Genomic DNA, 121,896 nt, shown 5'->3' with positions numbered 1-121,896 from the left:
AACCTGCTTTATGATGACAGACTCAAGGATCTTAATCTATTCCGTTTAACAAAGAGAAGGCTAAGGTGACTTGCTTATAGTCAATACGAAGAACAAATATTTAATAATAAGCTTGTCAGTCCAGCAGAGAAAGGTTTTAAGTTAAAGTTAGACAAATCCAGACTGGAACTAAGGTGTACATTGTTAACAGTAAAAAGAAAAGGAGTACTTGTGGCACCTTAGAGACTAACCAATTTATTTGAGCATAAGCTTTCGTGAGCTACAGCTCACTTCATCGGATGCATCCGATGCATCTGTAGCTCACGAAAGCTTATGCTCAAATAAATTGGTTAGTCTCTAAGGTGCCACAAGTACTCCTTTTCTTTTTGCGAATACAGACTAATACGGCTCCTGAAACCCATTGTTAGCAGTAAGGGTGCAGGAGTGCCGCCTATCTGGCTATGGAGACCCCCACCTCGCCTCAGCGCTCCCTACACCCGGCCCCTGCAGCGTGGGCGCCAGCCACACACCCGGGTCCCTGGCCCGGCCTAAGGGCTCCCTCAGCGCCCGTGCTGCTCTCCGCGGGACCTGCAGGCCCGCCCACAAGGGCCGACCGAGGAGCGCACTGGCTCAGCTGCAGCCTCCGCCTCCCGCTTTAGCTCCGCCCGGCTCCTCCCCTCGGCTCCGGGCTGCCCGGCGGGCTGGGCCTGCGCTTGCGGAGGGAGGGAGCGCGGGGAGCAGCCATGATGGTGGGTGTCTGGGCGACTGCGGGCGCCGCTGGGAGTCGGGCGGGAGGGACGTGTGGCCGGGTCACTAACCTGTGCGCTTTGTCTCCCCCCGGAGCAGGAAGGCTCGGACGACGGCCCAGATTTCCTCTCCGAAGAGGACAGAGGAGTAAGTGCATCTGCCCCGGGGGCTCCCGGGCCGCTGGCAGCTGGGGACCGGGCCCTGCCGTGCCCTGCCGGCGCCTGGCACCCGGTAGGAGGGCGGCGGCTCTGTCCTGAGGGTCCCTGGCGGGGCGGGGGCGGTTCTGTTTTGCAGGATCCGGGGCCCCTGTGTCTGGGTTGTGGGGTCTGATCTGCGAGTTCCTGGGCCCCTCACACTGGGGTACGCGGTGGGGGTGTGGTGGTGGCGGCGGCGGCGTTTTTCTCTTGGGGTTGTGTGTGCATTTTACCTGAATCTTAGTTCCAGTTGTGTACCCTTGGTCATAACTTCTCGCCTCCATAACGGTCCGGGTATCTAAATGCCGTTACCGACACTGATTTGTTTTGATGGTTTTTAAATGCTATTATGGTTTGGGATACTTCTCCTGTCAGGATAGAAACAACGCGGCTTAACAAGTATACTTTATCTTGTTGTTTATATTCCCCTATTCCCTCCACTCAAGTGTTTTTTTTTAAATAGCTTTTTTAAAAAGTAGTTTAATCCAGGTTCATTTGTATTTTAGGAGATTCATATTTTGCATCTGTATAGTTCCCACTCAGATCTTTTTTTCTCTCCTACATGTGCTTCTTAAATCTTCTATTGCATTGAGCAGGGGTGACAGATTTGGTGGAGAGCACTGAATTCCATCTTTAATTACAGGCCAGGGCCTAGGTAATATATTAACACTATCTTCTCTTTTCAATTTATAGCAGACCTCCCACTGATAACAATGGGAGGCTTGTGCCACAGTATGTGTGCAGCTAGGACTTTTAGTAACAGAATTTTTGTTATTTAATCATTTACTTTTAGTTTGGTACCTCATTTTTGTGTTCAGTATCAGTTAGAAAATATTCTAACCATTGGGCTTGCACCTATTTCTGCCCTTCGTTTTTCTTCTTCTTCCCTGTCTGGACTTTCTCTGTGTTAGAAAAATGTGCCAGTTTAACTAGATTGATTGAAAAATGCAGATGCATTTAAACTGGTGTAACCATTGTTCATATTGTTTTGGCTTAAGTCAGTCTCTTAGGAAGAATTGACCTTGACCAGCTAGATTGAGGGGGGAAAAGTCATGCTTGGTTTGGGGTTAGCTAGCATGTGATAGCTAATATAGACAACCCCATAAAAATTAGGAACTTCTTAAAATGAAAGCTAAGATTCTGAAAATGCCATGTAGACCACAAAAATATATCATGCAAATCATATATTTGACACATCTGGCATAAAGTTAGGTACCGTAGCTGGATTTTTAAAGGGGGACAGGTAATTTTGACCAATAACGGTATGTAGGCATACATGTTAAGATTTAATTGGTTTTGGTCATGAAGCATAAAATGCAATTAACAAGAGGTCAGGAAAGACTGTTACTCTTGTGGACTTGCACTGTTTGGCAAGTGTATTGTAGAGTCTTTTTAGTATTCCTACTGAAAAATTCAGAGTAAATAAGAGAGGGAGGCTGGGGAGAATGAGCAGTGAGCACTTACAATGTCAGCCACTGCAGAAGCGAGAGAGTGAATGTGTGTGATATTTCTAGAAATAAATAGATAGGTTGCCCTTCTGTGAAGTATTAGATAATGGCCATAGTTGCAGGCCGTTGTATACCAGTAGTCTGATCTTGTTTAGAAAATTCTATATTTTCCCTCCCACTACTGCTACACGCTTCTGTAGTAACATGTTCATAGTACTCTCTCATTTAATGCCTTTAAAAATGTGTTAGTCAAGGGTCTTGACCAGGGATCTCAAACTCAAATCACCATGAGGGCCACATGAGGACTAGTATATTGGCCCCGAGGGCCACATCACTGAAACCTTTTTATACAACGATACAAAAGTATAGTAAAAAATGAAGACTAATATAGTATGCTATTAAAAGTCAATGTATTAACTTCTTTAAAACTGTAATACGAAGAGGGGTTTTAATAAAATATAAACACCTGAAGCTATTCCTTATGTGGTCAGTAACACTCATGATGATATACACCAGGGGTCAGCAACTTTTCAGAAGTGGTGTGCCGAGGCTTCATTTATTCACTTTAATTTAAGGTTTTGCTTGCCAGTAATCCATTTTAACGTTTTTTAGACGGTCTCTTTCTGTCTATATATTATATAACTAAACTATTGTCATACGTAAAGTAAACAAGGTTTTCAAAATGTTTAAGAAGCTTCATTTAAAATTAAATTAACTTGTTGATCTTACGCTGCTGGCCTGCTGCCAGCCTGGGGTTCCGTTCACCTAGGCCGGCAGCAGGCTGAGTGGGGCCTGCGGCCGGGACCCCGGCTGGCAAGGGCCCGGCAGCCAGAACCCCGGGCCGGCAGCGGGCTGAGCAGGGCCAGCGGCCGGGACCCCAGACTGGCAGTGGGCTTAGTGGCTCAGCCCTTTGCCACTCAGCCCGCTGCCAGTCTGGGGTTCCGTCCGCTGGCTCCTGCCAGCCAGGGTCCCAGCTGTCGGCCCCGCTCAGCCCGCTGCCGGTCTGGGATCTCGGCCCTGCCCACATAGAGTGGATACCTACCTTCATAGAATCATAGAATATCAGGGTTGGAAGGGACCCCAGAAGGTCATCTAGTCCAACCCCCTGCTCGAAGCAGGACCAATTCCCAGTTAAATCATCCCAGCCAGGGCTTTGTCAAGCCTGACCTTAAAAACCTCTAAGGAAGGAGATTCTACCACCTCCCTAGGTAACGCATTCCAGTGTTTCACCACCCTCTTAGTGAAAAAGTTTTTCCTAATATCCAATCTAAACCTCCCCCATTGCAACTTGAGACCATTACTCCTCGTTCTGTCATCTGCTACCATTGAGAACAGTCTAGAGCCATCCTCTTTGGAACCCCCTTTCAGGTAGTTGAAAGCAGCTATCAAATCCCCCCTCATTCTTCTCTTCTGCAGACTAAACAATCCCAGCTCCCTCAGCCTCTCTTCATAAGTCATGTGCTCTAGACCCCTAATCATTTTTGTTGCCCTTCGCTGGACTCTCTCCAATTTATCCACATCCTTCTTGTAGTGTGGGGCCCAAAACTGGACACAGTACTCCAGATGAGGCCTCACCAGTGTCGAATAGAGGGGAACGATCACATCCCTCGATCTGCTCGCTATGCCCCTACTTATACATCCCAAAATGCGCAACCTTCTCCCTGGTTCTAGCCCATTCTCTTCCTCTCTCTCTGCACTGAGGTGAGGGTGGGAGTGCACTGAGCACAGAGCTGGGGGTGAAGGATCAGGCTGGGGGTTGGGGTGTAGGGTCTGGCCAGGAGCTAGAATGAGGGAGGGGGCTCAGGGTTGAGGCAGGAGGTTTGGGTGTGGAGTGCTTACCAGGGCATCTCCCATTTGGTGCGAGGGGTGCAGGTGGGAATGTAGGGGGAGGGGGGCAGTATAGGAGCTCCTGTTTGGTGATCAGGGTGGGGGTGGGAATATGGGGGGTGCAAGAGACAGGGCATGGGGTGTGGGGGGGCTGGGTATGTGTGGGGGGTGCTGCAGTCAGGGCTGGGGTTGTAGGAGGGTGCAGGGTCAGGACAGGAGGCTGGGGTGTGTAGGAGTCAGGGCAGGAGGCTGGGGGTGTGAGAGGGGGATGCAGGGGTCAGGGCAGAGGGCCTGGGGTGTGTGTGTGGGGGGGTCAGGGCAGAGGGCTGGCGGTGTGGGTGTGGGCTAGTGTCCTGGGGGTGCTCCCTGCCCAGAGCAGCTCACGGCAGGGGGCTGGAGGGGATATGCCCTGATTCCACCCCCCCTTCCCCAAGGTCCGGAACCCCACCTCTTCTCCGCCTCCTCCCTGGAGCAGGAAGTATGCTCTGGCTCCGCTTCTCCCCCTCCCTGGCAAGGGCCATCAGCTGATCGGCGGGAGGGAGAGGAGGAGGGGCAGGAACCCAGCACGCTGGGGGAAGAGGCGGGGGAGGGGGGACCTTGCCTGCCCTGCAGCAGCAGCCAGCAGGACCAAGCTTCTTCACCCTGCCCCTGCGGGGCCGGGGAAGGGGGGCAGGCAGGATTTTTAATGGCACGCTCGCTGCCCTGGGTTTGGCAGCGGGATGAGCGGTGCCGGCGGCTGGGACCCGGCAGGCAGCAGCATGCCATTAAAAATCGGCACGCGTGCCGTCTTTGGCACACATGCCAGAGGTTGCCGACCCCGATCTACACTAATAGTCTATCAACATAGCTGTAATGGCGGGAACTTTTTAAAGTAACTATTCATACAAAATACGTTGCCACTTTTAACAAACATTCTTCCCAACTACTCATAGCGTGCCTTGCTCTGTCTCTAAGGCGGCAGCTCGGTGCAAGGTGGAGTAGAGCATGCTGGGAGTTGTAGGACTCTATTGAGTGAATTTACTCAGCAGTCAGCACCTGTGTTGAAGGGTCAGCGTCCCCTAGGAGGTTCGGGGATTTTTTTTCCCACCCAGGTGTTGTTGAGGGTGAGAGGCGTGGGGAACAGGCTTGGTTTTTGTAAACTGGAAAATCCAAGATCCCTGTTCCCTTCCCTTCCCCCCCCCCCCCCCCGGTGATATTTCTCTCTGATTCGCCTTCCCTTTCCCTCCCTCTCAGTGTTAACGGAAAAGGGCTTTTCCCAGTGACTGGCTGCTGCTGCTGCTTTCCTGGCTCCCTTCTCCTCCCCCAGCGTTTCATGCTGTGCATGGGCTCAATGGGGATGGATTTCAATGGTGGTGTGTTTGGCCCTCCCTTGAGGGAGGGGAGGTTTGAAGAGTGGTGAAGGGGCTGGCTGAGGGTTGGTGTGAGTCGGGGTATAGCTGGAGGAGAGGATTGGGGATGCAGGAAGAGCAGATTCAATGGCTTGGTCCGGAGTGAGGATCTGCAAGGCTGTTTGTCGAGCTTGGGCAGTTTGACTTGGGTAAACTTCAGCAAACTGTGGAAACGGCTCATTGAAATGCACGCAGCAGACATCCCCACCCCCAGAGTGAGAGTGACTGTAAACACTGCCTTAAACAGCAGCTCGGAGAGCCTGCCTGCCCTCGTCCCCAGAGCATCTGTGTGGGAGCTGGCAGCAGCAGGGCCAGAGGTGGGTTATGTTTTGCTGATCCAGCTAACGTCTTCCCTGCTCTGCCTCTTCCCACCCCTTCCCTGCCCCCATTCCAACCCCTTCCCCAAATCCCTGCCTCTTCTCTGCCTACTCCCCTGAGCGCGCCACATCCCCGCTCCTCCCCCCTCCCTCCTGGAAAGTCCTAAGTGCCGCCAAACAGCTGTTTGGTGACAGGAGGAGCAGGGACGCGGGCGGCAGGGGATGAGGGGATCTTGGCTGCTGGTGGAGTCGGCGCCTAAGGCGGACTGCAGGAAGTAACTCCTCAGGGCCGTGTGTTTGAAACCCCTGGTCTTGATTAAGCCGCTCTTCCAGGATACCTTTTGAAGCGGCCAGTAGGAGCCTCTCTTCTTTCTTTTCCTTTCGCATCCAGTGCCAAATAATTATTACAGAACAACATAATCACCATCCCTTCCCTTAACTTTTCTGCTGATGTTACTTTCAGACCCCATTTTTCATTGCCTATTTATTCTGAATCTAAATCCCCAGCATTAACTATCAGGCGTCTTTGCAGATTCTTGGTAGTTGATCATAATGTGATCATAAATGAAAGGAGCACAGGCAAGCTGTTCTGAAGGGCTTGTCATCACATAGAGCGCTACAGTGGTGCAACTGCAGTGCTGTAGCGTTTTAGTGAAGACGCTCCTATGCCAACGGGAGAGCTTCTCCCATTGGTGTAGTTAATCCGTCTCCCCGAGAGGCGGTAGCTATGTCGATGGGCGAAGCTCTCCTATTGACATAGCGCTGTCTACATGGAGGGTTAGGTTGGTATGACGACGTTGCTCAGGGATGTGGATTTTTCATACCCCTGAGTGACATAGTTATAGAGAGAGGTCTGTAGTGTAGTGTAGACCTGGCCTCAGATTCGGCTATTTGAATCTTAAAAACCATAGCAGCTCTTTTCTGTGGCAATAGTAAAAACAAGTGCTCTTTTGTAAGCTGGTATTTCCCTGAACTTTTTTTTTGTGTGGATCACCCTCCTGTGTTTGCACAGGTCATCCCACACTATGTAGTGAAGGACTATACACCAGCCTTTGATTAGGTTAATTGACTTCCTTACTGTGTATCTCAACCCCCTTCTCTCTCTAGAGTTCAGACATTGTCATGTCAACAGCACTCTTAATTTTTTAACAATGCATGGGTAGATGTTACTGTAAATGGTATGAAATAACGAGAACTGGCATTCCACAAGTAGTTTGACTAGGGTGTGCCAGCTTTCTCACGGTAGTGTTTGAAATCTACTTTGCCCTTGAGAGAGAGCCCAAGATGATACTTTGCTCTTGACCCAACCTCTTCTGAGGTCAGGTTCCTTCTCTCTGAGGTGCCTCAAAAGCAGTTACTCTTATTTTCAGCTTCCAGTTACTTTAAATAAAAGCTGGATTTTTTTGTGTTCAAAGTAGAGAAAATAGCTTTTATTTTTGTGATTCTCTAACTGATTTTAATTGCTTTACAAGAACTTCTACTAGGTGGCCATAAAGTATGAATTGAAGTATAGAAACATTATGTACAACTTGGCATAATTGCATGCCCACCCTAAAATCAGGCTGCCAGTGCTTTTCACAACCTGTTGGTTTAGACTTTCAGCATCTCTATGAAAGTCTGCAGTGTATCCCAGGTTTTTCTTTCTCCTTCTCCCCTTTATCAATAAGCCATCTGTTGATAGTCATTTTTTCTTTCAAGTAGTGATGTATAGAGTAGGGCAATTTCTTCACTATTGTGGCATGACAGCATTGTTTTTGAGTCAATACCCAAAAATACAAAGAATGTATTCTTGTTGCACAGTGGCTCACAAAGTTCCTTCAGCTTTCTGATTGTCTTTCCATACCATTTATAGAATGCTTCATTACCTTTGCAAATATAAATGGTCCTGTTGCCAGGCAAGCAATGTAGCATAACTTATATATATTGTTAAACTCTCCAAGGTTTATAGAGGAACTACATTTTTATCTGTTGGGCAAGCCATCCATCACAACAGTGTGTTCTTACTTATTGTTTGCAATTGTCCTATTTACTTTTGTCCTTAAAATAGTGGCTTGTGTTCAGAAAGTTACATTTGACATTAATATAGTGGAAAAAATATAAAAGTAAAATAGCTTTGATATTCCAAGCATTGTATAAAGCACTATTGTGCTGAACCTTAGAAGTCTACACTGCACCATTTTTGTTTTTTTTGTGGCTCTTTGGAAAGATGGTGAAAGAAAACAAAGCAAGTTAGTACAGATTGGCAGGGACATTGGCTTTTTTTCATGCCTTTGTCATAGGATGGGGTGTAGATCATCTGCTAGGATCGTCTGGGCATGTCTTGCCTAATCAATTCCCTGCCATTGCAGAGACCTGAGAGATTGGTGGCACCTCAGGGCGATTTAGCAGGTCTAGTGAGGACCCGCTAAATCGACGGCAGAGTGCTTTCCGGTTGACCCCTGGAGAGCATCTCCCATTGGCGCAGTGCAGTGAAGACACCAGGGTAAGATGACCTAAGCTACGTCGACTCCAGCTACGTTATTCACATAGCTGGAGTAGCGTAATTTAGGTCGATTTACCCCCGTAGTGAAGACAAGCCCTTGGTCTCTCTTGTTCTCTGCCTATAGCACACAGCAGTTTAGTCTCCTGAGAACTAAATTTAGTTCAGCTAAAGTCATTGGACTCAAAATATGAGTATCTGGGTGAAATTTAATGGCCTGTAATATGCAGGAGATCAGATTAAAATAGATAATCTGATGGTCCCTTCTGGCATTAAACTATAGAAAACAGATTTTTCTTCATTCTGTCATCATGAAAGTCAGTTTACAGAAGTCTTATTTGAATAACCCAAACTTGTCTTTTATCCACTGTACTGCAAATTAACTATTAATGGCATTAAGGAGACTTCCATAGAAAATTATACACTTGTTTTTACATGCTACAGAGTTGGTAGTTACACAACATGAGATAATATTTTCATAACCATTTTGAAATTTGGGCTTTGCCACTTGACTTGCAGTCTTTATAGTTTTCTATGAAAAAGCTGCTCTGTGGGTATGGTATGAAAGGATGTTTTGCTACAAAACCTTATACTTCAGTAGAAACTACAAAAACAAAATAGCCAATTGTCTTATAGCCAAAAATGAATATCACAAATATAAAACTGCAAATAACTAAAAATTATTGGTGGTATAATTAGATAATGATGCGTGAGAAGGTTTCAAAGTAACCTTCATACTTTTAAAATGTTTGGGTGCCTGTTTGTTCCTTGCAATAATTAAGGAACTGAAACTGTGAATGAGAACTCTGATTCAGACCTCAACATGAATTTACAGCAGTGATAAATACTATTTAATCAAGTCTCCTGTGCTTTGCAAAATTGTACAAGGTGAGACTTACTTCTAAATAGATATTAGCTTTGCTTAAGTATAAATCTTTTTTTAATTTTTAGACGTTTCATGAGACCTATATCTCTAAAGGAAAAGGATACTAATGCCCCAGTCCTCTAGATACTCCAGCATATTCAAGACATGTCCTGCACATGCAGGGACTAGAGGAGAGATTTTGTGTCAAATTACTTTATTGTATGAATGATCTACAGGGTGAATTAAGGATATAACTCTAGATTGTCCACTCCCGTTGAAAGGGCATACAGTGCTCATCTCAGAGTTCCCTTTGTTTTCTATTCAGTGGGATTGGGCTTCCAACCTCACACTGATGGAAGGGACTGTAACCTGGAAATCTGGGTTTTCCTGGAGAAACCAGAGTGCAACTTCAACTATCTTGGGTAGTAGCATTTAGATCAGGGGTGGACAAAATGTGGCCCGTCTAACATTTCTATCCGGCCTCCTCTGCCCCCTCACCATCTCTGAGTCCAGGCTGCTAAAAGTCCTGCGGGGGAGCAGGGTGTTCAGGCATGTTGCCTGCCTGCCATGGCCCCAGGCTGCTCCCGGAAGTGGCCGGGGGTGGAGGTGGCTCCGTGCACTGCCCCTGCTCCCAATGGGAGCTGCAGGGGTAGTGCTTGCGGGCACGGGGAACGCATGGAGACCTGCTGCCCGCCTCCCACCAAGAGGCACACAGAGACGTGCCAGCAGCAGTCGGCTGCAGCTGCTTCCGGGAGGAACGTGGGGCTGTGGCCGGCAGGGAGCCTTTCTGAGCCCTGCTGCACTGCTGGCTGGGAGCTGCCTGTGGTAAGCACCTCCTGGCCAGAGCCTGCACCCCAATCCCCTGTCCCAGGTCAGAACCTCCTCCTGCACCCAAACTCCCTCCCAGAGCCCATACCCCTCATCCCCTCCTGCACCCCAACACACTGCACCAGCCGGGAGCTCCCTCCTGCACCCAAACTCACCCCCAGACCCCACACTCCCTCCATTAATATAGTAGAAATGTGCGGCCTGTAGCAACTTACCAAAATTCGTGGAGTGGCCCCCCCTGCGAAAATTATTGCCCACCCCGATTTAGATCCTGCTTCTCCTTTGTCCTTCTTACCTCTTTATTCTTCCACTATCAGATAAGAAACAGCAGTAACTCCTGGAAGAATTTTTTTTGCCATTGTGGGTGGGGGAGTCTGCAATCCAGAGGCAAGGCAACAGCCATCGTTCACCCCCTTCTTGTCTTCAGAGCCCAGACTCTTCTTTTTTTGGCACCTACTGAGAGACTTAAGTTGGTGGAGGGAGTGCTGTTAGCCACAGCACTCAAGCTGAAGTCCACCATCTAGTTCTTCTGGCTTTAGTTTTTCCTTAGAACGAGTGAAGCACCTGATCCGCAGTTTCTGCCATGACTGTGAATATTGTCTTTGTTGGTTCAGACTTAACTGAAAAATTGAAATATTTGGCCTAAATTGAATCTTTAGATCCACTTCCTCTTAGTAGATTATGAGAATCTTCAGGCTGACTTATTGAAACCTCAAATGAGAGCCACTCTACACATATCCTAACACGTCTCTGGCCAGCCATATTCTCTAAAGTAGACAAGATGAGAGTTTTTAATTAAAAAAAAAAAAATTGAAAACACTTTTTAAAAATAAATCATTCCTTTGAATATCATAAAAAAAAAAAAAGGCATAAACTGTCCCCCTCTCCCTCTTGAGGGCACCTTTAAAATTATCCATTCATATTACATGCTCTTTAGAGTTGTGTGTTTGTAAATAATAAAATAATGTAAAAATTAGGGGAAAAAACCATCTGTCTGTTTAGAATTCAAAATCTTTAAAATTTACAGTGTATTTTGCTTTTTTGAATTGTGAGAAAGTTAACAAACAATATACAATGAGAAATGCAAATACTAATAATAGGGCACAAACAAGGAAGCATAGTAAATGAAATGGCCATGCATGGTTGTGCACTGCAAGAAATGTGGGTTGGATTTGTTTTCTCACTAGTTCTATTTTTTACATTTTGTAGTTTTGTTCTTTCCATCTGTTGTGTTGTAAGGGTGCCCATCAGTGCTGAATGAGAAATGAAGTGCTATTTTCGTTTAGTTTTTATTAAGTCTAAACTGATGTTCTTTGTTTAGCTTAGAGCAATAAATGTAGATCTCCAGACTGATGCTGCCCTGCAAGTGGATATTTCAGATGCTCTTAGCGAGAGGGACAAAGTGAAATTCACTGTTCATACCAAGGTAAACCCAGCCTTGTATCTGGATGACGTTTAAGAGTAATAAATTAACTAAAAAATGAGAGAGACACTGTCAGCCTCAAGTAATCAACAAAGAAAATTCAAGTTGTATATGCAAAAAATGTTGATTTAAAAGGTAAAACCATAACTTACGTAAGAGAACTTACTTGAGATTCTCTATAGATTACTCTGTTTTACCTTGTGATTCCCACACTTACTTTGTTAAATTATTGGCAGGCCTTTCTACACACACTTGTATTCTTCAGCGTGGTGTACATTGTTTTCTCCATTATTCACTACAGACTTGAACAGTATGCTTCAGGATAGTAGTATGTTCTGCCTCAGGTTTACATTTTAATTTTCTAAGTAACTTATTGCTTGATTTGATGGTTTATTGGTACTGTCTTTTCATGATGTTACTACTATAAAATAGATTACTTTTATCTTACAAAACTTTTAGAAGATAAACTGTTACTCAGGATGCAGCTTACTTTTAGTAGAGTTTAAGGTGGTTTTACTGTTCTTCTAGTTGTAGACTACTTTTCAGCATTGAGATTATAGAACGTGATATAGTAGTGTAAACTTCTGAATACTTAAATCTGAAAAAAGCCCCCTTCTTTGCAGAGTTCTTTACCAAATTTTAAACAAAATGAATTTTCTGTTGTTCGGCAACATGAGGAGTTTATCTGGCTTCATGATTCCTTCGTTGAAAATGAAGACTATGCCGGCTACATCGTAAGTATTCTAAACCTTTCATTTTATTTGTCTTTGTTCATTTATGAAATGCTGTAGACTGAGGACTTGATTATCACATGTACTGAGCACCTATACCATTTAAAGCCAATAGGTGCTATAGGTGCTCTTCCTCTCTCAGAATCAGGCCCTGAAGTTTTCCTACATTGCGTTAAGTAATTTCACAAACTCAGATGTTGAAACACATTCTTCGGTGAGCCAATGTAATCTTAGTTATAACATGTTTTATTGCATTGTGCCTGTCTCTTCTTTGCTCCAAGAATTTTGAGTGGCTTAATGTTACAACTGTATAGTTTAGTCTAAAACCTATTAAAACATAGAGGACACGTGTACTGTGAAACTTGGCATACCTGTTTTCAGGAATTAATGTTTAACTTAGTGTTTGTTGAGTTAAGTTTTTTTTTGTTTCCTTTGTTTGTAGTTGGAATGGCAATAAAGAATTCAGTATTAAGCTGTAAAGTCATCAGTGCTCTTGGAATTTTGTTCCATTACTAATTGTTCCTCTAGGAGGAGGAGAATCAATTTTCACTTTGGATTAATTCAAAGAAAATAGTAAATATGGTTTAAAGTAGGACAAAGAAAACATAATGCATAATTTAGAGGACTTCCCCCTTCGGACTTATTTCAGGCATTTGGGGAATGGATGTCTCCAAAGTAGTTAGTTACATGATGAAAGAAGTAATTGTAAACACAGCTAGCGTTAACATCAATAAATTGTTTTAAAAAGGAAATAATTGACATTTATCTTTTTGATGTTAAGTTTAGACATTTAATTGAAGGTTTTTTAAGAGTATTCAAAACTAAAATATTGGGTTTTTTTAGAAAAAATAGTTTTAGTACTTTGTCCATCCTAATGCACCATTTTAGTTGATCACAAATCTGATCATATTAATTTTTTCATCCTGAAAAGGAAGAGCTGAGAGGTACTTGAGAAGAACAAACCTGTTTGCCTAGGCTATGTCTATACTTAAAATGATAGAAGCACACCAGCAGTGCTTTAGTGTAGACACTCACCACAGCGATGAGGGGTTCTCCTGTCACTGTAGTTAATCCAGCTCTCTGGGAGGCGGTAGCTAGGTTAATGGAAGAATTAGTGCTGTCTACACTTGGAGTTAGGTTGGCCTTGCTACGTCTGTCAAGGGTGTGGATTTTTCATGCCCCTGAGAGACTTAGCTATGCAGATGTAAATTTTCAGTGTAGATCAGCCCTTAGTCAGTTTGTTAATGCTTTTGAGATTAATTTTTTTGTGTGTGTAGTAAGGGCTTAAAGTGAAATGAGAAGTTGTTCTTAAATAGTTTATATTAACATGTTCAAACTTCAGCATAATTTTGCTTCCTGGTGTACAGGCTAGTTGAAAAATTCACACCCCTGAGAAATGTAGTTAAAGTGACCTAAGCCTTGGTATGAACACCTTTGGGTGGATGGAAGAATTCTCAAGGGGGTGGATTTACTACAGCGATAGAAGAACTCCTTCTGTCTTTGCTACAGCAGCATAGCTGCAGCTGTGCTGCCACAGTGCTTGTGGTATAGACATAGCCTTAGTCATTCAGGAACAGTTAAGGTGAATTGTTTTAACCTATAGTGCACCATATTATAAAATAACTAAAAGGTTAAGTGGCCCAAAATTTTACCTACTGTGTCTTTATTTACTGTATGTGAAGATCGTATCTCTTTTCCAACAAATGTATTTTTTAATGCCAGCAGCCTAGCAATAACAACTTAGTATGGTAGAAAAATGACTCCAATTTCATGCTTTTCAGAAAATATGAATGGAGGGCATTAAAACAATTTTTGAAAATACCTTGACTATGTCCCCTTTGTTTAAAAGAAACATTAGAATAGTTAACTGAAGTTAATTAAGTGAATCAGAAATGGTGTTTAATTTTCATAAGGCTAGTTGTAAGTGATTATTGGAACCAGAAAATAACATTTTAGTAATATGAAAGGAGATTATCATGGGGCATTGGGATAGTATGCTCCATAAATTGTTCATCAGGTGACTTTTGGCCATAAGAGTGTTAACTATGAGCAGGGAGGAGAATAGCAGGAGTTCAGGTCTAAAAAGCTTTAAGCAACTTAGGCCATGTCTACACTACAGTATTAAGTCGATGATCATAAGTTACTTTAATAACATCGGTGGAGCACATCCACATAGTGTTCTTTGTGTTGGCTTGAGTGCGTCCACCGTTGTTGCTCTTGCATCAACACAGAGAGCATTGCATCATGGGTAGCTATCCCACTGTGCAACTTGTCATCCTTTGCCACTGGGAGTTCTGGGAACGGATTGTGGTGAATGATGGCGATGTGCTTGCCGTCCCGTGATGCAGTTATTTCCGTTCCATCATTCCGTGGGCTTCCTACTTCGTTTTGTGCCATTTTTCAACAGTCTTTGTAAACTGCGTACCCACTGTCTCTGCCTGACAGCATGGATCCTGAGCTGCTGACCATTCTGGTGATGAGCATTATGAACACAATGTTGCTGGTACTGCAGTATTTCATGGGGTGCGAAACAGAGTGAATCAGTGGTGTCTGTTCTGCTGTCTGCCATGGAAACAAATAACTCAAGATTGCTGCTGGCATTCACGGAACAGCTTGCCACAGTGGACTGTTGGTACTGAGCAATGGGATTACATCATGATGCATGCATGGGATGACGAGCAGTGGCCTTAGAACTTTTGGATGCTCAAAGCCACGTTCCTGGAACTGTGCGCAGAGCTCACCCTAACACTGTGGTGCAAGGACACCAGAATGAGAGCTGCCTTCCCTGTGGAAAAGTGAGTGGTGATTGCTGTGTGGAAGCTGGCAACTCTAGACTGCTACCAGTCAGTCACAAATCAGTTTGGAGTCGGAAAATCGACCGTGGGTTTTGGTAATGCAAGTGTGCAGGGCCATTAATTGCCTCCTGCTATGAAGGACTGTGACTCTTGGTAATGTGCAGGAAATAATACATGGCTTTGAGGCAATGGGATTCCTTAGCTGTGGCGGGGAGATAGATGGAACGCATGTCCCAAATTTGGCCTGAAACCATTTTGTGATGGAGTACATCAATCAAAAGGGCTATTACTCCATGGTCATGCAGGCGCTGGTGGATCACCATGGCTGTTTCACTGTCATAAATGTGGGGAGGTCAGGGAACATCCATAATGCATGCATCTTTTGGAACACTGGACTGTATAGAAAGCTGCATGCTGGGACTTTCTTTCCAAATCAGAAGATTCTAATGGGGGATAAGGAAATGCTCATAATGATCCTTGGAGACCCCGCCTGCCTCTTACTCCCATGGTTCATGAAGCCTTACACTGGGAGTCTAGACAACAGCAAGAAGCACTTTAACAACAGGCTCAGCAGGTGCTGAATGACCACTGAGTATGCCTTTTGCTGGTTAAAAGGTTTCTGGCGCTGTCTTTTCGGCCAGTTAGACCTCAGCGAGGAAAATATTCTGATGGTCATTGTGGCCTGCTGTACTCTGCATAATATTTGTGAAGTGAGGGGGGAAAAATTTCCCCAGGGGTGGACCACTGAGGCCAAGCGGCTGGCTGCTGATTTTGAGCAGCCAGATACAAAGGCAATTAGAGAGGTGTAGCGGCAGGCTCTTTGAATCAGGGAGGCTTTGAAGGAGCATTTTGACACAGATTCCCAGTAATGCATCTTTATGCAATGCATTCGGCCAGGCAATGTTTACTTGCTGCCTGTAGTACTTGCTTCTTGATCATTAATTGCAAGGAGCAAATATTGCTACCCATAGCCGCTGTGTCTGAGAGATGTATGTCACAAATAAAGACTCATTTTATTTAGAAGATTCAACTTTAATAATGGGATAAAACAAACTTCTGATCAAATAGGGAACGTGAAAATGAGGAACACTCTCACGGGAGGGCTCTCACAGCTGGGTGTAACTCCAGCTTTCGTTGGAAAATCAGTCTCTGTGTGTGGAATGCACGGAGTACTGTGAGGGACCAGGAACACGCGAGGAATGCGGTGGGGAAGTTTGGGGAGGGCACGGACTGGAGTTCTGTAGTGCCTGGAGGGAGAGTCGGGCACAGATGTGCTCAGATTGCAGGTTAATGAGGGACTTCAACATCTGTCTGGCTCTTCAGGAACTTTATCATCTGCTTCTGCCCCTGTGGCCTTTCATGGCTATCCAGCCTGAGTCTTTCTTTGATTGTCTCCCTCCATGCTCTGGTTTGGCTATGTGCTGCATCTGTTGACTCCAGCACTTTGTGAAACATATCCTTCTTACTCCTCCTGGGTTGCCGCCTTATCTGATGGAGGTGCTTTGCTCGTTCGGAGGAGTGGGTCTTCAAGGGCACATCTGCAGAAGCCAAAGAAACAATGAACAGAGACAGTACCTGGAATGCGTTCCCAGCCATGAATCACAAAATTTACACTCACCTCTTACTCACTGTCCCTTGGTTAACACAGAGGTCAGCACGAGTCCCAATTATGGTGAGTTCATGGAGGTGGGGGTGGGCAAGGGATAATGGGCAAGAAGGGATAAAGGGTGGTTTGCAAAGTGGGTTACTTTGGGTATGTCTACGCTACGAAATTAGGTTGAATTTATAGAAGTCAGTTTTTTAGAAACCGTTTTTATATAGTCGATTGTGTGTCCCCACACAAAATGCTCTAAGTGCATTAACTCGGCGGAGTGCTTCCACAGTATCGAGGCTAGCGTCGACTTCCAGAGTGTTGCACTGTGGGTAGCTATCCCACAGTTCCCGCAGTCTCCGCCGCCCATTGGAATTCTGGGTTGAGATCCCAATGCCTAATGGGGCAAAAAACATTGTCGCGGGTGGTTCTGGGTACATGTCGTCAGGCCCTCCCTCCGTGAAAGCAACGGCAGACAATTGTTTCGCGCTTTTTTTCCTGAGTTACCTTTGCAGACACCATACCACGGCAAGCATGGAGCCCGCTCAGCTCACTGTCACTGTATGTCTCCTGGGTGCTGGCAGATGTGGTACTGCATTGCTACACAGCAGCAACAACCCATTGCCTTGTGGCGGCAGACAGTGCAATAGGCCTGAAAACCATAGTCATCGTGTCCAAGGTGCTCCTGGCCGCCTCGGTGAGGTCGGTCAGGAGCGTCTGGGCAGACATGGGCGCAGGGACTAAATTAGGTCATTCCCTTTAGTCCTGCAGGCAGTCCTATTGTACCATCTTACAGTGAGCAGGCAGGAGATGAGGATGGCTAGCAGTCCTATTGCACCGTCTGCTGCCAGCCAAAGATGTAAAAGATAGATGGAGTGGATCAAAACAAGAAATAGACCAGATTTGTTTTGTATTCATTTGCTCTCCCCTCCCTCCGTGAAATCAACGGCCGACAGTCATTTTGGTGAGGTCTGTCAGGGGCATCTTGAAAACTTTAATGGAGATTCAGTCCTGCCTGAAATACCAGAGGGAGGGATAGCTTAGTGGGTTGAGCGTTGGCCTGGTAAAACCAAGGTTTTGAGTTCAATCCTTGAGGGGGCCATTCTGTGTGACAGTTGTTTTTGTTTCTCCTTGATGTAAAGCCATTCCCTTTGTTGATTTTAATTCCCTGTAAGCCATGTCATCAGTCGCCCCTCCCTCCGTCAGAGCAATGGCAGACAATCGTTCCGCCCCTTTTTTCTGTGCAGACGCCATACCATGGCAAGCATGGAGCCCGCTCAGATCACTTGTGCAATTAGGAGCACATTAAACACCACGTGCTTTATCCAGCAGTATATGCAGCACCAGAACTGGCAAAGCGAAACCAGGCGAGTAGGCGACGTCAGTGCGTTGACGAGAGTGATGAGGACATGGACACAGACTTCTCTCAAAGGACGGCCCCTGACAATGTGGGCATCATGGTGCTAATGGGGCAGGTTCATGCGGTGGAACGCCAATTCTGGGCCCGGGAAACAAGCACAGACTGGTGGGACCGCATAGTGTTGCAGGTCTGGGATGATTCCAAGTGGCTGCAAAACTTCCGCATGCATAAGGGCACTTTCATGGAACTTTGTGACTTGCTTTCCCCTGCCCTGAAGTGCATGAATACCAAGATGAGAGCAGCCCTCACAGTTGAGAAGCGAGTGGCAATAGCCCTGTGGAAGCTTGCAATGCCAGACAGCTACCGGTCAGTTGGGAATCAATTTGGAGTGGGCAAATCTACTGTGGGGGCTGCTGTGATGCAAGTAGCCAACGCAGTCAAAGATCTGCTGCTATCAAGGGTAGTGACCCTGGGAAATGTGCAGGTCATAGTGGATGGCTTTGCTGCAATGGGATTCCCTAACTGTGGTGGGGCCATAGACGGAACCCATATCCCTATCTTGGCACCGGAGCACCAAGCCGGCGAGTACATAAACCACAAAGGGGTACTTTTCAATAGTGCTGCAAGCACTGGTGGATCACAAGGGACGTTTCACCAACATCAACGTGGCATGGCCGGGAAAGATACATGACGCTCGCATCTTCAGGAACTCTGGTCTGTTTCAAAAGCTGCAGGAAGGGACTTTATTCCCAGACCAGAAAATAACCGTTGGGGATGTTGAAATGTCTATAGTTATCCTTGGGGACCCAGCCTATCCCTTAATGCCATGGCTTATGAAGCCATACACGGGCAAGCCTGGACGTAGTCGGGAGCTGTTCAACTACAGGCTGAGCAATTGCAGAATGGTGGTAGAATGTGCATTTGGACGTTTAAAAGCATGCTGGCGCAGTTTACTGACTCGCTTAGACCTCAGCAAAACCAATATTCCCACTGTTATTGCTGCTTGCTGTGCACTCCACAATCTCTGTGAGAGTAAGGGGGAGACGTTTATGGCGGGGTGGGAGGTTGAGGCAAATCGCCTGGCCGCTGGTTACGTGCAGCCAGACCCCAGGGCAGTTAGAAGAGCACAGGAGGGCGTGGTGCGCATCGGAGAAGATTTGAAAACCAGTTTCATGACTGGCCAGGCTACGGTGTGAAAGTTCTGTTTGTTTCTCCTTGATGAAACCCCCTTCCCCTTGGTTCACTCTACTTCCCTGTAAGCTAACCACCCTCCCCTCCTCCCTTCGATCACTGCTTGCACAGGCAGTGAAGTCATTGTTGCTTCACATTCATGCATTCTTTATTAATTCATCACACAAATAGGGGGATAACTGCCAAGGTAGCCCGGGAGGGGTGGTGGAGGAGAGATGCACCGGGAGGGGTGGTGGAGGAGGGAAGGACAAGGCCACACCGCACTTTAAAAGTTTAAAACTTTAAAACTTATTGAATGCCAGCCTTCTGTTGCTTGTGCAATCCTCTGGGGTGGAGTGGCTGGGTGGCTAGAGGTCCCCCCCACTGCGTTCTTGGGCGTCTGGGTGAGGAGACTATGGAACTTGGGGAAGAGGGTGGTTGGTTACACAGGGGCTGTAGCGGTGGTCTGTGCTCCAGCTGCCTTTCCTGCAGCTCAACCATATGCTGGAGCATATTAGTTTGATCCTCCAGCAGCCTCAGCATTGAATCCTGTCTCCTCTCATCATGCTGCCACCACCTTTCAGCTTCAGCCCTCTCTTCAGCCCGCCACCTCTCTTCCCAGTCATTTTGTGCTTTCTTGCACTCTGACGTTGTCTGCCTCCACGCATTCCTCTGTGCTCTCAGTGTGGGAGGACAGCATGAGCTCGGAGAACATTTCATCGTGAGTGCGTTTTTTTTTGCCTTCTGATCTTCACTGGCCTCTGGGAAGGAGAAGATCCTGTGATCCTTGAAACACATGCAGCTGGTGGAGAAAAAAAAAGGGGGACAGTGGTATTTAAAAAGACACATTTTATAGAACAATGGGTACACTCCTTCACTGTAAACCTTGCTGTTAAAATTACATCATAGCATGTGTGCTTTCGTTCCAAGGTCGCATTTTGCCTCCCCGCACCGCCTGGCTAGCCCCTCCCCCCTCTCCATGGCTAACAGCAGGGAACGTTTCTGTTCAGCCACAGGCAAACAGCCCAGCAGGAACGGGCACCTCTGAATGTCCCCTTAAGCAAAGCACCCTATTTCAACCAGGTGACCATGAATGATATCACTCTCCTGAGGATAACACAGAGAGATAAAGAACGGATGTTGTTTGAACGCCAGCAAACATACACTGCAATGCTTTGTTCTACAATGATTCCAGAGTACATGCTACTGGCCTGGAATGGTAAAGTGTCCTACCATGGTGGACGGAATAAGGCTGCCCTCCCCAGAAACCTTTTGCAAAGGCTTTGGGAGTACATCCAGGAGAGCCGTGAATGCCAGGGCAAATTAATCATTAAACATGCTTGCTTTTAAACCATGTATAGTATTTTAAAAGGTACACTCACCAGAGGTCCCTTCTCCACCTGGTGGGTGTGGGAGGCAGCCTTGGGTGGGTTCGGGGGGTACTGGCTCCAGGTCCATGGTGAGAAACAGTTCCTGGCTGTCGGGAAAACGGTTTCTCCGCTTGCTTGCTGTGAGCTATCTACAGCCGCCTCATCATCATCTTCCTCGTCCCCAAAATCTGCTTCCGTGTTGCCTCCATCTCCATTGAAGGAGTCAAACAACACAGCTGGGGTAGTGGTGGCTGAACCCCCTAAAATGGCATGCAGCTCATCATAGAAGCGGCATGTTTTGGGCTCTGACCCGGAGCGGCCATTTGCCTCTCTGGTTTTCTGGTAGGCTTGCCTCAGCTCCTTAAGTTTCACGCGGCACTGCTTCGGGTCTCTGTTATGACCTCTGTCCTTCATGCCCTGGGAGATTTTGACCAATGTTTTGGCATTTCAAAAACTGGAACATAGTTCTGATGGCACAGATTCCTCTCCCCATACAGCGATCAGATCCCGTACCTCCCGTTCAGTCCATGCTGGAGCTCTTTTGCGATTCTGGGACTCCATCATGGTCACCTCTGCTGATGAGCTCTGCATGGTCACCTCTGCTGATGAGCTCTGCGCTCACCTGCAGCTTGCCACGCTGGCCAAACAGGAAATTGAAATTCAAAAGTTCGCGGGCCTTTTCCTGTCTATCTGGCCAGTGCATCTGAGTTGAGAGCGCTGTCCAGAGCGGTCACAATGGAGCACTCTGGGATAGCTCCCGGAGGCCCATACCGTCTAATTGCGTCCACAGTACCCCAAATTCGACCTGGCAAGGCTGATTTCAGCGCTAAGCTCCTTGTGGTGTGGAGTAAGGAAATCAATTTTAAGAGCCCTTTAAGTGTAAAAAAAAAAAAAAAAGGGCTTTGTCGTGTGGACGGGTGCAGGGTTAAATCGATTTAAAGCTGCTAAATTCAACCTCTACTCCTAGAGTAGACCAGGGCTTTCAGTGTCTAGGGAGCCTATTCTGAATATTGGTACCCTTTTCCACAGGCTAGAGTAATCAAACCTTATCTCTCTCCTAAGGGTGCAGCTCCTGCATGCATAGGGATTCAAACCAGCTCTGTATGCTACTCGCCTGTGTGCCACTCTGTTCCCTGCAGAAATAATTGCTGGGTTGCACGGCAAAGTTTCGTATAGTAGGGAGAGAAACAAGGCAGGTCTCCCAAGGAATCTTTGGCAGAGAAATGCAGAATACCTACAGGAAAGCTTCCTAGAGATTTCTATGAAGGATTCCCAGGACATCCCTCTGTACACTAACAAACTTTTCTGCTGTGACCCAACTGCGTAGATGGAGAGGCTCTGTTGTTAATTTCTCTTATCCATCCTCTCCCATATAACAAAATACATGAGAGCTCAATCTCCTCTCACTGTGCAGTATCAAAGCAAAATGAGCACTTACTGGAGCTCCCCTCTCCTGGCACACGGGATGCAGAACTGGAGTGCTAGAACTGGCTAGACCTCTCTGGAGTGGTGAAGAGGTCCTGACTTGCTGTGCCACTGGACAACCCTGCCGTGTGCTGCACGTTTGTCCTCCGGCACCACTTCCTCATGGGGCTCGAGTCCGCTGGCTGCTGCCTCCAGTCTCCCCAAAGTATCCATGGGGCCTTGGTGGTGTAGCTGGGGTTGCCACCAAGGATGCATGCAGCTCCTTATAGAGTGACGGGTGGCCTCCCTTGCCTTTTGGTATGCCTGCATGACACTGATTTTTAGCATGACACTGCTCTGTGTCCCTTTCGTGCCCCTTCTCCTGCATGCCACTAGCAATCAGCCTGTAGGTTTTGAAATTTCTATGGCTGGTGCAAAACTGCGACTGCACAGCCGCCTCTCTCCCCATGTACTCAGCAGATCCAACAGCTCTAGTGTGCTCCATGTGGGAGAGCATCTGCTGGGTAAAGCCAGCATGGTCAGCTGGGAAGATGCTGTGTGACTTATGCACACTGAGCAAACAGGAAGAGGAATTTCAAAAATTCCTGGGTCTTTAAACAAGGGAGGGGCGCATACCTATGTACCTTCAGGGCAGCAGAGTTCAAATTGCTGGCCAGAGCGGTCATGATGGACTTTGTGGGACACCTGGAGGCCAATTAAGGTGACATAACCAACTGAGGTATGTCCACTGATCCTGCATCGCTCTAACTGTGTCGCAAAAAGCTCTATGCTGCTCGTGGAGGTGGTTTTATTATGTTGGCATAGCAGAAGACTTACATCGGCGGGAGGAGCATTTCAGTGTGTACACCTCAACTGTTTTATTGACAAAAGTCAGCTTTTGTCAATAAAACTGTGTAGTTTAGACAGGGCATTACTGTGCCCTTATTTGAAGGGCTTTAGCTTTGACTAAGAAGGTGAGGAATTCAAAAGTACTCTGACTCATTTCACAGATTCCACCAGCACCACCCAGGCCTGACTTTGATGCTTCAAGGGAAAAACTACAGAAACTTGGAGAAGGAGAAGGATCGATGACTAAGGAAGAGTTCACCAAGATGAAACAAGAACTGGAAGCGTATGTATATTTTATTCAGTGCTCTGTGTGTGTGTGTGTTTGTATGTTTCAATTGCCTTTTAGTGCTCTCTGCTATTCCATACTTCTAATCATTTCACAACAGTGATCCCTTCCGGAAGATGCAGGTTTGAGCATCCGCAGTTACCACATAACCAGTGTTATCTCAATTATCATGATCAGAGCCATCAGGAAAATTGTGTAAATTATTGCCCAGAATTGTGCAAATTTTATAAAGGGGTCATATAAATACACACTGAAAATGGAAAACGAAGTTAGCTTTTTTTGTTTTTACAAAGAATCCCTTCAAGAACAAACTGTAAAGGTGAGGTATTAGGTCTTAACTAACCTTTTCCTCTACAGATCACTTATGAAGGCAGCTTCAATCAGACCTTGATAACCTGCTCTTCTGTTTTTACTATGTACTTGTATAAATCTTTTGTTTCACCATGAATATGGACTGAGCTGCTTTCTTTGCATGTGCCCTAGTAATAACTAAAAATGCAAATTTTACTTTCTGTCTTTAGTTACTGTTAGTGAGAGACATAGGCAAGGCAGAAGAGCTCTCAAATCTGTGTGAAGTAATAGGAGCTTGTATAACCATGGTAGTTAGTTGTTGTTGTGCAATTATCAAACTTCTGTTCTGTAGAACTGGAAATTTGGTAACTGCCTGACGTGTTTTTTTTTTTTTTTTTTTTTTTTTTGGGAATACATAATTTTACAGTAGGACAGTTTCTTGGAAATAGTGACTTCCCTGGTTATGCAGTCGATAGTGATTGGAGGATTTGTTGTAAGGTTTAGTACTCTGTGTTGAGTCATATAGGAAAGTCTTTTTCCTTGCTCCATCCCCTTTCTTTTATCTCATCCATGGACCTCTTTGCTCTTTCTCCTCCCTCCCTGATTTCAGTTTTCAGGTGTATATTTACACTGCTACTAGATTACTTCTCACCAAAGCACTGAACTGGCAAGAAAATAATTAGCACTTCTCAGCATCCAGCTGCTGTGAGCTAGTGTATTAAAAGTATTGTATTAGACTGGTGTGCAAGAGATGGTTTGACAGCAGAGGAAATATACACGTATACTTCATACACCAGAAAACTGGAAATTAGCAGAGCACAATAAATATTGAAGAATCTGTGATTTTCCAGCGGCCCTGATCATGATTCTTTTGTGGTCTGGTTAGGGGTTGGATAACACAGAAACCTTGGGGTTTCTTCTACTGCCACCTCCATCCTCTGCATCCTTCTTTTTTGTCTTCACTGAATGACTACTGCTCTCACAGAGATCAAACACCTCCCAACACTGATCCTGCTGGTTTGCTGGTATGTAAATCTTATGATCCCTCCTTGCACGTAGTGGAAGCAAGTGTGTCAATTATCTAAGCCATTTCATTGTTAACTTGAGGGGGAATAAAAGAAGCCCCTTTCCTCTTATCTCTGTACAATCAATGCAGTTTACTAAACATGTCAGTTTATTTTATTTTGTAAATTCAATTAACTATAGTAAACTAGTATTGACAGGAGTAGATGCTCCTCTTCCTAATTAATCTTTTGTTTGAACCATAAACTAAGCTTCAATTATTGCCTCAAAATCTAGTTTGGTTGAACTGGGCAACTGACTTATCATGATACTTACTTTTGATATACAGTAAAACCTCAGAGTTACAAACTGACTGGTCAGCCACACACCTCAGTGCATATTTCTGGTTTCTAATCAGGCAGCAGCAGAGACAAAACAAAGAGCAAATACAATACAGTACTGTGTTAAATATAAATTACTTTAAAAAAAAAAAAAAAAGGAAATTTTAAAAAAACGATCTGGCAAGATAAGGAAACCTGTTTCGGTGCTTGTTTCATTTAAATTAAGATGGTTAAAAGCAGCATTTTTCTTCTTCATAGTCAAGTTTCAAAGCTGTATTAAGTCAATGTTCAGTTGTAAACTTTTGAAAGAACAACCATAACGTTTTGTTCAGTATTACAAACATTTCAGAGTTACAGCCTCCATTCCCGAGGTGTTCGTAATTCTGAGGTTCTACTGTACTAAATCTTACAACCGTTCCAAAAGGGAAATTAAGCAAAAGATCCGTGTATAGAGCACCCAATATGTGTTAGGCACTTTAGACATGGAATAAGATTCCTGATCCAAAGAGCTTGCAAGCTAAATGGACAAAATACAGACAAATGAGTTGAGGGGAGCAAATAGGCAAGATGGAGATAGAGGAAGGAATATTCACAATAGGCTACGCGATTGCTTGTGTAGTACAGTTTTGCATCTTGTTAGTTCTTGATAGTTTATGGGAAGGATAAATGGGGTTATACTTCCAGTGGAACTAACACACAGATGGAATTTGTATCCTCATTTAAAGGGCCTGTAATATTTGTTGTATTTATCTCTATATGTCTGCTTATGTAATATGATAAAGGATTAAATTTTTCGCCATGTATTAACATTACCTTCTTAGTGCACACATTAAATACCACATAATATACTAACATCAAGTACATCAAAGGTTAGGGTAAAATATTTTAGCACTCCTTAGTTTTGTCTGTGTACGAGGATGTTTCTATTTTCTGCAGTCGGCTTAATAAAAAATTTGGGTGGAATTTTAATTCTTTATTGTGTAGTCACTGTACTTGTTTTTTGTTTCTAGTGAGTATCTGGCAATATTCAAGAAGACAGTTGCAATGCATGAAGTGTTCTTGTGTCGTGTGGCAGCACATCCTATCTTGAGAAAAGATTTAAATTTCCATGTCTTCTTGGAATATAATCAGGATGTGAGTATTGAAAACTGATTCAGTAGCAAAAGTAATCAAGATGTACTTTCATGATATGATTGAAAATGGGTAGAACACTTCATCTCCGGAAGCAATTTACAGTGATTCCTTAACCAAACCTCTTTGGATTTAGAATTTAAGAAATTTAAATTAGCTGGCCCTGTCAAAGTTCATTTTTCTGCCATCTGGGTAATTGGCATTCAGGACTTAATTTATAGTTTTTGAACTGTAGCCCAGTCAGAAAAAATACTTATGGGAGACTAGCAATGCTTTTTAATCAGTCACCATTTGCTGTGGCTCAAGAAGATATTTACTCACCTATTCTTTAATTGATTTCAGGTGTTTTGAAAGAGAGAGCATGATGAAACAAACTATCATTATCACTGTTTTGTAAAACACAAGTGTGATTAGTTCTCATCAAGACAGCATTCCAAGAGTAACTCTTTGATTAAAAATTATGATGGGTAAAAGGTTCTGTTAAGTTTACAGATTCTTCTTCAGTATAACATGGTTGTTAAATATTATGCCAAGATGACAAAAATCTCTGAGAAGCAGAATAGTTTTGTGATAGCTAAACTAGTTTAAATATATGGAGAAGTAACCAATACAAGCTGTCTTCATACTGCGTTGGAGTTGGAATCCTAATACTGGGCTAGTGAAGTGGTGGCCGTTATGTATTGTAACTTGCCTAAAAACCTATTTCTGAGATGATGGTGTATATTGTCTAAATAGTGGTGGCTCAATTACTTTTTTAAGTAACTAAATGTAACTATATCTCTTGCACTACCTTCAATGTTGAAAATTGAAAATAAAACTAAAACCAAACCTCAGGTAATCGATCTTTTTCTTAACTTGAAACATGACTTTTGGTTCTCTGATATATAGAAGGTCAACTCAGTACTTGCTGCAGAAGAAGCAAAGCTGGTCCAGGAATTCTGGCCCCACAGATCTGGAAAGTTAGGTGGACAGAAAGGATGTGGGGAGATGGTGTGAGAGGGGTGATTTCAGTGGAAGCAAGGAGGGGGATGGATTAGAAGTTCCTGAAGATGAAGTAATTTGCAATTGTAAGCAGCAAAGGAAGAGCAGAACCTAGTGGCATTAGCTAACTTGTCAGTAGCTTCCTTTTACTGTGTATAAAAAAATGAGAACATCTGAGAATGAATGTAGCTGAAATGATACAGATACATTCAGTATTCTTCTTAAATACTATGGAGTTGCATGTTTTCCCAAAACTCACATTAGATGTTAAAGGAAGTCTGGTCAATAACCAGTAGAATGCAAAATGTTGTATTAGTAATACTTGGTGGATCGTCCACATTATTTATACAATGTACTGTTAGGCAAACAGACATCAACCTGATACAAGACTTGCAGTTTCTAGTATAATTTCTAGCTCCTCTCAGTCCAGAAATGAATTCACTGTTTTATTGTCTTCAGAGACTGTGCTAACTTGAGATGTGAACTTGTCTTTCAGTTGAGTGTTCGTGGGAAAAACAAGAAAGAGAAACTTGAAGACTTCTTTAAAAACATGGTTAAATCAGCAGATGGTGTCATTGTTTCAGGAGTAAAGGTGATTCATCTCTAGCATGTTAATCAAATGTTTAGTAATTTTTTTGAAACTGTATCTCTTTGAATTGAAATCAAATATGATTACAAAAGGAGACAAATACCAAATGCATGCCAAGTACATTGCAGGGCTTCACAAATTTATTATACACTTGCCAGAGGTAGATACAAAAGAGGCGAAGGTGGAGGGACTTGGGGCCGCACCAGCAAAGCCCAGGTGTAGCAACTTGAGATGTCTAGCCCCTTGCAGCACCAGCTACTGAGAAGGGTGCTGTCCTGGGACCCTTTCTGGAGGTTTCATCATTCATATTATTCTCTTCTGGATAGCAGGAATTGTAATCTTAGGGCTTGTCTTCGCTATGGGGAGATTGATGCTGCTGCAGTTGATGCAGCAGGTGTTGATTTAGTGGGTCTAGTGAAGACCCGCTAAATCGATGGCAGAGCGCTCTCTAGTCGACCCCGAGTACTCCAGCTCTCCGAGAAGAATAAGGTAAGTCAACTGGAGAGCATCTTCTGTTGATGCAGAGCAGTGAAGACACTGGGATAAGTCGACCTAAGCTATGTTGACTCCAGCTATGTTATTCACGTAGCTGGAGTAGCGTATCTTATGACGACTTACCCCAGCATTGAAGACCAGCCCTTAAAGTTGCATATCTACCTGCTGGAAAGAGGCTTTGGGTCTCCTTCCGCCCCTACCCCAGTCACCTTCCAGAACTATCTGGCTGCTTCCACAGGGAAGGCGTTCCCGGTTTTATCCCTTCTCCAGCCCTTTTTTGGAGGAGGAAGGTGGAGGGGTGGAGTGGGTAGGGGCCATTTCCCTCCCCCAATGAATAACTCTGATACCTGCTTTGGTTAAGAACATAAGAATGACCATTTGGGGTCAGACCAATGGTTCATCTAGCCCAACAGTGGCATCCTGTGTTCCAACAGTGGCTAAAGCCATATGTTCCAAGGGAGTGAATGGGACAGGGCAATCATCAAGTGATCCATCCCCTGTTGTCCATTCCCAGCATCTGGCAGTCAGAGGCTTAAGGACATCCAGAGCATGATGGTCCCTGACCATCTTGGCTAATAACCATTGATGGACCTATCCTTCATATGTTGCTCTTTATAGCTTTCCCAAATAGCATTGTAAAACAGATGATTCTGACTATTTTACCAGTGCCCAGTGAAATTAACAAGTCTGGACAATTTCACTGCGATATTCAAAATTCTTAGGCATTGCAGCTGCCTGTAGACTCAGGAAGACAATATTGAATCTTTCATTCAGTTAATGATTGGAAAGTTATCTTTGGAATTGTATTGACTAGAAACGTGGTTGTATAATGAAACCTTAAATTCTGGAGAAACTGTTGACTTCATCCCCTCTGTGCTCCAGTGAAAGCTTCCCACTAGCAAGTGGATTTTTCAAGCCCTATGTAACTTTCCTAATTGTATTCTTGAGACATCAGATGCGGGTACTACAGCCATGAGTTAGTTCTGGTGCAAAAGAGAGTCTAAAGGGATATGAATATATATAAAACTCTTATTCAAGGAGAAAAGATAGTGTTAATGTAATGTTTCAGACTCTTGCCTAGTGTAAATCTGCATCCACTGTAATGCTATTTAGACATCTTGGCTTCTCCCAATCATCATAGTGATTGTTTTCAAAACAATATAGAGAGAACTCCCATATTCATTCATATTGTGTATCACATGAATGCTGTTGCATGATGTATTTCCTATGTATTAGTTAATAATGAAGGTGTGTTAAGGCTTTTTGTTCACCTTTTTTTCCTCTTTTGAGTAGTGCTTATGAAAGGGGCTAGATTAGCAATACTGTAACCCACTCTTCTGTCCACAGAGCAGATATTAAATAGTCAGTAACTGTTCATATTGTCTGCGTCTACCCACCTATATGCTTCAGCATGATCTGAATGGTCTGGATGACAGAGTAGTTCAATGTCCTTGCCCACTCAGTTCATAGCATCTCTGCAGAGACTACTAACAGAAGTGTCTAATTGCGACAGTTGTGGTGTTAATCTTTTTAGGTAGATGCCTGTGTACTAGGCATTGGACAGAAACAGCGAATCATAGAAATTTAGGATTGGATGGAACTTCGATAGGTCATTTAGCCCAGTACTCTGTACTGAGGCAGGACTAGTGGCTCTCAACCTTTCCAGACTACCCTTTCAGGAGTCTGATTTGTCTTGCATACCCCAGATTTCACCTCACTTAAAAACTACTTGCTTACAAAATCAAACCTAAAAATATTGAAGTGTCACAGCAAACTATTACTGAAAAATAGCTTCCTTTCTCATTTTTACCATATAATTTATAAAATAAATCCATTGGAATATAAATATTATACTTACATTTCAGTGTATAAAGCATATAGAACAGTATAAACAAGTCGTATGAAATTTTAGTTTGTACTGACTTTGCTAGTGCTTTTTATGTAGCCTGTTGTAAAACTAGGCAAATATCTGGATCAGTTCATGTATCCCCTGGAAGACCTCTGTATACCCCTAAGGATACATGTTCCCCCGGCTGAGAAACACTGATCTGGACCATTCCTGATGGATGTTTTTCTAGCCTGTTCTTAAAAACCTCCAATCATAGAGATTCCACAGCCTGCCTAGGCAACTTGTTTCAGTGCTTAACTACCCTTATGGTTAGGAAGTTTTTTCTACTGTCTAATCTAAATCTCCCTAGCTGCAATTTAAGCCCATTACTTCTTGTCCTGTCTTCAGTGGTTAAGGAGAACAATTTATTACCCTCCTCTTTATAAGAGCCTTTTCATATTTGAAGACTGTTATCATGTGTCCCCCCTCAGTCTTCTCTTCTCCAGACAAAACAAACTCAGTTTTTTTATCTTTCCTCATAGGTACTGTTTTCTAGATCTTTAATTTTTGTTGCTCTCTCTGGACTTTGTCTAATTTGTCCACGTCTTTCCCAGTGTGGTGCCCAGAATTGGATGCAATACTACAACTGAGACCAGATATCTACCATCCATCAGCTGGTTAGCAAAATAGTTAATGAACCTTCTCCTTCATTGCTGGTTTGAGTCTTAATAGAACTGGTGACATAGAGGTGGAAGGTACTTATTACAACCGCCCTAGTAAATTACAAATGCATTATGCAACACCATATCTAAAAATCAGTTTTTCTTTCACCTACCTGCTAACCATGTGTTAAGGATTCTAGGTGTGCAACACCTATTATCATAAAGGCTAAAACATTGCAGGCAAACATCAAATCTTGTGGGACTTGGCAGGTCCCGTGAAGTAGAAACTGACTTTCATATAGGGTGTTTTACAAAATACGTACAGATTTCACTTACACGTATTATAAAGTATTTAATTGTACAGTCATGATTGTATACTAAATTTCATGTGTATTATTATAGATAGTTGAATCTGTTTTCTAAATACCGTTTTGTCTTTTAGGATGTAGATGACTTTTTTGAACATGAAAGAACATTCCTTGTAGAATACCATAACCGAGTCAAAGATGCATCTGGCAAATCTGATAAAATGACAAGATCACACAAAAGTGAGTTTCTGTTCTTTGAGCGGGGGAAACCTCATTAGTTATAGCATACACTAGAAAATTTTCAAAGTCATAGAATCATAGAATATCAGGGTTGGAAGGGACCTCAGGAGGTCATCTGGTCCAACCCCCTGCTCAAAGCAGGACCAAACCCCAATTAAATCATCCCAGCCAGGGCTTTGTCAAGCCTGACCTTAAAAATATCTAATGAAGGAGATTCCACCACCTCCCTAGATAACGCATTCCAGTGTTTCACCACCCTCCTAGTGAAAAAGTTTTCCTAATATCCAACCTAAACCTCCCCCACTGCAACTTGAGACCATTACTCCTTGTTCTGTCATCAGCTACCACTGAGAACAGCCTAGATCCATCCTCTTTGGAACCCCCTTTCAGGTAGTTGAAAGCAGCTATCAAATCCCCCCTCATTCTTCTCTTCTGCAGACTAAACTATCCCAGTTCCCTCAGCCTCTCCTCATAACTCATGTGTTCCAGTCCCCTAATCATTTTTGTTGCCCTCCGCTGGACTCTTTTTCCAGTTTTTCCACATCCTTCTTGTAGTGTGGGGCCCAAAACTGGACACAGTACTCCAGATGAGGCCTCACCAGTGTCGAATAGAGGGGAACAATCACATCCCTCGATCTGCTGGCAATGCCCCTACTTATACATCCCAAAATGCCATTGGCCTTCTCAGCAACAAGGGCACACTGTTGACTCATATCCAGCTTTTCGTCCACTGTAACCCCTAGGTCCTTTTCTGCAGAACTGCTGCCTAGCCATTCGGTCCCTAGTCTGTAGCGGTGCATGGGATTCTTCTGTCCTGAGTGCAGGACTCTGCACTTTGTGATTGGCAATGACCTGCCGTTGATAACTTGCCTCACATGCAAGGAAGAGTAAAATTCTCAGGGAGTATAAACGTCTTTATGCAAGCAGAAGTAAACATAAGAATGGCCTTACTGGGTCAGACCAAAGGTCCATCTAGGGCAGTATCCTATCTTCTGATAATGGCCAATGCCATGTGTCCCAGAGGGAATAAACAGAACAGATAATCATCAAGTGATCCATCCCCTGTCACCCATTCCCAGCTTCTGGCAAAAAGAGGCTAGGGATACCATCCTGGCCAATAGCCATTGATGGGCAAAGACTAATCAGATCTTGGAATAACATATCTCTGGGTGTAACTAATGCTCAGGGCTGGCTTTATGGGTGGGTGCCATGGTCAAGAGGCAAGGAGCAGAGCTGGCCTGGAGTGCAAGGTCATGGAAGGGAACTTGGAGCAATGGTTGGGGGAGGCAGTGGGGTCCGGGGAGGCAGCGGGGGCCAAGGGTGATGGGGAGGAGGGTGGGGGAAGCCGTGGGGGCCAGTGGCAATGAATGGGGGATCGGGGGAGGCAGTGGGGGTCTGGGGCACCAAAATACAAGTTGGCTGAGAGTGCCATTTTCTTCATGGCTAATGCTGTACTAGACCAGTTGGAATTAGAATAAACTGCTTTTACACTGGAGACGATATGATTCTTCATACCATTTCTTTTGGGGATAACTGAAACATGTATTTAACCTTTAGTTAAGTTTTATGAATTTTAGAGGGCAGAGGTGGGTGTTACAGCAACATTCATGATTAAATTCTGTCACAAACCTTTTCTAGTGGGGAGAACTTTAGATCTGCCTGCAGTTACCTGGGTTCAACTTATGCCACACAAGAAATTACATTTCTTTACTCAACCTCAAACTCAACTATTCCAATCCAACCAAAAGTGGCAGTCATAATATGTCAGGGGAGTGGAGAGGTTTGGGAAAGTTTAGCATGCCAAAATTTGGGAACTGTTGGCGACCTTAAGTTCAAGAAGGAAATAAATTTCTCCTTCCGCAGTTGCCCATCTTCAGTCTTGGAAGGTGCCATTTGGTATTAATCAGCTTGGAAACTTCGAGTAAGCAGTGTCTGTTGGGGCCATGTGTGCACCCACCCTCTTCCACCCTGCGAATTCCAAGGGCATAAAAGCAGGCATAGACCCACCTGTTTCCTTTAGACTGCTAAAAGAGAAGTGGGCTGGCATAGCTCAGTGTTCTTGGTGCGTCCCTCATTGGGTTGGTTTGTCCTTATCCTCTCTAGGGATTTTTGTTTGTGAACAATTAAATAGGATTTTTTTAGAGTAGCTTTTCCCCCCCACCCCCAGTGTTCACATATTTTTTTCAAGTGTCATCTGGGCTCAGCTCTTGCACTGCCGTACCATCCTTTTTCAGTACTGTTCTGTTTTATCTTTGTTTTTCTTTCCCTTTTGTTATTGTCTGCTGACACAATGGCACCATGGTGAGGTGACTAGGAAGGCAGGCCTTTCAAGCCTTGTGCTTCATAAAACACTTTGACGCTGGTCACTGATGATTATGTGCAATGTCTGGTACCTGGGAGACGGTCACAATTTGAATAGGTGTTTGATCTATCTTGCTTTCTACTATGAAACCTGAAAAGATTAGGAGGGTCATCTTTAAATTGCTGTTGTAGAGACTCTTAAGGAGCAAGTTGTGGAGTCTGGCAGAATCTGCATTAAAAGGGCACTTTAATGTCAAAGACCCTTTGCAAGAAGTGACTGCTTACAGGCCTGGCGAAAGTGGGTTAAATCCCTGTTTTTGCCCAAGTTAAAGACGTGAAGGTTTGTGACAGCCGCACCTCTGCAGTAGCTCAAAATAGCACTTTCTCAGGGAAGAACTGGGGAAAGGACATCTATATTTGCTGTAACTGTGATTGGCTTATAAGAGCTCAGTCTCCATAGGGAGTGTCTTTTGCCCTAGGGAATGCACAGTGTTCTTGGGGATTCATATAAACAAAGTCCTTTCCAATCCCAGCACAAAGGTGGGGATTGGACTTCTGAGCTTTCACAGCTATGAAAGCTTTCGTGCCAGAGGACAATTCTATATGTCTCCCTTGGTAATAGTAATTGACATCTGTGGAGTGTGTTGAGGTGATTACCTTAGCACATTGTTCGAGACTTGCAACCCACGGTGGTTCTGTTAGTTCCAGCCTGAGTTATGCAATTTCAGTTCTCCATCGTCCTAGAACTGAAAACCGAATTGCAAATTTTTCATCCCAGTTTACCAGAACGTTTGTCTCAGAATCAGGGCAAGATTCTTCACCCAGATTCTGATTTTCTTATTAGGCTGACAGCTAGACTTCTGGATTTCTGGGAGCACTAGATTGAGTATTTTGTCAAAGTCAAGAGGTTAATATTGGAAAACAGGAAGCCGTTGACTAGGAAAACATAGTTGATGAAATGGAAGAGATTTTCCTTCTGAGCAACTCAGAAAAGAGTAGATCCAAAGTGGCCTTCCATTACTTCTGGTTTTGGGTCTTCTGCTACATATATGTCAAAAATATGAGCTGGCACCCTTCATCTGTCTACCATTTCAACTTTCCACCCTCCAATGCATGGACTATTAATCTTTCCTGACCCTACAGTAATGCAGTTTGCCAAAGACTTGCTCCATGTATTCCTTCTTCTGTGTGAACCACCTTTGTTAATGGGATTTGAAACTGGTACTTACAAAGCTAATGGGGGCCCTGGTTCAAACTCCTGTCAGACAGTTCTTCGTACAGTTTCTCTGAAGATTGCATTCTGCATAGCTGCATTATCAGCCCAGATTGTTAGTGAGATCCAGGCCCTTGTGACTTATGTTCTGTAAGAATGGCCCTGTGTCCTCACTACAAATTCCTGTCTAAAGTGGTTTCAGGTTTCCATTTTAACCAGACACTTAACTTTCTTGTATTTTTCCCTAAACTTCATTCACATCTAGCAGAGATTAGATGCCATACTAGATAACATCAAGAAGGCCCTTGGTTATTACCTGACTAGGACCAGGACAGGATCTGTAACTCTCCTGGTTTTATTTCCTATGTACCACAAAAATATGAGGGTCTGGTAGCAAGAGACTGAGCAAACTCAAGACATCAAAGGTTCATTGATCCTAGTGGTTGAGAAGCACGTGGTTCTCAACACTCTGAGTTATCGTAGTGGCCAGTCCAATCAAACGGAGCCTGCGGACTGATGGTTCCTTCAAAGTTCTATCTAGGGAAGGTAGAGTATGGACCTCAGGAATCTTGCAGAGATTCTCAAGCATGGTCCATGGAGCACTTCCTAGTGATCTCCAGAGAGCTGGAGTGTTGCAAAGAGTTGTCGTCTCTCACTTCCAAAAATATCATTTAGACCAGATATTCTCAAACTGTGGTCTGCGAGCTCCATTCAGGTGGTCCGTGGATAGTTCCCTCTAAGGTGCACACCTGGGCGGCTGCACATGAGAGAATGAAGGGCCACCCCCCTAATTAGTGGAGCCACGCAGGAGCCACGTACCTGGACCCTGGAGATAATGCACATGTAAGGTGGGGTGGTGGCCTTGGGGGGAATAAGGAGTAGGTGGGAGGGGGCAGTGGGATGATAAGAGGGGGGAATCTGGAACGTGCAGGTCTGCGGTGGTCAGAGAAAGAGTCGACTTTCCCCAGCTCCAGGGCTGCAGCTGCCGGGGAGAGGTGGCCCTCAGCCTCAGCTCTGTGGCGGGGAAGAGATCCCCGATCCTTTCCAGCCCCAGCTAGGGGGCTGCCATGGTGGGGGAAATAGGGAGAGACCCCCCTCCTTCCCAGCCCCAGCTCAGGGGCTGCAGCGGCGGGGGAGAGAGGGCACATCCATCACATTAGAAAGATAAGACAACTGTTATTAAAATATGAGTTGTGTGCTTTTATTTGTAGAACAAAAAAACGTTTATTGTTTTTTATATAGTGCTTTTATCCAATAGCTAATGGTATAAACAATGTTTGGAAAGATCATTAAGTGGTCCACTGAGACCCGCAGCAATTTTCAAGTGGTCCGTGAAAAGAAAAGTTTGAGAACCACTGATTTAGACGGATTAAAATACATAATTTCCTAATATTACTCTGCTATATAAGCTATTATAGTAGTTCCACAGGGCTGATATGCAATAGTGAGTTTAACAATCTGTTAAAACAAGGTCTATGCTACAAACTTTTTTTGCAATCTATTGTAATGAAGTACCATCAGAACAAGAACTAGTATTAACTTTCTTATATTCTCAAGGTAAAGTGAGTCAAGAAATTTCCAGTTGTGTCAAATATCTGCAAGTTGAAAGGCACACCACTGGTGGGGGCATGTAGGGTAGGTGTAGCTACATGCTGAGTGAAAAGCAGGCTGTGTCCACACTGTGGTATATAGTGTTTGTCACGGAGGTCACGGATTCCATGACTTCTGCAGCAGCCCCGTGTGGCTGGCCCAGGAGCCGCCTGAGCAGCTTGGGCAGCCCCCAGGTCAGTCGCATTGGCTGCTTCTGGGGCAGTCTCAGGGCAGTTTTGGGTGTGGGTGGGCTTGGGGTTGGGGCCACTGCTTACTTGGAGGGGGCTTCCCTCCCTCAGCTCCCCTAGCTCAACATGCTGCCTCTGTTGGCAGCCAGGCACCACCCCCACAGCTCCCATTGGCCGCAGTTCCCAGCCAATAGGAGCTGCAGAACCGGGGCTTGGGGTGGAGCAGAGGCAACGAGTGGAGCTAGGGAGCTGGGGCCACTGCTTCCCAGAATTTCATCTTGTAATTCCTGCATCAAGCCCATAACTCGTGGTTGAACTAGAGCATACCTTTTAGAAAAGCATCCAGTTTTGAAAAAATAACATGTGCTTCTTGAAATAATATTCATACAAGAGTAGAATGAAATTCAATCTTAAGTCCTTTTTTTCTTTCTAGGTGTTGCAGATGACTGTAATAGAATTGGGTCTTCATTATATACATTAGGAACACAGGACTCCACAGATATGTGCAAGTAAGATTTTTATTGTTAAAAGTGATTAAATTATGGGACAGATTGCTACCCAGCAATATGTTAATTTTTACGTAGCCGGGTTGATGTCTATTCATTTGTCAAAATGGATTGAGTCCATAAGAGAGAATAACATCCAAAAGAATGGTTTCAGAGTAACAGCCGATGAAGTGAGCTGTAGCTCACGAAAGCTTATGCTCAAATAAATTGGTTAGTCTCTAAGGTGCCACAAGTACTCCTTTTCTTTTATCCAAAAGAATGGTTTCTTTCTCTTCCCTTACCACTCCCCATATGCATAGCAAGCAGATTGTAAGGCATGAGAAGAGCACGTCTAAGATCTGGGTATATGCATGCTTTGTCATAGTCACAGCAGAGCGATCATGAAAAGTGGCATCATTGTGCACCTCTGTGGATCCCCATTCTTTCCCTAGAGTTGAAAACAAGAGGTATGCATCCATATGGAGATTTGTGCTCACTCACGCTTTTGGTAATTTTGTCCATTTTGTTGAATTTTGTCCAGTATGTTTGATATTCTGAACTAAATTGTACTCCTGGACTCTGCACACTAAAACATAGGCAATTTAAAAAATGTTCTATTAAACTTGCTTGTGAAAATGAAGGCTTAACCATATCAGTTGTACTTGGCATTATTGCAGGAAGGAGCTATATATGAAGTTAACGTACAGAGATTTGTCAATTCACCTCAGTTCTGGTAATACTATACTCCAGTTGCAGTAATAGGCCTTTCTTGCTTTGTACCAAATCTTGGTTTTGTGATCAGGTTATTTAGATCATTGACTGGAAGTTGGACGGAAAACCATTAAAGTCATAATACGTATCTGTTTCCTTCCCAGGTTTTTTCTGAAGGTATCAGAGTTATTTGACAAAACAAGGGTATGTATCATTAAATCAATTTTTAGATGTAAATTTCTGTTTGTAATTGTATATCCCAGTGTGTGCCATGATATTGACAATTAGTATCTTGGGGTCAGTGGTCTTTTGATCAGCTTGTGAGTTTTTTATGGTAAGTATTTGAGCATTGGACAGAGGTGAGGAGGAAGATAGTGTGTTAGGATTTTCAAACTGCTTTTTAAATAAAACTACATTCAAAATGACTCTGTAGACTGTATGAAAGGGTAAAAGGGAGTCAAGGTGGGCGAGGTAATATTTATTGGACCATCTATTGGTGAAAGGGACAAGCTTTCATGCTTACACAGAGCTCTTCAAAGGATACAGTTTATCTACCTTGTAGCCTGACATTAATTTTACCAAGTATGGGGAGGTAGTCCTCCAAAATGTTAAAAAGTGCTCAAGGTTTTTGTCTGTTACTGCAACAGAAGTGATTTTAAAAGACTTGCATGCAAGAAGATTGCCTCCAAGTTATCCCACGAGAAAGCTATCAGGAATAAGAATATAATGCAGTAGATGGAATGGAAAGGACACTAATGGAAAAGGAAATTTTAAAAATATTGAGTTGGGACCTTGAGCAACAATCATTTGAGAGGTCAGCAAATTAGTTATGTAAATAGCTAGTAAACATAAATATTTTAAAACCTATTAGTTTATGCAGACATGGAATAATGAAGACTTTCTGAATCAGGAATGCTTCTTCAGATAAATGATTTACCCTGCTCTGTTAACTACATACGGGTACAGCAATACTGTATTGGGTATATATTTTATTCAAAGACAGTGCACTGTTGAATCAGTTTGCCTTCTCATCACTGAGATTCAACTTCATGAGTGCACCTTTTGAACACAGCTACTGATTTGGTTAAAGCTGGATGTGTTACTGGAATAACATTTTAACACTATAGATGTTGGAGATGAAGGTGGGTGCCAGCAACTGTACAGAATGGTTGACCTTTCCAGACAGTTCATACAGTGGAATTGGTCTCTTTGAAGAGTATCTGCACTTGAATAGCTGATATGGAGTTAAGACAGAATTTTTATGTTCTGTTAAGATCATATGATGAGAATGTGTATTTTCCTCTGAGGCTGTTTGAACTTCTCTGCCTTTTTCAGTATACAGTAAATTCCACTGAAAGTGGGAACAATGTCCTTGTTAAAAACTGGCTTCCTATAAGACAAACAGGCATACCTTGCGCATTCCTATAAACAGGCATAACTAGCACATGATGTGAAAAACCTTGATTGTTTAATTTTTTGAAAGTGGTAATATCTGTGTGCATCATGCACTGTTGCTTTGCACGTATCTGCACCTGTACTTACATCAAACAAATGAAAAATTGGAGTCCAGATGTTTTGAGAAAGGCATATCACTTTTTTTCTCTCTCTCTCTTCCCCCCCCCCCCCCCCCCCCCCCAGAAAATAGAGGCGCGGGTGTCTGCAGATGAAGACCTTAAGCTTTCTGACCTTCTGAAATATTACTTAAGGGAATCACAAGCTGCTAAGGTGAATTTGTGCTTTATGTTCAATGAGGTAGTGCACTTCTTGAAAGAATATTTAGGGATCACCTAAGTGAATATAAATTATGCTAATTTAATGGATTAGGAAAAATACAAAAATCTCCAGCCTGTTAATTTTTGCCCCCCTCCCCCAGTATTGGATCTTCACTCTTAAGAAAATGGTAACAACAACATTTTGTTTGCTCCCATCTGCAAGGGTAAATATAATTTGTGGATTTAGAAGCAATGAAGGAGTAACTTTGAAAAATTCTGTAAACTACTTATAATTCGCAGATTATTCTAATGACTGTGCTTAATTGAAAAGTAGTCATACAGTTTGACAACTGTTTCATATACTCTAAAATCACTGAAATTAAAACAAATAATTTAAATAAAACTTTATTATAGGCAAAGTTGGTTCCAAAACTGTTTGCTTGGTGTGGGAAGAGACTGTTTTTTGCTTCTTCACACTGTTAGAAGGAATTTACAGAGTTGTCCACATTCAGAAAAAGGTGGTGGTGATGATGGATGCTGCTTACATTTTTTTAATACAGAAGGCTAGTATTGTTTCTCATGCTATGCAGGTATTTTGGATTCATAATCTAAACAATAGCTTGATTCTAATCTGCTGGGAGGATATGGAATTCCCCATACCTGCCTTCTCCTGAGTTTCTTGCAACATCCTCTGAAGCTTTTAGTGTTGGCCACTGTCAGACAGAATATTGGACTAGATGAGACCACTTGTTTGTTCCAATATGGGAATTTCTATGCCCCTTTATGTTGCTGGGGTGGGAGGATCTGTTTTGCTATATTCACATGACTAAAATTAGAATAATCTTAACAAGCAGGAATAAAATGAAAATCTTGAGACAAATAAGGTAGTTACGCTCTGATCTGAGGGCTAAAATTGAAGATATCCAACAGTAGGTAATTGTAGATTTTATACATCCTTATACTTTGTTTTTGCAGGATCTCCTATACAGAAGATCTAGGTCACTAGTGGATTATGAAAATGCTAATAAGGCATTGGATAAAGCAAGAGCAAAAAATAAAGATGTGCTGCAAGCTGAGACCACTCAGCAAGTATGTTGTCAGAAATTTGAAAAAATATCTGAATCGGCAAAACAAGGTATTTGAGCAATCTTTGATCACACGTTATATTTGCACTTCTAAAAAAATCTGTTTTCTTGAATAGCCTCAAGTTTTCAGACCTTTAGAATATGTTTACTGCTCTGAATTTTCTCTGCTTTTAATCTGTATTTATTTGTGACTTATCTGAGGACATTTCACAGTATTTTCCTTCTATATTAAAGACTAATGGTCTTTCTGGTACCAATATGATGCTTAAATGGCTGAATTTTCTCTAATCAAGATACAAGTAACTAAGTCGTCACTTGTTTTGACATGCACAAAAGTGTAACTGACTGCAGATAGTGAAGACAAATACAATTTTGTCAAGCTCTGTTGAAATGGCCTTACACAACTCTACCTAGCGACTTCAGTGCTGATTTCCATTGACTGCCACATCTCATTGCAGGTGGTTGTAGGTCAGAAACAGAGGAGCCAGTGAGGGGAGTGTTTTGCTGGGGATGCTAGTACTGGAGATTTGTCCGAAATTAAGCGGCTTTGGTGGGTGAAAGGTGCTCCTCCTTTGAAGAAGAGACTGTTCAGTGTGCTGCCTCCTTTCTGCAAGTCTTTTCCCCCTTTGGGTTAACGTTGGCCTAGGGAAATGGTCTTCTGACCCAGTCAGCATCCCCTCTCCTAAATTAGCCCCTAGAGCCTACCTCGCTTCCCCATCCACATCAGTCACTAAAATTCTTTTGGCTTTATAAATCTGCCAGAGTTGGTGGCTCTTTGGAGAAAGATTCTGTTAGCCCCTGAAGTGTTTCAACAAGCACACTGTCTTTAGGCTACCTGCCTGATCTGTTCTTCAAATTTAATTTTGCCCCAGTGTTCTCTGCAGAGCTGTTCACATGCCTGCTTTCACTCATCAGTGAAGGCAAGTTTCTGGGGCAAGCATAGTGATGAAGAGAAAAGAGAAGAATGAATTTAATCTTTAAAAAAAGTGAATTAAAAAAATGAATCATGATTAATCGCACTGTTAAACAAAAAATAGAATACTACTTATAAATATTTTTGGATGTTTTCCAGTGCTTCAAATGTATTGATTTCAGTTACAATACAGAATGCAAAGTGTATGGTGCTCACTTTATATTTATTTTTATTATAAATATTTGCACTGTAAAAATAAAATATAGTATTTTTCGATTAATACAAGTACTGTAGTGCAATCTCTTTATCATGAAAGTTGAACTTACAGATGTAGAATTATGTACAAAAAATAGCTGCATTCAAAAATAAAACCATGTAAAACTTTAGAGCCTACACGTCCACTCAATCCTCCTCCTTGTTCAGCCAATCGCTCAGACAAACAAGTTTTGTTTACATTTGCAGGAAATAATGCTGACCGCTTCTCGTTTACAGTGTGACCTGAAAGTCAGAACAGGCGTTCGCATGGCACTGTTGTAGCCAGCATTGCAAGGTATTTACGTGCCAGATATGCTAAACATTTGTATGCCCCTTCATGCTTCAACCACCATTCCAGACGACATGCGTCCATGCTGATGATGGGTTCTGCTCAATAACGATCCAGTGCATGTTCATTTTCAACATATGAGTCAGATGCCACCAGCAGAAGGTTGATTTTCTTTTTTGGTGGCTTGGGTTCTGCATTGGAGTGTTGCTCTTTTAAGATGTCTGAAAGCATGCTCCACACACTGTCCTGATTGGATTTTGGAAGGCACTTCACATTCTTAAATCTTGGGTCTAGGTGCTGTTGCTATATTTAGAAATCTCATATTGGTACCTTCTTTGCATTTTGTCAAATCTGTAGTGAAAAAGTAGTGTTAAAACGAACAACATGCTGGGTCCTCATCCGAGACAGCTATAACATGAAATATATGGCAGAATGCAGTAAAACAGAGCAGGAGGCATACAGTTCTGCCCCAAGGAGTTCAGTCACAAATTTAATTAACACATTATTTTTTTAATGTGTGTCATCACCATGGAAGCATGTCCTCTGGAATGCTGGCCAAAGCATGAAGGGGTATACAAATGTTTAGCATATCTAACACATAACTACCTTGCAATGCTGGCTACAAAAGCTCCATGCGAACGCCTGTTCTCGCTTTCAGGTAACGTAAATAAGAAGCTGGCAGCATTATCTCCCATAAATGTAAACAAACTTGTTTGTCTTAGCGATTGGCTGAACAAGAAGTAGGATTGAGTGGACTTGCAGGCGCTAACGTTTTACATTGTTTTGTTTTTGTGTAGGTATGTAACAAAAAAATATACATTTGTAAGTTGCACTTTCATGATAGAGAGATTGCACTTCAGTACTTGTAGGAGGTGAACTGAAAAATACTATTTCTTTTGTTTACCATTTTTACAGTGCAAATATTTGTAATAAAAATTATATAAAGCGAGTACTGTGCACTTTGTATTCTCTGTTGTAATAGAAATCAATATATTTGAAAATGTAGAAAAACATCCAAAATATTTAATAAATTTCAATTAGTATTCTGTTTAACAGTTTGATTAAAACTGCGATTAATCGAGATTAATTTTTTTGAGTTAATCACATGAGTTAACTGCAATTAATCAACAGCCCTACTTAAAATTAAATATTCTAATTTTTTTTAAAAGTGACACACACTGCTATATGACTCCAAAAGAGCTTTACATATATGAAAATTATGGTTAAGAGAAGCCATCACAATCACACTTTAAATAGCTCCTTCTCTAAGGTTATGTCTGCACTGCAGTTAGACATGCATAACAGGCCCATGACAGATGAATCGGGATCGAGGGGCTTTGGCTAAGGGACTGTTTAATTGCAGAATAGATGTCGGGCTCGGGCTGCAACCTCCCACTTCATAGGGTTTGAGAGCTCAGGGTCCAGCCTGAGCCTGAATGTCTACACCGTAATTAAATAACCCCTTAGTCCGAACACTCTGAGCCTGAGCCAGTTGGCACAGACTAGCCGCAGGTTTTTAATTGCAATATAGACATACCCTAACAATGCTGCAATAGCTCTGAGTCCAAATTATAGTCCTTAGTCTTAAACTTGTGATTTTTTTCCCCCCCTTGCCCCCATCCCAAGGGGCAAGCGTCTTAATGCTTGAATGTACTGACACTATTTTTAATGGAATCACAAATTATACTTTACAGAACTTGTAGACTTTAAAACAAGAAGAGTTGCTGCATTCCGAAAGAATCTAGTGGAACTTGCAGAATTGGAACTGAAGCATGCTAAGGTAATCAAAACCTATTTTGGTTTGTATTTAAATCTGTTTTTCCATGTTGTATACTTGGATAAGATCAGTTTGGTCATTTCTGAGCTATGTAATGTACTCTCCACCTCCAAAAAGTTCAGTCAGAGCTAATATGAAGTGTGAGCAGCTTCAGCTGAAAGGCTAACTTTTATAAAGTTGTGAACTATGGAGAATAGGGGTGCATGCATAGACTTTCAGTGGGACTTGTGGTCCTAAGTGCCTTCGGTGCTTTTTGAACATCTCTATCCCATAGCAAATATCTCATGCATTGACTATAGTATTGCTGCCTACAGTATCTGTCTAGGTACCTGTATGACTCTCATTAGCATAATATCCGAGTTTCCTTCTTGGATATTAGTGGATTTTATCCTCGCAACCCCCCCCAGTGAGGTATGAAAGTATGCCTGAAGCTCATAGAGGAAGTCTGTCACTGAGCAAGATATTGAGGCCAGATCTGTGTATAGATTCTTGAATATACCTCTGAGCCTTGGTTTCTTTTAGTTCACTAGCATAGGATGTTGACTAAGAAACTTCAGTTGCAGATAATTTACTGAACATGCTAAATGGTTTTAAGGAGGTGAATTATTTTTCCCCAAAAGAACCTAAGTGCACTGTCCTTAAAAGTCATTTAAATGCATTTGAGCAACTTTTTTTTGGTCTTTATGGAGATAATAGCTTACTACTTTTGACAAAGCTGCAGACTGTGGCTATAACATCTTATACCAAGGGATTTTCCAGAAAAGCTATCCTGAACCATCTGTTCCTTCAGAATTCACATTATTTAACTGTTACCGTTGTCTGCACTTGCCACTGTTCCCACTAAAACCTTATTTCTGAGAGGATCTATTTTGAATATTTTAGGCTGAAATTAGGCATAGACACTTGAAATTCAGGAGTGTGTATGGATCTGTAAAAATGTACATCCGTGCAACTTTTGTTTAAATTGGTTTGGACATTTCAGTTTGATGTAAAACAATTTAGTTTGGATGCGTTTTTAATGCTGTGAGAAGAAATGGCTTTTTTTAATGTAATTTTCAAGTAATCTTTTTGCATTACTTTTTCCTTTTATCATCCATCTTAACTAAACTCAAAATATATATTTATATACTAGAAGTACTAGAATATGTGGGACCCTTCACTTAATTCTTATGGATCAGATGGCTTTCACATTTAGCCTTTTAAAAAAGGTTGTGTTTTATATTGGTTTGAGTGTGATGCTTCTTGGGACACCCAGGACTGAGAGTCACCTTGTTACCCTCTGTCTCTAGTGCAAGGGAGTTTTTCTTCTGCCAGCTGGGCGTTAGCTCCCTCACACAGCCAGCCTGTCAGGCACTCTCCTCTGACCTATACCAGGTCTGCATGTTGACAATAGATACACCCCAGCTCCCAAGTCCCTTCAAAGTGTCTCCTTGTGGTATCTAGCCTCTGACCACCAGATACCCACAGAAATCCCAGATCCTCTGTTCCCAAAGGAACAGTGTCCTCCAGTTTACCAGTGTCACGTTAGGCCACCACTCCTGTATCACACAGAGCACTTGAGTTCAATTATAGTAAAACAAAAGGAAACTTAAGGAAGAATAGAGATTCAAATAGGAACAAGTGTGAGTGATGGAAACAAGTGGATATATATGAAACAAAATCATAAAATGCAAATGAGGGCCTAAACTTATTAATAGTTACCTTTCCTATCTAATAAAGTAGATTCTCAAAGTTCAGTCTTTTACAGTGCTTGCTAGACCAAGTAGCTAGGACAGTCTTTCATGAAGCAACCCTGCTTATCAAGGTACCTCCTCAGTGAATGAATCTGGAGTGTCCTCCCTCCTCCCCCACCCCCACCATGACCAACTGAATCAGTCTTTTGTCTTTATTCACAGAGAGGGCAATCCCTTCACTGTCCTGCTGTTCCTTTTCAGTTCAAGTGGTTTTCATGATTATAGTTTCTTTGATGGTTTTCTGTTGACTTGTTTGGGTTGGTGCAAAGGTAGACAACTGAGCAAAACAGTACATACTGTGCTAGCCAGGGAGGGAGACAGCTCCTTTCTGCTTTAAGCCCTCCCCGAGCATGTTATTCTCTGGCGACTAACTTTTGCTTGAAGACGGTAAGGAATAACTTTCAATGTAGTTACATTATTCCTTTAAATATTACTCAGACACATATCTCACAATGGTTATCGATAGGTTACAAGCTTTCAGTAGAGACTTCACATACTACCTCTGTGAAAATGGTGTGCTAGTGAGTGGTGTGGTAAGTTTGTCAGGTCTGAGACAGGAGTTGCTTGTAATGAACAGTGAGCCCTTTGCCAGTTGGTACCAGTGGGCCTCTGTCACACAGAGAAACCCGGGGGGTCCCTGAATGTCCTCATTTCACGTTGTACAGAAGATGCTGTGTATTTTGGGAATGGTGTAAAATTTTACCTTTTAATTTACCAGAGATGGGAATCGGGGACACTGTGCATCCAAATACTGTGTTCAAATACTGAGTTCTTATTTTAGTCTATAAGAACTTAGATTTCCAAGCATAGACAGTTTGCTTGGAATCTGTATGTAGTCATGAATCTATAGTACTTCCTTTTGCAGTATTTGCTTTAATGTATGCTGCAAATTCCTTCCCTCTCCAGTGATTTAGTTACCCAGATTTCCTCACTTCCATTCATACTTTCCAGGGAACAGTAATACTAATGCTACTCACAGATTGAGACCTTTGAAAAAACTGATAAATTCAGACTCCACTTTGTCTCTGACCTAATGGTCTCAGTTTTCCATTCTCAACTCTAGCACTCTGTTTACTACTTTGGAGTCTCCTTTGACCTGCTGCTCACAAACTGGGAAGAATTAGTAGGGGAAGCTAAAGTGGATGGGAACCTGGGAGGCAGTGACCATGAGATGGTCAAGTTCAGGATCCTTACACAAGGAAGAAAGGAAAGCAGCAGAATACGGACCCTGGACTTCAGAAAAGCAGACTTTGACTCCCTCAGGGAACTGATGGGCAAGATCCTTTGGGAGAATAACATGAGGGGGAAAGGAGTCCAGGAGAGCTGGCTGTATTTTAAAGAATCTTTATTGAGGTTACAGGGACAAACCATCCCGATGTGTAGAAAGAATAGTAAATACGGCAGGCGACCAGCTTGGCTTAACAGTGAAATTCTTGCTGATCTTAAATACAAAAAAGAAGCTTCCAAGAAGTGGAAGATTGGACAAATGACCAGGGATGAGTATAAAAATATTGCTCGGGCATGCAGGAGTGAAATCAGGAAGGCCAAATCACACCTGGAGTTGCAGCTAGCAAGAGATGTTAAGAGTAACAAGAAGGGTTTCTTCAGGTATGTTAGCAACAAGAAGAAAGTCAAGGAAAATGTGAGCCCCTTACTGAATGAGGGAGGCAACCTAGTGACAGAGGAGGTGGAAAAAGCTAATGTACTCAATGCTTTTTTTGCCTCTGTCTTCACGAACAAGGTCAGCTCCCAGAGTACTGCACTGGGCAGCACAGCATGGGGAGGAGGTGACCAGCCCTCTGTGGAGAAAGAAGTGGTTCGGGACTATTTAGAAAAGCTGGACGTGCACAAGTCCATGGGGCTGAATGCGTTGCATCCGAGAGTGCTAAAGGAGTTGGCGGATGTGATTGCAGAGCCATTGGCCATTATCTCTGAAAACTCATGGTGATCGGGGGAAGTCCCGGACGACTGGAAAAAGGCTAATGTAGTGCCCATCTTTAAAAAAGGGAAGGAGGAGGATCCTGGGAACTACAGGCCAGTCAGCCTCACCTCAGTCCCTGGAAAAATCATGGAGCAGGTCCTCAAGGAATCAATTCTGAAGCACTTAGAGGAGAGGAAAGTGATCAGGAACAGTCAGCATGAATTCACCAAGGGCAAGTCATGCCTGACTAATCTAATTGCCTTCTATGACGAGATAACTGGTTCTGTGGATGAAGGGAAAGTGATGGACGTGTTGTTCCTTGACTTTAGCAAAGCTTTTGACAGTTTCCCACAGTATTCTTGCCAGCAAGTTAAAGAAGTATGGGCTGGATGAATGGACTGTAAGGTGGATAGAAAGCTGGCTAGATTGTCGGGCTCTACGGGTAGTGATCAATGGCTCCATGTCTAGTTGGCAGCCGGTATCAAGTGGAGTGCCCCAAGGGTCGGTCCTTGGGCCAATTTTGTTCAATATCTTCATAAATGATCTGGAGGATGGTGTGGATTGCACCCTCAGCAAGTTTGCAGATGACACTAAACTGGGAGGAGAGGTAGATACGCTGGAGGGTAGGGATAGGATACAGAGGGACCTAGACAAATTGGAGGATTGGGCCAAAAGAAATCTGATGAGGTTCAACAAGGACAGATGCAGAGTCCTGCACTTAGGACGGAAGAATCCCATGCACCGCTACAGACTAGGGACCGAATGGCTCGGCAGCAGTTCTGCAGAAAAGGACCTAGGGGTTACAGTGGACGAGAAGCTGGATATGAGTCAACAGTGTGCCCTTGTTGCCAAGAAGGCCAATGGCATTTTGGGATGTATAAGTAGGGGCATTGCCAGCAGATCGAGGGACGTGATCGTTCTTCTCTATTCGACACTGGTGAGGCCTCATCTGGAGTACTGTGTCCAGTTTTGGGCCCCACACTACAAGAAGGATGTGGAAAAATTGGAAAGAGTCCAGCGGAGGGCAACAAAAATGATTAGGGGACTGGAACACATGAGTTATGAGGAGAGGCTGAGGGAACTGGGGATGTTTAGTCTGCAGAAGAGAAGAATGAGGGGGGATTTGATAGCTGCTTTCAACTACCTGAAAGGGGGTTCCAAAGAGGATGGCTCTCGACTGTTCTCAGTGGTAGTGGATGACAGAACAAGGAGTAATGGTCTCAAGTTGCAGTGGGGGAGATTTAGGTTGGATATTAGGAAAAACTTTTTCACTAGGAGGGTGGTGAAACACTGGAATGCGTTACCAAGGGAGGTGGTGGAATCTCCTTCCTTAGAAGTTTTTAAGGTCAGGCTTGACAAAGCCCTGGCTGGGATGATTTAATTGGGGATTGGTCCTGCTTTGAGGAGGGGGTTGGACTAGATGACCTCCTGAGGTCCCTTCCAACCCTGATATTCTATGATAGTATCCAAGTCCTGCTTTTTCAAATATTGCAAAGCTCATAATACCTGTACATTAGAGATCTGATCTGCAGACAGCGTCATTAATGGAGCAAGGGAATGTATAATAGAAAATTCTGTTCAACTTGATCTTGGTTATGAAATAAAACAAATTCTTAGATTAATTTAGTTAATTCAATTCTTTTATTAAGCCTGTTAGTGCTTGTTGGTCTGTCTGGTGGCACAAAATGCTAGTGTACTTTGCATTCCTTTTAGATCTCAGGAAATTATAACAACTCATGATGCCCTTGTATAATCTAATTTTGTTTTAACAATGTGACACAATATGAAAGAGAAACTAAAGCTGTAGCAAGATATTGTAGTGTAGTTATATTATTTACCTTTAAGCTTCTGTTGACCACCTTCAAATTTTTAGATACTCCTCTGATCTGTTGAATCAAATGATTGCAGTTGACTACTTCAGGACAATCTAAAGGAAACTTAAAACTTCAAAATGATCATTTTGAATAGTTTTGGTTGTGGTCAGGAGATGCTTATTCAGAGTGGTAATTTTCTGACCAAGATGTCTTTGCCTCTCTCAGATTTTAGATTGCTATCTCTGGAATGGTCATAATAGGCATACGTCATTCTGTCACTGGCAAAATGGAATGCTGGTAAAAACCTGCTTCAGACCTCCAAATAACTTTTTTTTTTTAATAAGAGATCCTTTTTTTGGCTCTGGTGGATTTTCATTTTAAGGAACTGCTAAAATGGTGTGGGGGAGAGAACAAACCTCAGCAATGACCCTTCAGGAATTAGGTAGGAGGCTTTGATACTAAGGCTTATTTTGATAGTTATTAGGGGGACCAGTAAAACTTTAAGGGTATGTCACTCTGGCAATTATGAAAATTATGGGGCAGGCTTTCAATCTCCTTACTATTTGACTGAACACCAGAAGCTGTTTGTTTAAACCTTCCTCCCAAATGCTGGAATTATGAATAAGAACTTATTTTCATGAAAAGTTCTGTAAATTTGTAAATAACATCCACTGTACCTCAAAGTCTTATCTTTCTCAGAATTGGTGAGATGGGGAGTGACTGAGGCCTTGTGCCCCCTCTCTGGAACTGAATTTTTGGAAGGGGGATTATGTAAATTCCATATACATTTTTAGATGTGATCTAAGGGGAAAACTAAAAGGAAAACTGAATTTTAAATGTTACCCTCCTTTGCCAGTAGAGGGTAAAGTTGTTTCTGTGGTACCTTTTTAGACAAGTGAAAACCTCCAAACAGTTCTAAACTATGCAGGTTTGTGTAGCTTGTGACTGCTAGAAAGTAAATTAATAGAAGATTAGGGTTGGAAGAGACCTCAGGAGGTCATCTAGTCCAACGCCCTGTTCAAAGCAGGACCAACCCCAACTAAATCATCCCAGCCAGGGCTTTGTCAAGCCTGACCTTAAAAACCTCTAAGGATGGAGATTCCACCACCTTGCTAGGTAACCCATTCCAGTGCTTTATCACCCTCCTAGTGAAATAGTTTTTCCTAATATCCAATCTAGACCTCCTCCACTGCAACTTGAGACCATAGCTCCTTGTTCTGTCATCTGCTATCACTTGGAACAGCCTAGCTCCATCCTTTTTGGAACCCCGCTTCAGGTAGTTGAAGGCTGCTATCAAAACTCCCCTCACTCTTCTCTTCTGCAGACTAAATAAGCCCATTTCCCTCAGCCTCTCCTCATAAGTCATGTGCCCCAATCCCCTAATCATTTTCGTTGCCCTCCGCTGGACTCTTCCCAATTTATCCACATCCTTTCTGTAGTGGGGGGCCCAAAACTGGATGCAAACACTCCGTCACATCCTGAATTCTAGCTCCAGGCAAGCAGCACCCTTCTTGAGTTTCCTGGTCTGGATGGCAGATGGATGACACTGTCCTTCTTAGGAGGAAGTCCCCAACCACCACCACCCGTCTTGTCCCCTTTGGAGTGGTGGTCATAGAACCTCCATCCCTAGGATAATGCATTCCATGCCTTCTGGTTGATGGTCTTCTGATCCCTCCCCTCAGATGACTCTTCCAAACCATTCTCCGCTATAGTACCTGTGCAGAGAGCCTGTAAATGGTTTCTTACCTCTCTCTGCATTGGGGGTACATGGGTTCTCCTTTTTCTTCTTCTGGAGGTCACATGCTACCAATTTTCTTCCCCATTCTGCACTGCCCTCTCTGATTCTTCAATATGCTGTGCCTGCAGTACCAAATGCTGACTTCTATCCAGAAAGTCTTCATTTTCTCTGATGCAACGCAGGGTTGATACTTGGGTCTCTAGTCCTTTAACCTCCTCTTCCAATATGGAGACCAGCTTGCGCTTCGTACAGTCTACAGACGAAGTCCCTTCTCTCCTCTGGGGGAGAGACAAACATGGCACATCCTGTGCAGGTCATAACAGCTGATTGCTCACTATCCATATTGTCTTCCTTCTGAGAGCCTCTTCAGATGTTGTATTTACTGCTCACAGAAGCCTGAAAGGCAAAAAATTCTGTGGGAACTCCCTCCAGGCAAACTCCCTCTGTTTGCTTCCCTTTGGTTGGCAGCTGGTTGCTTTTTTATAAGGCTGCTGGCTCAAAGCAGTTGCCCAGGCTCAAAGCCTTCCCTCCAATCAACCACTCAAGGTCCATCTGGAACAAAGCACTCCCAATTCACACTGTTCAAACAAACAACCCACATTGTCAGACAGTTACACTTTTTAAACAAACACACACACTATCAAACAGTCCCTGCAACTACCACCAGTCAGACAAATGGTCACAGCAGACAGACACTCAGATATTCACCCCGCCAGCTCACAACAGAGCCCCCCAGTGCAGCACTCTCCATAGCTTGGTTTCTAGGCGAACTCCCTCTGTTTGCAGCTCACTTGGTTCACAAATTCAATATATTATGCATATAGAAGCTCTTGAGCTGTAAGTGTGGAAGTCTGTATTTAATGTTTGGCTGTCTCATGTGAAAGTCACATGTAAGCCTCGTTACCACTTTAAAACCATCTTAGTTCTGTAATGTTGAACTTGAACTACAGTTCATAAACAGAGTGGTTGTCATACTCTGGAATTGGTGAGGATAAACAGTGCAACTTGAGTACAGCTAACATAGTTCAAGCAACAACTCATTACAGAATCCTCATCTCGCAATTAATTTTAGATTCTCAAATGTGTATGTAAGGTGGGACAAAACCCAGTTTTGACATGTATGCCTTACGTTAATACAAGTTTTTGTTGTCCTCTCCAAACATAAGGGTTATGAGGGATGTGTTCCTCATCTGCCACCCAGTATCTGAAAGATTTAGTATATGAAACTTGTTCTTTTCTTAAAGGGAAAAAAATGCCCACCACCACAGATCAGAAAAGTTAAGTGGTGTACCACGTGTCAGAAGTGACTTCTGCATTCTAATATGGCAATGTTGGGATTTCCTTAAACTTGAATGAATCTGTTTTCCCACTTATGCATGGATTTAATGAACATTAATGCTAATGGGTTTCCTACATAGTTTCCCCATGTTGATGCGAGTTTGCCTGTAAATTATTCAGTAGAATGTCTGGAATCCAAAATCCGCTATTTTTACGTTTTACGTATACCAGGCTGGCAACTAGATCCTTCTGTTACAGGCCAGAGACCACAATTTCTCATGTATTACCATCCATATACAGTACACACACATTTTGCCTATTCTGCCAGCATACTATAGGCTCCACTCTACCTCATTCACCTTTCCAGCACTGGGCAAAGATCAACCTTTGCCATGATCAGACTACCAACGTGGGCCTTAGACTCCTGGGTCCCTATGACCTAGCAACATGGGTGAATCCCCCTGCATCTTACATGGGTTGGAAGGGTGGATATAAGAAAACACTGTGTTGGTGTAATTCGTATACACAACAGGAAAAACTTAGTTTCTCTTGTGGAGTACTGGTGACTGCTACCCGTGAGTGGAGGATGGATGGGGTAAAGGATCAGACAGAATTGGTGTTTGGCGTTTTAACTGACATGATTGTCCCATTTCTCCAAAGAAGGGCAAAGGAAACAAAATCAACAGTAGGGGATGGCTGAGAGATGATGATTTTTTTTATATGAAGTCTTTTATGCTTAATTGAACTGCTTAATTTGGAGAGGAGAAGGATTAGGAGGAGATGCAAGAATCTTGGTCGTTGTATAGGTTAAACCAGAGGTGGGCAAACTACAGCCCGCGGGTCACATCCGGCCCATGGGACCGTCCTGCCAGGCCGCTGAGCTCCTGGCCGGGGAGGCTAGCCCCCGGCCCCTCCCCTGCTGCCTCAGCTCACTGCGCTGCCAGCGCTCTGGCCTGTTGCTCCTGCCGGGCAGCGTGGCGGTGTGGCTGGCTCCGGCATGGTAAGGGAGTGGGGAGTCCCGGGGGGCAGTCAGGGGACAGGGAGAGGTTGGATGGGGTGGAGGTTCTGGGCAGCTGGAGCTGATTTGGCGTGGGAGTCCTGGGGGGCCTGTCAGGGAGCGGGGGTGTGGATAGGGGTTGGGGCAGACAGGGAGCAGGGGGGGTTGGATGGGTTTGGGGTTCTGGAGGAGGGCAGTCAGGGGACAGGGGAGAAGGGGGGGTTGGATAGGGGGTGGGGTCCCGGGGCGGGTGGTTACGGGCGGGGGTCCTGGGAGGGGGCGGTCAGGGGACAAGGAGCAGGGGAGGTTGCATGGGTCGGGGATTCTGACGCGGGCAGTCAAGGGGCAGATGGGGACAGGGGCCAGGCTGTTTGTTTGGGGAGGCACAGCCTTCCCTACCTGGCCCTCCATATAGTTTTGCAACCCCGGTGTGGCCCTTGGGCCAAAAAGTTTGCCCACCCCAGGGTTAAACAGAAGCAGTAGATTTTTTTTTCTTTTTTTTTTTTATTTTTTACATATCAACAGCTTCCTTATATTAAAAATCAACTTTGAAATTAAGATCATACATAAACTCACTGCTACAGGTTACAGAAGCAAATAGTTACCAAGAAAGATCTGGATTTGAATAAGAACAGAGTTTAAAACTGTAAAATTCATCAGTCCACATGCTTGATTGGGTGTATGTTCATTAGTAACTGGGATCAAGAAGAATCTTCCATGGTATAATTGTGCATTATGAGGGTTTTGTCTGTCCATCTTTCATTGGACTAGATGGAATATTAGGATGTTCATTCTTAGCAATTCCTGTTTCTTGCCCATACTCTTCAGCTTCAGATTGGAGTACAAACTCAGTATAATTTGTAACTGTAGAACAGAGCCAGATAATTGAAATTGATAGCAATGGGATGTATAAAACAGATGGTAGCCAGCACAGTGTGCTTTAACTTACTCTTTAGAATTTAAAGAAACTGGTTTTCTAATAATGGCATTGTTGGGTGCTATAGTTAGCTCACTGATTTCCAGACCATACTTGATTAATTTGTAAGTAAATATATTTTTTCTAACTGCAAGCCCTGTAAACTCAGTCTGGGATCTGAAAGTCAAGTTGTTTGTTGCTTTGTACATCACTAGTAATGATTTTGAACGCCAGATTGTTTTTATTTACATCTGTACAACTAGGATAATTTGGCCTTGCAGTTGAAACTTGATTAACAGTTCTGATAACTACTCTCCTATAGCTGCTGTCTCTGCAGTGATAACAAGTTAGTTTTTTTATTTTGTCATTACCATCAGCAAAGTGATAACACACATGGAACACGTCTGAGGAATAAGGTGCCACTTTTTGTAATTTTTTAGATCGGGGTGGGCAAACTTTTTTTGGCCCGAGGGCCACATCGTGTTGCGAAACTGTATGGAGGGATGGGTAGGGAAGGCTGTGCCTCCCCAAACAGCCTGGTCCCCGCCCCCTCACACTTCCCGCCCCGTGACTGCCCACCTCAGAACCTTCCCCCCCCCCCCCCCCGATCCTTGTCCCCTGACCGCCCCCTCCCGGGACCCCTGCCCCTAACTGACCCCCAGGACCCCACCCTCCATCCCCTGCCCCTCCTGAACCTCTGCCCCATCCAATGGCCCCCTGACTGCCCCCTGGGATCCCCCTGCCCCATATCCAACCCCCCGGCCCCCTTATGCCGCTCAGAGCAGCATGTTTGGAACCGCCCAGCCAGAGCCAGATGCTGTCCTGCATGAGCGTGCAGCCCCACCGCTCAGAGCGCTGCTCGCACGGTGGGGTGGCTGCGAGGGAGGGGGAACAGCAGGGGAGGGGCTGGGGGCTAGCCTCCCCAGCGGGGAGCTCAGGGGTCAGGAAGGATGGTCCCGCGGGTTGGATGTGGCCCATGGGCCGTAGTTTGCCCACCTCTGCTTTCTATCATTGGTTTAGGGCATTTAATTGATTCTGTTTTTCCTTCATTGCTCCAAGATAAATATATCAAAGAAATTCCTGTCTAATTTATTTTTCCTGATATACAATGTATTACTTGAATAATATGAATAATTCTGTTATGGAAATAATCTGACAGTAGTATTACTATCTTTTCTGAGTGAGGAGTACCTGAAAGAATATCTTTAACAGAAATCTCAGTCATCCTTTTACAACTGAGAATTTAACTCTAAAAGAGAGGACGATGACAGACCTCTGTAGTAAATTTGTTGTGTTTTGTATCACAAATAGGCTTTTGTTGCGATATGTATGGGAAGGATATGAGATGTAGTGGAGAAGTTATTTAAAGTAACCAAATTCAGAAAGTGTACTAGATCTCAATTTCTGTTGAGCAGTTCCTTGAGATTGGCTTCCTATGTTCAACAGATCTTTCGAAGAGATCAGAATTGCTTAAACAAAAATATTTTACAAATGTTTTATAGCTACCCATGCTGCTTAATAAGTAATGAATTTTATCTTCATTTAAAAATATTTTATATCTCAGAAAATAGGGAAACATGGTCATCATTTTCTTTATTTCTACAGGGTAACTTGCAGCTGCTGCAGAGCTGCCTGGCAGTGTTAAATGGAGACACATAAACCACTCTGTCCATCCACTAACAAGGGCTGCCTTCTTCTGGATTTTGTTTTCATGACTTTTAATAGGGATTTGCATCTCACCGGAGAAATCAGTTGGCAAAGTATGCCTAAATAATCTCCTCTTGTCTGAAAAAGTGAAGACTATATGAAGCAACAGCATACTCATTTATGCACATGTATTCACACACACGTTTATTTAATCATTGTATGCTTTCATTGTTCAGAAATCAAATGTCCTGTTTCTTTGTGAAAGTAGCCAATATAATTATGTTCATGTTATGAATAGTATTATGGTATGGCTGCCAATCTTATTTACCTTTGTAAGTAATTTCTGAAGTTGCCCGTTTGAATGCATTGTTCAAATGGATTAAATATTGCCATTAGATGTTTGAATATTGTTGTTATAAAGCATTGTATGCATTGTCTTAGTTTTTCCATGTCCTGGTATCAAGCATCTTAATATGATTTTTTCCAAATAATGAACATTTCTTAGAAATTTTGGAGAACTTTGTGTAATCTTTATAATTATGATTTAAAAGGAAAAGAAAATGCATTTGTATGTTTGCCTTAACTTGTAGACTAATCCCGATAATTGTAAAATAAACTGTGAAATCAGTGATTTTTTTCCTAAAATTATGCAGTCATTGTATCATCTATAATAATTTAAATAGGCATTTGTAGCAAATCTGGTTAATTTGATCAGCATTTTTTCCACTCATCCTCTGAAGCAAATTGTCGAATAGTGTTGGATTGGACTGACCCTGCTTCCAGCTATACTCTTCCAATAACTCTTCTCCCTTAAATCAGAAGGTTTATTAGCTTGTTTATCTACTGGTACCATCTAGTTCACTTAAACATTTTTTCAGACTTGGTTACCATTCTATAGGAAAGTAATTTTTAAAAAGAGTTTGTTTTTTTTAGTAGGAAAGAGGAAGAGGAGTGGCAAAAGCATGAGTTTAGAAAGCAGGGGAGGCAGTCAAAGAGACAATGTTGCAATTCACCCCTTCTTGGTTAAACACAAGTGGCTCTGCCTCAAAAAAACAAACAAAAAACAACCACAAAACCAACGATTTGGACATGAAGGAGTGGCAGGAATGACAGAGAAGGGTCACATTTCCCTGACCAAAATTTTGGGCTGTGACTCTTACTGACTTTGGATCCTTAGGGTATGTCTACACTGGCAGAGTTACATCGCCGCTCAGAGCGCTGAAGGGAAACCGCTGATGTGTGTTCACACTGTCAGCTGCCTGCACAATAGCGTGTTCACACTTGCGGCACTTGCATCGGTATTCGGAGCGGTGCACTCTGGGCAGCTGTCTCACAGAGCATCTCTTCCTCTTCTGCTGCTAAGAGTTGTGGGAAGACGGAGGGGGTCGCAGGGCCTCCTGGGTCATGTCCCAATGCCCTGTGATGCATTGCTTCACCTCCCAGCAATCCCTGTCCTTCCGTCTGTTGTGGCGTCATCTTTCAACGGTTTGTGTACTGCACGTCCTGCCTCTTCGGTCTGCAGAAATGGATCCCACACTGTTGACCAATATGCTGCTCACTCTCTCTAACACGTCTCGCGTGGCAGTGGAGTTATTCCTTAAACTACAAAGTCAAGAGGAGTTTGACATAGATCTCACCACGAGTAGTAGCTATGACACGAGATTGCTTGTGGCATTCACAGAGGTGTTGCTTTTGGGCTTGGGAAACACCCACTGAGTGGTGGGATCAGATCATCATGCACGTCTGGGATGACGAGCAGGGGCTGCAGAACTTTCAGATGAGGAAAGCCACATTCATGGGACTGTGTGATGAGCTCACCCCAGCCCTGTGGCGCAAGGACATGAGCATGAGAGCTGCCCTGCCATTGGAGAAGCACGTGGTGATTGCACTGTGGAAGCTGGCTACTCCAGACTGCTACGGATCGGTTGCTAACCAGTTTGGAGTGGGAAAGTAGACTACTGGACTTGTATTGATGGAAGTGTGCAGGGCCATTAATCGCATCCTGCTTCGAAAGACCGTGATTCTGGGCAATGTGCGTGACATTGTGGATGACTTTGAACAAATGGGCATCCCTAACTGTGGAGGGGCGATAGATGGCACGCATATTCCACGTCTGGCACCAGACCACCTAGCCACCGAGTACATTAATCGGAAGGGATATTTCTCTATGGATCTCCAGTTTGTTTGTGGATCACTTTGGGCGTTTCACAGACATTACCGCAGGCTGGTCTGGAAAGGTGCATGACACACACATCTTTCGGAACACTGGCCTGTTCAGGAAGCTGCAAACAGGGACTTTTTTCCCAGACCAGAAGATCACCTTAGGGGAAGTCGAAGCGCCCATTGTGATCCTGGGAGACTCTGCCTACCCTTAATGCCATGGCTTATGAAGCCATACCCAGGGAACCTTGACAGCAGCAAGGGGTGGTTCAGCAACAGGCTGAGCAAGTGCAGAATGACTGTTCTGGACTTTTGGCCATTTAAAGGCCTGCTGGTGCTGCCTAGGTGGGAGGCTGGACCTGGCCGATGGCAATATTCCTATGCTTATAGCTGCGTGCTGTACGCTCTATAATATTTGTGAAGGGAAGGGTGAAAGCGGTCCAGCCCTGAGTAAAGCTGAGGCTCAGCACCTGGAGGTTGAATTTGAACAGCCAGAGACCAGGGCTATTAGAGGGGTGCAGAATGGGGCCATAAGGATCAGGGATCCCTTGAGGCAACAATTCGAAGCTGAAAGCCACTAATTGTTGCTATGCTTGGGAGTGCAGTGCTTGTAATGCTAGGAGGTAATTGTGATTAGTGCAGATGATGCACTATGAAGGTTTAAGAAAATTGCCGGTTGCTTTGCAAGGGCTCTGTTTGCTTTCAATTAATGGAATAAAGATTGCTTTCAAACCAAAACAATTATTTTATTAAAAAACAACTGAAGGAGAGAGACAAACAAAAAAACGCATCAGCACTGAGGGGGATGGGGAAAGGGAGGGCCCTTGGAGGAGGTGGGGTCCCGGGACAGTTAAAGATTTGTGTATGTCCAGGTATCATATACAACCTTGTCGTTTGGAGTACAGTGCAGCAGGTACTGTACTTCAGCAGGGCTAAACTGCAGAGGGATGAGTGTTGAGTGCAGTGGGTACCGGGAGTCTACAGGGCTGGACTGTGATGGGGCAGGAGTGGAATGCAGTGGGTACAGTGGAGCCAAGATGTTTTTAAGAGTATTTTGGCAGTGTCCCAGGGAAGGGAGGGGGGCGCCTGGGAAAGAGTTTTGTGACAGCATCTGCAGGGGAGGATGGGCGCGGAGCTGCTCGATTTGCAGTGCTATAGCGTCTGGAGTGTGTCCACTTCGTGCTCCATAACATTTAAGAGCTTCTGTGGCTTCGTTCTGGTGCGCCGCATTCTCCTGTCACTCCCTCTTCTCACTGTTCCTCCTCTCCTTCAGTTCTTGTTTTTTTGGTCGCGGAGTGCATCATGACATCATGCAGGAAGTCCTCTTTAGTTCTTCGTGGCTGCTTTCTAATTCTGCGCAGCCGTTCAGCCGGTGACAACAAAGAGGGAGGCTGGGCTCCCAAGGTCATCTCTGTGAATCCAAAATGCAACATTTTACAGAAGCAGTATTCTTGGGGAGAGCCAGCACTGGGGGGGCCTTATCATTACTGTCCCCACATTTTCCACAGGCTGTGTTTATTATGGAAGATATCTCGCTGCTGAGGGTGAGCAGGGAATCAAGGGAGGGTATCTTCAAGACTGCGGCTTCCATCCTGGCCCTTATGCCGCTTGCCTGTGTGCAGCAATGGTCTCCCTTCCCCCTCTCAGTGATGGCAGAGTGATGCGGTAAAGTTACCCTTAATGGGGCAAGAAACAAAGCAGCTCTGCCAGAGAACCTGCAGTAGCGGATTGCCCAGCCTCTCCATGAGAGGTTTGTGGAGATCTGAGGCAGATTCCCATGAAGTGAGGGAGTCAATCAACACGCTATTCCGCCGCTCAGACTAGGCATGTGGTGTTACACACATCATACAGACACAAACCTGCTTTCTGCAATCCTGCCCCCAACAACTCACATAGCAATTCCTAAAATCAAAGCCACTTATGCAGGGGTCTCCTCTCCTGTTCGTGCTTTGCTAAGCTCCAACAGCTGTGACTGGCTAGCTTCCTCCAGGGCAGAGAAGAGCTCCTGACTGCATGCATCTCTGACCTCGGAGTCATCCTCTGCCTCTGCGTCCCAATCCTTGTTCAAGATTTCCTCCTTCTGACTCGGTCCACTCTTGACTGGCACGCGAGCCACTGAAGTATCCACAGTGACCCTCGCAGTGGAGGTGGGGTCTCCAGCAAGTATCCAATCCAGCTCTTTGTAGAATTGGCAGCTCCTGGGCATGGAAGTGGAGTGGCTGTTTGCCTCCCATGCCATTCCATAGCTCCTTCACTTTGACCCTGCACTGCAGTGTGTCCCGGTCATGGCCCCTTTCTGTCATGAATCATGAATTCTGGCCATAGGTGTTATAATACCAATGGCTGGAGCGCAGCTGGGACGGGATAGCCTCCTCTTCTCCAAATGCTCATGAGGTCCAGCAGCTTGGCACTGCTGCAAGCAGAGGATCGCCTGGTGCACGGAGCAGGCATGGTCACCTGGAAAGATGCGCTGAGACCACTGCATGTGTCACTGAGCAAACAGGAAGGGGACTTTCAAAATTCCCAAGGAATTTAAGAGGTGGGGCTCATGGTCACCTGGGGGCAGGGCAGTAGAGTTCAAACCGATGACCAGAGAGCCGAGAACAGGCATTGTGCATGTGACTGGGGTCCCAGCAGGGGCCAGCTGAAGTCACTCAATGAGGGTAAACTGTAAAGAATGGGGTAGAGAATCCCCATAAAGCTGGTGGATATTCCAATACTTAAATTTACCAAGCCAGCATAAAACAGCTTCTTTATTACCTTACTGGTTACTCAGAAATCCAAACAACACAGGTGTCTGGAGGGAGGCCTGAGCCTGGATCATTTTAAGGGAACTAAGTCAGATATGATGATTTCATCATATAAAAGAAAAGGTTCTACCCTTCCCAAAGGCTTGGACACATTACCTCTGCGGTTAATGAATGTTTCAGATCTTACCCAAATACACACTCCAGCCAATTCTTATTAACTGAATTAAAATTTATTAAAAAAAAAAAGAGAGAGAGAATGGTTAAAAGATCAATATCCATACAGCCATGAGTTGCATTCATTGAGGTTTAGATTCGTAACAGAGATGGTGAGCTTTGTAGTTGTAGAGAGTACCTTTAGAATTCACTTCACAAGTTATAGTCCAGTATCTAAATATCATATTCAGGGCGTACCACCATAACTGAGACCTCAGTATTGTGACTCAAACTTCTCCCGGTGCAGCTTAAGATAATCTGAGATGACAGAATCAGGACCCAAGGATCTTTTATACAATTTCATGTCCTCTTTGAGAAGTTGGGAGTTCATCCGGGAAGAAAAGGTACTTAGGATGACTTTGAAGGAGATCCATCACTGCTACTTAGCTATAGAATTAACATGAGGCAATTTTGTTTGTTCCTCCACCATTCACAGATTATTTGCTATACTTTTCAAAGAGAGAAGAATACAGAGAGATATCATGTTTACAATTCATTTAAATGCTAGGATGATCTTTTGATCTCTGAATTATCAGAATACAACATAGGGACTGTTGATTACATTGTCGACCCTGTTCATACATATGTAAATACACAAACATCTCCCCACATATCTTTTGAGGGTTGTTTGTTTTCTAGGATGTTTAACCCTTTCTAGCCATGCGTCACAGTGGGACACCTCCAGGGGGCCAACTGCAGCACTGTAATCGACTAGAGTGTCTACACTGGCACTGCAGCAATGTAGCCCCAGCCCCGAAAGCTGTACGCCTGTTGTCGGGGTGGTTTTTTTACAATGCTGCAACTGTGCAGTTTTTGAGCACTAAGTGGCTTGGCAGTGTGTACACATTGGGAGTTGCAGTGCAGAACGCTGCCTTACTGCACAGAAACTTGCCAGTGTAGACAAGGCCTGAGTCTTTGGTTAGTGATTTGAACCATGAGTCTTTTCCCAGAGCTGTGGTTCTGTTGTGTAATTCCAGAACAACTGTACAAAAGTGTCTCTACCAGAGGTTCTCACACTGTGGTCCAGAAGCTCCATTCTAAGGTGCGTGCCTGAGCAGCCACACACAAGAGAATGAAGGGCTACCTACCTAATTTGTGGAGCTGCGCAGGCGTGCGTTGGTGGAATTTAGGACATACAAGGCTATGGCGGCCAGAGAAAGGTGACTTTCCTCAGCTCCAGGGCTGTGGCTGCAGGGGAGAGATGCCCCAGCTTGGGGGCTGCTGGGTTGGGGAGAGACCCCTCTTCTTCCCAGCCCCAGCTCGGGGGCTGCTGCGGGGGGGGGGGGGGGAGAGGGCACATCCATCACATTAGAAAGTTAATACTACTGATATTATTTGTAGAACAAAAAAAGTTAAGGTTTTTTTTTATATATAGCACTTTTATCTAAAGCATTTTACAACAGTTAGCTAACAGTACAAACAACCTTTGGAAACATCATTAAGTGGTCAGCTGAGACCCTCAGCAATTTTCACGTGGTCTGTGGGAAAAAAAAAGTTTGACAACCACTGGTCTATACCTTATCTGCTTCATGACTTCCATTCAGTCTTGGAACTGCTGCATGTGTTGCTTTGTGGACAATTGGCAGAGCAGCAGGGATTTGGATAAATGGAGTTTTGTGTTGGAGATCTAGACAGAAGTGAGTTAATATGCCAATAACTACATCTCCTACATGGGTTCACCTTGATATATCATTTTTGGATCTCATGACAGAAGTGGTTTCAAATATGGGTAAGATGCACGGTGCAAGCCTTCCTTTATTTTGATGCAGCCATTTACACTGGGGGATTGTACAGATATGTAGCTGTACAGGTATAAATTCCTGATATAAACACGTCCTGAAAGAGGAGCTGATGCTGAAAATGCTGCTGGTATCATGCATTGGATTGTGTAGCTTCCAAGTTTGAAAATCAACATTTCCAGTGACTACTGGTGCATATAATTCTTTCCAGTTGTGTCTATAAATAATATGCTATTCATTTTAGGGATCATTTCTTTGATGTATATATTTGGAAGAGCTCATAATCTACAATCAGACTATAAGAGAAAAGGAGTACAATGCCTATACTGTTAGCAGAAAAGGACCTAGGGGTTATAGTGGATGAAAAGCTGGATATGAGTCAACAGTGTGCCCTTGTTGCCAAGAAGGCCAATGGCATTTTGGGATGTATACGAAGGGGCATTGCCAGCAGATCAAGGGACGTGATCGTTCCCCTCTATTCGACATTGGTGAGGCCTCATCTGGAATACTGTGTCCAGTTTTGGGCCCCACATTACAAGAAGGATGTGGAAAAATTGGAAAGAGTCCAACAGAGGGCAACAAAAATGATTAGTGGACTGGAACACATGACTTATGAGGAGAGGCTGAGGGAACTGGGATTGTTTAGTCTGCGGAAGAGAAGAATGAGGGGGGATTTGATAGCTGCTTTCAACTACCTGAAAGGGGGTTCCAAAGAGGATGGATCTAGACTGTTCTCAGTGGTAGCAGATGACAGGACAAGGAGTAATGGTCTCAAGTTGCAGTGGGGGAGGTTTAGACTGGATATTAGGAAAAACTTTTTCACAAGGAGGGTGGTGAAACACTGGAATGCGTTACCTAGGGAGGTGGTGGAATCTTCTTCCTTAGATATTTTTAAGGTCAGGCTTGACAAAGCCCTGGCTGGGATGATTTAGTTGGGGATTGGTCCTGCTTTGAGCAGGGGGTTGGACCAGATGATGTCCTGAGGTCCCTTCCAACCCTGATATTCCATGATTCTAGGAAAAAAGTAAATAGTTAAAATAGGACATCTAAACTTCCCAGAGTAAAAGCAGTGTTTGGTCCATCCCTGTAGTTAATCCATTCCTCCAAGAGGCGGTAGGTAGGTTGATGGAAGAATTCTGCCCCTTACCGGGGTCAGAGCGCGAAGTGTGTCACAGCGCTGAGGGATGCAGGGAGGAGGGGGATGTTGCACCGTCTTCAAGGGCAGGTTCTGGCCCGAGCTGGCGCTGGGCTCGCACCGGGCTCGCACCTTCACCCCGTGCACAGCACTCGGCCACGATCCGTGCGTGGCTCTCCCGTGCTGGTGCGCTTGGGATAAAAGGCGGGCGGAGCTGGGCGGCCTCCTCGACCCGGGGATCGGGCCCCAGGAAGGAGCTCGCAGGGGCCCAGCAAGGCCAGGCCGGGGCGCAGGAGCGGAAGAGGGCGGCGGGGCAGGTTTCCGGGCGGACCGGGCTTGGGGGCCGATTTCGCTGCAGCACCGATCGGAGCGGGGCGGGCGCTGCTTGGGTGTCGCCATGAGCCGCCTGCAGGAGGACGATGATCCCTACGTGATCGAGGAGCCCAGCGACGAGGAGCCGGGGCAGAGCAGGTACCGAGCGACCCGCGGGGCTGGGGGGGAAGTCCCCCGCAGAGCCTGTCTGGGCCTGGGGCCCCTATGACTGACGGAGGCAGAGACACGCCCGTGCCCGGGGCAGGGCTCAGAGGTGTCACGCGAAGCCTCTGCTTCTTTACTCTCCCCTTCTAATAAAGGTCCGTAATTCGGCCAGGAAGGGTTAGAAATGACCCCAGCACCCACACCCCCAGCGTAAAGTATTTCCGTCGATACTACCCGAAATGTGCAGACAGGCAAAGTGAGCAAGCGGCTCCATGAGAACTTTGTAGAGTCCCACCTTCATGAGCACAAAGCGTGATGTAACAAATGCTGCCTGAAGTTCCTGTTTACAGCTCTGCTGAAACAACCCGCTTAGGATGCTTTACCTTTTTCAATCTCCGATCTGATCCCTCCATCATTTCTTGCCACTATGAAAATATAAATTAATAACAAATCTTTAAAACCCTTAAAATCCTTTTGCACGACTATGAATGTCTCCATTGAAAAATGTTTAAAAGTACATGTTAGTATTAGCTGTTGAAATTATTTCTTTTAAAAATAGAATTCCGCCAAGCTTATACATATTCCTATTTCAGTTTCTAGTCCTACTTTGTTTTACTTTCAGTGTTTGATTTGGGTTATTCTAATGCCTTGTAACACCTTGTAAAATGAAATGCATAGGTTTATTGGCATTGTGATTGTATAAGTGTAAGCAAGCATACATGGTTCATTGCAAGACTGCTACAGGAAGACAAATCTTACATTCTCATAAGGACTTTTTAAAAACGGTCTCGTGCACTCTTGACTCCTACATTCCCACACTGTGTCACCACACAAAAAAGTTTCTTATTGCACGGTTGCTGTACACTGCCAAGAAGTGAACCACAAGGAGCATATACTGGAAGAGAGGCAGGTTGTAATTTATGGTGAACAGTATACGATGTCACTCAAATGCAGTTTCCTTCTTTAAAAGAAATATAATTTTCTAGGACTTTTTTCCAGAGCTTGCTGCTTTGTTTTTTTAAAATAACAGAGTAGTTTTAAATATTTCAGTTTAAACAAAAGACTCCAGTTCTGCAGCTGACAACACATAGGTAGATTGTTGTGTTTACCCACAGACCCACTGACTTCACTGTCAATTGCAGGATTGTGGCCTTAGTATATAGGCCAAAATGGAGCAGTAATCCAACTAAAATGCTAAAATATGTCCAGTCATTCAGCAGATACGTTGTTCCAATACTTCAGAACAATTCAAAAGATATTTTTATTGCATCAATAGAAGGGTTGATATTTTAAACTAATAATAATGGATTTTAATAATTAAATATCCTATAGCTCAGAAGATGAAGTGGATGTGCTTTTATATGGCACTCCCGATCAGAAGCGCAAACTGATAAGAGAGTGCCTTACTGGAGAAAGTGAATCTTCAAGTGAAGATGAGTTCCAAAAGGAAATGGAGGCAGAACTAAACTGCACCATGAAAACTATGGAGGGCAAGTGGAAGTCACTAGAAACAGGTAAATTATCTGTTTTAATATCTGCTCTTCTACAAAATAATCAATTACAGGATGGCTAAATTAATGCATTATTTTACCCTGGGGTTCAATTATGCTGATGAGTTGAGTTAATGCATTATTTGACCCTTCAGTTTGATTACGGTGTGTTGACTGATAATCATAGCTGGACATCTGTGCTAAAATGATCAGCAATTAAATAGTTCACCTAGCCATTTAAATTTAAACTATTATCAATATCCCAGTGCTCACTTAGATGAATGGGGCGTTTCACACTTTCCAGGACTTTTCTTCTGCTCTTTCATTTAGTGGCTTGTCTTCCTTGGTCCACTTCTCCTTTTTAGGGGGTCTCCAGTCCTGTTCTCAGCCTGCCCTTCCTCCATGTACATGGGGGGCTGTGGCTGTACTTCTCCCCCTGCTTCCAGTGACTCCCTGATGTTGCCAGGATTTGAATCACCCTCTCATAGAAGGGACAACAGGCGGCAGATCCCCTCCAACTCTTGAGAGTTGTCAGCTGCCACTTCTGACATATGGGACTTAGCCCCTATGACATGAGACTCTAGGAAGTGGTCACCTACTGGCAATAGAGAGGAAAGAAGTAAAAATAAAATACTACTTATATTACAAAGTGAAAAAGAAATTGCTTACTACCCAGGAGCCCCTAGAGCTACATTAAAGGGTTTTTCTAGAGTAGAGTTTGTGATTCTGTTTTAACTTCAGTGAATTGATTGCTGATTAGCATTTGCAATTCTGTTAGTTAAAACAATTTAATCTGGAACAAAGATTTGTAGCATGTCCAAGACACACACACTTGTGGTTTACCATGGCTGTCACAGAATAAATGTTTCTAGCCTTTGACTAGCATTTTAGATAACACAGCCACTTTTTAAGCTCAGTGGTGCTGGTCTAACCTTAGTGGCTTTGAGCAATCTTCACAGCTGCTTTTGTAGGCTTTAAAGTTTGCTTTCTCTCTGAGCACTTGTAATGTTCAGAAGACTTCTTACGTGAAAATCGAGTGCTTTTTAAGGAATCTTAAGCAGCTACAAGGATTCTCTTCTCAGAAGGAAAGGCAGAGTGTTTGATGTGTTGAACTTGGTAAACCTCAGTCCCCAGGTGTGCCACAATTCTAAAGCGTTGGTATTGGATAAAGTCTCATTATATAGCAAACAACGTTCAGTACCATTTTGTGCTTTATAAGGGAAATTGGTACTGGTAGGAGGAGTATATTTGAATGTAATAAATTAGAGTGAATAACATACACGTCAAACAGTAGCTATTTGAGAAAATAATGACATCAGATTGAAATTAGTTAAAATCAAAATGTGTTAACAGGCAAAAAACAGATTTTAAACCTTAGCCCATTGACAGAACAGTGATTAAAAAATATTTCAAAAGCTAGTCTATGAACTGGGAGTATAATTACCTCTCTCACAGCAGGACTAAAAGCTGCATCTGAATAGCCAAAGCTGTCCATCTCCAGAGTGCTTCCCTCAGATATATTTCTGTTCTTTGATTCAGAGTGACAATGGCCAGGGGGGATTAGTTTCTTACTGTTCAGGAGAGCATGTGTTTCTTTGTTCCTGTTACAAAATGCATAGTGAGGCATTCTTAATTACCCTCCCAAATCACCTATTCAAAGGTCCATTTTTAAACAGGATCTTTGATTTGCAGACATTTCAGCAAGGTAAATCTTGTTTTTCCAGTTACTTGGACAGACCTGAACCTGTGCATAGTTTCCAGTTAATTATCTTTTGTATTACCAAAGAGGCCATGTAGCACTTTCCTGGGTAGAGTTCCATAATTTGGAAATGATAGCTCACCCTGGACTATACTCTGACCATCCTTTTGAGCTGATATTATGTCCATTAGTTGCTTTATGATTGGTATATCTGTGCCTAGAGAAGATGATGTAGATGCATTTTATAAATTAGGCCCCAATCCTGCAAAGACTTCAGGGTGTGTAACTTTATGCAGTGTGAAGAGTCACATCAAAGCCAGAGCATGGAGCACAGTACGATCACTTTAATATTTAGGAGATTTAACAGCATTTACATAACACTTTATTTTCGAGATAAAGTTAGACACATCAGCTAGCGGGTTACTGGTGTACACTGATATGTCTCAATTTAGACCGGTTCTCAATTAATGTGTGTAAATTCACCTCTAAATAAAGTGTTATATAAGTGCTATTAAATCTCCTAAACATTAAACTAACCATATCATCATCCATGCATTGATTTCAGTGGGACTACTCACAGGGTAAATTTACACATGTGCATAAGAATGGGATCCCAGTTACGTTTACAAACAGTTACAGGGAATTTACTTTTGGTGATCCCTCTTCCTGAATTCATTCTTGGAGATATACAGAAACAGACTGTTGGGCTCATGACAGCTAATTCTGATGCTTTCTTATTTTGTTTGGTTTTAATTTCATAAATAGGTACTTCCTCGAGTACTGGACAAGCTGGAACAGTCACCACTACAAAGTACTATGACGACATTTATTTTGACTCTGATTCGGAGGATGAAGATAAAGTAGGTAAATGACTGAGGAAAGAGGTGGCCACCTCTGCAGCAATATACCCTGCTCCAGACCTTGAAGAGTCCTCTCTAGAGTCAGGGACTGTGGCTGGAGAGGGTCTTGAGGGCAGGTGGTTAGGTTGGGGGCACATATGTCATCTTACACCATCATCAAAACTCTGGAAAAAAAAGTGATAATTTATATAGCCTGGTGCTGCATTAATCCTTCTATGGCAGTGTTCTGCAGAAGGGAGCAATCCAAGGCTTTGTTTTAATAGGGATTTTTTGTGATTGTAGCACAGCAAAAATGAAGTAGAAACTGTTGCTTTGGTAAATTAGTTAAATAGATCAGTGGTTCTCAGTCAGGGGTCCCAGGCCCCCTGCGGGGCCGCGAGCGGGTTTCAGGGGGTCCACCAAAATAGACCAGAGAGGGGCCGGGATTAGACTCACTGGGGCCCAGGGCAGAAAGCCAAAGCCTGAGCCCCGCTACCTAGGGCTGAAACCGAAGCCCGAGCAACTTAGCTTCGCGGGGGGGCCTCCTGTGGTATGGGGCCCTGGGCAACTGCCCTGCATGCTATCCCTAATGCCGGAGGCTTTTCATCTATTGGATTTGCAGAAAAAAAAGTTGTGGCACAGGTGGGCCATGGAATTTTTATAGCATGTTGGGGGGCGGGGGGCTCAGAAAAGGATCCCTGAAATAGATAATAGTTCTCTGTTTAATGGATCATATTATTTGGGAGGTAGAATTCAACTATGTTCGCACAAATCTCCCAGGTACACAGGTGGCCAGGAAAAAAAGAAGACATCAGCAACGCCGGATTCCTACTAATGATGAGCTACTCTATGATCCAGAAGAAGATGATCGAGACCAAGAATGGGTGGACTCACAGAGACGAGGGTAAGCAGCTGTAAACGTTTTAACCCTTGAAAATATTGTTGAATATGCCGAGTAACTTAAGACTGTGCTGTAAAGGCAGTATGTCTAAAAGTTATTTTGTTGATTCAGAGCTTCATTTGAAGTATATGAAATAAAAAAGCTTGTTTTAATACAGCATTCACTTATCCACATTTGCAGGTGTCATTTACAGGTCCCTTTTTGTGATGCTCTGAACCTGTAGGTACTCACCTGGGGCCAAATCCTACTCCACATGAACTTCACACTGACTTTAATGGGAGTTCTAGTAGGATTTGACCCTGCAAATTCCACCAGAGAAAGTAATGATTATAAGTGTTTCTTTGTTACCACCCCATTTGCTGTATATTTCTATTCTTTTTACAAAAATTAAAAAAGGCCTGACCCTGCAAGTCACCCACGTGTAGAACTCCCATTGAAGTCAAAGGGCATTCCACATACAGTGATCTTGCAGGATTAGGTGACATCTAATATTTTTTTTTATGTCCTGGCATATTTTGATCACTAGATTATGTAGCTATAGGTCACTGTTTAGGTAAAATTAATGTGAATGCATTTTTGTTTTTGACAGGCTTGGGATTTAGTGAGGCAGAAAAAGTGTGTTTGGATAAAATGGATAGAGCCTGGAGCCTTTTTTCTGTGGGATTTTGGGAGTGTGTATGAAGTAAAAAACCTCTGGACTGCAGGAAAACTAGATTCTGCAACTTAACAAGAACTGATGAAAGCAGAATTAAATGGCTGGTGGTGATTACACCTAGAAAAAATGCACCCTACTTCACGCAGAGCAAAGGCTCATCATACAAAAATCCACACTCTGTTAAGATTCAAATTCCAGAGCAAATTAAAAACCCATTCATACCAATATAAAAATGAGGATTTCCAGGGATTTTGTACTGGGAGAGCAGGGTTCCAGGAGGTATCAAACATTTGCTGTGGGGGTTTTTTGGTTGTAAATACAGCTTTAAGGTTCAGTCTACATGCCTAATCCATAGGGATGGATATTTTCACCTCTTTGTTTACCCCTTGGTAGGTACCAAAATATAAGAAGAACTCAGCAGCAGCAGTTCAAACCTCCAGCCATTCCAAACAGTGATGCTGTTTTGAACTGCCCTGCTTGCATGACTACATTGTGCTTTGACTGTCAGAGGTAATTACTGAACCGTAAACATGAAGTGATCATTCTGTAATGTCTTATTTTCAGTTGCAGTGAAATATGTAATTTACACTTATTAGTTTTAAACAGCAGATGTGTCATTATGGAAGTAAAGGTGTGGATTCAACACATGCATGCAATTATATTTCACCTTAGTTCAGCAGTAGCAAATCTAGGATTTTTCTGTAGAGAGATCAGGGTGGGACAAGTATGGAAATAAGCAATATGTAGAAGTGTTTTGCAGATTCATTGAATATTTATGAGACAGTGATTTGCACTATATCTAATGCTTTTCAGAAGCGTTAATCTTAAAGATCCTGTCTATTTTGCAAACCAGTCAGTCAGCTGTATTTTCAGTCAGTTTGTTAGAGGCTTGGATCAACCTCCTAATGAATAAATGATCAAATTCTCAAATGATACTCAGTCTTTGTGGTATGTTGATAGTTTTTCAGCTAGCAAGAGTTTGAGTATGGGGGGAGGAAGTGGTAGTCACAGGCAGATTAGTAAAAAAAAAAAAAAAAAAAAAGATGAGTGAGGTGGCAAAATTTGCAAATGATACAAAACTACTCAAGATAGTTAAGTCCCAGGCAGACTGCGAAAAGCTACAAAAGGATCTCTCAAAACTGGGTGACTGGGCAACAAAATGGCAGATGAAATTTAATGTTGATAAATGCGAAGTAATGCACATTGGAAAACATAATCCTAACTATACGTATACAATGATGGGTCTAAATTAGCTGTTACCGCTCAAGAAAGAGATCTTGGAGTCATTGTGGCTAGTTCTCTGAAATCATCCACTCAATGTGCAGTGGCAGTCAAAAAGCGAACAGAATGTTGGGAATCATCAAGAAAGGGAGAGATAATCAGACAGAAAATATCATATTGCCTCTGTATAAATCCATGGTATGCCCACACCTTGAATACTGTGTGCAGATGTGGTTGCCCCATCTCAGAAAAGATATATTAGAATTGGAAAAGGTTCAGAAAAGGGCAACAAAAATGATTAGAGGTATAGAACAGCTTCCGTACGAGGGGAGATTAATAAGACTGGGACCTTTCAGCTTGGAAAAGAGGCGACTAGGGGGGATATAATGGAGGTCTATAAAATCATGAGTGGTATAGAGAAAGTAAATAGGGAAGTGTTATTTACTCCTTCCCATAATACAAGAACACGGAGCCACCAAATAAAATTAATAGGTAGCAGGTTTAAAACAAATACAAGAAAGTATTTTTTCACACAATGCACTGTCAACCTCTGGAACTCCTTGCCAGAGGGTGTTGTGAAGGCCAATACTATAACGGGGTTCAAAAGGGAGCTAGATAGATTCATGGAAGATAGGTCCATCAATGGCTATTAGCCAAGATGGGCAGAAATGGTGTCCCTAGCCTGTGTTTGCCAGAAGCTGGGATTGGGTGACAGGGCATGGATCACTTGATGATTACCTGTCTGTTTTTTCCTTTTGGGGCACCTGCCATTGGCCACTGTCAAGAGGACAGGATCCTGGGCTTGATGGACCTTTGGTCTGACCCAGTATGGCTGTTCTTATGTTCTTAAATATCCCTAGCAATATGTTGACATTATGAAAGAATATTGGGTCACAGTGAACTAGTATTCTGGAGTGTATACAGGACATTGAGATGAGGGTACTGTGTTCATGTATAGTAGTAAATGTTTGACTGAGTTGCAGGAAAATGCCTCTGCTGTTGCCCAAAACAATTTGCTGGAGTGTTCAAATGATTTTAACTCAGTGTGGACTTCACTATCCTAAGCATTATAATGATCTTTGGTGCCTAGTCTTATGTTCTTGACACTAGGAATTAATGTTCTTAATATTGTAACTGAGTTGGTGCCCACCTTGTCCCAGATTTTGAACAGAGAAATCTTAACAAAAACACATTATCGTATCTGGGGGGGGGGGGGGGGGGGAATTAACACCTTTCTCTCTGAACCCTTGGCTGCTATCTGCTACACTTTGTACTTCTCATTTGGTCTTGTTTAGCCTTCTGGGCTCTGTGCTGCATACAAAAGTTCCATACTCTTCTTGAGATGTAGATTTTAGAGACTGTATAATGATGCTAACAAAGGTCCAGTCCTGCGAAGTGTTGAGCTCTCTTATCTGTTTACCTTAATGATAGTTGCCTCGTGTTTCAGGCTTTGAAAGGACAGCTTGGCAAAAATGGAGGAAGTCTCTGTTCATATTGAGAAGGTCTTTGAAAGCCAAAACTGAATGAGAGAAGCTTGGTATATCTGGGTCAGGTTCATGCTTGAATAACAGATCCAAGGATTTGGAATCATCTTAGCAGGGAAGAGTTGGGAACATACAGCATGGAGATGAGTTGAGGAACAGTAAAACAGAATTTTATTAGGATGGAAACAGGCAAACTACAAAAAACATATATATAGTCACCCCTTCCTTGAAAGCTGTCCTGAAGGTTGGATCTGAATTGATCTTTCTAGGGTAAATATATTGGCTCAAAAATTTAACAATTTAAGATACTAAATTTAAATTGGCATGAGATTTGTGGTTCATAAACATTTTTTCTGAAAAACAAAATTAGTTTTGGACTGATCTGAATCATGAGAAATGACAGGCTTAAAATGATTCTGAATATTTCATAGGGGAGGGGGGCAAAGAATGGTTAAATTCTGGCTTCTAATCTTTGTCCCATTTTTAGCCATAAATCACCATTCATGATTCCATAGTAATATAGCTATGTAGTTCAGGGATGCTTATCAAAATAAGCATCTATTTATTTTTAAACAGCTTAACTTCAAAACTAAAGAAATGCTACATTTTCCTGGCTTTTGTACTTGTGATTTTTTATTTTGTTTATAAGACTTCACTTTTGACTGGCTGCTAGTCCTTTGACTTGGTGTTTCCAGTCTTCAGTCCTACCTTCAGTAGTGTTAACCAATTTTGTGGAAGCAGAATTCTATCAGAGAATACGACCATTGCATTTTCTTCTCTTCTTCCTAGACATGAATCCTACAAAACACAGTACAGAGCAATGTTTGTGATGAACTGCTCAGTTAACAAAGAAGAGGTTCTAAAATACAAAGGCCCAGTGAACAAGAAGATAAAGAAAGGACATAAGAAAATGAAACACAGCAACGAGATCACCACTGTGCAAGCAAATCAGGAAGAGGAGGAAGTATATCATCCAGTCAAATGTACCGAATGTTCAACTGAAGTTGCAGTCTTGGATAAAGATGAAGTTTTCCACTTCTTCAATGTTCTAGCAAGCCACTGTTAATGTGGAAAAACAGCTGTGCTGTTTAAGACTGTATGAAGTCTCAAAAATGTGGACAATATTTTATCCTTTTCAAATGATACAAAACGTGTTTTTTGTTTTTTGTTTTTAAAACAAAGTCTTAAACTGTCATTGAAAGAATCTTTGTAAAACTTCATGGAAGAGATACAGTTAACTGATCACATTTGGGAGCAATATTCTGTCAGGCCCTCAGATAATGATAAAAGCATAGAGAGTTTAAATTCATGTACATATTATGCAATATTTTTGTGTATTAGAACCATTGCTCATGTACATATGTAGTATGTTGACATGTGTTAAACTGTTGCTTAGAATAAAAACGCTGTAGACTAGAGATCTTCTCCATACTTGGGTTGAGTGATTTTTTTTAGGGTGCTGATAGACTGTATCAGTATTTCTGAATCTGTGTGGTGGTTGCTTGGGGTGGCAGATTAGTATGGTTTTGGTTGAGGTGCATATTTGACAGAGGAGAGGATTGTGTTGATGTATTTGGATACTGACCCCACTAAAGTGTCTAAATATGGATGTTTTTATTTATGCACATTGGAAGGTTTTGTATTCTTCTTTTTGCTTTGTTCCCTGCACATCTCATTTAAGCAAAAATATTTAAACTTGGAGTTTAAAAAATCCCTGAGCTTTAATTATGGAGTGTAGGTAAGTAAGAGAGGCTTTTACATTTTTTTCCCATTTGTGGTGGCTGATGGACATGTCTTAAGAAAAAGATATGTATACAATCTATTCTGTTGTCATGGAAATAGCTTTTTTTATTTTTCCTCTTTGTTTAGTAGACTGACAGGTTTTTTTTATGGAAGCAATGAATGGCTTTTCTTATCTGGTAGTTTGGACTTTTTGTCAACCAGAATACAAAGTCACTGTCAAGTTAATGGTTGATCCATTAATCTACTTGACAAAGCATACTCCCAGAAGCTAACCTCTTGGTTTTTACTACCTAAGAGCACTTTTTCTGTTTCTGTGTTTCTCAGTATTTCTCAGACTTTTCAGATTGGTGACTTCTTATTCAAAGTAAAATATTGTCAGTACCTCCTTACTTTTTACTCTCACTTTTATAAGTAAACATATCAGTTATAAGCCTATAGTGTATGTATTTTGAGAAGTTGACAGAGAATGCTTGACTTTGAAGGGTAAAGGTGGATAGGGAGTGAAATTTTCTTTGCATTACTAATAACATTTTCAGTGGCTCAACCTCCCAGATTGCCTTTTGTGATTCCCCTGGGGCCCACAACCCACTGGTTGAGAAACACTGGTATAGCTATCCAATGCTTCATCAAATCAAATAAGCAAACCTAGTAACCAAATGAGTAATCTGGAATTTTGTATTGGAGCACGCTGGCCCTTTTAAGAATGGGTTCCGTGAGCCCAGCTGGTGTTGAGGATTTGCCCTCTGAGGCAGAGGAACTCTAGGAAATGTAGTTCCAGAGAGAAATCATGTCTCTGCTGGGACTACATAAGGTGAGCCTGGGGCTGAGTTTGAAGCAGGCTGGGATGGAAGTAAGATCTAGTTTGGTCTTTCCACAGTGACAGACATAAAGTTGGGAAACAGCTACAAGGGTGGTGGCAGTGGAGTGGAGCCAGGTGCAGCCTAAGAGCAGGACAAGATGTAGAAAGAGCCAGAGAAGGGGTGCTGTGAGAAGGAAGACACGCAGGCATGAGCAGAGTGGCATGGGGGTGTGACACCTGCATTTGGCTAGGGGCTGAGTCCCAGGATTTCCTTCCACCCTCACTAAAAGTCCCCCTTCCTTAGCCCTGCTCCAATAGGGCAAAGGAATTGTTGAGCCCAGGAAAGGGCTAACAAACTACGGAGCCTGAGGAGGGGCAAAATGGACTACTTCAACACAGAAAGGTCATCAGAAAGTCTGTGTTGTATTTTCACACTGCCTCAGCTACTGTATAGCCTTGGGAGGGAGCCCTGCATAATTAGGAGTGAAGAGCTAGCTATTGAGTGCAGGGAGGACTGAAAGATTGTGTTTCTGGTGGATTTTGGACTTTTGACCACTGGGTCAAAAGCATCATGGCAGCCTACGAGGCTGGACTAGTAGGGAAACTGAGGTGCAGATGTATGACTGACACTTGAAAGGTAAGCCACTCCCCTACAGAGTTCTTTTGGATCCTTTGCTGATTTTTTTGACAACCAAGTACCAGCACAGTGGCAGTGACCAAGAGTATTATCTGTGCTTGTCCAGAAGGTTGCTGCTGTTTCTTCTGGATGTGGATCTTGCCACAGTGACCCATAGCTTTGTCATTTTGGGATTACGGCAATGTGCTTGCACAGAATTAAACTGCTAAACTAAGAGCAGTGTTGTAACCATGCTGGTCCTAGGATATTTGAGAGGAGCAAGGTGGGTGAGATAATATATTTTATTGGGCCAACTCCTGTTGGTGAGAGAGACAAGATTTTGAGCTTACACAGAACTTGAAAGCTTCTCTCTCACCAACTGAAGTTGGTCCAATAAAAGGTATTACCTCACCCATCTTGCCTCTCTAAACTAAGAGCACTCATACTTCAACTGGTACAGAAGGCAACATTGCTGGGAGTAATATAAGGTGCTGGTTTTAATCTATAAAACCCTTAATTGGGTTGGGTCTGGTTACCTCAGGTTTTCTCTGTCCCCCTTTATAATACCGTGCCAGCTGAGATCATCTGAGGCACTCGAGCTCTCAGTTCCTTGGTTAATCATAAAGGGGCTCAGTCAGGCCATTTTCAGAGAGGTGTCATTGACTGTAGAACTTCCTTTCCCCATTAATTCAACAGAGACTTCAGCTCAATGCAAGGCTCATCTGTTCTCCTAAACTTTTTCTGGGGTGGGGGAATGGATGTGGTGGTGGAAGAATTCTTAGTCACCCAAATCCCTCCTGATGGAGTATATGTATTTTGGGACATTAGGGCCTGTGTGCAAAGAAGCACATCTTCAGAGTTTGAATTATGTAAAACACAATCTAAAGGAAGGGAAATTCCATGTCAGGAGTGTAAATACATTGACAAATGGCAATCAAAAGCTGGAAATAACTTTACAGCTATATTCAAAAGTCCAGCTGAATTTGAGCACACAGACTGGCTAGAGTGACATAGGGAACCTTTTAAAGTAACTAGCTAAAATATAGGCAAAGAGTCCTGTGGCACCTTACAGACTAAGAGATGTATTGGAGTATGAGATTTTGTGAGTGAATACCCACTTCGTTGGATGCATGTGACGATCCAGACGATTACAGATCCAGACTAACATGGCTACCCCTCTGAAGCTAGCTAAAATATAGTGCACAGTGTTGTGTTGTTGCATTATCTTCATAATATTAAAATATCAAATGGTGTTCCACATCAAATTGTACTGTGTATGTCACAACTGCAGCTGCTGCTATTAAAAACAAAAAAACAGATCCCATGGTTTGGCTTGACATTGTGCATAGAGATATCTCTATACTGTATCTGAAGCTATTCATACAGACTATGAAATTAATTTTTGTGTACTATTGACTAACTGACTTTATTTTGTAAGTAAATTTAACATTTATAAAAAAAAATTCATTCAACCTTAGGGGAATATAATTTAACACAAGTTTCAGTAATAGTCACCCTTTTATCCTATGAATTTTAGGGAAACTACTCGCAGCTGATGATGGTGGAAATATGAACCAACAATTTTTGTAGCCTCTGTTTACTGGACTGCAAAGATGTGTATTATTGCAAGCTTTTTGTGAAATGCAGACAGCAGCAATCATTTGGCAGTTTCCAGTAAAATTCATCACTTTCTAGCAGTTTCTGGAAGTGTTAGAAATCTACTTTGCTAAATAGCAACAGTGATTGATTTATAATAGCAGAATTCCAGCTGGAAAAGAATTGACAGTTTGAGTCTCAGAGGGAAGAGAAAATCTTGTTGGCAGAAAGAACAAGAGTACTTGTGGCACCTTAGAGACTAACAAATTTATTTGAGCATAAGCTTTCGTGTTGGCAGAGGAGCAGTTGAAGGTCTTAAGCAGAACTTCTTGCCTCCCCACTCCCAGCAAGGGGCAACAGCGTGGGGCTTCTCACCTCCGCGCTCCCAGCCAGGAGTCACCAGGGGCTTCTTCGCTCTGGCAGAGAGATCCATGCCCAGAATCCGCACAGGTGGTGGGTATAATAGGCCAGGGGAGACTCTGCTCTATAATAGCCGTGGCTGCCAGACCCCCAGTTGTGGGGTTTGGCAGTGAAGTTTTTGCTTTATTATGCCCCACGCAGGTTCCGGGATGGCTGAGGAGGTACATACCTGCCTCCTCAGATGCCCCAGAACCTGCATGGGGCATATCAAAAGAGTCTTCTTACAGATGCTTTTCCCCTGCGGAGGTTGGGTATGGGGAGGGGAGGCATAGCTTCAGCCAGCCCAGGGCTCCTCCGGCCACGGGGGGTGGAGGGAAGGCTTGGGGGCTTCAGCCAGCCCGGGGTCCTCTGGGCTCTGGCCAGCCTGGGGCTTCTCTGGGTGAGGGGCTTTGGTCGACCCAGGGCTCCTCCAGCAGAGGGGGGTGTTTCTTTGGGCAGGGGGTCTCGGGGCTCTGGCTATGGGGGGGGGGGAGGGAAGGGGTCTTGGGGCTCCAGCTATAGCAGGGCATGGGCAGAAGGGGCAGAGCTGGGGGGCTGGCTTCCCCAAAGGGGGACTCCACCTGCCACCCATGGGAGTCCGGCTGGCTGCTCTGCTCCCGGTGGGGAGCCAGGACCTCAGGGGTAGCAGGGCTCCCAGTTGGGAGTGGGGAGCCCGGGAGGCAGCCCAAGCCAGGAACCTGGCTGTTAGCCCAGCTTGGAGCAGAGACCCAGCAGCAGCCTGGCTGGGGAGCTGGGAGTCGGCTTTCCTGTCAATTTCATGGCTCCAGCAGCATATGCCCTACGTGTCTCATCGAGGTGGTTTTATTATATCGGCATAGCAGGGAAGTTACGTTGGTGGCAGGAGCATTTCAGTGTGTACACCTCAACTGTTTTGTAGATGAAAGCTGACTTTTGTCGACAAAACAGTGTGATGTAGACAAGGCCTAAAATAGGGCTGTCTACCAGAGACATCACATGTACAAGATAGGCTAGGTATAGTTAACACTGGCCACATTTACTGTAGAATTGGAATTCTGCAAGGCAGCAATGGTATGTGCCTACTTAGGTGTCTTGTGTATAAAAGGCCAATGTAATAACTAAGTGGTTGCTACACAAGGCAATCAAGCAGGCCTAGTGCTGATGCCAATCTGTCTGGTAGCGTCACCCAGAAACACAGGATATGTTTGGCATACAGATATACCATACCTATCTATGTCATAATACAAAGATGAAACAAAATTATCATACTTGGCTGATTATAACATTTTCGCAGATACCTCACACGGCATATCTGGTTAGATTCCTTCCAGTTTTATAATATTGGCATTAACAATATAAAGTGTCCCACATAGTCCATACAGCATCACACAAGTGACCCCTAATCTTGTTACTATGTAATATCTTCAAAATGACAGGTCCCAGTCCCTTTCAGACCACTAATTAAGTGTGATTGCCCTTCTACTCTAATGCCCTCAACTTCCAGATCAGTAACTCTTGCTCCAGGTTAGGTCAGGTCAGGCATCTTTGTATCAACATACCTCTGGGTCTGTGTCTACCCATTCTGAAAGGTCTAACAGGTTTTCAGGGCTGTTGTCTGTGGAGCTTACTTAAGTCAAAATACAATACTGACATTTAGTAGGTTGGCGTAGCACATATGCTATCAGTATTAGCTGTTGGGCCTGCCTATGGAGAGACCTCTAAGGCCTTTCAAGGCCATGTGCTATGAGTTTATGTTTGGAACAGAGGAAGTACCAGAAACATGGCAAAAGGACTATAAAGGGCAGCTGCATCATCTCCATTTTGTCTTCAGTCCTGAGTTTAACTTCAGTGTTACCTACCAGTCTTGGGAGTATCTGCTCTCTCTTTTGCAGCCTGCCCTGACCTTGTCATTTCTAGTGAGGGCTGCCCTAGGCACCACTGAGTCACAACTTGGGAAGAGTGAAGCTAGTCCAAAGGGTCCAGAGTCAGTACTACTGGCCTAGTTGGTGCAGGTCTGTTAAAGAATAGGTGAAGTGCTATGCCCGCAGGGTCCATAAAATGGCTAGTGCTACACCCCAAGCAATATGTTTTCCATTTTTGGGATCTATGCTCAAGAGAGAGTGACTATAGGTATCCTGGTATCTTGGAGGATCAGCCGTATGTGTTTGTAATAGCTGATTACTTCTTTCCCTTTGGCAGGATAGCCTATAGAACTAGTGTATGGTTATCCGTGGTGTACATGCCATATATGAAGTTCAGGTATGAGCTCATCTGCTAAAATTATTGGATGGGGCAGCTGTTACTGAAGGGTATACTAATCCCTAAGTATGTAACCCAGGTGGCAGGTGTTCTCAGTAATGTCAAAAAGGCAGCAAAACATCACTGGGGTAAGGCCACTACCAGAAGGAACACACTCTGACTTAAGAATATGTCTGCTCAAGTGTATCAGGAGTGTTAACTGGTTTGGTTTAGCAATCACAAAAGGAAAAGGAGCTTGAGTGCTAAGTTGTTACAGGAAGTACAAAAGTCCATATGGGGTGGGTCAGCTGGATGTCAGAATTCATCAGTGTACTGGTTTCTAGCCTGGTAGAAGTTGCTTTGCTCTGCATTACAGCAGGGTATATCCCTACCTATGTTCTGACTGAGCCAAAACTCTGGCCAATGCACCACAACCAAACCAGGCCAATGACTGGGCGTATCCTGGTCATCATGAGGGCTGAGCCTGTGGACAGTAATGCATCTGATGAAAGTGAGCTGCAGCTCACGAAAGCTTATAGTCAAATAAATTTGTTAGTCTCTAAGGTGCCACAAGTACTCCTTTTCTTTTTGCGAATACAGACTAACACAGCTGCTACTCTGAAACCTGGACAGTAAAGGGGACCAAGCAAGGAACAGCACTGGCATGTGCTGCAGCGTGACAAGCCAGTAAATCTTATTGGAGGGAATTGCATCAGACCATGAGGCAGAACCTCTGAGAGTAACCCAACCTTTGGAACTTGATCCGAAAGGTGAGGGTGAACCCACTGAGCAGGTAGAAGATCCAATATGTGAGGAGGAGCCTTCTAGTCTGAGTTGAACTTAACATACGGGTGAGGAAGAAAGTGAACCCAGAGCTAAGAGGGGATAACGGAGACCACAAAGAGAGCACAGAGTTTTTTCTTGGTACCAACGCTTTCACGTGGACTAATGATGGAAGGGAGGATGCTTGTTTTTCACAGAAAGGCGCATGTGATGAATCGGCTGAGCAGTCATAGGTCAGCAGAGGGCAGTGTGTGATAAATCTGCCAGGAAGTGAATCTGCTGCTCTTCTCTCTCCTGATTAGAAGAGCGATGGGTCGGTAGGAAAGAGAAGGTTCTGGCACAGTGGGGTGGTGGACTGATGAAGAAATGAGGTAGGGGACTCTGGGAGGAGTGTTGACAAAATGGAGTTGACAATTGGATGCAGTTGACAGAGTGCTCATTAGGACACATGGTGTGAGGGCCTTAGGACTTAGCAAATGGATCACCTTAAAAAGCTTGTCTGAGTTGTGGTGCACTGTAGTGCTACCAAGGACTGTAACAGAACAAAGGCTGGTACCACAACACTCCAGTAAATCCACTGGGGATAGGAAAGGGTGCAACTGTTACTACTGTCCAGATAACTTCACTGGTCCTTCAGCTCTGACTGTATAAAGAGGGAGCTGTGACAGATGGGGAAATTTCCTGCAGGATCCTTGGAAAACTTTATTGAATTAAATTTAACTATCTTTGGAGTCCATTGTATTAAATGAATGGTTTATGTATTATTGTGGGCTGGAATTGTATGTAACCTCTTTTTAGGAGTGTTTTTAGGGAAGTGTTGTGACTTCAAAGGACTGTATGGAGAACATAAGAATGGCCATAGTGGGTTAGACCAATGGTCCATCTAGCCTGCTATATTATCTTCTGACAGTGGCCAGTGCCAGATGCTTCAGAAGAAGCAAACAGAACAGGACAATTTATCGAGTGATGCACCCTGTGGTTCATTGCTAGCTTCTAGCAGTCACAGGCTTAAGGATACCCAGAGCATGGGGTTCTGTCTCTGACCATCTTGGCTAATAGCCATTGGTGGACCGATCTTCCATGAACTTATCTAATATTTAACTGAACCATGTGCCAGATAAGAATGGACTTTTGGGACAAACACAGTCAAGTGGTTTCCCTGGGGAATCTCGAGGGGGAGGTGAATGTAAATTTCTCATCTCTGATTATGCAAAATCCCAGCCTTTTGAAGCTATGCCCTGAAGATCATTGTCTGCTGATTACTTGATAACCAAATATGTAGCATACAAAAAGGAAATGAAATTAAAATATTGCAATTAGAAGTATAAACAATTCAATAGAAAAATCAACATTTATGTATGAAACAAATGAAGTAATAGAAGAGTCAAGTGTGAATTTCAGTGTTTGCAGGGTGAGGAATTACTTATAAAAACAGGAATTTTTAATAAGTTTTCAATTACAAAGGGAGTGGGGAATCATGATACTGGAAGTCCAAAACAGTATTGAATGTTATAGGCATGTACAACTGTTTCAAATATATGGATTCTTTGGGAGAGGTAACAGCATAAATATGAAGCTAGCTCTAAAGGCTCAGAAACAAAAAGGAAAATTAAAAGAACCCCGAAGGTATGTATGTATATATTTATGTATTTTAATATCATAACTTTTGGGTGTATAACTCATGATTTTTGAATACTGGTGGCTGTATCTTGGGGTTGTATACCTATATTTAGTAAAAATACAGAAGAAATTTGCCTTTGAGAAGGATTTCATGCAAGATAGTATAGTGCCCTTAGGGTGAGATTTTTAAAGGTATTTAGGCAACTAGTGGTATTTTCAAAAGCATCTAGGTGCTTTTAAACTTTACAAATCTGGCCTGTGGTGAATATTTGGGAACCAAGTTCTACACACAAGTGGTGACGTGAAAATGCATTGAGAGAGGCAAAATAACAGTTGCCAAAGATAATCCTCATTGAAGGCTCAAAGAAAACTGAAGTTTTGACAGCAAACCAGGATTTCAGTCAGCCTTGAAGTCATGTGATCCCTAAAAGAATAAACTTTTACCTAAAATATGAACAGAACAAAAATTTAGAACTAAAACCTAATATCCAGTGCAAACAGGAGGACCTGTAGCAGAATTACTGTGAGATGTGTTTCAGAGTAGCAGCCCTGTTAGTCTGTATTCGCAAAAAGAAAAGGAGTACTTGTGGCACCTTAGAGACTAACCAATTTATTTGAGCATAAGCTTTCATGAGCTACAACTCACTTCATCGGATGCATTCAGTGGAAAATACAGTGAGGAGATTTATATACACACAGAACATGAAAAAATGGGTGTTATCATACACACTGTAAGGAGAGTGATCACTTAAGATGAGCTATTACCAGCAGGAGAGCGGGGGGCGGGGGGGGGGCAGAAAACCTTTTGTAGTGATAATCAAGGTGGGTTATTTCCAGGAGTTAACAGGAACGTCCGAGGAGCGGGGCGGGGGGGATAAACATGGGGAAATAGTTTTACCTTGTGTAATGACCCATCCACTCCCAGTCTCTATTCAAACCTAAGTTAATTGTATCCAGTTTGCAAATTAATTCCAATTCAGCAGTCTCTCATTGGAGTCCGTTTTTGAAGTCTTTTTGTTCTAATATTGTGACCTTTGGGTCTGAAATCAAGTGACCAGAGAGATTGATGTGTTCTCCTACTGGTTTATGAATGTTATAATTCTTGACATCTGATTTGTGTCCATTTATTCTTTTACGTAGAGACTGTCCAGTTTGACCAATGTACATGGCAGAGGGGCATTGCTGGCACATGATGGCATATATCACATTGGTGAATGTGCAGGTGAACGAGCCTCTGATAGTGTGGCTGATGTGATTAGGCCCTATGATGGTGTCCCCTGAATAGATATGTGGACACAAAAAGAAAAGGAGTACTTGTGGCACCTTAGAGACTAACCACAAGTGCCACAAGTACTCCTTTTCTTTTTGCGAATACAGACTAACACGGCTGTTACTCTGAAACCTGTCATTATGTGGACACAGTTGGCAACGGGCTTTGTTGCAAGGATAGGTTCCTGGGTTAGTGGTTCTGTTGTGTGGTGTGTGGTTGCTGGTGAGTATTTGCTTCAGGTTGGGGGGCTGTCTGTAGGCAAGGACTGGCCTGTCTCCCAAGATTTGTGAGAGTGATGGGTTGTCCTTCAGGATAGGTTGTAGATCCTTGATGATGCGTTGGAGAGGTTTTAGTTGGGGGCTGAAGGTGATGGGCTAGTGGCGTTCTGTTATTATCTTTGTTGGGCCTGTCCTGTAGTAGGTGACTTCTGAGATGTGATTGCAGAAGCTACTAGCAACTGTTAATATTTCCAGTGATTGCTATTAAAATATCTATTAACTAGTATGACATTCATCTGCACAATGTTAACAAAAGTAAATGAAGGACTAAGAGTAATAAAAATATAATTTCAAAAAGTAAATAAAGGAGTGAAACTCCATTTAACAGTGGATTGCAAGAAAAATGCTGTCCAGTCCAAGCAATCCGAATAAAAGGCAAGCCGAATATGCTTCCTGCTATAAGATGTTACAAGGACATATAAACTGATAAGCGATTCTTTTAAACATTGATAATTATCATTTTTGGACAGGAGGGCGTATGTAAAATATTTCACTGAATCAATCAAGTGTCCTTTACCAGCTCAATAGGTGGCACCGCATCACTAGATACATTGGGGCGCACCGCACTGTACCCTTAAGGGCACAGCCCTGGGAAACAGGTGGAGAGCTGTGTGCCTCCAACACCACTTTTCTGTCGCAGCCACTGCAGCGGGCTCAGCCCACCAGCAGGGCGCGCGTGGTCACCCCAAGAGAGGGCAGCGGCGTCGGCGGGTGTTATTGAGCATGCTCAGTCCTCAAGCGCATGCTCCCTACCAACAGAGCAGCCAAGGGGCGGAGCGCCCTGGCCGTGGCACGGCCCCTGGCGCGGGGCGGGGCGCGGTGGAGGGCGTTCCCCGCGCGGCCAGGCCCAGTTCAGTCAGTTTGCGGAGGCCGGGCGCGCCGCACGCAGACAGGTCCGGTGATGGCGCTGGGCTCGGCCTGGGGGCGGGTGTCGTGGCTGTATTACCAGTACCTGCTGGTCACCGCGCTCTACATGCTGGAGCCCTGGGAGCGGACGGTCTTCAGTATCCTGCCGGGCCGGGCTGGAGGGAGGCAGAGGCCGCGGCCGCCGCGGGGCTGGGTTCTGTTAATTAAGCGGCGGCAGCGCGTGCCGGAGGAGGACGGGCGGGGCCGGTGCGGGGGAGGCCACAGCCAGCCTTGGGGGGGAAGGGGAGGTTGGGAGCGGGGGAGGGGCTGGGGCACGTGGCTGGACTCGAAGGGGGCGGGGAGGGCTGGGACTCATGGCCGAGCTTGGAGAAGTGGAAGGTAGGATGTGGGGCAGCGGTGGGTGGGCCAGGGCCTGTTGCCCCGCTTTGGGCGTGAGGGAGGGGGCTGGATCCTAGTGCGCCGCTCTGCTCCCCAAGCAGTTGTAACGCCCTCCTGTGCATCTGTGCCCACCCTGTGGTGTGGACTGTGCGAGGTGCTTCAAGCTTAGCCGAGCTGCGAGAGGTGCTTTTGGGTGGTGGTGGGGAGGTCTGACCTTTGTCCCGAGCAAGCTGCCCTGCTGTCCCTTCAGCCCCTTTGTTCTGAAGGATGCTATTATGATTAAGGTACCAGACTGGGACGTGGGAGGTCTGGGTTTGATTCTTGGCCTTTCCAGACTTTGAGAATGTCTTTGAGCACTTTTCTGATCATGGGTGCTTAATGTGCACCTTCCTGTCTGTAAAATGGGCCCAATAACACTTTCCTTGCAGGCATATGGTTATGCGTTTAATTGATGCTTGGGAGGTGCTTAGCCTTGTTTACATTGAGGGTTGTTAGCCATCCCAGTATAGCTATGCTGGTGGTTTAAAAACCCAAGGTTCAGTTCTAACTGGTGATATGAGTATTTAGATAAAATAACCCTGATAAATAGTAGCAGTCTATAGCTACATTGGCTTTGGTGGGGGTCAGTGTTGCAAAGTGTATAATGTGGCACTATTTCCTAGTCCCACAGGTTAAGTTTATTATGTGAACAAAGAAGGAACCCTTTCACGCATATGTGAGGAATCTGGTAATCCACTCATTCCTTGCTTGTTAAATTACATTCAGATTCACAATCTGTTACAACAGACTATAACAAGTGTTGTCAATGTTTGAGAGAGCAACACAGATTATCTTTCAGAACAGTAAGGTGTCAAGTCTCCCTTCTGGCTATTTAGCAATGTAGTTCATTTCTGACTCAGAAGGCAGGTTGCTGTGCCTTGATGCAATTTCTCCTTTCTTTTTCCTTCCCTAGAATTATGCAACTTTTTTCTCTGTTAACTTGAGGAATTGTTTCTGTTAGTTAGAAATACCTTTAATGCATTCCTTCATACTTACACATTTTCCTTTCCAATGTGCATATAACAAGTAATTTATGTGTGGTGCGTAGTCCTGCAACTCTAGGTTTCCATTTTGCTTTGTCTCCTTGTGTCTTTTTCTAATTGATGTTTACTGATCCTGTAGTTGGTGAATGTGCTTGTTTTATGTATTTCACTATAATAATCTTCTAACATGAAGGTTCAGTTGTAGAGACCTGTATCTAGATTGTGTTTCTTTGAGCAGCTTGTTCTAGAGGGTGATATATAATGTCTTTTCATTCTATTCTGAATGTGGTGGTTGCTTGATCCTTTGTTAAAATGGCACCTCGTATTTGCGGCCACTCTCTGATGGATGACCTTTAAAAGTACCTCCAAGGAGTACTGAGAGAGGTGAGGAGATAAACTAATCTAACCAGTCACAAACAGAATGTGGTAATAGTAATAATAAGGGTGCTCTATAGGGGTGGTGGTCAGTTGTAAAGAAAAGATCTTCCATTAGTAAAAGTAGGGACTGTTATTTGCCCAAGTTACAGGTGCATAATCATGTAGATTTTTTTTTCTGTGTAAAGCTCCAAAATGGAGAGCATATAAAACAGAAATGCATTAACATGGGATGGACTTGATATCTATGTTCTCATACACCGACATAGTATATATTTCATTACTTTTCCTTTTTTCTTCTCAGTGGAGGTATCCTATTCCTTAGCAGTGGTACCTGGCTCTATTTATGCCAGGTCTAGTGTCAGTGAAGAAATACCTTTGTTTTCTATGCTTCATAAGCATTATGTTTTGTCAGAGTAGTTAGGCTTGAACATCGAGCTCTTTATATCAGGTAAGCAATCTTCTGATTGTGGCAAAACATATAAGTAGCGTAATGGTGTGCATACAGTTCTCTTCATATTTTGTTGCCAATTCAAACAACTTTTGTTCCTGTAAGTTATAGTGTTTATAGCTTAAAATTAATTTGACGTGTAACTTTCAGGTTTCTTATTGTATTGAAGTAATTGCTTTGTGTGCTAAATTGCAATTGCTGGTAACTTTTAATTAAATTTTTACGATGCTGGCCAGTGTGAACAGAATGTAATGTGTTAAGCATTTTGAGAAGTATGAACTCTACACTTGACTACAAAGATGTCTTTAAAAGATGAAAGCCATTTAGGGTCCTTTGATTGAGAACATTATTTTCGACTTCATGCATCTTCGGTCCTTGAAGAACTCCCTGCTGAGTCCTTCAGTGAGTTCGCTGATTGTGGTAGATATCACTAGATACTGAACTGATATTAATAACTTATGTCATGTAAGCCACTGAACAGCTGTTAGATGGCTATTAACATTGATCTGGCTTGAATTTGAACCAACATCTCTTTAAGGCTTTGAAGTTCCCATTGAGTTAAAGTCCAAGATTTACTAAAATGACCTTGACCAGCACTGAATATAGTATTGCTGGTTGAAAGGAATCAGTAACTTTTATAAAGGCTTTATCTAAGTATCACTGTCTATCATGCAACCGGTATTGTCTTATTGTTTGTTTACTCCCCTGTTTCTGTCTATTATACATAGAATGTAAGCTCTCTGTTATGTGTCTGTACAGTGTCTAGCACAATGGAATATGAATAATCCTATTTTGTGAACCACTATGTTTATTAAAATACTATTAGCTACTTGAAAGCTGGGAATGTCAGATTTCTATTGGATGTTAATAGTATATACCATCATCTTGATACCTAGTCATCTTAAAAAAAAAAGAGGGGGAAAAAAAAAAAGGTAAAAAGTTTCAGGTAGTGCACCTGCCCCTAATTCCCTTTGCCTGTTTTATATATTTTAAAATATTGCTGTTTTTTTTTAGGACTGTCAAGCGATTAAAAAAAGTAATTGCATGATTAAAAAAATATTTTTTGATGTTTTCTACATTTTTTAATATATTGATTTCAATTACAGCACAGAATACAGAATACAAAGTGTACAGTGCTCACTTTATATTTTTAATTACAAATATTTGCACTGTAAAAAACAAAAGATAGTATTTTTCAGTTCACCTAATACAAGTACTGTTGTGCAATCTCTTTATCATGAAAGTTGAAATTAGAAATGTAGACTTATGTACAAAAAATAACTGCATTCAAAAATAAAACAGTGTAAAACTTTAGAGCCTACAAGTCCACTCAGTCCTACTTCTTGTTCAGCCAATCACTAAGACAAACAAGTTTGTTTACATTTGCTGGAGATAATGCTGCCTGTTTCTTGTTTACAATGTCACCTGAAAGTTAGAACAGGAAGTCCCATGGCACTGTTGTAGCCAGCGTCGCAAGATATTTACTTGCCAGATGTGCTAAAAATTCATATGTTCCTTCACGCTTCAACCAGCATTCCAGGGGACATATGTCCATGCTGATGATGGGTTCTGCTCAATAACAATCCAAAGCAGAGCGGACTGACACATGTTCATTTTCATCATCTGAGTCAGATGCCACCAGCAGAAGGTTGATTTTCTTTTTTGGTGGTTTGGGTTCTGTAGTTTCCGCATCAGAGTGTTGCTGTTTTAAAACTTCTTAAAGCATGCTCCACACCTCGTTCCTCTCAGATTTTGGAAGGCACTTCAGATTCTTAAACCTTGGGTCGAGTGCTGTAGCTATCTTTAGAAATCTGACATTGGTACCTTCTTCGTGTTTTGTCAAATCTTCTGTGAAAGTGTTTTTAAGACGAACGTTTGCTGGGTCATCATCCAAGACTGCTATAACATGAAATATATGGCAGAATGCGGGTAAAACAGCAGGAGACTTACAATTCTCCCCCTATGGAGTTTGGTTACAAATTTAATTAACACATTATTTTTTTAACAAGCATCAGCATGGAAGCAAGTCCTCTGAAATAGTGGCTGAAGCATGAAGGGACATGTGAATGTTGAGCATATGTGGCACGTAAATACCTTGTAATGCCGGCTACGAAAGTGCCTTGTGAACACCTGTTCTCACTTTCAGGTGACATTGTAAATAAAGAAGCAGGCTTCAGTATCTCCCGTAAATGTAAACAGACTTGTTTGTCTTAGTGATTGGCTGAACAAGAAGTAGGACTGAGTGGACTTGTAGGCTCTAAAGTTTTACATTGCTTTGTTTTTGAGTGCAGGTATGTAACAAAAAAAATCTACTTTTGTAAGTTATACTTTCACAATAAAGAATTGCACTACAGTACTTGTATGAGGTGAATTGAAATACTATTTCTTCATCATTTTTACAGTGCAAATATTTGTAATCATAAATAAGTGAGCACTGTACACTTCGTATTTTCTGTGTAATAGAAATCAATATATCCAAAATATTTAATAAATTTCAGTTGGTATTTAACAGTGCGATTAATCGCGATTAATTTTTTTGAGTTATCACGTGAGCTTACTGCGATTAATTGACAGCTCTAGTTTTGTTTTGTTTTTTAAATGCTCTGTATAAGACCCACAGGAACAGATCTTATGCTTATAAGACGCACATAGTCTTTTTAAAGGGGATAAGGCAATAAACCATGTTTATTGAGAGTACAATTTAAGCACTGAAATCCGCATATGCTTCCATTTACTTACCCTTGCCCCCCAAGCCCCCTCCTCCAAAAAAAAGGGGGGGGGGTTCTGCAGCTGGAATCTTATAGTTACCAGTCCTTAGCGTTGCTTGGTCAGTTCCAGTGGCCAGCTGAAACTCACACGAGGGAGGTGAGGTGAGCCTTTGTCGAACACGTTCAAACTTCCGATGTTGATGCAGAACAAACCCAAATTCCTATGGCAATGCACCTTCTTTTATAGTAATAAGTTTCCGTACAAGTCTTTGGATCTTGCTGTGTTACACTGGAGCTGTTAATTATGAGGTAGTTAAGGTTGCTTTTAATTAGCATTATTTGACTTGTTACTGGGAGTTATTTGCAGCTGTTTTTTTTTTTTTGGCTTTACTTTTTATTTTGTTCTTGGGGTGTTTGCCTTTGCTTTAGGGTTGTTAATTTGCCATTTGGGTGATTTTGATAATAAAGTTGATGCCTTTTGACTTTTTTTTTTTTTTTGGACCATTTGGCCCAGCTGTTTTTTTATTTACATACCAAACAGTAAATAAGACAATTAAAGCCATAAAACTTTTGTTTTAAGAACAATTATTATCACAATTAGCAAAGAATAAATGTAGAACTTTTTTTTTACTAATTTGAGGCTAGCAAAATGGAGTACAATTTAAAAAACCCAAAGTCCCCTGGCAGTACACCCTTCTTTTATAGTAATAAAAGTTCCTATACAAGTCTTTGGGTTCATTCTGAATCAACATTGGAGCTTCAAATGCATTCAGCAAAGGCCCTGCCCCTCCCCACCCCCCCCCCCCCCCCCCGTGTAGTTTCAGCTAGCCACTGAAACTGATGGAGCAACTCTTAAAAACTGGTAACTATAAAATCCAGCTGCAAAACCTTTTGTGTGTTTAAATAAAAGCATATGCTAATTTCAGTTCTTAAATTGTACTCTCAATAAGTGTGGTGTGTATTGCCTTATCCCCTTTAAAAAAAATTCCATGTGCTGCTTAAAACATAACACAGAAGAAACTGACTAACTCTAAAGGGGAAACAGTGAAACTGACTACATATGAAGTGCTGTAAAATACATAAAATAATCTAACTGAAAAACTAAACTTTTTGACTGTTGTAATCTTGGATATCATTTGCTGGGTATCGGAGGGTAATAGGCAGAAGTGTGCTCATTTCAGTGGTGGTAACATCCTGATCATCATATGGCCATTTTTTCCTCAATAAGTTCAGATCTGATTCTAGGATCTAGTTTGTCGATACTAGGACCTGCTGCTGAAAACAGTTGAGCAACTAATTCCACTTGGCTCTCCTTGTGGATGAAAACAGCTCAACTTTAGAGAGCATTGCTACAGAAATCATGTCTGGAGCACTTGTCACTAGCACTAACAATGATGAGCCATTATCATAGGGTAGAAGGTAGGGTAGATTATTTATTTTTTATTTTGGTAGTACCTAGGAGCTCCTGTCACGGACAGGACACCTGTGTTTGTACAGCACCTAGCACAATGAACAAAAGATGGCCCCTTCCCCAAAGAGCTTACGGTCTAAGTAGATCTAGTATCAGTGTGGTACATTGTCTGATACCTTGGAATCCCAAGGTTGTGACTAAGCATTCATGTCAAAGTTTAGGGATTTATGAGGTGACCCTCGCCAGTGCTTTTAAATTCCAATATTTCATGACCTGCCATGACTAAAAATACTCTAGTGAATGAGTACAACTTCTATGTTTGTTCTCTGATTGATATGCCAAACAGTCATATAGCCTTTGTTAAATATACACAGTGTAGACCTCATTTCTGGAGATGCTGATGAGCAGCTGCAGCTCCTGTTGAAGCTGTGGTAACTGGATACTTCTGCCAGGCCCTTTAATACCTAATGCTCTGTTTATAGTACTGTATTTTTATTAGGCTTATTAAACCTAATTTTAATGTTATGGTTGGAGGAAATTCCAGGTAGTCTGATTTTAAAAGGGTTCGTAAAAAATTGTGTGTATCCAGAAATGTTCAGGTTTGAGTCAACCCAACCTCCACATGACTACGATCCCATTGCATTTCTATAGGCTGGGCTTGAGGAACTGGACATAGGACTAGTGATAATATTAGCAAATACAGGTAATGTGTGTCATGTGAATTTTCCAAGCGATTACTCCTCATATTTGAAATAAGCTAGGGAAACTATAGCCTGAGAATCATTGTTTGTGGATTGCCAGATACTACAAAAACGGTTGCAGAGAGCTGCAACCACTTCCAATAAAATGTTAACAGTTTACAAACACAGCTTGAATTAAAACAAAGGCTGTGCTTTGAGGTATTATGATTTGAGTGAAACATCTAGATCAGTTCTACTTACAAGATACTGATCAGGTGTCTAACGGAATTAATACTAATACCATAGTTCCTTCTATCGAAGTGCTCTTGAAAAATAAATTGAGCCTCACAACCCTCTTGTGAGTGAGGTATTATCCCCAGTTTGTAGATGGAGAAGCTAAGCGACCTGCCCAAAGCTGGCAGGCAGCTGGGAACAGAACCCAGGTTTCGTGACTCCCTGTTTTATACCAACGACCATTCTCCCTCCAGTCAGGTGTACATACAAATTAAGGTTTAGTTTATTTGGGCCATTCCATTCTAAGAGAATCCTTTGGATGAGCATTGAAAGACTAGTTTCTTCAAATATGAACATCTCATATCTATATCTGTGTGATATGTATGAATATAGATAGATATCTTTAAAAGATCTTGTGTAGCTCCCATCTCTATGAATTAGCATAAATATAATGCTCTTGCTGACAGGGTAAAACTCAGAACCTGCAGAAGTTTTAGGGAATCTGGTTATTTCCCATTAATGTGTTTCTTCTCTCTCTCTTTCACACACCCCCGGGGGGGACTTTATTTTTATCTCCAAGGCATGTGGCAATAAAATAGAGAATCTGGAAGGCATTCTCATAATATAGTTAGTCATTTTACCAGTCTTCTAGTTTTCACATTTACAGTGGATTTTTTCCTACAGCTGTTATACATGAATACAGTTGAGCATATACAATTTAGAATTATACAAGTTTTATAATAGTTTTGAAGGATAGTGTTAAAACATTCTTGTTTTGTGATTGAATAAAATTCGAAACTGCAGCTTTCCTTAGCTATTGCTCAGATTCTATGCTGGTTTCCATTGTTGGAATGGCGCTGTACACTGGCTATGTGTTCATGCCTCAGCACATCATGGCGATATTACACTACTTTGAAATTGTACAGTGATGAAGAAAGTACATTCAAGAAGTAATAGTGATTTAAGATGCATTCTGCAAAGAAGATCCAACTGCCTAGTTTTAACGAGACTTCTACAGATGTCAGAACAAGAAACACACAACTATGACTCTGAAGACGAGGAAACCAGATGTGTAGAGCTACGACATACCTCGTGTGTTGTGTTCATTCACTTTAATTTTACAAGCTGCCCTTGTATAATAGTTTTGTGTATTTTAACATTGTAATTGTTTGTACTTTGATATCAGTATTTTCTTAACTTTGTGAAAAGTAGTTTGTAAACCTCAACTCAGGTGTACTGTCTGCTCTCCAGACTTTGTCCAACAAAATGTTTGTGCATATTACTATATTTGACTTAGCAACAAAAAAGTCTTTTGTATTCCAGCTGATGGAGGAAGAGGGGTGGATGAGACAGAGGTAACACTTCATTCATCATGTTTAGGATAAAACTATAGATGCAGTCTTTCCAAAGTTGGAGCAAAAGGACTAATGGACTTATATTCTTTCATGAACTGCATCTAGGCCCTCAAGATTTTGTGATAATTTAATGTTCTAACTTCTAACTAAACTGTACTTGTACATAATGCTAGTCTTCCAAGGATTATGTTTCTGTACAGATGGAGAGGAGTTTTTTCCTGTGCTCATTGACATAATTACACTGCTGACTTCTTTACTGCAGTTAGTGTTCCAAACACATTTGAACGTATTCTTGTTACAAATGACCAAAACATAAGTTTATAAGTGGACTTAAGTTAAAACTACAACAATAAGAAGCTGAGTACTTGGCTGAAATCCTGTCTGTTCTTAACTTTTTTCAGATTTGTATTCTGAAATGTAAGATGGCAACAACCTGACTTTCTAAGGTGGAGGATATTTTTTTTGTTTTTTTTTAAAAATAAAAACTAAAAGCAGAACTGATGCAAAACTTTTTTCCTTTATTTTTAGAAGTTAATGTGTTTTATGCATTCTGCTCAAAACTGACACAGGTGATGGGGCAAGGGAATGATGTTAACCAAAGAATCTGTCATCTTGTCCCAGTAAGAATAGGTACTGTGGGCGAAATTATGTCCAAAGATATGCAGCTCCTGTTGATGCTAATGGCAGTCACACAGGTAGTTCATAATGCATCATGCCTAATTAATGCACAGCTGTTAGACAATAGTCAACATGACGACAAGGTTTAATTCCCTTAAATACGCATTCCAGTGAGGAACGGTAAGATGCTTTTTCTATATTTAAAATAGTGTGTGCATTTTATTTTCAGTTTAACTGAGTATAACTTGTTCTATTAAAAACTATTTTTGTAATCTTTAGTTGGCTTAACTTTTACCTGACTTGCAGATATTACAGAAGGCTGTCGCCTCTGGTATCCAAAGTGAGGCTAGATTAGTGCCTCAGAAGGCGGCAGATTTAATAATTTTCACTATCCCAAAAGCTAACAAATGAAATCTTTGGCATCTGAGGAAAAATTTCTTTTGGGACATATTGTCTGGTTGCACGATAAGCTAATGCATTAGTATTACTGATATAGCGATACAGAGGCAAGTGGTGCAGAATTGTCTTCAAACAGCTAAAAAACTGGCCATATAAACATAAGACTAGAGGGTGAAGGAAAAAAATCCCCTGCCATAGACTTTTTTCCTGTGAGAGGCATTTCTCATTGCCAACTAGCAATTACTTTAAGATTGTATGATCTATGTTTGGGAACTCTTTTATTCTGTGACCGAAATGCTGCAGAATATTGTCCGTGTAAAAACGGCTTTAAGTGGGAAAGCATTTGTAAATGGGTTTTGATGATGGTAGATTTTCAAGTATCTGAAGACTATCATATCTCGCCTTAATGTCCTCTCCCAAACTAAACATATCCAGTTCCTTCAGCCTGTATTATGTCCACAGCATTTTCCCCTATCCACCAAATCAGTTACCCTGTTTAGAAATCAAGCTGGTTTGGCATGATTTGTTCTTGGTAAATCCATGCTGGCTGCTAGTGATTACCCCTTCATCCTTCAGGTATTTGCAAATTTAATGTTTTAAACATTGCTCTAGTAGCTTCCCAGGCATTGAAGTCAGGCTGGCTAGTCTATAGTTCCCTGGCTCCTCCTTTCCCCCCTTTTTAAAGATGGGCACTACATTAATCCCTTCTCTAGTTTTCTGGGACCTCTCCTGTCATCCATGAGTTTGTAAATATTATTGCCAATGACGCTGAGACTTCTTTAGCTAATTCTCACAGTACCCTCGGGTGAATAGCATCTGGCTGTGCTGATTTGAATTCATTCAGATTGGTCAGAAGATCTGACATGTTCTTTACTTATCCCAGTCTGCATCCCTTCCTCTTTATTGACTACGGTAACTTTGCTAGTTGTCTGGTCATGTGGTGGTTTTGTGAGAAGACTGAAGCTGGTAAGGCTGAATTCCCCACTCTGGCACTTTGAGTGCAGAAGGTGGGGGCCTTCAAGGATTCTAAAAATTAATACGTGCCACTCCAGGATTGTATTAAACTCCCAAGGTTACAGCTTTTCTTTGACCTTGCCTTGGTAAACGCTGTCACCATCCAAATACAAAAAAAACCATTGGACCAAGGAAGGAGCACTTGAGGATACCTTACAGGGAGGAATTCCCAAGACCTTTCACCCCATCTCCGGGAAAGAGCTGAGAAGAAAACAAAGGAAATTAGCTGTTGCCACCAGCTAATCAAACAGCATAGGCACAAACCTCTTAGGACACAACAATCCAAATCCTGTTCTTAAAAAAGGTAAATTTTATTAAAAACAAAAAGGAAGAAAATACATCTGGTACTTAGGCTTTTGCTAGATTTTAAAAGACCAATTCCAAAAATTAAGCACCCAAAATAGTTTTCTTGGGAGTTCAGCTTAAAGGTTACAAGCATCTAGGGTTAGCACAGAGGAGATCCACAAGCTGAAATAAACCTGATTGTGCTTATTTAAACATTCCCTATCCAAATAATTCCTTCTAGGTATGGAAGATAATTTTTCATACCCGATTCAAACCTTACACAGCATCCCTGCTTATAGCATTGCTGGTCCATGTCCCTGCAGCCCAGAGAGAACCACCAAACAAAGAGAGAGGCTTTTCCCAACTTTAAGAAGTTCTAGTTTTCCCATTGGCTCTTTTGGTCAGGTACCACTTTTTTCTTTACCTGGGGGACTTTTTAACCGTTTACAGGTAAAGAAAGTAGAGAACAGCTACCAAGAGGAATTTTACAGTTGGCTGGCTGGCTGGGTGTCTATCAAAAGGAGCTACTCTTCTCCGCCCCCTCCCCCCCCCCCCATTTATCACAGAAGCGAAGTAGGCATTGAGCAACTCTGCCTTCCTATCATCTTCTGTTATCAGCTCACCTTCTCCATTGAGCTGTAGACCCACACTGTCCTTGATCAGTCTTTTTTGTCTGACATATTTGAAGAACTCCTTCCATGGGCGGTGGATATCAAAGGCCAGGGCAGGCTGAACCTCCCCTAAGCCATGATGTGGCCCCGCCCATGTTCCACCGGGAGACTCCCTCCTACTCTACCCTGAAGCCAGTGGGGGCTCAGCTGCAGCTAGTGGTCTGGAGCTCGGGCCTGTTGGCAAAACAGGGCTGCTCTTGGGCCAGGTGGGAGGGGGGAAGGCCGAATTGGGCTAGTGGGTGCAGGCAGGGGAATTTCGCATGAGGGGGCACTGGAGCTGGCCTGGCACTGTAGGGGGAGGGGGCTGGCCAGAGCTGCTCCAGCTGTGTGTGTGGGGGGGGTGTCTTGGGGCTCCTCAGGCTGTGTGGGGTGGGCCCATGAGGGTCTGGTGGACAGGGCCTCTGGTGGAAGGGGAACAGCTGCCAGGCTGGCTTCCCTAAAGGGGGGGTTCACCCACTGCCCATGATGACTACTTGTTGTCTCTAACATTTTTTTCCAGCCATAACTCATTCTTTGCCTTGGCTTTCCTGATTTTGTCCCTTGCACTATTCCCATGTATACCTTCTTGGTGATATACCCCTCCTTCCATTTCCTGTATGTATCTCTTTTGGTTTTTAGATAGCTAAAAAGCTTCTTGTGCAGCCATGTTGGCTTCCTGTGGTGGTTCTTTTCCCTTTGTTGCTTGATGTTGAGCCTCTCCTAGTACGTCTTTTAAGAATGGCCAGCCCCCTTCAGCTCCTTTTCTTCCTAATTGGTCTTTCCATGGGGCCTTGCCTACTATTTCTCTGAGTTGGCTGAAATCTGTTTTTGAAGTCCAGTGTCTGTTTTGATGTTCCCATGTCCTCTTTTTCATAGGATCTTGAATTCCATCAGCTCGTGATCACTTCCCCCCAAGTTCCTGATCACCTTCACATTTGCAACTAATTCACCCCTGTTGGTCAAAACCAGATCCAAAATGGGTGACCCCCTAGTTGTTTCCTCAACTTTCTGAATCAGAAAGCTGTCCCTATACATGCTAAGAATTTGCAGGACACATCATGTTTTGCTACAATAGTCTTCCATCAGATAACAGGAAAATTAAAATCCTCCATTAATACTAGGTCATGTGTGTTAGCTAATCTTGTTATCTGCTTGTATAATAACTCAACCACTTCCTCTTCCTGATATGGTGGTGTATAATAGTAGCTAACATTGCTACTGTTCTTATCCCTTGTTATCCTCACCCAGAGACTCTCAGTAGGTCTGTTGCTCACTTCCCCTTGGACCTCAGAGCAAGTGAATACATTCTTGACGTACAGCTCTGTCAAGGTTCCTCCCCCACTCTGAACTCTAGGGTACAGATGTGGGGACCTGCATGAAAACCTCCTAAGCTTACTTTCACCAGCTTAGGTTAAAACTTCCACAAGGTACAAATTAATTTTCTCTTTTGCCCCTGGATTTCCACTGCCACCACCAAATTCTAACTGGGTTTACTGGGAAACGTAGTTTGGACACGTCTTTCCCCCCAAAATCCTCCCAACCCTTGCACCCCACTTTCTGGGGAAGGTTTGGTAAAAATCCTCACCAATTTGCACAGGTGACCACAGACCCAAACCCTTGGATCTTAAACAATGAAAAAGCATTCAGTTGTCTTAGAAGAAGACTTTTAATAGAAGTAAACGAATCACCTCTGTAAAATCAGGATGGTACATACCTTACAGGATAATTAAATTCAAAACACAGAGAATCCCTCTAGGCAAAACCTTAAGTTACAAAAAAGACACACAGACAAGAATAGTCATTCTATTCAGCACAACTCTTTTCTCAGCCATTTAAAGAAATCATAATCTAACACATACCTAGCTAGATTACTTACTAAAAGTTCTAAGACTCCATTCCTGTTCTGTCCCTGGCAAAAGCAGCATACAGACAGACACAGGCCCTTTGTTTCTCTCCCTCCTCCCAGCTTTTGAAAGTATCTTGTCTCCTCATTGGTCATTTTGGTCAGGTGCCAGCGAGGTTACCTTTAGCTTCTTAACTCTTTACACGTGAGAGGATTTTTCCTCTGGCCAGGAGGGATTTTAAAGGGGTTTACCCTTCCCTTTATATTTATGACAAGCTCAAATATCTCCTCCTTTTTTCCCATACATAATCTTTTGGAACAAGCTAGCGCGCGCGCGCTCTCTCTCTCTCTCTCTCTCTCTCTCAATGCTGGTACTCCAGTCATGGGAGTTGTCCCACCAACTCTCTGTGATGCCAATTAAGTCATAATTTTCTTCATATACTATGACTTCCAGTTCATCCCCCTACTCCTTGCATTTGTATACAGGCATTGAGATATTTTGCAGACTGCCCTGTTGCTTTCCTTTTTGTCTTTTTCATGTAGTTGTGATTTCTAGACCCTTCTCCAGAAATTAGCCCCTCTTATCTTTTTTTTACTTAAATCTAGATGGGCATTGGCCAGTTTTTTGTCACCATCCCCCCTAGTTTAAAGCTCTCCTTATCAGGTTAGTCAGACAATGTCCAAAGATGCTCTTCCCAGTATTTGATAGATGGAGCCAATCCTAGCACAGTAATCCTCTTTTCTGGAACATCAGCTCATTGTTGAAGAAGCCAAAGCCCTCTCTCCAACACCACCTGCATAGTCATGCGTTAACTTCGATGATTCAACAGTCCTTGCCTGGGTCTTTTACTTCAACGGGGAGGATGGACGAGAACACCACTTGCGCCCCAAACTCTTTTATCCTCCTTCTCAAAGCCATCTTTTTCAGTGATCCGCTCAAGGTCATTCTTGGCAGTATCGTTGCCCACGTGGATAAGTAGGAAGGGGTAGTGGTCTGAGGGTTTGAGTCTCAGCAGACTCTCAGTCACATCCTGAGTTCTAGCTCCAGGCAAGCAGCACGCAGCTCAGGATTCCTGGTCTGGATGGCAGAAGGATGACTGTCCCCATTAGGAGGGAGTCCCCGACCACCACCCTTCTCCTCCTCTTGGGAGGAGTCTAAATGCATAGACTGCTCTCAGAGGCCAGCTCACTACTGACAATACCCTTTGGAATAAAACCTCTGTGCCCTACTAATTATACCAGGTACATAATTCTGCATTTCCTGGTTTTCAGAAGTTTGAGTTTCACTAAACTCTAAGTTCTATGAGGGGACAATATACCACCAAGCAACCTTAACTCTGTGTTAACATACTTTTTTTTGCCATTGAATTATGTTATGTGCTTAGTTATGTGATAGCATACTATTTTTTCAAATGCAGTAATGTAGCTTAACGTTTTATCTGCAGCTGCTAGAAGTCTTGTAATATTGTAGATGCTTATAACTGAAATAATCTATTTACATAAAAACAATAATTCTTCTCTGTACTGCAAAAGCACTACAATGAAAGAGCAACAGGAAAACTTGCAGGTTGGCTTCTTGTGGTTGAGCACAAGACTAGGTCTCAGGAGAAATGGGCTGTAGCCTCACTCTTACAAGTTTCAATTAGGAAAATGGAGGGGTTCTTAAAGCTTAATTTTTTTTAAATAGTTAGATATAGAATTGCATACAATTACCGTGATTGTACATGCAAAGCAAATAATGGAAGCCAATGTGCAGTTTTGATTGAGTTTGTGCTTAATTACCTGATTTGATTGAGTCACAGTAATTGTGCAAACTAAATATATTTTGCATGCTTAACAATTCAAAAGAACAAATATTGGGCCCTTAATATTTATAATGCACTTTAGGATGTCTGGACAGAAGGTGTGATACAAGTGAAAATTGTGGGTCTGAGTCTGATCCTACTTCAACCAGTTTTACACTGGCATAACAGCTAGTTACACTGGAGTGAGATTAAAATCTGACCCTCCATATGTGGATTCATGTAATAGTATTTTGAACTATTAAGTAGAATAGACTACAACATATTTAATTCTGTTTTTTAGCTTACTGTGCATGTGCTATAATTTTAACATAATTAAATATTTAGCACTTGTGAATAGAAATTTATGCATCATATGAGAAATTTAGTTTTAAAGGCAATGTTAGATGGGGTGGGATCTGAGTTACTACAGAAAATTCTTTCCTGGGTATCTAGCTGGTGGAATCTTGCCCATATGCTCAGGGTTTAGCTGATCGCCATATTTGCAGTTGGGAAGGAATTTTCTTCCAGGGCAGATTGGAAGAGGCCCTGGAGGTTTTTCGCCTTCCTCTGTAGCATAGGGCCTGGGTCACTTGCTGGAGGATTCTCTGCTCCTTGAAGTCTTTAAACCACGATTTGAGGACTTCAATAGCTCAGACATAGGTGAGAGGTTTTTCGCAGGAGTGGTGGGTGAGATTCTGTGGCCTGCATTGTGCAGGAGATCGGACTAGATCGTAATGGTCCCTTCTGACCTTAATATCTATGGATGTCAGAAATAAATTAAGCTTCAGGTCAATATTTTACAGCAGTGTAATTCCTCACATGACCATTTTACTTAAATAAACCATTTTATTACCTTTCACAAAAAGAACATCACATTTGATACAAACATAATTTATGAACTTTAATACCATTTTAGGGGTACTCGCATCAAAAATTGAAATTAATGATCCCCCTCCTTTTTTGGTTATAATTCAGTTTAAAAAAATTCTAAAGGCTTATACCTGTAAATTTTAGAATTTACAATCTTGTGTGTGTAAAGAATGGAATGTTCTTATGTAATTAAAAATATTCAACCATTTTGCAGAAGCAATATATCAAGTCAGAATTGGGCAATGTCACTATGAAAACAGATGTAGAATACATTTGCAATACATTTGCAACGTGTTGCATGTATACCTGAGGTGGTACAAATAAATAAAAATAACCCTGAATGCTGTTTTTATACTCAGACTATTTCTGGACATTGTATGGTGAATGAGGAGCACAGATGCAGTTTTGGGATGTATATGATCAAGGCATCAGAGTTAAGGTTGCTCAACTGTAACTCAACATTATATAATTTGTGTGTCTAAAAATGACTCAGTCCCCTAAGGTGCTGATCAGTTCCTTGAGGTTATCAGGGCTCTCATTTCCCATTGGCTTCAATGGGAGCTGAGAGCACTCAGCATCTTGCAGGATCAAGACCCAGTTGCACTGCCATAATGCTGCACTGAAGGTTTATATGTAGAATACTCATGGCTACATTGCTCTGGTAATTAAGCTGTGCATTTCCTGTTTTTTAGGCCCAGTTTTACACCCCTTACCCTCACTCAGTTGGGACTATTCTCATGAGTATCAAGCACTGTTACACTGATGGAATCCTTTTAAATGGGGAAGAACACAAAATGGGGACAGGAAACAATGAGGTTCTTGTAGAGTTTTTTTCCACTGGATCATTCCCATGTTGGAAGCAGGGACTGTACCTGCTAGAATTGGATGGATTTTTAGGAAGCCACCAGTTGCCAGTGCTATCTGCATGGGAGCCCCTGTGCTTCTGTATTCCTTCCAGCTGTTCCCTTGGCCCCCTTTGGCTGGATAGCTGGTTCCATTTTATCAAGCTGTGGTGTTAGGGATTCCTGTGTTGGCTGCAGGACCTTCACTTAGTGGAAAGAGTGAGAACATCTAGGTGGGGAATCCTTGCTGTTTTATTTGGGGTACAGAAAAGCTGTTCTACCTGACGGAGTGGCTATGTCAGGTTGATCGAATGTCTCTTAAGTGCACACATCCTTTTGAAGCCTCCAGCAGGCAGGTATTCATTTGTTTCTCCCCTGTCTGTGCAGGGGACAAGTTGGGATAGTTTTTTTTGCATTTACTATATATTTCACAGGAAGAAAAATGGTGCCTTCTGACTGCAATCACCTGTGTGTGTCAATTTTGCATGAGCTAGGACAGTGCACCCCAGTAGGTCAGGGAGCCAGTAGAAAGGCTGCTAGCACTGTCAGGTTCCTTCCTTCTGATACCTCTTAAAGATAGTTATCTCGCTGCATGTGTTTTGCTGTAGGAAGGGCTTGTACAAGTTCAGGGAAATGGAGAATGATGCTGTTAATTTGGTATTCTGCCACCCACAACTCCCATGTGCCTGACCTTACCATTCAAAGAAGAAGTAGAGGACCTGGGTTTCTGCTTAGACAGACTGTTCATATGTGGAAAGGTTTAGTTTTTACTGCCCCCCAACAGTAAAAAGATTGATTTAGCATGGCAACAATGTTGAATGTTAATTTTTAGCAGGTTAACAAACATTTCCTCACTCCCAAAGGGAACACCTGCACATCTCCAAGACATTAAATATACACAGAGAGGTGTGAATGCTAATAACTTATTGCTGTGTACGGCTAATGAGAGATCCAAGCATTACATAGTTCTTTAGAATAATTTCTTCCAAAATGTTCCCTATCTTTGTTCCAAAATCCTTCAAAACAGGGTTAGAGTCCCTGTCATGTTCTGACTGCAGCAATGTTGTGACACAGGGCCCCTGGCAAAGGGTTCCCGGTTCTTTGCAAACAACTCTGATCTCAAACCTGACAAACTCACTACATCAAACATGTCTTGCAGGGTATTTATCCTTAAAGAGTAGCAGGTAAGGTATTTACAGTTAGCTTGTAACTTGTCAAGATTCATAATCATTGAGAGATGTATGCCCAGGTAATATTGCAACTTATAGGTCTATGTATATAAGTAAGGCATAGGTATAAATTAAGAAAGTAATGCAATGAGTCTACAACCTCAAGGCCTGTAAGACAATAGCTTAACTAAGCAAATCAAGGCCTAAGGCTAAAAGGGCGTTGGCATAAGCTGCTACATAGGAGTAACCTTAGATCATAAGATATCACAAGATAGAATGCTGTAATAAATATGACTAAATTGCTGACAGGTAACCATAAAATGCCAGTTGATAGCTTCATATATTTTAAGTTAGGAACATCCGCAGATGTTCCACCACAAGAATGCCAAGTATATATGGCATATATAGTTCTATATGCAACTAATTGAGGTATCTGCTAATAAGCTTGAAGTCAAAGCTGCCCCAATCAAGGTACCTCACTTTATTTCATTTACCTCTCATTACTACTAATATAGGAGAAGGGTGAAGGGAAAAAAGAGTGAAAAAACGGGTGAGGGGGAGAAGAGTGTGTTCTTTTTCTTGGCTGGGTCCTGAGGGGGGGGCCCTGAAAATGAAGCTGGGCACAGGGCCCCACTACCTCTAAATCCGCCACTGCCCACAACTAGCCTTTTAATAGTAACAGCTTCTAGGGTTTAGCCTCAATCACCAGATTATACCTGTAAAAAAGGATTTAAAATGTGATGATTATTTGTATCACAGTAAAGCCTACAGGCCCCAGCTGAGATCAGGGCTCCATTGTGCTGGGCGCTGTTCAAACATGCAGCGCTACTCCCTACTCCAAAGATTTTATAGATTTAATAAAGACAGAACAAGGGAGGGAGATGAGAAGTGCCATTATCACCATTTCATAGATGGGGAACTGAGCCACAGAGAGACTAAATGACTTGTCGAAGGTCAGACAGGAATTCTGTATAGAGCCAGGAACTGAACTGTGATAATCTTTTATTGATATGCTTTTTTGATGAAAGAAACATACATATACACTAAATTAAAATATTCTTATATTGTATATATTTTCACAACACATATTGTTATAACAACTGGCCTCTCCAGTCCTTAAAATTACATTTTGTCTGTCTGCAACTTGAATGGCTTAGTCTTTGATATCAGAAAACTTAAAGATTGATTAGTGTTTCTTTTAATTCCTTCTTTAAACACTGATGCGTCTCTACATAAATAGGATCAGAACTGTAGCGATATCCAATTGTAATATCTTTGGGGATCGGGATGGTTAGAGTCTTTTGTCAGGTATTAATTGTTCTTGCTATATAAATATTGACAGACTTTAATATTGTATTCTATATACTATATCATATAGCCCGCCTGGAACTAGAGGCTATTTTCATTTGCTGGTTTCTTAAGGTGTTTTGGGATAGAAAACACCAATGAATTTTAATGCAAATATCTCTTGGTCAAACTTAGTGAAATTGGACAAGAAAAAAGTTTGTTAAATGCACATTTTGTGTAGCCATTCAAACAGGAAAAGATATGAAAATATGAGGAACTTGGGCTTGTAAGGTTTAAGCAGGGTTGCATGGGAGAACTGCATTGTATTACTGTAGATCCCGAGTCTCAAACTCAAATGACAGTGAGGGCCACGTGAGGACTAGTGCAGTGGCCCGAGGGCTGCATCACTGATACCCCCCGGCCCTGCCCGCATTCCAACCCCTTTCCCAAATCCCTGCCTCATCCCCTGAGTGAGTGGCTCCCCGCTCCTCCCCCCTCCCTCCTGGAAAGCTCTAAGTGCTGCCAGCAGCTGCTTGGTGGCGGGAAGAACCTGGAGTTAGGCGGGGGAGCTTGGCGAGCTGCAGAAAATAACCCCCCGGGCCGTGTGTTTGAGATCCCTGCTCTAGATTGACACAAGTGGTGTGTTGAAATAGTGTGCTATTTCACTCAGGTACTGTGCTGACAGGTGCATCATAAATACACGCAGAGGGTGAAGTCTTCCTTATTGCACAATAGGAAAGAGAACTGAAGGAAAGAGGAATGGCATGTGCCTTGCAGGGCCCTAACACTAGGGACACCTCCCTGAAGTGCTGCAAGAGTTGCATCCACAACTCAACATTTCTAACTTCACAAGTTCTTTTTCACGTTTCAGTCTTTCCTACCCTCCCCTCTCCCTGCACTGTGATCTCCTTTTTTCTCTCCTATGGTGAAATCTTTAGCTTCCAAAAAGTGCTTCACCAGCCTGCTTGAGACAGCATACTGTACCTAGTTTCCATCCTACCCCCTCCCCACCCCAATCCCTTAGTCTCTTTTTGTTCCATCCTGACTTCTATCTGTATGAAATCTTAACTCTCTCCTACTTCCCAGAAATCCCACCAATGTTTATTCTCTCTCCCAAGACCCTTTCCCTGAGTGCAGGGAGTTAACAAGTAAGGCTGCATTCTGATCACTCTGCCACTGATTAGTTCCCTCTCCTCCCCCCCCCCCCCCCCAAGGCTGATTGCGGTAATTGAAGTTAATTACCTAATCAGGTGGGGGGAGACAGGATGGGTGAGCTAAAGCAGCGGTTCACCTCAGAAACCTGGTGCTCCCAGGTGCTCGTCGGCAGGCCCCTCCCCAGAAGCTGGGAGCAGCGTGGAGCTGAAGCTGGTGGCCCTCCGCCCCGAAGTAGGAGCCACATGGGCCTGAAGCCCTGATCCCCAGCAGAGTTGGGGGGCCACGATGGTGTTCGCCCTCCAAACTGCAGTATTTTACCCAGAGTGGGGCAGTCTGGGGGCAGCTTCAACCCCCACATTCCCCCAGCCCCCCTCAGGCCCAGCCCTCTGGCCAGGTTGTAGGTGGGAAGCCAGTGCAGAGCAACTGCTCCTCTGGGTGGTGGTGCCATGGAGCAGGCAACTGTGGCTTTCCCCCGTTGGCTGCTGGTGTACGGGCTTGCGGCTGCGCCTTAGCTCCCAGTCCCCTCTGACTGCTCATGCAGCCAGTAAGAGCAGCCTGGGTGGGGGGATCTGGCTCCTGGGCTGGCAGAGCCTGTGGGGATCAGCCACCGCAGGGGGAGCCCTCCTGGCACACAGCCCCTAACTACCCTCTCCCTACACTTTGAGCTACCCCCCTGCCTGCACACAGCTCCTAGCTATTCCCTCCCTACATCCTGAGCTACACCCCTCACTGCACACAGCCCCTAGATACCCCTTTTCCTGCAGCCTGAGTGGTTTTAAAACTTTTTGAGCCTACTCCCCCCTTTGAGTTATACTTTTTGGTGGCCTGCTGAGGTGAGTCGGGGGTGGAGGTGGTGCTCTGTCCCTGGACCCCTGAGCCCTGCCAGACCTTTCCCCCCAAAATAGAAGTCAAACTACACCTATGCCCAGGGTCCCCTCCCCACCCAGAGCCCCAAGTTCCCCCTCCCCCCTGCTGGGCCTCAGTAAGAAAAAGGTTGATAACGCCTGAGCTAAAGAGCCCATTCACTTAAGACTAGTAAGAAAGGCACAGGAAGTGGAGAAACAGGGTTAGCTGAGCATGGCTGCCCAGAGATCTTTGAGGAAGGTTGCACAGGACTGGAAAGGTATCTGTGGTGGGAACCTAAATAATTAGCACAATGTGGCTATCTGACCAGTGGTGCCTGAGAAGGTTTCTGCAGTGCAAGAAGGAAGGACTGTGTCCCTGCTACCCGTGGGATTTGCTCAGAATTGTGATTCTGCTACCGGTAGCCTGGGAAGGCTGAATGGGGTAATTGGAGTTAATTATCTAATCTGGTGTGAGGCAGGGGCTGGGTGAGCTAAAGAGCCTATTAGCCTATCAGCTCAAGACAGATATGAAGGGCATAGGAAGGAAGCATAGACTGGGGAGGGGAATGGGGCTAGCTGAGCTATCTCACAGAGCTCTCAGAGAAAGGAACCTCTGCTTCTCTCAGGCCCTGGGGAAAAGCACAGAGGACACTGTAAATAGCATTGCTGCATGGGACTGGAAAAATATTGGTGAGTGGAACCTAATAAACAGCACAGTGTGGCTATCCAACCAGTGGAATTTGAGCAGGTTTCTGTAGAGCAAGAAGTCAGGAGCAGACAGTGCCCTGTTACTCCCGCCCACATACCAATCTCTCCTCTTCTCTCCCCCCCCCCCCAAAAAAACAAAAACCAAAACCTTTTCACCCTATTCTTTCCTCTGCTAAAAAGTGCTTTAACTAGTTTCTTTATGGACTGCACCTACATAATAGTAACTTTCAAAACATTGTAAATCAGATAAAGAAAAATTACTTTCATGAGAACGCCCCGAAGGCACTTCCCCATAGTGAGTGCTGTTTCCCTGCCAAATATCAACATTGTATACACAGCCAGTTTAGTGCCAAGGATGTCTTTAAAAAAGAAAGTCACCCCAATTTTCCTATGATGGGCAATGTGGGCTGTTTTTTTTTTTTTTTTCCACCCTCCCTGTTCTCCAAAGCAATTCAACCATTTCTGCTCAACCTTTTCAGAAATCTCTACCTTCAGGCAGAGGCCGGGGCCTGAGCAATTTCAGCCCATGCAATGAAAATGTTAGGAAATTGTGAGCAATGGGAATTAGGTAGATACAATGAAAATGCTCTATTAATCTTAACTAAAGGTGGTTGACCAGCACAGCCTGCTATTACACAATAGTCTCCACTAGCAAGTCCACCATGAATTTTTGATTCTGCAATGCTGTTTTCTGGGTTTACAGCACTATTGTTTGACTGTAGTCAGTGAATTCATCTAACTTCATTTTCTGACAAGTTATGCTGACCTTGCTGTAATAAGATAGAACCACTGATTGCCATTCAGCTGAGGCAAAAGACCCTACTGTAGGGCAATAGCTGATATGATCATGATTTATCTGATATCAGCTGTGACTGGATATACCTCTGTGAACCCTACCTTGGATTGACAGATGACAGATGCGTTTAATGTAATGGAGACCTGTTGTGGCTTGCCTTTCTCCCTAACCTCACAGAGACATTTGAAATGGGATTTATGAAGTCATTTTTCATTCTCTGTGGTCATCTGTAGTGAAGCACAAATTCACCTTCTGTTGAACATACCATTTTTTCTTGTCACATTTGCCATCTTTCTCTTGACTGCACTCATTTATTTTCCACTAAAGCAGGCATCTTAGCCTTCCATGATTATTTCAGATAGACAGTACTAACCAAATGTGAGGGGGGGGGGGTGAACTCTTTAATGTTGACCAACAGATGTAAAAGCACTGTGTTTATTTTTGGTTTCTGTTTGTTGTTTTGTAGCTGGCAGTCAGTCTCCCATTTCCTGATGATATGTTGGAGCTTTACTAATAGGACTGTGTGATAACATGGTAGCCATGGTTCAACCAATGCACCGTCACCACTGGTAAATCACAAAATCTGTAGAATGATGGATACGTATTTCCATAGGTGGGACACACACAGGCAGGCGGCTTTGTTCTGATCTCCACATTTGGAAGTGTCATTGTGTATGTTACTGTGGAGCTGTCAGAACCACTGGCATGTGCATTATATTAGTTAGTTATTTCTAAAAGGTAAGCTCACTACATTGCTCTTCTTAGTACAAAGTGGGTGTGCTAGATTTACTGGTACCTTATTTAGAAATGCTAATGTTGGGGAAAAGTTTCACCTCTCATTTTACCCCATGCCACTTTGTTTTACATCTTTCCATGTATTTCATATTCTCTCATGAATGGATTATTACATTCATCTCTTCACTGTAAGCTTTGTAGCTGTAGACAACGATCATTGTTCTCATTGCCCTTTGTATAATTATTATATGCTTGAATAGACAAGGGCAAGAATCTAAAACCTGGAATTGTATTCCAGACCTGGATCCAAACTTCATCTCTCTAATGGGAAGAAGCAACAGGAGAGAGAGGGGGTGAGAGAGAGAAAAAAATCATACACACTTGTTGAAATTCAACACATTAGGGACCTCATCCTCAAGTTGTGTAAATTATCATGGTGCAGTTGAAGTCAATGAAACACTAAGAGCTCTGTTATTTCAGCTCCACATTAGATCAACCATCTTTCATGTAGAGCAGGGCAGTAAAAATTCTTCTCTGGAACCCCTTGATACTACTTTTAGGCTAGCCGTATGAGGCACAAACATCTGAATTTGAGATTGCATGGCAGATTTGTTATTGGCATACCCTAAACATCAAGGAGCTAAGAAAAGACACTGCTCAGGGACCGGCCATCAAGCCTTATTTGCTGCATATTTGTGATGGCAACACCAAAAGGGTGGTTTTGTTTTGAATTGTGTTGGCTCACATCTGCCTTATGGGTTAACTGAGGAGGGGTTTTTTTTGTTTTTGTTTTTTTTGCCATGCATTGACTTTCACAAGGGTACATGCCATATTGCTCTGTCCCCACAGTAACTTTTGATCAGACTGGTTTGGGAATGTTTAATGTAAACAATGGCAGGTTGTGTGATTTTTTTTTTTTTTTTTTTTTAATTCTTATTTCTTGAGTTTTGGAACCTAAGTGGTATTGATCCATAAACCAACTATAATTGTTATTATTAATCTCACACAATATAAATACACTCTTAAAGTGCCTATCTTTTTTTTAATGTGTTGGTTCTGTTACTAAAGATCATCCCAATATCTACTAATGGAGAAGAGGCCTAGAAGAGGAGTTGTTATAACTTGAGAACTAGAAAGGTCTCTGGACAATAAATCAGCCTGAAGTTGTTCTTGTCTCTTTTTGACAATGTAAGGGTACTTCCTGCTTAGGGGTATTTCCTGTGTGATTTGAGGCCATTTAGGAGCATTTTTTGGGTGATTTAAAAAAATCGCAGGGTCAGAATTGTCTTTCTGCTTCTTCCTTAGTGGGTAGCTATTACTTTTCCATCCACAGCTTTTAAGCACGAGGTTGATGGCTCAGAACACACTTTTCATGTCTTTATTAATTACAGACCAGTCGTGTGTAAAACTGCAGTGGAAAATGTAAATTTGCATAATACTCTTGCTGACGCAGTGGGGTTGTGCCAGCCCCTCAGATGACCTGCTATCTAAATACGCACTTTGTTCTGAATTTGATTGTGTGGCTGTAATACCAGGGATGTACGGAGGTTCATAGTCATGTGCGTGTTTTTTTGTTCTTTGTTTGTATAGTGCCTAACACAAGGGGGTCCTGGTCTATGAGGCCTCTAGTCACTAAGGTAACAAAAATAATAAATAATTACCAGACCAAAAGTGATAGACAGTCAAGCAACTTGGTATAATGAATTCAGTGCCTGAAGGGATATCATAGCTTGGAAATATTCACTGAATTGTAGCCAGAATTATCAGATAATTCCCCACATTTGAACTAGTGGATATTTATACCAAAAGTTTTGTTTTTTTTTTAAATCATTAAATGGCCTTTCTTCAACAACAAAATTTTCCACAAAAAGTTGCCAACATTTTTTGTGAAAAACTGTGAAATTTTGCATGAATTTGTTCAAAATATAGTTGAAAACATTATTGAAATGGTTATCAAATTTTTTGTTTGCCAAAAGCACAAACAAAAAAGTGGTAACTATTTCAATAATGTTTTTGATATAAATTTTGAAAAATGTGTCCATTCAATCCTCTCAGAATGAAAACTGAAATTTCCATTTTTTGTGAAATTATTTTTCAACTGGTTCAAATAATAAATATATTCATTATTGGATTTGGAAATTTGTAATAGTCTGTGAGAATTTCTTGTTAGGAAATGGAACTTAGGCTATTGCTTGTTGAGGGATCATTACCTATCCTTTCTGATCATATGAAAGCTACTATGCAAATCAAAAGTATTATAGTTACTTTAATGGATTTACGAAGCTATTTCATCCCTGGACTCTATTTTTTTTAGTAAGCCAGCATATGAATTATTTAATTAAATTTTATTGTAACTACATTTAATTTCAGGAAGACTTGAATGGTGGAACTTTGTCTCATAACTTTTGTCCTATAGTGCAATATTTATTTTAATTTACTAGCCCTTCTACTACCTCTCATACAAAGATAGTAGAAACTGACTCCAATGCTAGTAGCTTGGGATGGCTCAGTAACTTAGTCCTTATGCCTTCTGCAGACATGTAGAGACAGAGGTTCAACTTTGTTTCTTGTTCCTTGGGCTGACACATCTATCTGGGGAGATTAGATAATATATTGATTGGTGTTCTATAAATATCAGAGAGAGAGAAACAGTGTGTACTACAAAGCTTGCATCCTAAACTCTGATCTATGGAGGACCAGGGATGTTGAAGTTATTCTTACTACTACTAATAAACATTTATACAGTACCACTACTTTGCATGGTGCTTTAGAGAAACTAATAAACAGACTCTGTCTCAAGTAGCATACAGCTTTAATTTAGATATGGAACATAAAGAGAGTAGGGAAAGGAGGGACAAAAATAAAACAAACAAAACTAATATGGATCATATTAGACCGAGTATCATGTAAGTTCTGACACTTTTAATAGAGACTGAGATTGGCAAAGGGGAGAGGAGAATGAACTCTTGAAGAAACCATACCAGCAGAAAGGAAGGATCAACAGGATTGTTTTCATGAGTGAGTTGGAAGAGGAGAATGAGGATGCTTGATATACAGAAATGGGCATGTGTGTACCAGGTGAAGAAAGCAGCATGAGAGAGGGCATGAAGGTGAGAGTGGGATGAGGGAGACAGGAGCTGAAAAAGAGTGGGCAGCAGGCAAGATGGGGAGCAACATGAGATGTAAACAGAGTGGTGCAGAACCCTAAAATTGAGGACAAGGAGTTTGAATTTTATATGGAGTCTGGGAGCCAGTGCAGGGAATTGAGAGTGGGGATGGGGAGAGTGTCAAGTGGCCCAAGCAGCAACAGAAGAAAACTGTAGCTGCTGCATGATGATTAGAATGAAGAGGGGAGAGTTGGGGATTCCTGACACGAGGATGATAGAATAGTCCCGGCAGGATAGAGCCATGGTATGATTCAGTGGTGACTAAGGGAAAGAGGAAGATTTTAGCAAGATGAGGGGGAAACAACAAGGTTTTGCAAGAGCGAGTTGTGAGAAGACAAGGAAAGGGAAGTTTAAACACAATCCCAAGGGTTGTGAACCTGAATGACACATAGGATTGGGGAATAACTTTTGTTTTTTCAAGGACCACAGAGAATTATATTACAACTGATGAGACTGCTTGTCTCTCACTTGTTGGCTGTGTAATGTGATGATATCTCTGAGGCATGCACCAATAATAACTGATAATTCTAGATCCTCTATAACAAGGTTCTGTTATAGATGAATTAAAATTAACATAATTAAAACTTTAGTGCATTGTATTTTCATACCGTCACATGTCTTATTGTTTAACTATCTGCTGAGCTTTGGTAATTAGAAAACAGTTAAGAAAAGTGTAGATTGCCTTTTACTGCTTTTATAGTAACTACAATCTACTCTTTCTATAAAATGGAGTTTGATTTAGGAAAATAATTCCTTTCCTTCTCACTAACCTATTTGTTTATAGTGTGGATTTCCCATGTACCCTCCCCTCTTTTTTTTCTTGGCAGGCAGGCATCATGATGACACTTTCGCCTTGAAATGTATATGTTGAAACCTTCACATGCATTTAGACAAATGAGGCTGAACTTTAAATCATTATTATTCACACCGAAGGACTTCTGTAGATGAGATTTACCATGTCACAAACCATGAATGACGCAATCGGATATCCTTTTCCATTTCCTATGAAGGTTAAGCTCAGGAGGGGAAAAGAAAAAAGAATCGAATTTCTACTAATTTATTTAGTTGTGAGGCTGTTTGCTATGGAACTTGAAAAGAGCAAATTTCTTGAAGCTGACTGTTTTGGTGGAAAGTTTGAAATTGTGAGCAGGACAAGGCAAGTCAACTATGAGGCTCAGTATCTGCCAAGCAAAGATATGTAAAATGGGAAACTGAGGCACAAGTCCATCCAATTTAGGCTTAATCAATTTTTTGCCTTTATTTATGAATTTTCAGACAGAATCTTTGTCATTTATAATTTGTGATCATATACATATTACAGACAGTAGGACAGAACTGGTAGAGGACCAAGTTCCAGGGTACAGGAGTCCCTTCACTTCATGATGGTCGTCTCAGTCTTAGTCACCTAGCATAAGTCCTAAAATTTCATATCCTTTTCCACAAAATTATCACAGCTTAGAATCTAATCTTATTCTGTGCTCTTGAATGAAGCAACAGAAAAGGGCACATCATAACTTGTTATAGCTAATTATAGATTGCAGATGGGATCTTAAATTTGTGAGAAGCTACTTTAATTATTTAGCTTCCATATTTGTTAGTAGGCCTGGTTGAGTACTGCAAAAATAGTGCTTATGAACATTGTTTCTGATTCCAGATGATTGTTTGTTTGGTTTCACTGTATTTGTAGATTAAGGCCAGAATGATAATCTAATCTGATCTCCTGAATCACACAGGCCATAGAATTTCACCCAGTGATTCCTGTATCTAACACATTAACTTGTGGTTGAACAGATAATTTTTCAAAAGTACCTAAGTGACTTAGTCTTAATGAAAGTCAATAGAAGCCTAAGGTTCTTAAGTGCCTAAATATGTTAAAAATTTAGACTGTTAAGTCACTTAAGTTTGTTTGAAAATTTTATCCCAGACCTTTTAAAAAAAATCCATTTTTTATTTAAAGTCCCCAAGTTATGGAGTATTTACCAATTTCCTTGATATATTCCAGTGGTTAATTACCCTCCCTGTTAAAATGTACATCTTCATTCCTGTTTGGATTTTACTCAGTCAAATTTCAGACATTGGATCTTATGCCTTTGTCTTCTAAAGATTCCTCCAGGATAAGATTATTATTCACTATTCATGAACACTTCAGTGAATGGGTGTTTGCACAAGAGTTTGGGGCTTTTCTTTATATGAATACCTTATCTTCACATACAAATAGAAATATTCACTATTTGTTTATATAATTTAATTATTCTCCTGTTTAGAAAATGTGTGATCCAGTCTGAAACAATATCATGTGACTTAGATGACCAAATCACATATCTAAAGCAAGCTAGTCATAGACTGAAATTTGTTTGCATACGTATTTTTGAATTGGCATTTTCTGATAGAAAAACATTTTGTTGAATAATTCCCAATCAGCTCTACTTTTGACTTGTTGTGGACTTGAATCAGTGACCTAGAAGTGAAAGTCCATGTATCCCATTACTAATTAGCTAAGCCATCCTATTTCCCTTTTCTCTTTCTTAATATTGTAAAAAAGAAACCAAGAGTGATGACATATATTATCTTGATTAAAGTAGGCATGCTCTGATTCACAATCAGCACATCGCTAGCAAGCTGCCCAGAAAGAATATGGAGCTGCTGGTGGATCTGATTGTAATCTGCATTACTGTCACGGAATTGCTTATAATGGATCCACCACCTTGTGTCCACTACCCTCCAGCAAGACTCAGCAATCTAAAACCAAGGGAAATATTTCAACAAAACATTTCTCACCTTTGCTTTCAAGACCCTGTAGAACTCCATCTCCTGTATTTATCCGCTGTAATCTCTTATTGTGTCACCCTTCTGCCTCCTCTACTCCACTAATGATACTAACTTTGACACACCATTTGTCCTGCCTTCCCACAAGCAACTCTGTGCCTTTTCCATGCTGGTGTCTATGCACTGAATGTCCTCTCTGCTCTGGTCTCCCAAATGCGTATCCTCACCTCATTTAAGTCCCTCCTGAAAACTCATCTCTTCTGGACTGCTCACAACAATAACACCAGTAATCCTCCTGGACAATATCTGATCTCTGCCTGGTAGTGCTGGAGGTGCATCAACACAAGCTGTGATCTCATTGGAGCAGTGATTGTCTGAAAGGGTGTGTAGTCTGATTGCACTATTACTGGGTGGCCATAGGTGTACCAATGGACTTTCTTCACTACAAATACCACAGCCAGAAAGTCTTTTTCTGTTTGGGGATACCCCTCTTCAGTCTCTGACAGGCCTTTTCTGGCTTAGGTGACTGGCTGCTCCTGCGAAAGACCAGTCCTTTCTCCGATACACCCCCAGGTCAGTGGCTCTCCTGGCTACTAGTACTTCAGGACAAGGACATCCATTGTCATTTGTGTCAGAGTGTCAAATGCTTGCTGTTGGGAACCTGCCCAGTCCCATTCAACATACTGCCTTCTGAGCTGACTTGTGGGTTTTGCTACAGGAAATAGGTGAGGACAGAAAATTTATCATTCCTATGAAATGTTGTACTCCATTCTCATTCACTGGAGCTGGCATGATCTTATTGGGATCTGCTTTCTGTCCCCCTACTGTGAGCAGATGTCCAATGAGACCTCACACAGTTTGAATCATGTTTTCTGGGTTGAGTTTTATGTTCTTGTCCCTGCATTGCTGTAGAAAAGCTTGTAGTTTTCTGTCGTGGTCTTGTTCAGCTTTTGTATCACTGTGTCCTTCAAAATAAGAAAATCGTCTGCAATTATTTTCACTCCAGACAGTTTTTCCAACACTTGGGTGAGTCTTCTCTGGAACACCTATGGTGTTGGGCCTATGCCCACCGGCATTCACAGCCATCTGTAATGACCAAATGATGTTGCAAAGGTTGTCACCATGCTGGACTCTTTATCCAGGCGTATGTGCCAAAACCCATGTCTCACAGCACAGACAATACAAATTCTGGCTTTGGAGAGTTCTGGCAGGAAGTCATCAGTTGTGGACAGTGACATCTTTTCAATACCCCAGTCAGTGGCTTTGAGTCTATGCAGATGCATAATTTTCCTGATGGCTTCTTTACCAACATCATGCTGCTTACCCAGCCTGTACTGGCCTCTGAAGGTGCTATAATATTTCTGCGCTGCAGACTTTCAAGCTTCTTGCATACTGGATTACATAATGCCACTGGAATTTTCCTTCTTGGTAAGCACTCAGGTTCCATTCTGGGTCTACTTCCTGTCTCAGATTTCGTTTGAGGCACCCATTGCTTTTGAAAACATCCCCATATGTTCCATTGTCCATGAAACTCCTCTTTTTGCTTCATGCCTTGTAGCTATAAAATTCTGTTGCTGCACTCTGATCAGATCCATGACTTGCATGGCTATATTCCCCAAGAGGTATCTGTGGTACTTACCATCCACCACTGCAAACTTCAGTTGTCTGTTATTTTTCAGGTTAATTAGTATGCATAATTAGTCACAATCTAATAATGTACAATGAGAGCATAATATAGCCCATAGGAAAATTATGCTATGCTAATCAGAGGACCCAACCACATCAGCCACACCATCAGAGGCTCATTCACCTGCATGTCTACTAACGTTATATATGCCATCATGTGCTAGCAATGCCCCTCTGCCATGTACATTGGCCAAACCGGACAGTCCCTACGTAAAAGAATAAATGGACACAAATCAGACATCAGGAATGGTAACACACACAAGCCAGTGGGAGAACACTTCAATCTTCCTGGACATTCTATAACAGATTTGAAAGTAGCTATACTTGAACAAAAAAACTTCAGAAACAGACTTCAAAGAGAAACAACAGAACTAAAATTCATTTGCAAATTTAACACCATTAATTTGGGCTTGAATAGGGACTGGGAGTGGCTGGCTCATTACAGAAGCAGCTTTGCCTCTCCTGGAATTGACACCTCCTCATCTGTTGTTGGGAGTGGACTACATCCACCCTGATCGAATTGGCCCTGTCAGCACTGGTTCTCCACTTGTGAGGCAACTCCCTTCTCTTCATGTGGCAATATATTTATCTCTGCATCTGTAACTTTCACTCCATGCATCTGAAGAAGTGAGTTTTTTACCCACAAAAGCTTATGCTCAAATAAATCTGTTAGTCTTTAAGGTGCCACCAGACTCCTTGTTGTTTTTGTGGATACAGACTAAGACGGCTACCCTCTGATAGATTGTGACTGTTCTTTGCAATGACAATGTTCGAGTCCAGTTCACCCCTCCAGTGAATCACATTTTTTGCAGGAGGTCCCACTATCAAACTGAAATTGCACAGGGTCTTTCCCTAATAATATTGTTGCAGGCACAGAGGCTGGTATTGTGGTGTTGTTTTCCTGTTCCAACAGCCTGAACTTGATATGTTTTCATGTTCCAGGAGAGAGTCAGGGTGTCATCCTCTTCTTGTATAAGTCTGATTGATTCTTTCTGGGACCTTCCTCTGCTCTTGTGTAGCTTCAGAATAGAGCATCATTTAAAAATCAATGTAAAAAATCTGGATGTCTGAGATATCTAAAAAGAGCTAAACTCTTCAGCTCAGCACAGCTTCCTATCTAAGCCATAATAGATAAGCGACTGCGTTTCTTTATTAACAGCAAATCTTGCAATTTGCTACTTGCTGGGTTTTGCTAAAATTTTTGCAACATAATGAGAAGTCATTCAGTTCCTCACACTGCCTTACTGTGTATGCTCTACTGCTTCATGCATATGAACAAATCATTCACCACATACTTGGTATTTATACCATTTACTACTACTATGAGCCAAGAGGTTCTAGTGCCAGGAGATGTGGGACCTAAGAGAGCAGAAGCCAAGGCGGGCAGGAAACATTTTTGAGGAGAGGTAGGAAGAGTGGAGCTACAACATATATAATGGTAGAAGTGAGGTTGGGCTGGGGAGCGAACAAGACACTGTGGGAAAGTTGCATTCCAATATTTTTTGGACATTTTAAAATGTCATATTCTGAGGCCTAAGTGCTGAAGAGAGGCAGAATGGCACGGTTGCACAAGCAAGTCCTGAAAAGGAGGGTAAGAACCATAGGAAAGCATTGGTGGAGAAGCTGTCCAAAGCTGAGAGTCATTCCCATGCTTGGAAGAAAACCCAGTGCTCTGCAAGCAAATGGGACTGTCATGCGTTGGAGTTTTAAAAGGACTCTTCATTCGCTTCAATGGCAGGATTCTGCTTGTTTTTAGGGCTATTGTCATTTAGGAAATAAAATGGAGGGGAGGACACAGAATTTCCCACCTCCCACTTCAGAATTTGTGGAATAGTTAAGAGGCCTCTAGCAAACTGTAGGATGGCTATTTACCCATGAGGCTGAGCCAATATTTTAGCTATCCCTGCCTTTGGGACTTGTCCAACCTGTTGGAGAGAATGAACAGTTGCCAGTGCAATGACTCTTGAAACACTTTGGCTTAGCACAATTCTGTCTGCTCCTGCCAGGATACATAAGTGGATGAGCAGTATTTCCTGACTGACTGCGTCCAAAGCAAGCCACAGTAGCATTCATTCACTTCATCAACTCAGGTTTGAAAGTTCACATACAAACGTAAAACACTAAATTCAAATGACAGAACAGGCTTTAGCCACATTCCTTGCTACAAAATACTGAAAATCTCACTCAAGCTCCATATGACAATTAACAATAGTACTGTCTGAGGGAGCATAACTGTGCTTTCACGTGACATTAGATGGGAAATGATGCAAAGTCAACTCATTAAATGGATGCAATAGCCTTGGGGCAATACAAGAAGGGCTGGTGTTCAGAATAGTTGAAGCAGTGAAATGGGCTTGACTGTACTTATAAAATCAGAGCTGGCCTAACTGAACTCCCATTGGAGTCAATAATAACACTCCCATTTTACTTCAATGGAAGCAGAGTTAGGTCAACAAAGAGCATTTTTCAAAATCCCACCCATACTGTGGTCTAGATGGTCACTTTACAATCTATCTTAGCAAGATGGAGCTGGGGAAGCAGCCTTCCTTAGGTTGCCCCTTCAAGATGCTCATTCAGGCCAACAGTTTATCAGAGTTCAAAAAAACCCCTGGACATTTCTATGTCTGAGAATACCCAGAGTTATAAAAGCAAGGATTATTTTTTAAATTGCAAAATACTCACACTTCAGGGCATAAGCAAACCTCTAACATTTAGGTGTGGCAGACTGACAATATCCCGCAATACCCTGAATAAACCTTATGGAATTAAGATAAACTTTATTGAATTAGGTTTAATAGTTTTGGTAATCCATTGTATTTAAATGCAATTGCTTATGTTTTTTATTATGGGACAGCATGTAACTTTTCTAGGGACATGACTAATGTAAACGTTAGGAACTTCAAAAAATCATTTGGGGCAATTTGTGTGAAGTGGCAGTACTGGGGAGGCTTTCTGAAGTAATTCAAGCTCAGCAGTTTCTCGTTGGAGTCTGTTTTTGAAGCTTTTCTGTTGCAAAATTGCCACCCTTAAATCTTTTACTGAGTCGCCACAGAGGTTGACTCCAATGAGAAACTGCTGAGCTTGAATTAATATGCAAACTAGATACCATTAACTTGGGTTTGAATACAGACTGGGAGTGTCTGGGTCATTACACATATTGAATCTATTTCCTTAAGCTAAGTATCCTCACCTATTACCGCACAACCTACCCACCAACCATGGGAAAAGTTGGGAGTGGACTTACTTACCTTCAGTAAAAAGCAATACTCGATGACAGTGAATTACTACAGTATTCAAATTTCTGGGAGGACAGTGCTCTGCCTGATACAAGAAGCAATCTGTGATTGGCAAACTGAGGCTCACTCTACGAGATATTCCAGACAACATATTCACTGACAACAGACCCAAGTTTGCCTCAGAAGAATTCAAGGAATTTGAATGCATATGGGAGTTTGACCACCACACCACCTCCCCAGCATATCCACGGAGTAATGCTAAGGTGGAATCAGCTGTGAAGAGACTGTTATACAAGGTGGTTTCTTCTGGGTCAGACCCCTTGTTAACATTTTTGGCACATTGGCATCCCTGTGATGGGGCCTAAACAGTCAGGAGCAGGCACTAATTGGACGAAGGACCAAAACCCAGTGAGGGAAGACCTGTTTCAACCAGAAGATTGGAAACACCACCAAGAGGAGATGGCCAACAATCAGAGAAAGCAGGCATTAGAGTACAACAGGTCAGCCAAGGATCTACCAGCCCAGGTGTCAGGCACTCCTGTTAGGATCCAGCCATTAGAGAGAAACCAGAAAGAGTGGTCTAAAAAAATCATGAGGGATGCAGTGGCACCCTGGTCATATGAGATGACTATGAAAGAGGGACAACCTTATAGTGATAGAATCAAGGAGTTCCATCTATTTATTTTAAAGAAGAGAAGGTTAAAGGTGGCTTGATTATAGTCTCTAAGTACCTACATGGGGAATAAATATTTAATAATGAGCTCTTTGAGCGAACAGAGAAAGGTATAACACAATCCAATAGCTGGAAGCTGAAGCTAGACAAATTCAGGCTGGAAATGAGTACATTTTCAACGGTGAGAGTAATTAACCATTGAAACACTTTACCAAGAGTCATGGTGGATTCTCCATCACTGACCATTTTAAAATCAAGATTGGATGTTTTTCTTCAAGATATGTTCTAGGAATTTATTTTGGGAAAGTTCTAAGGCAGGGGTCAGCAACCTTTGGCACACAGCCCATCAGGGTAATCCACTGGCGGGCCACGAGACATTTTGTTTACATTGACCGTCCACAGGCATGGCTCCCCGCAGCTCCCAGTAGCCGCGGTTCACCGTTCCTGGCCAATGGGAGTTGCGGGAAGCGGCGGCCAACATGACCCTGTGGCCTGCCGCTTCCCACAGCTCCCACTGGCCGGGAACGGTGAACCGTGGCCACTGGGAGCTGTGGGAGTCTGTGCCTGCAGACGGTCAATGTAAACAAAATGTCTCACAGCCTGCCAGCAGATTACCCTGATGGGCCGCGTGCCGAAGTTTACCGACCTCTGTTCTAAGGCCTGTGATCTACATGAGGACGCAGGAGATGATCATAGTGATCCCTTCTGGGCTTGGAATCTATGAATCTATTGCTAGCAACCTCTGGCCAAAGAGACATGAGGTATGGGTCTATGTGTCCGTTATACGTTTTTAATAAAATATATGTAAAACAGGGAATGTGTGCCATGATCAGTGGAACTGGAGTCAGAGGGCTCATGTTCCTTGGAGAGACTGTTATTGAGGGGACACAAGGAAATATAAGGAATTGCTGTGGGAGCAATGCAGCCATATGGACAGAGCAGTGCACAGGGTTTAATAATGTTCCACTTGTTCAATGTGACTTGCATTTTGGTAATGTAACAGGCTGGGTGGTCTACCTGTGCAGAGCAGCATAAAGCATCAGGGTCGATGTTTGCAAAATGTCTTGTGGCCCTTGTGTGTGGATTCAAGGTGTCTTAAAGGTGTTGTACATTAAAAGCGCTATGGATTCTTGTAATGGCTTTTTTTTATCTTGTTTAAATGGGATTTCAGACTGAGATGATTGTGGAAATTTTGACAATCACAGTACAAAAACCACTCTTTCATTTATCCATCTACAAACCGTGGTTTTTTTTTTTTTTTTTTGGTGTGATTAATGGTCAAAAAGGGATCAAATATGGTATTTTTTTACACAATACTCTCTCTGAGAAGCAGAGTGAAAATGACCTCTGATAAACCCCTGATCATCTGGGATAGTCTCAGTCAATCAAGGAGAGAAGAGAGATCCTGTGTGCTTTGTCTTATATGATCTTTCAAAAAACAAAAACAAACAAAAAAACCCAAACCCCCAGAACTTGAAATGCAACAGAAAAGAGCAGCTTTAAAATAGGTTTGCCTGTCCAGATAGAGCAGAATGAAAGTATAATAAACCATGGAATAAAACCCAGGTCTGCTGAGCCTGGGGCAGTGCCTATGTCTACATTGCCTCTGGAAGGGTATGCAGGCCCCTATTCATGGAGCCTTGTGGATATTGGGTCTAGAGTGACAGCACCCTGCAGCTCTTTGGTTGGCCAAGTGTGCTATTTAACCCTTTAGGGTGGGCTCAGGAAGTTGTCTGGACAACCTCATAGACTTCTGGCCTGCTGGGACTCCAGACTGCACTATTCTTCCCGCTCTCCAGTCTCCCATCCCAGCCTGACTCTGACCCTGACTCTTGCCTCCTGATTCCAGCCTGGTAGCTATCTCTTATCTCTGACTGTAGCCTGACTGTGACTCTTGGTTATAGATCCTTGCTCAGCTACCACCTCTTGGCTGTCCTTGAGTGGTGGACACTGGCCCAGCTGTGACCAATAGGTCAGGCTGCCTATGCCCCAGTCCCTAATAGTATTTAGCTTTAACAAATATTCCTGGGCACAATTCAAAGTCAAATCAAGACTGATTTTCAGTGTATTTGAGGTGAGAGTCATATATTTCCGACAGTTTGGAATTCAATATCATGATGGACAGGAATCATCTGAATTAGTGCCTGCAGCATGTGTAGACATACTTGAACTAGTTTTGATCTAGATAGCTCGAATAACAATAGCAGGGAAGCCAAGGCAAAGGCTAGCTATTCAAGTATGTACCTAGGTTCCTTGGCAGGTATGTACAATCCTTTTTACTGCCTGTGCTACTGTGGCTTCAATGCTATAGTTGTGGGGAA

The 121,896-nt window shown here is 42.7% G+C and overlaps 3 protein-coding genes across 5 annotated transcripts; all 3 read left to right on the top strand.

Moving 5' to 3' along the window:
• Positions 1 to 617: 617 nt before the first annotated feature.
• Positions 618 to 56,092, top strand: SNX6 (sorting nexin 6). Of its 2 annotated transcripts, none has more exons than XM_074955848.1 (14): positions 618 to 728; positions 826 to 873; positions 11,394 to 11,498; positions 12,119 to 12,229; positions 22,927 to 23,048; positions 25,696 to 25,819; positions 27,294 to 27,389; positions 30,814 to 30,919; positions 36,645 to 36,720; positions 37,572 to 37,611; positions 39,046 to 39,132; positions 40,095 to 40,254; positions 43,356 to 43,441; positions 55,441 to 56,090. In XM_074955848.1, exons 1-14 carry the CDS (start codon positions 723 to 725, stop codon positions 55,492 to 55,494), a joined length of 1,221 nt encoding a protein of 406 aa, XP_074811949.1. In that variant the 5' UTR covers positions 618 to 722; the 3' UTR covers positions 55,495 to 56,090. The 2 variants fall into 2 exon arrangements, with proteins under 2 accessions (XP_074811949.1, XP_074811948.1); XM_074955847.1 differs by having other exon boundaries at positions 708 to 728; positions 826 to 957; positions 55,441 to 56,092.
• Positions 56,093 to 63,792: 7,700 nt separating this feature from the next.
• EAPP (E2F associated phosphoprotein) lies at positions 63,793 to 73,677 on the top strand. 2 transcript variants are annotated; one of them, XM_074955844.1, is made up of 6 exons: positions 63,794 to 63,950; positions 65,289 to 65,470; positions 67,911 to 68,009; positions 68,765 to 68,888; positions 69,934 to 70,050; positions 73,035 to 73,666. In XM_074955844.1, the coding sequence occupies exons 1-6, from the start codon at positions 63,877 to 63,879 to the stop codon at positions 73,309 to 73,311; spliced, it is 873 nt and encodes a 290-aa protein (XP_074811945.1). In that variant the 5' UTR covers positions 63,794 to 63,876; the 3' UTR covers positions 73,312 to 73,666. The 2 variants fall into 2 exon arrangements, with proteins under 2 accessions (XP_074811946.1, XP_074811945.1); XM_074955845.1 differs by lacking the exon at positions 69,934 to 70,050 and having other exon boundaries at positions 63,793 to 63,950; positions 73,035 to 73,677.
• Positions 73,678 to 84,374: 10,697 nt separating this feature from the next.
• Positions 84,375 to 93,566, top strand: SPTSSA (serine palmitoyltransferase small subunit A). Its single transcript, XM_074957094.1, has 2 exons — positions 84,375 to 84,570; positions 92,518 to 93,566. Exons 1-2 carry the CDS (start codon positions 84,468 to 84,470, stop codon positions 92,619 to 92,621), a joined length of 207 nt encoding a protein of 68 aa, XP_074813195.1. The 5' UTR covers positions 84,375 to 84,467; the 3' UTR covers positions 92,622 to 93,566.
• Positions 93,567 to 121,896: the final 28,330 nt, after the last annotated feature.

The sequence above is a fragment of the Natator depressus genome, chromosome 6 (assembly GCF_965152275.1).
Source record: "Natator depressus isolate rNatDep1 chromosome 6, rNatDep2.hap1, whole genome shotgun sequence".
Classification (NCBI taxonomy): Eukaryota; Metazoa; Chordata; order Testudines; family Cheloniidae; genus Natator; species Natator depressus.
This window is presented reverse-complemented; position numbering and strand designations above follow the sequence as displayed.

Excerpts from the sequence above, each read along its gene's own strand:
- SNX6 (XM_074955847.1), top strand. Across the intron at positions 23,049-25,695 it reads ATGAAACAAGAACTGGAAGC|TGAGTATCTGGCAATATTCA; the intron begins GTATGTATATTT and ends TTTTGTTTCTAG. Across the intron at positions 39,133-40,094 it reads GGGAATCACAAGCTGCTAAG|GATCTCCTATACAGAAGATC; the intron begins GTGAATTTGTGC and ends TTGTTTTTGCAG.
- EAPP (XM_074955844.1), top strand. The coding sequence starts at position 63,877 with ATGAGCCGCCTGCAGGAGGACGATGATCCCTACGTGATCGAGGAGCCC. Across the intron at positions 65,471-67,910 it reads GTGGAAGTCACTAGAAACAG|GTACTTCCTCGAGTACTGGA; the intron begins GTAAATTATCTG and ends TTTCATAAATAG. Across the intron at positions 70,051-73,034 it reads TTGTGCTTTGACTGTCAGAG|ACATGAATCCTACAAAACAC; the intron begins GTAATTACTGAA and ends TCTTCTTCCTAG.
- SPTSSA (XM_074957094.1), top strand. The coding sequence starts at position 84,468 with ATGGCGCTGGGCTCGGCCTGGGGGCGGGTGTCGTGGCTGTATTACCAG. Across the intron at positions 84,571-92,517 it reads CTGGGAGCGGACGGTCTTCA|ATTCTATGCTGGTTTCCATT; the intron begins GTATCCTGCCGG and ends GCTATTGCTCAG.